Source organism: Schistocerca gregaria, chromosome 8 (assembly GCF_023897955.1).
Source record: "Schistocerca gregaria isolate iqSchGreg1 chromosome 8, iqSchGreg1.2, whole genome shotgun sequence".
NCBI lineage: Eukaryota > Metazoa > Arthropoda > Insecta > Orthoptera > Acrididae > Schistocerca > Schistocerca gregaria.
In genome coordinates, this window is record NC_064927.1 from 362,994,505 (window position 1) to 363,138,683 (window position 144,179).

Below are 144,179 nucleotides of genomic sequence, written 5' to 3' on the forward strand. Positions count from 1 at the left end.
TACGTGTTCTCTTTTAAAAAAATATTTGCTTAAAATGGTCATCCGTAAAAGCTTAAGAAATAAAAAACTGAAGCAAATTTACATCAGGCAAGTAATCGATGCACTTTCACTCTGTGTCATGTAATACAGACCTGCTTAAAAATCAATTAATTCAATAACTAAATAGTAATTACGTCAGTAATTAGTGTAAGAAACTGACAACTATTAGTGTTGCGTCATTTGGTTTCTGACACTCAGTGTCAAAGAATATATCGCAGTTTCCTGATATCTATCGTGCTATAAAGCTTATTGTAGAGCTTTTATCACTTCAGTATCAGTTTGTAGAAAGATGCAACATTTAATGGGGTAGAAAGAGTCTGTTGTCATCAGATCTCAAAACAAGTTCGTCATTCAACTTGAAACTAATATGGCTGCCATCTGATGTAATGATAAACTTAAAAATGCATGAAGCATGTCTTCTTACTTTTGTCAGTCACTCCTCCGAACCTCTTGGTCACTATACCCAGCATTAAGACAATGCAATAAACTTACCTTCAACACTTTTACTAAGATGTTTTGCGTTTGTGTTCTCTGACAGTTCACTACATAAATATTCGTCTGTTCACTCACACCTTCATAATTTCCCCCTTGGCAATCTAATGGACATAATCAAGTGCACAACAGGGCTGAGTATCGTACCATGACCCTTAACCACTATGGGCGAATTAGTTTAGTAGCTACAGAGGTCGGCTTTCAGAGGTTGCGGCTTAATATCCCATCGAAATCGATGTAATCAATATCTACAACGATGAGAAAAAATTACGACTCCAAAACATAATTAATGTAGAGGAATGAATATAATTGTATAGGTAACATAGTTATATGATTAACATTGCAAGATGACAGGTCAATTTAAGCGGTAGATAAGCCTTTGCAAATGTGAAATGCTGGCACATTAATAACGCCAGAATGTCGAATATGCAAGTGCGCAAACGTGCATGCAAAGTGTCGTAAAGGTGCTGGATGTCAGTTTGTGGAACGGAGTTCCACGCCTGTTACCCTTGGTCGGTCACAGGGGTGTCATAGGGATGGTTAAAGCTGGTTGTGGATAACACTGGGATTGTCGTTCGATGATGTCTGTTATGTGCTTCGATTGTTAACAGATCTGGTGATTACTCAGGCCAAGGCAATATGTTGGGTCACAGCAGCTTTATGTGGGCGAGCATTATCCAATTGCTAAACACCTCCTGGACTGCTCTTCATGAACGGCAGCACGACAGGTTTAACCACCAGATTGACGTACAAATTTGTACTCAGGGTGCGTGGGATAACCACGAGTGTGTTCCTGGTGACATACAAAATGGCTCTCCAGACCATAGCTCCAGGTGTAGGTTCAATGTGTCTGTCACGCAGGCAGGTTGGCTGCAGGCCCTCAACTGGCGTCCTAAAAAACAGACGGCCATCAATGGCACCGGGCAGATCCTGCTTTCATCCGAAAACACAACAGATCTCCACCCCTCCTTCCAGTGAGCTCTCGCTTGACACCACTGAAGGCGAAAATAGTGTTGGTTTGGGGTCAGTGGAATGCGCTGTACAGGTTGTCTGGATCGGATCTGTCCTTCAAATAACCGGTTTGTAACAGTTCATTGTGTCACTGTGTTGCCATCCTCTGTACAAATTGCTGCTGCAGATGCAGTACGATGCGCCAGAGCCGTACACAGTACACGATGGTCTTCCGTCACGGTAGTGCCACGTGACCGTCTGGAGTCCGGTCTCCTCGCGACCGTACATTCTGGTGGCCACTGCTGCCAGCTGTCGTGCACAGCAGCTATCTTCCTGCCAAGTACTTCTGCAATATCGCAGAAGTAACATCCAGCTTCTCGTAGCCCCGTTGCAAGACCTCGTTCAAACTCAATGAGGTATTGATAATGGCATCTTTCAAAATTGTTCAAATGTGTGTGAAATTTTATGGGACATAACTGCTAAGGTCATCAGCCCCTAGGCTTACACACTACTTAACCTAAATTATCCTAAGGACAAACACACACACCCATGCCCGAGGGAGGACTCGAACCTCCGGCGGGACCAGCCGCTCAGTCCATGACTGGAGCGCTTCAGACCGCTCGGCTAATCCAGAGAGGCAATGGCATCTTTATCGCCTTAAATGCATTCTTGACTAACACGAACTCACCATGTACAATTTCAAAGGTAAGTAACGCACACAACGGTTTCAGCATGTATTTAAAGCAAACCTGATCTACATCCATGTAGTGGCGCTACTGGCGCTACAGTTATGAGACTGATGCGAAATTTCAATAGACATCATCTTTCACATGTAGAAAGACGCCTACTAACTTCTAACATTTTTTTCCATTTGTTAGATGTCAGCAGAAACACTCTGAGTGCCTTAGCGTCTACAGAATAAATGACGGGAAAGAAGTGGACCCTATTCTATAACAGAGCACAACGGAGTTTAAGCTGTAAACAGACTGGTTTTAATGCTCGTCTTGAGTAATCAAAATAACTCTAAACACAACAATATCAAATATGAACGAGAAGTTACTTTATAAAGTTAATCACACTACTATATCCTGTCAGTCACCTTCAAAAATTTAGGGAGGCAGTGGAAAACCAGAATAATGCTTTTTTAAGTAGGATTTAGATCCCACGGACGTGCATTAAAGACTGTGTCCCACCAGTCAATACTGCTCTAAGGTGGACAGCTGTATTGTAAACATCATTCACTATTGATGACTAACCTGACAACAATGGCCACGCGCAGATATTAGCCATAGTACATCTCACACTCAGGGTAACTGGATACCTTGATTTTGTAAATGTTTTTTTCCCATATCTGTTACCAATTAACCACTAAGTTACCTGTATTTGATATCCTTCCAAATTTTAATTATAAACCGAATCAGGATGTATTTAGTTATGTAATTCTACACAGCTAACTACTGGAAAAATGATTACTGTTTTATAAATGTTAACCACTTTCACATAGTCCAGGATAGTTGAATTAGTCAGGCAAGTACAATGCATTGTTACTTCAGCTATATGAAGCTAGTGTGAAGTACATATGTGCTCTAAGTACACATTAGAATGACTGCTGAAATGTACTCGAAATATGGTCTAGCATTTTATTATACCAAACTAATAATTCTTTATCAACATTCAACTGTCGCTAAACTTATTACCAAAAAAGTTTCTGTGCAATTAATACAGCAGAGCATCTCTGTTATAAGAACTCATCCGAAATGCCACTAGTGACTTTCACAATATAAGAGAAACCAAATATATATATATATATATATATAAACTCCAGTGGAAGACTCTGCAGGAGAGACGCTCAGTAGCTCGGTACGGGTTTTTGTTGAAGTTTCGAGAACATACCTTCACCGAGGAGTCAAGCAGTATATTGCTCCCTCCTACGTATATCTTGCGAAGAGACCATGAGGATAAAATCAGAGAGATTAGAGCCCACACAGAGGCATACCGACAATCTTTCTTTCCACCAACAATACGAGACTGGAATAGAAGGGAGAACCGATAGAGGTACTCAGGGTACCCTCCGCCACTCACCGTCAGGTGGCTTGCTGAATATGGATGTAGATGTTGAGGAACCGTAAAATTATCTGCTTACGGCAGCAGCAACTGAGGTAAAGATTTTCGAAAGCACATACAACTAAATATGAGGTAGTTTAAGTGACTTTCTACAAGTTTGCTATCCTAGCTTTCTCACACAATGGACATCAGCGGTATCTCTGCAACTGAATAACTTGCTACATGTAAAGCGTACGTCGGAAACTACAATGAACGTATCGTATCCTGACACATAAGTAATGAAAAATGAAGCCGATTAGCTGCACGGGTTATAGAGGAATGCACAAGTCGTATTGTTTTTAATGCTGACAGTGATGAGTCACAAAGGTTGTAGCTGCTACTGTGAGACGTCTGCTGTCGCTGTTAACAAATCACAGATACTAGGCCAATGTTGTAAGGCTTGCCTTCCTCCTAATTTCTAAGTGGAATTTTGTCCCCCACGTACCGCAGTAGCTTCGACTTTGTGAGGACGAAAGGTCGCTCTTTGTACGTGTTCTCTTTTAAAAAAATATTTGCTTAAAATGGTCATCCGTAAAAGCTTAAGAAATAAAAAACTGAAGCAAATTTACATCAGGCAAGTAATCGATGCACTTTCACTCTGTGTCATGTAATACAGACCTGCTTAAAAATCAATTAATTCAATAACTAAATAGTAATTACGTCAGTAATTAGTGTAAGAAACTGACAACTATTAGTGTTGCGTCATTTGGTTTCTGACACTCAGTGTCAAAGAATATATCGCAGTTTCCTGATATCTATCGTGCTATAAAGCTTATTGTAGAGCTTTTATCACTTCAGTATCAGTTTGTAGAAAGATGCAACATTTAATGGGGTAGAAAGAGTCTGTTGTCATCAGATCTCAAAACAAGTTCGTCATTCAACTTGAAACTAATATGGCTGCCATCTGATGTAATGATAAACTTAAAAATGCATGAAGCATGTCTTCTTACTTTTGTCAGTCACTCCTCCGAACCTCTTGGTCACTATACCCAGCATTAAGACAATGCAATAAACTTACCTTCAACACTTTTACTAAGATGTTTTGCGTTTGTGTTCTCTGACAGTTCACTACATAAATATTCGTCTGTTCACTCACACCTTCATAATTTCCCCCTTGGCAATCTAATGGACATAATCAAGTGCACAACAGGGCTGAGTATCGTACCATGACCCTTAACCACTATGGGCGAATTAGTTTAGTAGCTACAGAGGTCGGCTTTCAGAGGTTGCGGCTTAATATCCCATCGAAATCGATGTAATCAATATCTACAACGATGAGAAAAAATTACGACTCCAAAACATAATTAATGTAGAGGAATGAATATAATTGTATAGGTAACATAGTTATATGATTAACATTGCAAGATGACAGGTCAATTTAAGCGGTAGATAAGCCTTTGCAAATGTGAAATGCTGGCACATTAATAACGCCAGAATGTCGAATATGCAAGTGCGCAAACGTGCATGCAAAGTGTCGTAAAGGTGCTGGATGTCAGTTTGTGGAACGGAGTTCCACGCCTGTTACCCTTGGTCGGTCACAGGGGTGTCATAGGGATGGTTAAAGCTGGTTGTGGATAACACTGGGATTGTCGTTCGATGATGTCTGTTATGTGCTTCGATTGTTAACAGATCTGGTGATTACTCAGGCCAAGGCAATATGTTGGGTCACAGCAGCTTTATGTGGGCGAGCATTATCCAATTGCTAAACACCTCCTGGACTGCTCTTCATGAACGGCAGCACGACAGGTTTAACCACCAGATTGACGTACAAATTTGTACTCAGGGTGCGTGGGATAACCACGAGTGTGTTCCTGGTGACATACAAAATGGCTCTCCAGACCATAGCTCCAGGTGTAGGTTCAATGTGTCTGTCACGCAGGCAGGTTGGCTGCAGGCCCTCAACTGGCGTCCTAAAAAACAGACGGCCATCAATGGCACCGGGCAGATCCTGCTTTCATCCGAAAACACAACAGATCTCCACCCCTCCTTCCAGTGAGCTCTCGCTTGACACCACTGAAGGCGAAAATAGTGTTGGTTTGGGGTCAGTGGAATGCGCTGTACAGGTTGTCTGGATCGGATCTGTCCTTCAAATAACCGGTTTGTAACAGTTCATTGTGTCACTGTGTTGCCATCCTCTGTACAAATTGCTGCTGCAGATGCAGTACGATGCGCCAGAGCCGTACACAGTACACGATGGTCTTCCGTCACGGTAGTGCCACGTGACCGTCTGGAGTCCGGTCTCCTCGCGACCGTACATTCTGGTGGCCACTGCTGCCAGCTGTCGTGCACAGCAGCTATCTTCCTGCCAAGTACTTCTGCAATATCGCAGAAGTAACATCCAGCTTCTCGTAGCCCCGTTGCAAGACCTCGTTCAAACTCAATGAGGTATTGATAATGGCATCTTTCAAAATTGTTCAAATGTGTGTGAAATTTTATGGGACATAACTGCTAAGGTCATCAGCCCCTAGGCTTACACACTACTTAACCTAAATTATCCTAAGGACAAACACACACACCCATGCCCGAGGGAGGACTCGAACCTCCGGCGGGACCAGCCGCTCAGTCCATGACTGGAGCGCTTCAGACCGCTCGGCTAATCCAGAGAGGCAATGGCATCTTTATCGCCTTAAATGCATTCTTGACTAACACGAACTCACCATGTACAATTTCAAAGGTAAGTAACGCACACAACGGTTTCAGCATGTATTTAAAGCAAACCTGATCTACATCCATGTAGTGGCGCTACTGGCGCTACAGTTATGAGACTGATGCGAAATTTCAATAGACATCATCTTTCACATGTAGAAAGACGCCTACTAACTTCTAACATTTTTTTCCATTTGTTAGATGTCAGCAGAAACACTCTGAGTGCCTTAGCGTCTACAGAATAAATGACGGGAAAGAAGTGGACCCTATTCTATAACAGAGCACAACGGAGTTTAAGCTGTAAACAGACTGGTTTTAATGCTCGTCTTGAGTAATCAAAATAACTCTAAACACAACAATATCAAATATGAACGAGAAGTTACTTTATAAAGTTAATCACACTACTATATCCTGTCAGTCACCTTCAAAAATTTAGGGAGGCAGTGGAAAACCAGAATAATGCTTTTTTAAGTAGGATTTAGATCCCACGGACGTGCATTAAAGACTGTGTCCCACCAGTCAATACTGCTCTAAGGTGGACAGCTGTATTGTAAACATCATTCACTATTGATGACTAACCTGACAACAATGGCCACGCGCAGATATTAGCCATAGTACATCTCACACTCAGGGTAACTGGATACCTTGATTTTGTAAATGTTTTTTTCCCACATCTGTTACCAATTAACCACTAAGTTACCTGTATTTGATATCCTTCCAAATTTTAATTATAAACCGAATCAGGATGTATTTAGTTATGTAATTCTACACAGCTAACTACTGGAAAAATGATTACTGTTTTATAAATGTTAACCACTTTCACATAGTCCAGGATAGTTGAATTAGTCAGGCAAGTACAATGCATTGTTACTTCAGCTATATGAAGCTAGTGTGAAGTACATATGTGCTCTAAGTACACATTAGAATGACTGCTGAAATGTACTCGAAATATGGTCTAGCATTTTATTATACCAAACTAATAATTCTTTATCAACATTCAACTGTCGCTAAACTTATTACCAAAAAAGTTTCTGTGCAATTAATACAGCAGAGCATCTCTGTTATAAGAACTCATCCGAAATGCCACTAGTGACTTTCACAATATAAGAGAAACCAAATATATATATATATATATATATATATATATATATATAAACTCCAGTGGAAGACTCTGCAGGAGAGACGCTCAGTAGCTCGGTACGGGTTTTTGTTGAAGTTTCGAGAACATACCTTCACCGAGGAGTCAAGCAGTATATTGCTCCCTCCTACGTATATCTTGCGAAGAGACCATGAGGATAAAATCAGAGAGATTAGAGCCCACACAGAGGCATACCGACAATCTTTCTTTCCACCAACAATACGAGACTGGAATAGAAGGGAGAACCGATAGAGGTACTCAGGGTACCCTCCGCCACTCACCGTCAGGTGGCTTGCTGAATATGGATGTAGATGTTGAGGAACCGTAAAATTATCTGCTTACGGCAGCAGCAACTGAGGTAAAGATTTTCGAAAGCACATACAACTAAATATGAGGTAGTTTAAGTGACTTTCTACAAGTTTGCTATCCTAGCTTTCTCACACAATGGACATCAGCGGTATCTCTGCAACTGAATAACTTGCTACATGTAAAGCGTACGTCGGAAACTACAATGAACGTATCGTATCCTGACACATAAGTAATGAAAAATGAAGCCGATTAGCTGCACGGGTTATAGAGGAATGCACAAGTCGTATTGTTTTTAATGCTGACAGTGATGAGTCACAAAGGTTGTAGCTGCTACTGTGAGACGTCTGCTGTCGCTGTTAACAAATCACAGATACTAGGCCAATGTTGTAAGGCTTGCCTTCCTCCTAATTTCTAAGTGGAATTTTGTCCCCCACGTACCGCAGTAGCTTCGACTTTGTGAGGACGAAAGGTCGCTCTTTGTACGTGTTCTCTTTTAAAAAAATATTTGCTTAAAATGGTCATCCGTAAAAGCTTAAGAAATAAAAAACTGAAGCAAATTTACATCAGGCAAGTAATCGATGCACTTTCACTCTGTGTCATGTAATACAGACCTGCTTAAAAATCAATTAATTCAATAACTAAATAGTAATTACGTCAGTAATTAGTGTAAGAAACTGACAACTATTAGTGTTGCGTCATTTGGTTTCTGACACTCAGTGTCAAAGAATATATCGCAGTTTCCTGATATCTATCGTGCTATAAAGCTTATTGTAGAGCTTTTATCACTTCAGTATCAGTTTGTAGAAAGATGCAACATTTAATGGGGTAGAAAGAGTCTGTTGTCATCAGATCTCAAAACAAGTTCGTCATTCAACTTGAAACTAATATGGCTGCCATCTGATGTAATGATAAACTTAAAAATGCATGAAGCATGTCTTCTTACTTTTGTCAGTCACTCCTCCGAACCTCTTGGTCACTATACCCAGCATTAAGACAATGCAATAAACTTACCTTCAACACTTTTACTAAGATGTTTTGCGTTTGTGTTCTCTGACAGTTCACTACATAAATATTCGTCTGTTCACTCACACCTTCATAATTTCCCCCTTGGCAATCTAATGGACATAATCAAGTGCACAACAGGGCTGAGTATCGTACCATGACCCTTAACCACTATGGGCGAATTAGTTTAGTAGCTACAGAGGTCGGCTTTCAGAGGTTGCGGCTTAATATCCCATCGAAATCGATGTAATCAATATCTACAACGATGAGAAAAAATTACGACTCCAAAACATAATTAATGTAGAGGAATGAATATAATTGTATAGGTAACATAGTTATATGATTAACATTGCAAGATGACAGGTCAATTTAAGCGGTAGATAAGCCTTTGCAAATGTGAAATGCTGGCACATTAATAACGCCAGAATGTCGAATATGCAAGTGCGCAAACGTGCATGCAAAGTGTCGTAAAGGTGCTGGATGTCAGTTTGTGGAACGGAGTTCCACGCCTGTTACCCTTGGTCGGTCACAGGGGTGTCATAGGGATGGTTAAAGCTGGTTGTGGATAACACTGGGATTGTCGTTCGATGATATCTGTTATGTGCTTCGATTGTTAACAGATCTGGTGATTACTCAGGCCAAGGCAATATGTTGGGTCACAACAGCTTTATGTGGGCGAGCATTATCCAATTGCTAAACACCTCCTGGACTGCTCTTCATGAACGGCAGCACGACAGGTTTAACCACCAGATTGACGTACAAATTTGTACTCAGGGTGCGTGGGATAACCACGAGTGTGTTCCTGGTGACATACAAAATGGCTCTCCAGACCATAGCTCCAGGTGTAGGTTCAATGTGTCTGTCACGCAGGCAGGTTGGCTGCAGGCCCTCAACTGGCGTCCTAAAAAACAGACGGCCATCAATGGCACCGGGCAGATCCTGCTTTCATCCGAAAACACAACAGATCTCCACCCCTCCTTCCAGTGAGCTCTCGCTTGACACCACTGAAGGCGAAAATAGTGTTGGTTTGGGGTCAGTGGAATGCGCTGTACAGGTTGTCTGGATCGGATCTGTCCTTCAAATAACCGGTTTGTAACAGTTCATTGTGTCACTGTGTTGCCATCCTCTGTACAAATTGCTGCTGCAGATGCAGTACGATGCGCCAGAGCCGTACACAGTACACGATGGTCTTCCGTCACGGTAGTGCCACGTGACCGTCTGGAGTCCGGTCTCCTCGCGACCGTACATTCTGGTGGCCACTGCTGCCAGCTGTCGTGCACAGCAGCTATCTTCCTGCCAAGTACTTCTGCAATATCGCAGAAGTAACATCCAGCTTCTCGTAGCCCCGTTGCAAGACCTCGTTCAAACTCAATGAGGTATTGATAATGGCATCTTTCAAAATTGTTCAAATGTGTGTGAAATTTTATGGGACATAACTGCTAAGGTCATCAGCCCCTAGGCTTACACACTACTTAACCTAAATTATCCTAAGGACAAACACACACACCCATGCCCGAGGGAGGACTCGAACCTCCGGCGGGACCAGCCGCTCAGTCCATGACTGGAGCGCTTCAGACCGCTCGGCTAATCCAGAGAGGCAATGGCATCTTTATCGCCTTAAATGCATTCTTGACTAACACGAACTCACCATGTACAATTTCAAAGGTAAGTAACGCACACAACGGTTTCAGCATGTATTTAAAGCAAACCTGATCTACATCCATGTAGTGGCGCTACTGGCGCTACAGTTATGAGACTGATGCGAAATTTCAATAGACATCATCTTTCACATGTAGAAAGACGCCTACTAACTTCTAACATTTTTTTCCATTTGTTAGATGTCAGCAGAAACACTCTGAGTGCCTTAGCGTCTACAGAATAAATGACGGGAAAGAAGTGGACCCTATTCTATAACAGAGCACAACGGAGTTTAAGCTGTAAACAGACTGGTTTTAATGCTCGTCTTGAGTAATCAAAATAACTCTAAACACAACAATATCAAATATGAACGAGAAGTTACTTTATAAAGTTAATCACACTACTATATCCTGTCAGTCACCTTCAAAAATTTAGGGAGGCAGTGGAAAACCAGAATAATGCTTTTTTAAGTAGGATTTAGATCCCACGGACGTGCATTAAAGACTGTGTCGCACCAGTCAATACTGCTCTAAGGTGGACAGCTGTATTGTAAACATCATTCACTATTGATGACTAACCTGACAACAATGGCCACGCGCAGATATTAGCCATAGTACATCTCACACTCAGGGTAACTGGATACCTTGATTTTGTAAATGTTTTTTTCCCACATCTGTTACCAATTAACCACTAAGTTACCTGTATTTGATATCCTTCCAAATTTTAATTATAAACCGAATCAGGATGTATTTAGTTATGTAATTCTACACAGCTAACTACTGGAAAAATGATTACTGTTTTATAAATGTTAACCACTTTCACATAGTCCAGGATAGTTGAATTAGGCAAGTACAATGCATTGTTACTTCAGCTATATGAAGCTAGTGTGAAGTACATATGTGCTCTAAGTACACATTAGAATGACTGCTGAAATGTACTCGAAATATGGTCTAGCATTTTATTATACCAAACTAATAATTCTTTATCAACATTCAACTGTCGCTAAACTTATTACCAAAAAAGTTTCTGTGCAATTAATACAGCAGAGCATCTCTGTTATAAGAACTCATCCGAAATGCCACTAGTGACTTTCACAATATAAGAGAAACCAAATATATATATATATATACGACGTACACATATGCACAATCAGTTTTTGAGTTAGAAAACAGCACTGTAAATAGCTAGTTGTCTTACCTCATTACAAAATTATAATCTAAGAAGCTCTGTAGTTCAGTGCTCAGTATGTCAGGCTGCAATGCGGAGGACCCTGTTTCGATTCTCAACACTTTTAGGGATTTTTCCCTTTTTGAGAGGCCTGGAATGGTGTGTACTTCGCATTATCATGCCAGTAAGGGAATTATTTGAATCTGAAATACCGGTTACAACCTCAAGAAAGCCAACAATGGTCGAGAGAACTGTGTACGTATCTAGCGTCCCACTACAGCACCACATCAATGGTAGAGGTAGACATTGCGATCGGTCAGCCCCATCAGGCTCCAATGGGAGCTTTGCTTAGCTAGTAATACAAAATATGATCAAAAGTGCAACAGCACACCTTTAAATCATAGCTCATATATACGGTATACAGATACATAATTTCACCTCCCCGCTTTTTAACTTTTAACAGATCAACAGCTACAAGGTTGTTGTAGTTAGTATATACAGATCACAATAGGGCAAGCTCTTTATTTTTAGAAAATCAATAAGGGCTGCTAAAACAGACTTAAAAACAATGTAAATATTTCACCAGCATATATAAGACATATCAAATAACTGGAATGGTGCTATAGACGGAAAGTGTGTTATTGAAGATTTTGATTTTACAAATGTTTGATACTTTCTCAGCATGTATTAAGATAATGCACAAATTTATCAACATAGGGTTTCTTAGTCACATGGTGTATTAAGATAATGCACAAATTTATCAACATAGGGTTTCTTAGTCACATGGTTATCAAACATAAATTGCAAGAACGTTTGCCAAGAAATATGAACAAATTGCTTGCATAAAAGTCCTCCACAGACTCATTTAAGCAGTACTTCTTCCTGTACTCCTTTTGTGAATTTAACGGGAAAAAGACATAATAAATTCTACAATGGAAAGTATCAACAGAACGTTCAGTAGTTGCTCGAGTGAGGATATAGAACACAGATTTTAAATACCGTTTTGTGCTGAGTACTCAGCAAAGAATATAAATTTTGAAGCTAACAAATCCATAAATGGCACAAGGATTATGGAATTTAAAAAAAAAATTAGAGATGTTAATGGGATAAATACACATTCATACCTGAACGACCAACTATAGGAATGTATACAAAGAGGTTATAATAGCAGCAAAATGATTAACCAATGATTTTTATTTAACAGATAAATAAAATAAAATGTTGCTGATGGGTAAGCAATAATTCCAAGACAGAATGTAAAATACATAATATGTCTGAGGATTTCATTTAGGCTCCTAATATACTTAATGGACACTATATAACGATGAAAATAAATACATTAAAGATAAATATATACAAAAACTATAACAGACAATAATCTCATCATTATTTATTTCTCAAAAATTAATAGAAACAGTTAAATGTGGTGGCTTTATTCAAATAACAAATAAATTTAAAATATTTATGAGTGTATAAAATAGTGTTTTGAATAACAAATCAAGTGACATATCGTTCTTTGACTGTCTTACATGACTACCTGCTTATGCAGATTGTAATGAATTAACTAACAAAGTGTTCTGATCTGGAGGTATCTGGGCCTTTAGCTGATCAGTCATGATATTTTTATTAGCTTTAATTTGTTTCACGTTCAATGGATCATTTGTATAATTAGTCGCAATGCTGTGGAATGAGTTACGCCCTGCAGCCCTGCCGCCAGGTGAGTAGCACGAGTTTTGGTGTTCTCGTAAAGATAAGTCATTTTAGATTATAAAACGTATAGTTTAGTACTGATTATATGGGAAATAGGTGTATTAGTGTGCCTGTTAAGTGTACCATTAAAGGTTTCATTTTTCTTTACGTAATATAGCAGAAAACGTGAAAAGATCGTACAGTCGTATTTTCTGTTTACGTTTTGCTGCAGCAAATCTATAGAATTTCGTTTAGTTGTTTCTTGCTCTCTCCAGCAATTTAACTTATCGTACATCTTCATTATTTAACTAGCATTTCCGGAAAGTAGCGTACAGTTTAAGTTGTTGTTTCAGAAACTTTGCACTGTTGTTTTTGTTTACAGACAGTTGCGTATAGGCCAAATTTGTGGAACTATAGTTTCGTGTTTATCCGTAATTTAACTGACTTATTCTTAATAAACTATTACGTTTATCATGAGTGAAAATTGCTTGACTTGCCGTAGAATTGTTAAATCGCGGCTTTGGTGTGATGGGTGCTGTAGATTTTTCCATGTGGGTGACTGTAGTGGCGTGGGAATAGGGAAAGTAAATGAGACTCATCAGAGGTTTTGTAGGATTTGTAGTAGAGATCTGAAAATACTAGAACAGGAGGGGAAAATTGCCGCCCTTCAGGCTGAGTTAGACAAGGCCAGGGGAGACCTTGACAGGTTAAGGAGGAAGAAGAGTAAAGAGTGGTGGGAAGTGGCAACAGGCAACTGGAGGAACAGGCCTAGCACTTTGACAGCTTCGTGGTGAGTGTGGAAAATAGATATGGCCTGTTGCTTCAGTTAGAAACAGGTAAGTCTCAAGCAGTTGAAGGTGAAGACAGGGCACAACAAACTTTCAGCAGCAAATTGAAAAGTAAGAATGTAGGGAAATCAATAAAGAGAAAGAAAGGGTTGTTGTTAAGTAGTTCCCATGGGAGAGGTATTGGACAACTTTTGCAGGGTGAACTAAGATCAGAATACTAGGTCACCAATTTTTTTTTATATCTAGTGCTGGCCTGGAGCAGGTGTTGGAGGATTTTGGATCACTTTGAAAAGATTTCACTAAGGAAGACACCGTGGTTATAGTGGGTGGGGCCGGTAACAGTATTGACAGAGATCCTGGGGTACAGTATAGGGTGTGACCTGGCAAAGATTGCATCACCATCGAAGCATACTAGTGTTGAGTTTGTATCTGTTCTTGGGTGCCATGACTGACTTCATTTGAACTCTTCTGTCAAGAGAGTTAATTTGGAGCTGGAACGGCTGCTTATCTTGGGTGCAGGGTCACACGTTTGTGTGGTTCCTGTTGATTCTCTCAGTAGGTGGGATTATACTAGGCATGGCTTTCACCTCAACAGGAAGGGGAAGAGTACATTGGCTGGGGAAATAGCAGGAAAGTTAAAGGAGGAGGCACTGTCATGAGTGGTAAAATACCAGTGGTTATAGGGTTCAGAAAAGACTCTTTTTTAGGGTAGGGAGGACAGAAATAAGCAAATTTTAAGAGAAGTTAGAACTGAGACAAACTGTCAATTTGAGAAATAAATCAAAAAACATAATTCCAACTTATTACATCAGCATAAACAGCTATTGGTTAAGAATTTTCAACAGTCAGCAGATATTTTAACTCTACCCAATTTTAACTCAGTCAATGTGAAATGTCAGCTATCTTTAGTGCATAAAAATATTCGAGGACTGAGAAATAAAATTAATGAATTAACTATCTGCATAGATGAATTAGTGTCTTCAAACCCAGCTGACATAATCTGCCTCTCTGATCATCATGTGACCACTGGTATAGAGCTTTTAAGTATTACAGGGTTTAGGTTAGCATCTCACTTTTGTAGATCAGAAATGGAGAAAGGAGGAGTTGCCACATTCATCAGGAACTGTCATAAATTTAAGAACATAGACATTCATCAATTTTGCCTAGAACAGCATATGGAAGCATGCGAAACAGAAGTAGAATTTCACAAAAAATCCTTCATAATATTAAGTGTATATAGATCACCTGCAGGTAACTTTAATCTGTTTGTAAACCACCTTGAAGCTGTACTGGCCTATTTAACAACCAAAAACAAAGAAATAGTGGTTGCTGGTGATTTCAATGTAGATTTCCTTAAAGGCTCTCCCAATGAGAACTTATTTGAGTTAGTAACACTATCATTCAACTTAATTCCCACTGTAAAGTTCTCCACTTGGGTAGCCAAATGCTCACGAACAGCCATTGATAATATCTTTATAGGAAAGTCCAATGAACAAAATTATATTATAAAACCAATAGTCAATGGCCTCTCAGACCATGACATGCAGTTCCTCCTGTTAAATGTTAATACTGAACAGGATATAAAATCTGTTAAATCTGAGCTCAAGAGGGTAATCAATAAGCTAAAAATTGATTATTTTAGGACACTCCTCAGAGACATTCACTGGACTGATGTTTACAGTGGTCATGGCATGAATGCTAGTAAAGTGCTTACCTTATTCAAACACTGTTTTTCCCCAAAACTTACCAAGGTTATAGCAAAGTCTACAAAGAAGCTGTGGATTACTCAAGGAATAGGGGTATCTTGCAAAACAAAACGAAAACTGTATCTGTCAATCTGAAACATATCCAATGTTGATGCTATAGCACATTACAAGAAATACTGCAAAATATTAAAGACTGTAATATGGATGTCAAAGCAAATATATTACAAGGAAAAGGTAGTCATATCAGATAACAAAATAAAGACAATATGGGATCTAGTGAAGGAGGAGATGGGTAGAACCAGACATGAAGAGGAACAAATAGCATTAAGAGTAAATGATACATTTATGACAGATGTGTATAGTGTTGCAGAACTTTTTAACAAACATTTTATAACTGTTACTGAAAAGATAGGGTTGTCAGGTTCAGTATATGCTGTTATGGAATACCTCAGACCAGACATTTGAAGTAACTTCCATAATATGAATTTGACCCTCACTAACCCAACAGAACTAATTTCCATCACTAAATATTTAAAATCAAAACATTTAGTGGGTATGATGAAATATCAACAAAGTTAATTAAAGAATGTGATTCTGAGCTAAGGAACATATTAAACTATCTTTCGTTTATCAGTAGAATATTTCCTGAATGGTTGAAATATGGTGAACTTAAGCCACTGTTTAAAAAGGTAGATAAAGAAATAGCATCAAAATTCTGGCCAATTTCACTGTTTCCAGCATTCTCAAAAATTTTAGAAAAAGTAATGTACAATCGACTTTATAACCATCTTATGTCAAATAACATAGTGTCAAAGTCACAGTTTGGATTTCTAAATGTTCTGATATTGAGAAGGATATCTACACTTACACTGAAAATGTGCTTAATTTATTAGACAACAATTGCAGGTAAATGGTATATTTTGTGACCTGTCAAAGGCATTTGATTGTGTAAATCACAATATCCTTTTAAGTAAATTAGAATATTATAGTGTAACAGGAACTGCTGCAAAATGGTTCAGATGTTATATCTCTGGCAGGAAACAGGGTGTTATTAGGAAAGAGACATGTATCAAGCTGTCAGGCATCATCCTACTGGGAACTAATTACATGTGGGGTTCCACAAGGTTCCATTTTGGGGCCCTTACTTTTTCTTATGTATATCAATGATCCTTCATCAGTAACATTACCAGATGCGAAGTTCGTTTTGTTTGCAAATGATACAACCATTGCAGTAAATAGCAAATCAAGTGTAGTCTTAGAAAGATCAGCTAATAAAATATTTGTGGATATTAATCAGTGGTTCCTAGCCAATTCTTGGTCACTAAACTTTGAAAAGACACATTACATGCAGTTCAGAACTTGTAAGGGGTGTCCCACGAGTATATGTCTAACATACAATGACAAGAAGATAGAAGAAGTGGACAGTGTTAAATTTTTCAGATTACAGCTTGATAATAAATTCAACTGGGAGGAGCACATCACAGAACTGCTGAAGCATCTTAAAAAATCTCTGTTTGCAATGCGAATTTGGTCAGACATAGGGGATATAAAAATGAAAAACCTGGCATACTATGCTTACTTTCATTTCGTTATGTCCTATGGGATTCTTTTTTGGGGTAATTCATCAAGTGAAGCTAAAGTTTTCTGGGCACAAAAATGTGCAGTAAGAGTTATATGTAGTGTGAACTCAAGAACATCCTGCACAAACCTGTTTAGGGAACTAGGGATACCAACTACTGCTTCACAATATATTTATTCCTTAATGAAATTTGTCATTAAAAATATATCACTTTTTCAAACCAACAGCTTAATTCATGGAGTCAATACTAGTAATAAGAATAATCTTCACAAGAATTTAAAGTCACTTAGTCTTTTACAGAAAGGTGTGTATTATTCAGGAACACATATTTTCAATAACTTGCCAGCAGCCATAAAAAGCTTAACAACCAATGAAATTCACTTTAAGAGAAGCGTAAAGGATTTATTGGTGGCCAACTCCTAACTCCTTCTATTCCATTGATGAATTTCTCAGTAAAACCAGCTGATTTGTTATAACTTCTGCACAATTTCAGTGCAGTAACGTGTTCATTGTAAATATGTGTGTGTGTGTGTGTGTGTGTGTGTGTGTGTGTGTGTGTGTGTGTGTGTGTGTTTGTGTAAGTACAATTTAAGTTCTGCACCATTTCAGTGTAGTATTGTGTTCATTGTTTATAATAGTATTATAGTAGTTTTGTTACATGTTTATTACCTTATAAATAAATAAATAAGCATTTTTATTTTAAATTCAGTGCATTAGTATTTGTAAAATGACTTTTTCATATATTGTTCATTAAAAAATGACGATCATTTCATTGTTTATTATAGTATTATAGTAGTTGTGTTACATGTTTATTACCTTATAAATAAATAAATAAGCATTTTTATTTTAAATTCAGTGCACTAGTATTTGTAAAATGACTTTTTCATATATTGTTCATTAAAAAATGACGATCATTCCACTTGGGACCTGTGGAATGGTGCATTAGCTTATTTGTTTTACTTGTAAATATTTCTCATGTATTGTTGTTTTTCTGACATGTTCCACATCATGGAGGACCTCACTACAGACCAATTGGAATGAAAGTAAATCTAATCTAATCTAATCATGTCAGACGTTCAAACGTAAATATTCTTCCAAGCTGACCACTTAAAAGTGTTTTTTTTTTAATACTGATGCGAATAAATCCCACCTGCCACATTTTACATATTACAAAAATTGAAATTCCCGTGTGGAACAGAAGAGGTTAACAAACGGAAAATTTTTCACTTTATTTCGAAATTTAACTTTGCTGTTTGTCACTTTGGTGGCAGCATTATGAAACTCTTTTTGTCTTAACCCTCGATCGGGCGCCCCGTTCTTCATAACGCGAGCGGGCGCGCGGCGCACTTTGTACACGTGAAAAGATTAGGTTTCCGTATGTTACCAAGGTAAGTCAAGTATGAGCGAAATCACAGTTCAATCTTAGTTTATTTCACCAAGGGGAAAATAAACGCACATAATATGAGCTAAATTAATGTTTTGTTAAACAGTAATGAAATAAATTTTCATTATAACTCTCTTTTGCCAAAGACACGTGTTAAAGAGACAGTAATGATGCATTCGAAGCATTAAGCGGTGCAGTTGCATCAGATCTCGATCAGCTGCTTATTCGATCACTAATTATCTCGTAGACAACTGCCTCACTGTTCGATTATGTTGCTAGTTCGTAACTGAGATAATTTTTTTTTTTTTTTTTTTTTTACTGATCGTAAATTTTTTCTCGCCTAGCTCGCTCTGTATTTTATATTTCTGCCGCTCACTTTGACGAACGACAACAGTTTATCGCTGCTCACTTTGACGAACGACAACACAGTTTATCGCTGAGTTACCTGAAACAATACTGAAGGAATAGGTATAGTTTTTCCGTTGGGAAAAAAAATGGAACGCCACAAAACCAATTTATATTTGGTTGGCGCACTTTATACACAGCCATGCCTGCTCGAGGGTTAAAGACAACAATTAAGTACATCATTATTACTTTTGAATTGCAATGGGTTATTTACAACATTCTGATGTTAACAAATTTGACTACTTCAGAAACGCATTTCTTGCCATGCCCACTCTACGTTCTTTATCCTGTTGACATCGACTATTATAAGATTCTTTTTTTTCTGGCAATATGGCAAAACTCATCTACTTTCCTAATCTAATTCCCTCGGCATCGCTTATTTTAGTTTGAATAAATTCCACTACCTCTGTTTTGCTTTTGTTAATGTTCGTGTTACGTTCTCCTTTTCAAGACAATGTTCGTCCCGTAGAACTGCACTTCAAAGTCGTTTGCTGTCTCTGGCAAACTCACAGTGACATCAGTAAACACCGAAGCTTGTATTTCTTCTCCCTCATCTCCAATTCCTTCTAGGAATTTTTCTTGGGCTTCCTTTACTCCTTATTCATTCTACAGATGGAATAACATTAGGAGTAGGCTAAAGTCCTCTCTCACTCCCTTCTCAACCCCTGCTTCCCTTTCACGCCTTCGACTCTTGAAACTGCTGTTTAGTTTCTTTGAAAATTGCACAGGGAGTGTAGGAAATATTGAAACACCAAAAACGCAACATATTACCATGCCTAATACGGTGTAGGATAACCTCTGGCATTCATAACAGCTTCCGATTGTCTCGGAATGGCAAATATATGTCCCATTAAGTTTTAAAGGAAATCTGATACCACCCTACCTGCAAAATGTCCGCCAGGATACTGAGTGGTCAGCGTGGCGGATTGCCGTCCTACGGGCCCGTGTTCGATTCCCGGCTGGGTCGGGGATTTTCTCCGCTCGGGGACTGCGTGTTGTGCTTGTCTTCATCATCATTTCATCCCCATCCGGCGTGCAGGTCGCCCAATGTAGCGTCGAATGTAATATGACTTCAACAAAGGCGGCCGGACCTGCCCCGCAGGGGGCCCCCCGGCCAACGACGCCAAACGCTCATTTCCATTACCTGCGAAATAGTGGCAAGTTTGGGTAACGATGATGGACACAAGACAGCGATCACGCATGCACTCTTCCGTTGCTCCATAGCGTAGATTTCATGGCGTCGTCACAACGTTTTCCTACCACAAGCATTCGCATCATTGAAGAGTGCTGTTGAAATTCCAGCTCGCCCTGAAATTCCCAGCTTATGGAGCTTCCTTCGTGTTGTTTTGGTGCTGACAGGACTCGAGAGTGCGTCATTTGGTCCTGTAATGACTTTTACAGTTTTCATCCTGTTATTTTCCCTCATAATCTTGAACCATCGTCCGCCACTATCACTCAACACGTGCATTTGTTGATGTGTCTTGGAGGGTGATGTTTATCTGCTTTCCTTGTATGCGGCAATGATCTTGAGTACAGTGCCTGTTTAAACACCAAGCATGGTTCCAGGAGCACCTATCATACGAGCACCAACAATTTCATCACGTTAAAATTCACTTAGTTCTGACATAATGCACTCACAACTACACATAAAACTGTTCTGACCACGGTTGGCACCTGCAACGTATTGATGACATTTCACATATACCATTCGTGGCCAAATTGAATAGTGCATCTATGTTCAAGCATGCACTTCTCGCTGCCTTTCGTGGGTGATGCGGTTAAGCACACAGAAGTCGAAAAGCTAGAAAATTATAGTGGAAGTCAGGAAGACATGTAGAGGATAGACGCTTGATGCAGTGAGTGACACCTGTTCGAAAGTTGGCTCTGAGCACTATGGGACTTAACATCTGTGGTCATCAGTCCCCTAGAACTTAGAACTACTTAAACCTAACTAACCCAATGACATCACACACATCCATGCCCGAGGCAGGGTTCGAACCTGCGTCCGTAGCGGTCACGCGGTTCCAGACTGAAGTGTCTAGAACCACACGGCCACACCGGCCGGCTGACACCTGTTCCACAACATAAACAAATGTCACGTTTTGCGAACAAGTAGAATAAAAGACCCATTATTGTAAGATTACAATAATGCAGAACATTCACTGGCAACAGTTACGTCCATAAATTATCTAGTGGTATGGGTACGGAGTGATATGAGGTGGAACGATAACATGAATAAATCTTGGCTATGGCAGAAGCAGGACAGATTCATTGGAAGACTCCTCAGGAAACGTCGTCCGTGAACAAAGAAAGTAGCTTACAAAACACTCATTCGAGGAATGCCTGCATATTGGTCGTCAGTCTGGGTCCGTACCAGACAGAATTGATAGAGGAAGTGGAGAAGATACAAGGAAGTGCAGCACGTTTCACTACAGATTCATTTAATAAGCGTGGAAGCGTCACGGGGATATCCAGCAAACTCAGTGGCAGACAATGCTAGTGAGGCGTTCTGCATCACGGTATGACCTACTGTTTACGTTCAGAGAGCGTACTTTCCTATAAGAGGCAACCAATATATTGCTTCATCCTAAGTTCATCTCGGGTAAAGATCAGCAGGATAAAATCAGAGAGATTATAGCCCACATGTAGCATTACCAGCAATTGTTCTTGGCATGAATCATTCGTGATTGGAATTGGAAAAGGGGGAAGTGATAATGGTACACACTGTAAGGTGTCTTGCGTAGTATCGATGCATACGTGTGCTCAAGCTTGCATTTCTCTCGGTTTTTCCATAGTTTTGCCATGCCCTCCGCTATCGGGTGGAGAAATGTAGTGTCCCCCTGAATAGGTCAGGCGTGCACTACACGCAGGAAGCGGCTACAAGGGTAGCGGAGAACGTGTGGAGTGCACATGTGGGTTTTTTATGTTAGAGAATTCCCTTCCTAGGCCCGACAGATGCCTCTTGAGACTCGGCAAGGTAGGAGTAGGCAAAATGCAACAGAGAATAACAATATTAATCTGCTAATAGTAAACTGCAGGAGCGTCTATAGAAAGGTCCCAGAACTGTTCTCATTAATAAACGGTCAATGCCCACATAGTGCTAGGGACAGAAAGTTGGCTGAAACCAGATGTAAACAGTAATGAAATTCTAAACCGCAGAGACAGGCTGGACAGTGAATGGGGAGGCGAGTTTATTGCGATAAGAAGTGCAATAGTATCGAAGGAAATTGACGGAGATCCGGAATGTGAAGTAATTTGGGTGAAGGTCACGGTTAAAGCAGGCTCAGACATGGTAATTGGATGTCTCTATAGGCCCCTGGCTCAGCAACTGTTGTGGATGAGCACCTGAAGGATAATTTGGAAAATATTTCGAGTAGATTTCCCCATAATGTTATAGTTCTGGGCGGAGATTTTAATTTGCCGGATATAGACTGGGAGACTCATACGTTATTACGGGTGGCAGGGACAAAGAATCCAGTGAAATTTTTTTAAGTGCTTTATCTGAAAGCTACCTTGAGCAGTTAAACAGAGAACCGACTCGTGGCGATAACATATTAGACCTTCTGGTGACAAACAAACCCGAACTATTTGAAACAGTTAACGCAGAATAGGGAATCAGCAATCATAAAGCGGTTACTGCATTGATGATTTCGCCGTAAATAGAAATATTAAAAAAGGTAGGAAGATTTTTCTCTTTAGCGAAAGTGACAAAAAGCAGATTTCTGAGTATCTGATGGCTCAACACAAAAGTTTTATCTCAAGTACAGATAGTGATGAGGATCAGTGGACAAAGTTCAAAACCATCGTACAACATGTGTTAGATGAGTATGTGCCAAGTAAGATCGTGACAGATGGAAAAGAGCCACCGTGGTACAACAACCGAGTTAGAAAACTGCTGCAGAAGCAAAGGGAACTTCACAGCAAACATAAACATAGTCAAAGCCATGTAGACAAAAATTTCGCGAAGCGAAATGTAGTGTGAGGAGGGCTATGCGAGAGGCTTTCAACGAATTCGAAAGTAAAGTTCTATGTACTGACTTGGCAGAAAATTCTAAGAAATTTTGGCCTTATGTCAAAGCGGTAGGTGGATCAAAACAAAATGTCCAGACACTCTGTGACCAAAATGGTACTGTAACAGAAGATGACAGAATAAGAGCCGAAATACTAAATGTCTTTCTCATAAGCTGTTTCATAGAGGAAGACTGCACTGTAGTTCCTTCTCCAGATTGTCGCACAGCTGACAAAATGGTAGATATAGAAATAGACGACAGAGGGATAGAGAAACAATTAAAATCGCTCAAAAGAGGAAAGGCCGCTGGACCTGATGGGATACCAGTTCGATTTTACACAGAGTAAGCGAAGGAACTTGCCCCCTTCTTGCAGCGGTGTACCGTAGGTCTCTAGAAGAGCGTAGCCTTCCAAAGGATTGGAAAGGGGCACAGGTCATCCCCGTTTTCAAGAAGGGACGTCGAACAGATGTGCAGACCTATAGACCTATATCTCTAACGTCGATCAGTTGTAGAATTTTGGAACACGTATTACGTTCGAGTATATTGTCTTTTCTGGAGACTAGAAATCTACTCTGTAGGAATCAGCATGCGTTTAGAAAGAGACGATCGTGTGAAACCCAGATCGCGCTATTCGTCCACGAGACTCAAGGGATATAGACACTGGTTCCCAGGTTGTTGTTGTTGTTGTTGTTGTTGTTGTTGTTGTGGTGGTGGTTTTCAGTCCTGAGACTGGTTTGATGCAGGTCTCCATGCTACTCTATCCTGTGCAAGCTTCTTCATCTCCCAGTACTTACTGCAACCTACATCGTTCTGAATCTGCTTAGTATATTCATCTCTTGGTCTCCCTCTACGATTTTTACCCTCCACGCTGTCCTCCAATACTAAATTGGTGATCTCTTGATGCCTCAGAACATGTCCTACCAACCGATCCCTTCTTCTAGTCAAGTTGTGCCACAAACTTCTCTTCTCCCCAATCCTATTGAATACTTCCTCATTAGTTATGTGGTTCCCAGGTAGATGCAGTGTTTCTTGACTTCCGCAAGGCGTTCGATACATTTCGCCATAGTCGTTTAATGAACAAAGTAAGAGCATATGGACTATCTGACCAATTGTGTGATTGGATTGAAGAGTTCCTAGATAACAGAACGCAGCATGTCATTCTCAATGGAGAGAAGTCTTCCAAAGTAAGAGTGATTTCAGGTGTGCCGCAGGGGAGTGTCTTAGGACCGTTGCTATTCACAATATACATAAATGACCTTGTGGATGACAGCGGAAGTTCACTGAGGCTTTTTGCGGATGATGCTGTGGTGTATTGAGAAGTTGTGACAATGGAAAACTGCACTGAAATTCAGGAGGATCCGCAGCGAATTGACGCATGGTGCAGGGAATGGCAATTGAATCTCAATGTAGACAAGTGTAATGTGCTGAGAATACAGAGAAAGAAAGATCCCTTATCATTTAGCTACAATATAGCACGTCAGCAACTGGAAGCAGTTAATTCCATAAATTATCTGGGAGTACGCATTAAGAGTGATTTAAAATGGAATGATCATATAAAGTTGATCTTCGGTAAAGCAGATGCCAGACTGAGATTCATTGGAAGAATCCTAAGGAAATGCAATCCGAAAACAAAGGAAGTAGGTTACAGTACGCTTGTCCGCCCACTGCTTGAATACTGCTCAGCAGTGTAGGGATCCATACCAGATAGGGTTGATAGAAGAGATAGAGAAGATCCAATGGAGAGCAGCGTGCTTCGTTACAGGATCATTTAGTAATCGCGAAAGCGTTACGGAAATGATAGATAAACTCCAGTGGAAGTCTCTGCAGGAGAGACGCCTAGAAGGACGGTACAGGCTGTTGTTGAAGTTTCGAGAACATACCTTCACCGAGGAGTCAAGCAGTGTATTGCTCCCTCCTACGTATATTTCGCGAAGAGACCATGAGGATAAAATCAGAGAGATTAGAGCCCACACAGAGGCATATCAACAATCCTCCATTCCACGAACTATACGAGACTGGAATAGAAGGCGGAACCGATAGAGGTACTCGAGGTACCCCCCACCACATACCGTCAGGTGGCTTGCGGAGTATGGATGTAGATGTAGATGACCTTTCACTACCTGTGATATACCCTTGCTTCATTTAGAATTTCGAAGAGTGTATTCCAGTCAACATTTTCAGGAGGTTTCTCTAAACCTGCAAAACCTACATCCCTAGATTTTCCTTTCTTTTAATCAATGTTCTAAAATAAGTCGTTGGCTCAGTGCCACCTCACTTATTCCAACATTTTTTTGGGAAACAAGTGTTTTGTAGGCAAATTCTTTCTTTTCAGATTCTTCTCATCTTGGAATCGTCATTGATCATTTGCTGGGACCTTTGTCCCGCTGCAACGCGGAGTCGGTCTTGTTACTATGGATTTGGCGATGCTAGAGTCGGAGGTTTGCCGGATGCACACCCTGTCGCCACCCCGCACCCCCAGGATGGAATTAGTGTACCCCAACTGTCTGCGTCTAGTATAAGCCATGAAATGGTGCGAATTTTTTTCAAATGTCTGCGAGTCGTGTAACTGAGGAGGGGCATGGGCACCATCCCGGTATTCACCTAGTGGGATGTGAAAAACAGCCTAAAAACAACATCCAGGCTGGCCTGCACACCCGCCCTCGTCGTTAATCCGCTAGGTGGATTCGATCCGGGGCCGGTGCGCCTACCCGAGTACAGTAAGCGGCTCTCGGCTAACCTGGCGGGTTCATCTTGGCATCACCTTCGTTTTTATGAGAACGTTCCTCTTTAGATTGCCTTGAGTGGTTACTTTGATATTTTTTACGTCTGTTACTTTTTCGAGTAATTTACCGCCGTTAGTCAACCAGTACGGGGTCTTTCTCCCTATTTCTGAGCAATACGTTACATATGTTATGTTGATGGTAAACTAACAGTCTCTCCAACAAACTTCGATCTTCTCCTGGTCTTCATGTACTTCGTTACAGCTACTTGGTGTTCCAACTTTCCTATAAACGACAGCATTGCCCTCGAACATCCTCACGGTGTTTCCGACGTCATTCACCAAATGAGTTATACAGGGTGCTCCAAAAGTCGGTTAACATTTGAAAACGTTCACCTGTTCTCGTTATAATGCAGGTACAGAGGTAAAACTTGACACAAATGCCTTAAACAGTATGGGATTTTATTGAAACGAAAAATGAGTCCAAAATCCGACCAACTTCTGGCGTTGGACAGCAACACGCCAGTGAGCTGCGTGAGAATCGTGTATAAAGCGGCCCTGGCGTATGCGAGGTACGCCAACATGTTACAGAATTGCATCATCCATAGCCTGGCTGATCAACACCTGCTGGAATGTTCGACACTCCTGCAGATTGGCTCTCTACCCCATCTGCTATGCTTGTGAAAGATTTCTTGCGCGCGTCGTTTGTTTAGGATAGCTGCTGAGTCGGCACTCCCATCATACGTGACCTCATAGGTCCACACAACTCAATGCGTCTATTCATTAATGGTCCTTTTTTTAATTGGAAGCTTAGTACGCTGCTCTTCAGCCTAAGAATTTTTAAAACATAAGATAAGAAACAATAAAAGCAGGCTATAAAACGGTGACTTAAATTATAAAACGGCGGATAATTGTGGAAAGTTAAAACATAAAACAAAGGGGCGATGCTAAAAGATTACACAGGAAGCAGACAGGTAAAGTACTAGACAGACAAGAAACACGGCGACAGTCTGGTTTCTGGTCGCAAGAGGTATAGAAATCACACCCAGCGACAGTATGATGTCCGTTCGCAACACTTTGGAAAAGATGCACAGCACTTAACAATTACTGGAAACACTGCACTAAGAAGTCGGCACGAAGATGACACACCACAGTCAACGGCAGATGAGGGGGCTGGGGGGGGGGGGGGGGGTGGTTGGGAGACCTGAACATGTGAGGGGGACGAAAATGGGGAGGAGAGGAAAAACGAAAGTGGGGGGGGGGGTGCATTAATTGTCGGGTTACCTGAAGTCTTATGCGTACCGCAGTCATCCGACCTCATTAGGTATGACCTAAGACATCCTACGGGAATTTCTCAACGTACCTATCGATATGCTGTAGAACGTTGTTCACAACTTTGCTCCTTGCATACAGGTGTTGAATGCCGATCGACATGCTGAGTAGTCTTTGCTAAACATCAGCCGGCCGAAGTGGCAGAGCGGTTCTGCGCGCTACAGTCTGGAACCGCGCGACTGCTACGGTCGAAGGTTATAATCCTGCCTCGGGCATGGATGTGTGTGATGGCCTTAGGTTAGTTAGCTTTAAGTAGTTCTAAGTTCTAGGGGACTGATGACCTCAGAAGTTGAGTCGCATAGTGGTCAGAGCCATTTGAACCACTTTTTTTGAACCTTAACATCAATTTTTTGCTAATTATTACTTTTGTATCGTATGAAGCACCATTTATTGGTCATTTTGAGTACTTTGTTTTGGTTTCAGTAACACCCCACGCCATTTCGAGCATGTGTGTCTATTTTTATCTCCCTAAGTACATTATTCCGTGAAGTACATAATATTCAAATATTGACGGAGTTTTTAGTCATTCTGCGCATACCATGAGCGATAATTGCCACACAAACTCTGTCGTGGTGCTTCGGAGTTAAGTCTCGATTCAAAGTGACAGGCTTTCCAGAAACGCACATGACGTTGTTTCTCAGGAAGTTGAGCCGACGAAATTAATAACAAGTTTGTGCGACTCGGCAGTTTCGAAAGAGTGAAAGGTAGCGAGAAAAGGAAAAGGGGTAAAAAGAAGCCGTGAGACGCCCGGTACTGCATGAATAAACTACTGCGCAGTTGCGCCGTGCGTTACGACATCGGGCCGCGCGACGCTAGGGAGGCGCTCGCCACCGCCCCCGCTGCTGCGTGCGGATATTGAGATGAGGACGGGCGGGTGACCGGGCGCCGTATCTCTGCCGGCCATCGGGTGAGGGGCTCTTCAATTATTTATCGGAGCAGAAGCGGCGCAGTAGCCGCCGCCGGGTTTCAGATGAGTCCGGATGGCGGCCGCTGGCGTCCCATCCATCCTCGTGGCGTCGTCGTCAGCGGAAAGTCCCGCCAGGTGCGTGGGGGGCGGCAGTGGCACGCGATCCGAGCGACGACCTGCGACCTCTGCTCCTCGGCACCGCGATTTACAATCTGTTGATCGACCACGGGCACGTTGCCTGCTCCCACGTGGCGTCGGTCACGCAGCCAAGGGAGCGAGTGACCCGGCGCGTCACGTAGGCCTACTGTCCTAATGCTGCAAGTACTAGTCAAGAACAGGGCTTCACCTGAGCCTCAGAGTTTTTCAAGTTAAGGAGATTGAAAAAAAAAGAAAAAAGTTTTCAAACTGACATGGCACATCGGGCATACAGCAAGGATCAGTAATCATAAAGGAACCTGGGGTGACAAACGCCAAGAGTGGGCGCTACTGTACCGACGTCGAAGCTTTACGGCGAGTGGCCTCTTCACCAGTGACGCTGCGTTCTTCCACAAAGTGCATACGTGGGTGGATGTGAACTCACATGCTACAAGTACACATGCCTCACAACGCAAATTTACCCTTAACGTGTGGGCTGGCATCGTCTGAAACTGTTTAGAATCGAGCTTGGTGGTGCAGTAATTAGCACACTGGACTCACATTCAGGACGACGACCCGCGTTCGACCATCCTGATTTGGGCTTTCTGTGATTTCCCTAAATCGCTCGAGGCAAATGCCGGGATGGTTCCTTTCAAAGGGCATGAAGACATCCTTCCCCATATGTCCCCAGTCCGATGAGACTGATGAGATTGCTGTTTGGTCCTCTCCCCCAAATCAACCAACCAACCAAACTGTTTAATTGGGCCATATATTCTTCTGGACCGACTTGATAGTCGCACGTATCTCGTATCGCTGCGGGAGGTTGGGTTGGGTTGTTTTGGGGGAGGAGACCAGACAGCGAGTTCATCGACCTCATCGGACTAGGGAAGGATGTCGGCCGTGCTCTTTCAAAGGAACTATCCCGGCATTTGCCTGGAGCGGTTTAGGGAAATCACGGAAAACCTAAATCAGGATGGCCGGACGCAGGATTGAATCGTCGTCCTCCCGAAAGTGACCTGCAGGAGGTTCTGCTGGATATGGTGAATGGTGTTTCCATGCCTATTCGTCGCCATGTTCGATTTCAGCACGACGGACCGTCCGCGCATTTCAGCAGAAAGGTGAGGGCACATCTACAAGCAACCTTTCCTAGCCGCTGGGTTGGTCACAGTAGGCCAGCCGCATGGCCACCACGATCGCCCAATCTCACCCGAATCGTTCTTTACTGTGGGTTTATCTGAAGAACCTTGTACGAAACACCGCCGGAGGTCTTAGTGGACAAGATTGCTGTGGCAGCAGGACCTCTTCGAGATACACCAGGTATGTTTGAGAAGCTGTGCCGTTCAGTGTAGCGTCAATGTCAGGCGTGTCTCGATGTATCGGGTCAAAACTTTGAACATCTCCTGTCGTGCGCGTCCATTTGTAGCATGTTACTAAATAACTGCAGCGCCTTTGAGTAGTCCCAGATGACCTTTGCGACCCCCGGTTCCTGTTTGAGCACTGATTCTTATTGTCTGCCCGATGTTCCAATGTCAGTTTGTAAACATTTGTTTGAATCATCCTGTACAGGTGCTTATCTACAGTATGGCTCAAAAGTATTTCGAGCTTCAACTAGTAAGATGGTAAGCGTGTTTATTTATATGCGCAATCAAAACAAACTGATTGTTCAGGCAGAAGACTGCTTCACCCCGCCACGGTTTATTGCTGAGTAAGCATGGACTTCAGCTGTGAAGAGTGTTTCCAAGGGGTAGATAAATATTTTGTAAGATGAGGAGGCTGCAAAAAATCTAATTACCGAAAGCAAATCTAGTTTCACTATTTTTATTTACTGACAGTGTTGTCTAAAACTATAAAATATACAGTAGATTGCAGACCAGCTGTCTTGACAGCACTAAATCGAGGCCAAATACAGTCCTTCGTTGCGAAGGTGTCGGCATCTCACAACAGGTTGTGAGTGTTTAGGCCCGACTTCAGAAAGAAAGGGGGACGATAGAGAACAATGCACGAAGTGGTCGGCTTCGAGAAACCACCCAAAAAGAATATAGGATCATACAATGGCAATGAATGGCTGATTCAGCCTTGGCAGTAGGTAGAATACGGGGAGAGTGTCCATGTTTAGAGAGTTAAACATCGCTTATTAGCTATAGGTCTGAATGTCAGGCGACATTCTCGAAACCTAGGATATGCACTAAAAATAGGAAGCCCAGGCAACAGTCTTCAGAAAAGTATGCGACATGAACCACTGAAGACAGGTCAAAAATTCTATGGAGTTATTAAAGCACGTTTAATCTCTTCTCTTAGACGCGATGCAGTACGTTCAACGGTCAGATAACAAGAGGAATGTCAGAAAGTACCAAGTTCTCACCATGAAGCAACGAAGGTGGAAGTAACACGGTTTGGGACTGTTTCTCACGAAGTGTTGTAGGACATCTCGTTGAAATTAATGGGCTAATGGATAGTCTGAAATATGGTGAAATATTAACAGACCGTTTGATACCTGGCGGAAGACGAAATAGCCTCGCAATTGGCTACTCCAGCATGACAATTGCCCGAAGCACACTTGTGGTCATATGAAGACAGTTCTGAAGCAGCAAAAAGTAAAGGTATTCGAGCGTCCAAGACAAAGTCCAGACTTAAACCCCACAGAACCTCTTTGAGACGAGCTGGATAGACATGTTCACCGACGAAACTGCAACAGCAAGGAGGCTTTCAAGAAAGAAATATGTAAGCAACCGAAGAAGATCCCTTGGCGCGATTGGAAAAACTCATGCGTTCTATGCCGTCCAGGGGTCCTGCATTAATATACGCAAAGAACTATGCTACCAAGTGTCAAGCCAAGAACATAATGTGTCAAGACTTCACAATAGTAAGATCAATTTGTTTTCTGTCTAACTGACTGTCCATCTCTTAATACCCCTTTTTCCCAGGAATGGGTGGAGGTATCAAGTTCAAATTTATGTCAAATGTTTACGTCTATGGTCCCTTTACGCGTAAAAAATGTAAGCCATCAAGCCAATGCAATCAAAAGATACTGCCACCTATTTCACATATTGACAAAGCGAAGCTGCTCATCAAAACCTATAGACAAACAGTGTACATGCGACTCAAGTTTGTACGGGGCCCTCGCAGCTCTAGTCCTACTCGCAACTGCCCCTTGTTTTAATATCCCGCCTGTAAGGACAGTTCAAGTCGGCAACACAAATATTACAAGTAATTACTCTAAGTTAGTTTCCAGAGATCTGTTTTGCTGTAATAGTTTCCAGCGTAAAACTGTACAGCCTAGATTCAAGAAATGGGCAACTAGAATTTTCGAAATGCTGCAGGGGCAACCACGTTGTGGCCGAGCCACAGCGTTTGTTCAGGTCCAGATGTCTCTCGTATAAGCAATTCTCACAATGTGTGTAGCTAGGTGTCTCAAACGACTGTCTCAGCATGCCCTGGCTATGTCAATTAGTATGGCGGTCATGTATTTGTTGCTGATGCTATATTTAACTGTCAGTGTTTGGTTGACGGTGTCTTCTACTGATCTAGAATTGATGGGGCGTTAGGTTGAGGAGGCTTCTGTGCGACTGCAAGCGGTCACAAAGGAGCCTTTACTATACCCTGGCGAGAGTGTTTAAGAGGCATATCGGTCGGTACGTTTTTGGGTCTCTTGGCTTGGTAGCGTACATTTTTCCTCATGAGTTGGAACTAGAGAAGGTAGTGATGGACGCTTATTTCGGGAGCGCATTCGACTCATTCCAAGTTCAGGTTGGGACCCTGAGTGGACTAGCAGTCCGTTTCAGGAATGTTATTAACGGTGTGGCAAGGAGAGTTTAATCTCACTGAAGCTCACTGAGGTAGAATATCAAGGTGACCGATAAGCCCTGCCCTATCCTCCACATCTCCCCTGCCCAGGGCATGGGACCAGGTCACCAAATCACTGTGCCATTTCAAAGAGGTCCATTGTTCTAATAGGCTGAGGTCAATTGACCCTCTGCCCTCCTACCGCCATGTGGCGAGGTTATCGAACCACATGGCTGTTTCTGGGATAAAGGGCTACCGTATGCCGATGTCACTGGGCCAATAGCGATCAAGTTTCCATCCCCTCTCCCATATTGATATGAATTCCATTGTGTGAGCATTGTCACACACAGTTTTTCACTGTAGCGAAAGGATTCGTGATTTCCTGTCACGAAGGTCGCAGTTCGTAGTAATAGACGGCAAATCATCGAGTAAAACTGAAGTGATATCAGGTGTTCCCCAGGGAAGCGTCCTGGGACCTCTGCTGTTCCTGATCTATATAAATGACCTGGGTGACAATCTGAGCAGTTCTCTTAGATTGTTCGCAGATGATGCTGTAATTTACCGTCTAGTAAGGTCATCCGAAGACCAGTATAAGTTGCAAAGCGATTTAGAAAAGATTGCTGTATGGTGTGTCAGGTGGCAGTTGACGCTAAATAATGAAAAGTGTGAGATGATCCACATGAGTTCCAAAAGAAATCCGTTGGAATTCGATTACTCGATACATAGTACAATTCTCAAGGCTGTCAATTCAACTAAGTACCTGGGTGTTAAAATTACGAACAACTTCAGTTGGAAGGACCACATAGATAATACTGTCGGGAAGGCGAGCCAAAGGTTGCGTTTCATTGGCAGGACACTTAGAATATGCAACAAGTCCACTAAAGAGACAGCTTACACTACACTCGTTCGTCCTCTGTTAGAATATTGCTGCGCGGTGTGGGATCCTTACCAGGTGGGATTGACGGAGGACATCGAAAGGGTGCAAAAAAGGGCAGCTCGTTTTGTATTATCACGTTATAGGGGAGAGAGTGTGGCAGATATGGTACACGAGTTGGGATGGAAGTCATTACAGCATAGACGTTTTTCGTCGCGACGAAACCTTTTTACGAAATTTCAGTCACCAACTTTCTCTTCCGTATGGGAAAATATTTTGTTGAGCCCAACCTACATAGGTAGGAATGATCATCAAAATAAAATAAGAGAAATCAGAGCTCGAACAGAAAGGTTTAGGTGTTCGTTTTTCCCGCTCGCTGTTCGGGAGTGGAATAGTAGAGAGATAGTATGATTGTGGTTCGATGAACCCTCTGCCAAGCACTTAAATGTGAATTGCAGAGTAGTCATGTAGATGTAGATGTAGATGTAGATGACCACCATGAAATGCCAGCAGACATCTAGTAATAAGAAGAAAAATAAGTAACTGCCCAACCCTTATTAGTATTATGAAAAATTATTATTATTAATTTATTATAAATTTATTATTATCGTTAATTTATTGTTATCATTACTTTATTATTATCATTAATTTATTATTATCATTAATTTTTGCTTCAAGAGTGCAATATGCCCTGATACTTTACTATAGAAATGTAGTACCAGGAGAAACAAGTGTTCGACTTAATACATTCTGCGCCAACACAGTAGCCCAAAGGCGGTCTTCCGGAATTATCGGGCTATCCTGCACAATCACAGCTACGGCGGTAGCAGCAGCTATCAGAACAAGCTCAATCAAGTACTTCCTGAATATTAATATTGGCCAATACCAACAATTTGCTAACGGATCTAAATGCGAGAACATAGACCTGCTGCCTGATAGTGTCTTTGATATGTTAACTGAGATGGGGAATGTCCAATGGCTTGGTACTAGAGTACAGTATATAAGGTATGAGCGAGACTGTCTGTGCAAAATGATGAAATACTCGAGACAAAGGCGATACTCGATCATGATGTGTCACTTACTCCAAGTAACACCCATATTTTTGGAAGGACAGTGTCTGTAGTTAATATGTATGGAGAAGCAATGCTGAGAACAACTTCGAGAGGCATACTTGCTTATATCAAACACATAAATGTTTGCATAAACTACATTCTGTGTGAACAAGCATGACTGCGTCGCTGGTGTCCATATGTCAGAGCTGACTAATATAACTTTGTAGACTATTTACGCAATCATAGTGTAAATATCATGAAATTACAGCAATGTATAAATAAATATTCCTCCAGTTGCAAGATCTACAACAACTGACCCCATAAACAGAAAATCTATATACGTGGAACATGCAAACAGAATGCCTATGTATATGGTCGCTCCTATAGGTTTGAACGCGATTCAGGCCTAATTTAAGGTTTATGAAACCAAATTATTTGCGAGATATTGTAGAACGGAATGAATGGATTGTGTATACAAAGATGCAAGCACCGAGTAGTGGTGTCTATGACTCACCTCGCTAGCACCGTGAACATGTGGGGTAGGCTGGGCTGGCTGGCAGGGAAGCCCCACCCCTCCAGCCTGACAGCCACCAGTCCTACTCCAGTTCCCATCACTTACTGATAGCCGACACTCCACCAACGTGCCACCACCGCTGCTGCCGCCTCCAACAACACACCTGTACCACTTCTTTCATTTCTCCCACAGTATCTGTCAGTATTCAAATGTAAACCAAGAGATAATACCATGCCCATAGACACCACTGCATGACTGAGGACAGAATTCTAAACTGTAGTTATTACACACAAAATATTCTTTATATAAGTACAGTGAGCAATAATTCACTCATCCAGTCATGTGACAGCCCTGAAAGCTAACCAAGATGAAACACATAGCATGACAGTCTTCATGTGAGGTGATGCTGACTGAATTACAGCGTTCACATCAGCAGCAGCAAACACATAATTTTGGGAATGATGTTGGCTCATGAGTTCTACCCAGTGATCGTTTTCGAAAATCCCGAATATAGTGACAGCATAGTTTTATTACCTGCAGGTGAGTGGATGAGTCTACGCAAGACATCACTGCAAATTGCTGCCTTGTTTTACACAAATACCTTCTCTCCATTAGTGATACTACAGGGGAATAATACAGGGGACTTTCCACAAACAACTAAGATGTTTAACGAAAGATAGTGGATCGACCTGCAAGAGAATGGTTTTGAAACTCTAATGTACCCCAGTAACACTATTCAATATGCTCTAGACTGTCGACTAAACTGGCAGCTGTATGTCCTTCGCTTCTATGAGAGAATGTGAAGTAATATGTCGGAGTCAGCATTCAAAACTCCTCATCCACCATGTTGTGTGTCAAAACAGGGTAAAACGTGCAAAGCAACTGTGCCAGATGTAAAAATTCAAATTTAAGTACGTTCAGATCACTGTTATATTGAAGTGTTTATAAACTTAGAAAACTATAAAATCTCATGCTTGCTAATGTAACCACATGGTTGGTGCCATAGTCGAGTGGACAAAACACCTTCACCACAAGAGCATCATAGTAACTGATTGTTCCTGCAGTGATACTGAAAATGACAAGAAGAAGAATGGATCTCTACTTCCTAATAATATACATGGTATTATTATCGGTCATCTGACTATGAGAACACCATTGTCATGCTATTAGTAACGCAATCTACATCTACATGAATACTCTGCAAATCAAATTTAAGTGTCTGGCAGACGGTTCACCGAACCACCTTCACAATTCTCTATTATTCCAGTCTCGTATGGCGCGCGGAAAGAACGAACACCTATATCTTTCCATATGAGCTCTGATTTTCCTTATTTTATCGTGGCGATCGTTTCTCCCTATGTACGTCGGTGTCAAGAAAATATTTGCGCATTCGGAGAAGAAAGTTGGCGGTTGGAAATTCGTGAGAAGATTCCGTCACAACGAAAAACGCCTTTCTTTCAATGATGTCCAGCCCAATTCCTGTATCATTTCTGTGACACTCACTCCCATATTTCGCGACAATACAAAACGTGTTGCCTTTCTTTGAACTTTTCGATGTACTCCGTCAGTCCTATCTGGTAAGGATCCCACACCGCGCAGCAGTATTCTAAAAGAGGACGGGTGTACGTATCGTAGGCAGTCTTCTTAATAGATTTGTTACATTTTCTGTGTCCTGCCAATAAAACGCAGTCTTTGGTTAGCCTTCCCCACAACACTTTCTGTGTGTTCCTTCCAATTTAAGTTGTTCGTAATTGTAATGCCTAGATATTTAGTTGAATTTACGACTTTTAGATTAGACTGATTTATCGTGTAACCGAAGTTTAACGAATTCCCTTTAGCACTCATTTGAATAACGTCACACTTTTCGTTATTTAGGGTCAACTGCCAATTTTCGAACCAGTGAGAGATCTTTTCTAAATCGTTTTGCAATTTGTTTTGATCTTCTGATGACTTTATTAGTCGATAAACGACTGCGTCATCTGCAGACAACCTAAGACGGCTGCTCAGATTGTCTCCCAAAACAGTTTATATAAATAAGGAACAGCAAAGGGCATATTATACTACCTTGGGGAACGCCAGAAATCGCTTCTGTTTCACTCGATGACTTTCCGTCAATTATTACGAATTGTGACCTCTCTGACAGGAAATCACAAATCCAGTCACACAACTGAGACGATATTCCACAAGCAAGCAGTATCACTACAAGCCGCTTGTGTGGTACAGTGTCAAAACCCTTCTGGAAAAACAGAAATTCGGACTCGATCTGAAATCCCTTGTCAATAGGGGGGTCCACTTGGAGTATGTTCATACATTCTCAGAAACGTTATTTCAGCCCAAATACCAGCTATTACATAGATTTTACACAACATCAAAAGAGTAACCTAGCAGATCTTCAAAGAGAGCAGTGGTACTCCATCTCCTGAGAAAGTAAAGCCCACAGTGTTTTCATATTTGGCGATACTACTATGAAAAACCAGGATCAGATACAGAATTATTTTTGGTTCTGCTGTCATATGCAAGTCAGTGTTTTCTACTTGAGCCACATATATTGCATTCGAAAGCAGTTGGTAAGGGTTAAGGTGAACTTTATTATCACCTTCAGAGAGGTGAATCTAAATTTAAACCATTTTACCAAGAATATTTAGGAAACTACATGCCAATGAATTTATTGCTGTATACATGGACTGCTGGAGTCACATATAATATGGCTTTCCAGCCGTTGATACAATGAGAAAATTGAATAACGACCTATATAGACGAAACTTCAAGGATATTCTACTTAAAAGATAGTGTATTAACACATACCTCTGTCAGTACGACTAACAAATGCATTAAACAACTCTATAATGACAGAAGTAGAAGAAGAAAAGCGAAGAAAAGAAAGAAGAAGGATATACGGTACTGTAATTGATTATATTAACTACCAAAATGCTCGCGAAATAGATGTGGAACATGGGGTGAGCTGAGCTCGGAAAGCATCCTACACTCTTAACCACGCACGTAATACATTTTGGTGATAAGGAATTTAAGCGAACACCTAGTTTAGTGGAATTAACGTTCTTAAAAACATCAAACACCATTATTTCCCAAAAGAGATACGGGCATATGCTAAAATACTACACATGGCTAATGCACACAGGTGAAACAGCATTGCAAATGGACGAATAAAACGCTGAAACAGTAGGAAATAATATAATTAGATTTTCATTAACTGATGCACATAGCGAAGGCCAAGGCACTGACATTAAGCATAAAAGACTGAGTAATCTACTTTTGGAGTACTATGACGACCGCATCAAAATCATTGACTATGACAAATGCAGGGAATACATCTCACAAGAACAAAATAATATCAGTGATTTTGGAGCTTCCAAAAAGATGCATCATCGAATAATAATTATGAAGACACTAGTCTGGAAACTCCACAGGCCAGCGCAAAGGGCATATCCTCAAAGTCGTGTCATAATACATGGTTTGGATAATTTATGACAGACTGCCTATTTTGGAGTGTCTGAACCCATATGTGGATGCAATTTAATCTTTGTGGTTCATACACATGGCTAGACATTCTCCGACAAATTGTTGGGGAGTATAATGCAGCTGAACATCAGATGATTAAGATGTGACCTACTGATGTACATGACAAAGCACTTCTAAACAAAGCATACACTTGGCTTAAAATTGTGGATTCATGCAGGCAGATGTTCAGTGTAGTTGATGCAGTGCATATTTTAAAAAACAAAGCTATTTGAGAAGTCCAATCTTCCTAACTTGTCAACAGAGAAATACCGTGTCCGAAGTATACAGGACAAACTCAAGAACTTACATCTTAAAGGACAGCGATTGTGAAGAAATTTCACGTAGTATTTACAAGGAGAAATTATAGAACGAGTCTGAACTTGATGTATTTCTTGTAGAACACGACACAAGACATCGAAGGAATAAGACTTTAGTGAAATGGTTTTGTTTTCCATTATCGCAAAACAGTTTGGTAAACACTCGTGATTTGGTTCATAACAGAGTGCGCAAACATCGGAAAGTGTACTGGCAGTATTCTCGATAAGCTGCAGCTGATCTTCATATTCCTGAACACAATTTTTGTAGTTTGAAACGATGTTAAAGAAGTGTCTGGCCCATGGTGAGGAGGGGACTAATCTGCTTGAGGATGTCTACAAGAAGCATGATTTAGCATCTGATGCAAATCAAGGTATCACAGATCTTCACGCCACTATCTAATTTTAGTAAAGAAGGTGAAGCAAATGTGTCAGAGGAGTGACATAGACATAGGGCAATGTATTGCGACATTTTCAGTTGATACAGTGATCTGTGCCAAACGTAAATTGGATGTTGTTCTTGTTGTCTTCTGTCCTGAGACTGGTTTGATGCAGCTCTTCATGCTACTCTATCCTGTGAAAGCTTCTTCATCTCCCATTACTTACTGCAACCTACATCCTTCTGAATCTGCATAGTGTATTCATCTCTTGGTCTCCCTCTAGGATTATTACCATCGACGCTGCCCTCCAACGCTAAATTTGTGATCCCTTGATGCCTCAGAACATGTCCTACCAACAGATACCTTCTTCTTGTCAAGTTGTGCCACAAACCCCTCTTCTCCCCAATTCTATTCAATACCTCCTCATTAGTTATGTGATCTACCCATCTAATCTTCAGCATTCTTCTGTAGCACCACATTTCGAATGCTTCTATTCTCTTCTTGTCCAAACTATTTATCGTCCATGTTTCACTTCCATACATGGGTACATTCCATACAAATACTTTCAGAAACGGCTTCCTGACACTTAAATCGATATTCGATGTTAACAAATTTCACTTCTTCAGAAACGCTTTCCTTGCCATTGCCAGCCTACATTTTATATCCTCTCTACTTCGACTATCATCAGATATTTTGCTCTCCAAATAGCAAAACTCGTTTACTACTTTAAATGTCTCATTTCCTAATCTAATTCCCTCAGAATCACCCGACTTAATTCGACTACATTCCATTATCTTCGTTTTGCTTTTGTTGATGTTCATCTTATATTCTCCTTTCAAGACACTGTCCTTTCCGTTCAACTGCTCTTCCAAGTCCTTTGTTGTCTCTGACAGAATTACAATGTCATCGGAGAACCTCAAAGTTTTTATTTCTTCTCCATGCATTTTAATACCTACTCCGAATTTTTCTTTTGTTTCCTTTACTGCTTTCTCAATATACAGATTGAATAACAACGAGCAGAGGCTACAACCCTGTCTCACTCCCTTCCCAACCGCTGCTTCCCTTTCATGCCCCTCAACTCTTATAACTGCCATCTGGTTTCGGTACAAATTTTAAATAGCCTTTCGCTCCCTGTGTTTTACCCCTGCTACCTTTAGAATTTGAAAGAGAGTATTCCAGTCAACATTGTCAAAAGCTTTCTCAAAGTCTACAAATGCTAGAAATGTAGGTTTGCCTTTCCTTAATCTATTTTCTAAGATAAGTCGTAGGGTTTGCAGCTGTGACTTATTAAACTGACAGTTCGGTAATTTTCACATCTGTCAACACCTGCTTGGATTGGAATTATTATATTCTTTATATTATTATCTATATTATTATTATTATTATATTTATATTATTATTTGTATTATATTCTTTATATTATTATATTCTTCTTGAAGTCTGAGGGTATTTCGCCTGTCTCATACATCTTGCTCACCAGATGGTAGAGTTTTGTCAGGACTGGCTCTCCCAAGGCTGTCAGTAGTTCCAATGGAATGTTGTCTACTCCCGGGCCGTGTTTCGACTCAGGTCTTTCAATGCTCTGTCAAACTCTACACGCAGTATCATATCTCCCATTTCATCTTCATCTACATCCTCTTCCATTTCCATAATATTGTCCTCAAGTACATCGCCCTTGTATAGACCCTCTATATACTCCTTCCACCTTTCTGCTTTTCATTCTTTGCTTAGAACTGGGTTTCCATCTGAGCTCTTGATATTCATACAAGTGGCTTTCTTTTTTCCAAAGGTCTCTTTAATTTTCCTGTAGGCAGTATCTATCTTTGTCAAATTGGATGTCGTGTCAAATTTCCGACATCTCATGAACGCAAATTATGTCTCCAAACTGGTCAATGTAATACTCCACTCCTCCTTCCTTACATCTATTGACAGAAAGTAAGTAGTACTTAATACTGATGATCTCTCTTTTAACTTTAGCATATAGAACACTATACCTAAACCTCAATTGGCACAGTGTTGTGCATGGTGATCGTTTTTATGGAATTGTCAGATTGAACATTATGCAGAAGTGTCCACAGAGGTATCAATCGAAGTCTTGGTAGCGTCGATAATTGTAGAGCATGCGGTTGTTGGCAAAGTAATGGAGCAGTTTTTCTGGTGGCTGTAAATCCTCGTACGAGTGACAGTAGTACACATTATTCCAAAGTTTCTTACGAAACCCAGTTCATTCCAGATCATCCTACATCTAAATTTTTAAATTCGTTAATTGCCAGTTTCTCTCTGAAATGTATTCCACATAAAAACACAGTGACATCTTGGGGTTTTGAGTTTATGACGACTTTAAGCAAATCTGTTTTTGTAGTTGTTCATTCCAGTAGTACAGCTAGGAAATCTTTTTTTTTTTTTTTTTTATAAACAAGCCAAGTTCTTTTATGTATGGTTTGAAACAGAGTCCCTTCTCCATGGTGATAGCCTGCAACATCGTATTATGCCTTTTAGATTCCGGTTGTTGCTCATCTGTTTTTTGTGCATTCTTTACTTTTGAGGCTACGGCAGACACTCCTTCCACCAACGAACCACGTGCTGATAACCCTGCAAGTGCTGGAATTAGAAACGGGATATTTCCACCAGGTATCTTGGGCTGGGTGTTTTAATGTGTTTTCTCTTCTTACTCTTTTCTGTTTCAAGGCACTTTTCGCTGCTACCACCACTGATAGGCCGTAATTTTTTTTTAACATCTTGCAAGTTTTTTCTTCTGTTTCTTTAGCGTAAGGTACTCAGTCATGCACCCTACCTTCAATTTACCGACATGCCTATGATCCCGTACTTACAGGGTCCAGTTTTCTTCTGTTCCCAAAAGATGTTGCCACTAAACACAAATGTGTTTATGCCCAAAATACTACTAAGGCAGGTTAGTTCTGTTCTGCTTGGTCGTTTCGGGCTTGCGAAATATTAAACTCTATGACCTGACGAAATTTGAGAAGCTGAATCTGGACTGTTCATTTATGTCTACGGCTTGCAGGTAGATAAAAAAAGCAATTTGGAAGTAGACGATGGTGATTACGATGAACATACGGTGCAGAACACACAAGATATCAAGCATGAAGTTGGCCTGCACTGTTTTTCAGAAGTTAACTGTTTCCACCCCAGACATAGATTTTTGCTCCAAGGGTGAAATGCAGCACTACATCTCGCTGTAGAGCATGTCCCACATACTTTCCACCCAAATGAGTAAACAAGAAAGGGGCAATACATTTTTGCTGTAGGAGTGACTGTTTAGAACAACCGCATCTAACAGACTGAATTAGCCAGGAGCCGGTGCATGTGGATACACCTACTGAGACAAACAAGTTCTTGAAGTTGAAGAATCCTCGGCACTAGGCGTACTGCCTCTTTGACGTTTACGTAGATTTTGGGTGCCTACCAGCTCATGTAGCGCATTATGAAGGTAATCTCTCTGCCTCTCATACTACCTTCACAGAGCAACGTGTACCTTAAGCAGCGGCATATCAAAATTTATGCTCATACGATTCCAGTCTTAAACAATTTCAATAATATGTTGGGGTAATCTAGCCAGATGGCTGCTCAGTGAGCCTGAAGGACTCGCAGAGAATGATGTACAGATTTGTAGCAGCTACATTCGCATGTCCATCTCACAAGGGCATTATGCCTTATACAAGCAGGCAGTTGATTGTCAAATTTGTGGGTGATGTTGAATAGAAAAGTGGAAACACTAAAAAGAGACCAATGTCATCTGAAGAAAATGTTGCCTGATGCTGCACATAATACATGCAACTTCAAATACCAACTACCGTGACGGATGGTCATTCTCTTGTTGTGTGCTCGGGTGATTTCGGTTTGGGTGGAGATAAGGTTTGTGTCCTGCCTTACAACGTTGAAAAATATATCTATTTCTCCAATCAAAGAATCATGACAAAACTGTAGCTCTGGTTTCTGGATTCTCTGCGTTTCATGCACGCACCTCCTCAGAAACTTGCTGACACAATGTGTTAAGGAAATATGCTCAACTATACATGGACACAGATGTGCAACTCCTGACAGATATTTCCATAAAATCCAGCGTGTGTGCATGGACACATACAGTCTGGATTCTGCCTGATGTTATACCATGTCAAGATTTTTGGGGACACTATATTAAAGAAGACACCTGTCGACAGAAATCTGTTGACTGATGTCGATATGCTTCTTTTTTTTAAGTGTAGGATTTACAGGGGGCTTAACCAGTGTGTAGATACACACACCAAAGAGTTAACCCAAGAATGAGCCTGGAGGTATACAAACCTGCAGTAATTTGAGCAACATCCTATACTTGGATGTAAGTAACGTATACAGGCATTCTATGCAATAATCCAGTGGACTGGAGGGTTCCAACGGCTGTCCAAAAAGGAAGTCGGAAGTCTGGGCAAATTCAAATATGTGGCTGCGGAAGCTGGTAAGGGACCCGTCGTGTATGCAGAACTGGCATATCTGCCTATTTTCATGACGAGAACAATGACTTTCCACCATGTCAGGAGCGCCTCGTCCCACGCAGTGGTTCCATCCCAGAACTGATGATGCTGGGTAAGAAGCAGAGATACATCATGGGCCACGGGATCGTCCGGTTTGAGAATGGAACTTATTAAAGTCACCCATGCCATATTTTTCGGCAAGAACCTTTGGTTGAAGGGGTACATGGACGTAATACCGAAAGAGGGCTCTCGTTACATGTGATTTCGAAAAGGATTTCTTAAATTAATGAACAACTCAGTTTCCATGTAAACTGTGGAAAATAAAGGAAGGAGCTGCAAAATACACTTAGTTTACCATTGTAATGAGCGTTATGGTGCTAGGCATTACATCATCATGCCAAATTTTAATGGTTAATTACTCTGGAGATGACCAAAGTTGTGTTGGATTTCACAAACTCTGTGTATGTCAGTATGTGTGCACTAGACCTTTCCAGAATACAATGTAGCACTTCCGTTATAGGTTCACTACACTAACATTGCCGATCTAAAGTTCTTTAGATGGATACAGAAAGTTCCACTGTTGGCTGAAAGGCTGTGATCCACAGCATCTAATAATATACTATCTTGAAACGTTTGACACATCTCAATATGTGGCTGATAATCCTTATGGCATTATACATCAAAACAAGAAGGTTGTCCATCTGACGAAGAATGAGGCGAATGGGTCTCAGATTGTGGAGTTTTTGGGGCAAGAATGATTGTGCAAGCATACCGTGCAGATAGAGGCGCCACCCAAAGACGGGCTATGGGTGTGCGTTGTGCAGTTTCAAAGGTTCTCTCGGTAGCAGGTTACAAAAGGTGCCACTCAATGGTGTTGGCACGAGTGAGTCTTCAGATTGCGAGGTCATGAGCTCCTTAATGCACTGGAAGTAAAAGTTGTACTGACACATATTAATGACAAACAGTTCAAATGTGGGGACCGGACTACCACTCTCCTGTACTGAAACTATTCTTGAGTGTGTGGCTGTGTATTTATTGATTTGTAGATGGTGGACATATGTGTGGACTAGCTGTATGAAATACGAGTGTGTGTGTGTGTGTGTGTGTGTGTGTGTGTGTGTGTGTGTGTGTGTGTGTGTGTGCACCCGTGTGTCCGTGTTTTGTCTTCACGTGCTGCTAGTCGTACCAGAGTTCATCTCGCTTTTTCTCATACATTGTATAGAAGTACATAAACAACCAATGCGAAGTATAGTAATATATCTCTGATGTACGTCTGCTTCCGATTTTTTTGGTAATTAACTACTCACTCGAAATCGATGAAACTGGCGTTACTTCTCGACGTAATCACCCTGCAGATGTACACATTTTTCACAACGCTGACGCCGTGATTCGATGGCAGCGGCGAAGGCTTCTTTAGGAGTCTGTTTTGACCCCTGGAACATCGCTGAGGCAATAGCAGCACGGCTGGTGAGTGTGCGGCCACGGAGAGTGTCTTTCATTGTTGGAAAAAGCCAAAAGTCACTAGGAGCCAGGTCAGGTGAGTAGGGAGCATGAGGAATCACTTCAAAGTTGTTATCACGAAGAAACTGTTGCGTAACGTTAGCTCGATGTGCGGGTGCGTTGTCTTGGTGAAACAGCACACACGCAGCCCTTCCCGGACGTTTTTGTTGCAGTGCAGGAAGGAATTTGTTCTTCAAAACATTTTTGTAGGATGCACCTGTTACCGTAGTGCCCTTTGGAACGCAATGGGTAAGGATTACGCCCTCGCTGTCCCAGAACATGGACACCATCAGTTTTCCAGTACTGGCGGTTACCCGAAATTGTTTTGGTGGCGGTGAATCTGTGTGCTTCCATTGAACTGACTGGCGCTTTGTTTCTGGATTGAAAAATGACATCCACGTCTCATCCATTGTCACAACCGACGAAAAGAAAGTCCCATTCATGCTGTCGTTGCGCGTCAACATTGCTTGGCAACACGCCACATGGGCAGCTGTGTGGTTGTCTGTCAGCATTCGTGGCACCCACCTGGATGACACTTTTCGTATTTTCAGGTCGTCATGCAGGATTGTGTGCACAGAACCCACAGAAATGCCAACTCTGGAGGCGATCTGTTCAACAGTCATTCGGCGATCCCCCAAAACGATTCTCTCCACTTTCTCGATCATGTCGTCAGACCGGCTTGTGCGAGCCCGAGGTTGTTTCGGTTTGTTGTCACACGATGTTCTGCCTTCATTAAACTGTCGCACCCACGAACGCACTTTCGACACATCCATAACTCCATCACCACATGTCTCCTTCAACTGTCGATGAATTTCAATTGGTTTCACACCACGCAAATTCAGAAAACGAATGATTGCACGCTGTTCCAGTAAGGTAAACGTCGCCATATTAAGTATTTAAAACAGTTCTCATTCTCGCCGCTGGCGGTAAAATTCCATCTGCCGTATGGTGCTGCCATCTCTGGGACGTATTGCAAACGAACGCGGCCTCATTTTAAAACAATGCGCATGTTTCTATCTCTTTCCAGTCCGGAGAAAAAAAATCGGAGGCCTTAGAACTCTTACATATAATTTTCTTTTAAAATAAAAATAACAGGTATCTTCTAATGTAACCTTGCTATAATTTGTTTTTTGCCTCCAAACACGACTCCGATTATTGTCTGCTTGAAGGCATATGCGACAATCATTGGTGAAGAGAACGTAATGACAATCCTGAGCGGTCCATTCGGCATGTTGTTCGGCTCATCTGTACCGCGCTGTATGGTGTCGTCGTTACAGAGATGGACCTTGCCATGGACGTCGGGAGTGAAGTTGGGCATCATGAAGCCTACTGCGCACAGTTTGAGTCGTAACACTACGTCCTGTGGCTGCACGAAAAGCATTATTCAACATGGTCGCGTTGCTGTCAGGTTTCCTTCGAGCCATAATCCGTAGGTAGCCGTCATCCACTGCAGTAGTAGCCGTTGGGCGGCCTGAGCGAGGCATGTCATCGACAGCTCCTGTCTCTCTGTATCCTCCCTGTCCGAATTCGTATTAAAATTATTTTTTGCTTGCTACAGGAAATAAAATTTTTTAAAAGGTATGTTGATTATTGTTATGTTATTTCTGTACACATTTATCAGTAACGGACACTCAACTTCAAAATCAATCGTTGTTCACTGAAATCCAATACAAGGATTTTGAGTTACACAGCAGACAATTTGTATCGCTCGGAAAATCACGTGGAGTTTACCGATTTTAAACCTGAAAGCTAGTAAACATTTAAGAGATTGCCCAAAGGCACAGGGTGTCCCTAAAGTATTAAGCTTTTGTACACAACACAATGAAAATAATCAAATTAAATAAATATAAATGTAAGCTTCCGAAGCACATAGCACTGTCAATAAGATTCTTCAGGATATGTGAGCGCACTGTCAATATTCTCCGATGTTTCTGCCAGCACTGCAACTGTTCTTCCTATAAGAGAAACACTGTGATGTAGGCCATTTGCAGCAGTGGCCGAAATGATAGACATTTTTACATATTGACAATACAGTTACTTAACCTGAAGAATTTTATTGACAAATAAAAAAAACTTTCCCGCTTGAGGGTCACTGACGTTAGGGACTTTTTTAATAGTGAAATTGGCATTTCTTGACTCTTACAAGAAAGCTTTTTATCGATCGTAGGTCTCACGAAATTAAGTTGCTCAAGTGCGCTGGTTATTTGACCATGCTGCGGTATATAATTTCACTTTTGCGGTAGTATTGTACCACCATACCCTATTTCTGGTTAATAAGATGCCGTTTCACAATCGATGCAGTTACATGGCACCGGGACCGCAGCAGCGATAAACCGATCCGGATAGAGCCAGATATACGGCCTTAGACCTGTAACAGGGTCACTTTAATCTGTTAGTCAAACACCCTTGAGGGCAGTGACCTTCACTACCCGAGGTTTGCTACGTACATTGCGTAGCAGCTGAGGTAAGCGTCCTCATTTGTTAACTCAAGGGCCACGATTTGTCAGCGGTTTCCTTCGGCAGATCTTGGACATAAAAGGAAAGCGACCCTCTGAATGTGTACATTGTGTATAAATTGCTTACGACTCCCTGACATGCTTAATAACTAATTTTTCGAATATATGCTTATAGTTTTTACTATTCTTTTGTATTTAGAGGAATGTTCCTAATACTCCCTTATATTACTGTATCGTCCTGCTTTGACTATGGTTTTTAAGAGTATTTTGGATTTCTTCATTGGTACTGATTCGATCAAGTTGTTTGCGCACATAAACGGTTTTCAGCCACCGCATTTGCTTCCATTTTTATTTACATGCACTACCAGGTTCACAGCAGTAACCTACCTTGTATCAATTTATTGTAAGGAACACTGACCCCGAAACAAATGAGTCGGAAGGCCAACAAAAGAAAATAATCTATAGATCGTCGTTTTAACGATGTAAATAACTGGCTTTTTTTTAGGTAGAAGCTAAAAACATTGGGGAGGCAAAACCGAACAGTAAGTAGGTGTAAAGCGTGACGGGTGGGAACAACAAACTCCAATAATGCAATGCACTATTTCACTTCAGTTCAGTTAAATTTATTGCTATGGACTTTAGACCCTTTCATCTGTAACCTCTAAACAAGTCATACATATTCGTTAATCATCATGCAATGTCTTTTTACTACGTATGTAGTAGTAAATCATGTTAACAGGATCCATTGGTAATATCGATGTAGAAATAAAACAGAACATTTGAAAAATAAGAATCAGTTAAAAATAACATAAATAAAAATAAACGTAACATAAAAATAACAAAATAAAGGAAAAATACTGAAGGGAATTAACTCAAGTTCCAAGAGAATAACTTCCAATTTACATTACTATATATGCTACTGCCAACTTCGGAAGAACTCGAGGTTTGGTGACTAACTAAAACTACATCTACTTGTAAACCTATCGTTGCTACATTATTCTACATCACCTACGTTGGTGTGAACATTGCTCAGCACGTGCCGGGTGTGGGTGGACATACCATACGTTCTTTCCTTTTTATTTTCTTTCGATATATATATTAAATGTACATTTCCCTGTTAGTATCTATAAGAGAAGTAACGCATCTAGAGACCAGCTGACATTTGTATATTCAGATCGTCCACTTGATATTACAAGCTGAATGTTAAACAGTTACCTTTTAGATATCCACTGTGCTACAATATAGACTTTATTTCCCAAGTTTTGGTCACTTGGAATTGTTTGCAGATCGCACTCTAATTGTCTGCAGTCTCTCTATGTCTGAGAAAGGGGGCATCTGAGAACGAAATGATCACCGTAACTTTGCTCTGCACATTCACAGACAGGTGTGACACAACATCCCACTCGACGCAGATGTTTGCGACACGGGCTGTGAGCTGTTAATAGGTGCACCATACCTCGAGTAGGGGCAATGTCGCGCAGTTTGAGCCTGTTCCTGATGCTTGGGAGTATGCTGTAAACACGTCTTGCAGTGCTCCTAGTTTCCCAGCCAGAATACCATTTATCTAACTTCCATTGGCGTAAATGTCTTATCAGTAACATGCGTTCCTGGGATCTCGTACGCAGGGTCTTTTGTGAGCACTGACATGGTCAATTCTGATGTAATGGTCTGTAAGACAAAGGTTCATGCTTTCACATTTAAGTGTACAACCGATCAGCCTTGTCGAAACGGTACAACGTTCGGTTATGGAATTTCTGGGATGAGTTTCGTCCCCAAACATCACAGGCAGGCTCACAAGTTATATGGCGCCAAATACCATAGCGGAGACATCGATGCACGCAAGTCTCCAAAACAGTTTCAGTAGTTAGGAGAAAAAGGGTGGATAAAGTAAAACTAACCCAAAAAGTATTTACAAAAATACATCGCAGATGATGCTGAAAATGGACACAGTTGACACACTACTGTCCTCGTTTTATCAAACTGTGATGCACATGTAGCAGCTGTGCCTGATGGATATCAGCAACCGTGCTTTCAATGTTCTGTTGTAGCTCTTCCAGTGTATGAGGTCTATCTGAGTACAAATGACACTTCAATTTGCCCCACACATAAAAATCATAGGGAGAGACATTATGCGATCAAGATGACCAGGAGGCAGCAATGCCTTTGCTGCTTGTCCTCTCCTCGCCAGACAACTCGTGCACTCGTGACAAGGTTGTCAAGGTGGGTCCATCTTTTTGACAATATCCATACAGGGGAACACTAGACATTGAGCACTAAACATTAGTCCTGAGATTATGCAACGGTTCTTCGAGGTACCGTTGTGGATTTTCTGATGCACAGTGGCGCAACATGTGTGATTTCACATACTCACACACCTTAAACAGACTTCCTCCAAAGAAATGAAGAATTGAGGATCCAAAAGTCCTAACACTGCTTTACTCAAAAGCCACCGGCAGAATCAACACGAGGAGGTTGGTCTGTAGGCTTTAACTAATGCATGACAGTAACTTGTGAGAACACAAATGTAGGCGATTTTTGATGATCTTACAACACGACGAGCTATTGATCCACATCGGCACAGATGAAGTGGGTAAAGATTTCGTTGTACTTTGTCCCAAGCAATGTTTCCTGGTGTTTAAACTTTTTTCCGATAGTTACAGGTTTTTATTTGCTACGCGGCCCGTTTCTCGCCATTTTACCACTAAGTTCTGCAGTGCAGTCTTTGCTGGAGGTTATGCACGAACACTTACAGTATTAAATTCTTCTGCATACGTTCTGCACATGTTTTCCACGAATTGCGCTTCGGATAACATTCGACAATGAATACTGTTTTATCGTTAGTACCATTTTGTGTTACATTCAGCTGGTCACTAAACACGTCTGCTCCCCTCATTCACTCAAACGTGATGACAGCGAAGTACTCGGAACACAGCGTGCGGGAGATGCGTATTTTCAGACTTGTGACTGGTGCACCCAAATTACGGGTTCCAGCATTTTCTGTGTTGGGCAGTTCTCCTGCTCACTAACAAAGCCTGTGTAAGGAATTCGAACATGGAGGAAACAAATTCCCCGCGACGATGAAGGACCTTCAATCAGCACTCGAGTCGGTACACGGAAAAAGGCTGACACTTAGAGTACTTTGTGAAAAGCAAGACAGGAACGGAAGTTACATCATTAGTAACGACAGAAAGTACAGACATGGATTCCTGCTAACTTCGAGTTTCGCTTCGAGGAGGAGGAGGAGGAGATTGGTGTTCAAAGTCCAGTCGACAGCGAGGTCATTAGAGACGGAGGGATGGGGAAGGTAATCGGGCCGTACCCCTTCAAAGGAACCATCCTGGCATTTGCCTGGAGCGATTTAGAGAAATCACGAAAAACCTAAATCTGGATGCTCGGACGCATGTTTGAACCGTCGTCCTCCCGAATGAGAGTCCAGTGTGCCAACTACTGCTCCACGTTGCTCAGCTTTCGCTACGAGTTAGTCAGTAAGTATTACAGCGCTGTATGATCGGCTGTCACTTTCCTGTGACGGATTTTCTCTGATGAGGCCTTTTATAGAAGAAATGTAATGATAAATAGTTGCATTAGTCGCGTATGGACGTCAGTCTTACTGTGAAAGACAGATGGGGAGAGGTGCTCCTGTTTCGTCTCGAGCTTGATGCAGCCCTACATGACTTCTGATCACGTTGTCAGGAGAAAGTTTGGTATACGGAGCACTTGTCGAGACTGAAGAGCATCCAGTGGAAAGAATTCTCGCTGTCTGTGATATTTTTCCATTTACCCATTAAGTGACAAAAAGTAGTTTTCCAACAAAAGACATTTCAGTATCCACTCTTTCGGAATAGCAATGAATAAACTTGCTAAATTTAATATGTGCGTTCAAATCTGCCATAGGGTATGGAGTGGTACAAAGTCATACCAGTGGATCAGGAGAAAATTTCAAAAATAAATCATTTAAAAAATTAAATAGTAAACTTAGAAGGCTATCAAAATTGAAGAAATAAGAGATCGGGAACATCGTGGACAGAAGAAGGAGAAAAACATAACTTGTGGAGAAGACGAATGAGTACTGGAAAATAGGAAACCAAGAAATATCAGGAACTGAAGTTGTTATTTAATCCTAGACGGTCAGTGTGAAGGGGAAAACAACCTCACAGCTGAAATGTAGTATCCCACACTTTTCATTGTTGAGTGACTGCGTGTATCCCGTCCTAACGTCGTAACATTCTGATGTAAAGCCTCTATTATGCTATTATGCATCTTATCCAATCTCAATGTTTTCCAGCGAGCTTTGTATCACAGTGGTAAGACATTCGACTTATACCCGGGACGACAGCTGTTAAAATCGTCGTCCGGATATCCAAATGTAGGTTTAAAAAAGTGTGTGAAATCTTATGGTACTTAACTGCTAAGGTTATCAGTCCCTAAGCTTACACACTACTTAACCTAAATTATCCTCAGGACAAACACACACACCTATGCCCCAGGGAGAATTCGAACCACCGCTGGAACCAGCCGCACAGTAAATGACTGCAGCGCTTTAGACCGTACGGCTAATCCCGCGCGGCAAATGTAGGTTTTCTGAGATTTCCCTAAATTGCGTAAATGCCTCTGTTCGCGGTCAAACAGTTTGTCAAAATCTACTACGTTTTCCTACATTTGACAGTATATGTTGCTGTTTGACGTGTTTTTCAAACATAGATTGTGTTGGACGTGTTTGCGAGAAATTTTGAATAATGGAAAGTTTGATAAGATGGTGGACGTCGTTCGTGTCGATGTTTCACAGCATATGTTTAGTGAAAAATAGTTTTATTAGAATTTATCTCGCTGTATCGTGAATTTCTATAACTATGGAAACTACGTCCAGGGATAAAAGCGAACTAGCACTGGTAGTTACCAAAACTGTAGACGTGTGACATCTTTCCCAGATATGTTTTACGGAGGGAGAGATTATGAACAAAACAAATTTTACGCGTAACAAACAAGAAAACTTGACATTCTCTCGTCCTTCACGTACGATGTGAGCTATATGTTTCCACCTTGGGATATTTTAATGAACTGTCACTACACACGAAATGGAAGAGAGTAAACTTTCGCATACTTGCGATCTTTTTTTTTTTTCAATGTGAGGGTAAAGTGACTTTAAACAAGTTATTAAAAGTTTCACTGTCCACCCGCAGAAAGCTGATGTCACCATAAGATTCTGAGCGTAACATTTCCAGTACCGTAACAGGTTTTCGTGTATATATTTCTCTCATTTTAAACCACTCCCTTGACCAACGTCTTGTCTTCTTCTTCTTTAAACATAGTGCCAAAGTCAATGCCAAAACTGCTTTGTCTGTTTTTGTGGACATTCTCAGTTTTCAGAATGACATTTTCACTCTGCAGCGGAGTATGCACTGATATGAAACTTCTTGGCAGATTAAAACTGTGTGCCGGATCGAGATTCGAACTCGGGACCTTGGCCTTTCGCAGGCAAGTGCTCTACCAGGTTGTGGCTTAACCATGTCTTCGTAATATCTTTTCTTCCAGGAGTGCTAGTTCTGCAATGTATGCAAGAGAGCTTCTGCAAAGTTTGGAAGGTAGGAGACGAGGTACTGGCGGAAGTGAGGATGGGTTCTACATCTACATCTACATTTATACTCCGCAAGCCACCCAACGGTGTGTGGCGCAGGGCACTTTACGTGCCACTGTCATTACCTCCCTTTTCTGTCCCAGTCGCGTTTGGTTAGCGGGAAGAACGACTGTCTGAAAGTCTCCGTGCGCGCTCTAATCTCTCTAATTTTACATTCGTGATCTCCTCGTGAGGTATAAGTAGGGGGAAGCAATATATTTGATACCTCACCCAGAAACAGACCCTCTCGAAACCTTGCGAGCACGCTACACCGCGATGCAGAGCGCCTCTCTTGCAGAGTCTGCCACTTGAGTTTGCTAAACATCTCCGTAACGCTATCACGGTTACCAAATGCCCCGTGACGAAACGCGCCGCTCTTCTTTGGATCTTCTGTATCTCCACCGTCAACCCGATCTGGTACGGATCCCACACTGATGAGCGATACTCAAGTATAGGCCGAACGAGTGTTTTGTAAGACACCTCCTTTGTTGATGGACTACATTTTCTCAATCTGGTACCCGTCTTACGAACAATTAATTTTATATGATCATTCCACTTCAAATAGTTCCGCACGCATACTCCCAGATATTTTACAGAAGTAACTGCTAACAGTGTTTGTTCCGCTATCATGTAATCATACAATAAAGGATCCTTCTTTTCATGTATTGGCAATACGTTACATTTGTCTATGTTAAGGGTCAGTTGCCACTCCCTGCACCAAGCGCCTATCCACTGCAAATCTTCCTGCATTTCGCTACAATTTTCTATTGCTGCAACTTCTCTGTATACTACAGCATCATCCGCGAAAAGCCGCATGGAACTTCCGACACTATCTACTAGGTCATTTATATATATTGTGAAAAACAATGGTCCCACAACACTCCCCTGTGGCACGCCAGAGGTTACTTTAACGTTTGTAGACGTCTCTCCATTGATAACAACATGCTGTGTTCTGTTTGCTAAAAACTCTTCAATCCAGCCACACAGCTGGTCTGATATTCCGTAGGCTCTTACTTTGTTTATCAGGCGACAGTGCGGAACTGTATCGAACGCCTTCCGGAAGTCAAGGAAAATAGCATCTACCTGGGAGCCAGTATCTAATATTTTCTCGGTCTCATGAACAAATAAAGCGAGTTGGGTCTCACACGATCGCTGTTTCCGGAATCCATGTTGATTTGTACAGAGTAAATTCTGGGTTTCCAAAAACGACATGATACTCGAGCAAAAAACATGTTCTACAATTCTACAACAGATCGACGTCAGAAATATAGGTTTACAGTTTTGCGCATCTGCTCGACGACCCTTCTTGAAGACTGGGACTACCTGCGCTCTTTTCCAATCATTTGGAACCTTCCTCTAGAGACTTGCGGTACACGGCTGTTAGAAGGGGGGCAAGTTCTTTCGCGTACTTTGCGTAGAATCGAATTGGTATCCCGTCAGGTCCAGTGGACTTTCCTCTGTTGAGTAATTCCAGTTGCTTATCTATTCCTTAGACACTTATTTCGATGTCAGCCATTTTTTCGTTTATGCGAGGATTTAGAGAAGTAACTGCAGTGCGGTCTTACTCTGTGAAACAGTTTTGGAAAAAGGTGTTTAGTATTTCAGCTTTACACGTGTCATCCTCTGTTTCAATGCCATCATCATCCCGGAGTGTCTGGATATGCTGTTTCGAGCCACTTACAGATTTAACGTAAGACCAGAACTTCCTAGGATTTTCTGTCAAGTCGGCACATAGAATTTTACTTTCGAATTAACTGAACGCTTCACACATAGCCCTCTTGACGCTAACTTAGGCATCGTTTTGCTTCTGTTTGTCTGAGACGTTTTGGCTGCGTTTAAATTTGCAGTGAAGCTCTCTTTGCTTTCGCAGTAGTTTCCTAACTTTGTTGTTGAACCACGGTGGGTTTTTCCCGTCCCTCACAATTTTACTCGGCACTTACCTGTCTAAAACGCATTTTACGATTGCCTTGAACTTTTTCCATGAACACTCAACATTGTCAGTGTCGGAACAGAAATTTTCGTTTTGATCTGTTAGGTAGTTTGAAATCTGCCTTCTATTACTCTTGCTAAACAGATAAACCTTCCTCCCTTTTTTTATATTCCTATTAACTTCCATATTCAGGGATGCTGCAACGGCCTTATGATCACTGATTCCCTGTTCTGCACTTACAGAGTTGAAAAGTTCGGGTTTGTTTGTTATCAGTAACTCCAAGATGTTATCTCCACGAGTTGGTTCTCTGTTTAATCGCTCGAGGTAATTTTCGGATAGTGCTTGGGTAGCTCAGTTACAGTGTCAGCCTTCGGCGGCGCAGCGGTTCGGACGGTGTTTACGTCCCTGCCGCACGTCTGCGCGAGAGGTGTTTACGTTAAGTGTGTAGCGGTGTGTCGCGGTATACATAGAACGAATCATGGCCTTGTCATTCCGCAAATCGACACTGAAATTAAGTTTTGATAACGAATGTGCTCGACCGAAGGCTTACGAAATCGAACGTTATTTGCGGGACGAGGTGAAAATCGAACCTGACGTTCTAATTAGAATACACCTATCTATAGTCAGCAGCGTGGTCTATGTCAAGGAGCTTAATGAAACGGCATGTGACGAACTACTACTCCGACACCGACAAGGACTTCGTTTCTGTCATCCGGATGGGAATGTTGGAGCGGTAACAGCTGAACACGCCGGCATGGGCCTCCGAACGATCCGCGTCTTTGAGCTTCCATTCGAAGTGCCAGAAGAATTGGTGACAGACGCCCTGCGTCCATACTGAACGGTCCTATTCCACGTGGCTGAAAAATGGGCGAGTTTCAAGACGTATCCTGTCCTCAATGGCGTCAGACAAATACGGATCGAACTCCGAAAACACGTCCCGTCATACTTGTACATCGCCGGTTGTAGGGCGATTGTCATTTACGACGGACAACCAAGGACGTGCTCTGGATGTGGGAAAGAGGGACACATACGTTCTGAGTGTGCTCAACGAAGGTTATTACAGCTGCCACGGGATGATCCACCCCTCACGCCGCATCCGACTGTGCTCCCCATGACTGACGTCGCCACGTTACGTGATGACGTGGGCCGCGAGACAGACGCGTACCAGAACACACAGCGGCGGATCATGGCGAGCCACAGAAAGACGACGTTGCGCTGGACCGCCTGCAGCAGTCACGCCCTCTCTTCGGTTCCGCTTGCGGCCCCTTCAGATAAGGCACTTGGAGACGTCGATAATACGGCGGCGCACGATTCTGACGCCCCCCACGAACAACTGGAGACCATGCTGACCTCTGATTCCGAGGCCCGGCAACGTAAACAGCCATCACCAAAACGCCGGAAGAAGCGCCGCCTCACGGTGGAGAACGACCACTCTGATCTAGCAGACCATTCTGAGCAGTTTACCGGTACAGAACAGACGACCATGGATACAGAAGAACTGCCTAGCGTGGGTGCAACTGTGGCCAGCGGGACAGCGGTACGACCTACCGCTGACGATGCTCCAGACACAGCGAAGGAGCTCGATAGACGGCAACAGGCTACTGCGGAGGCTACGGCGCTGCACCGCACGACAACGACGGGACACCAGGGGACTGGTCAGAGGAGCCACCCCCGTGGGGAACAGATGATGCCGGAGGAACTGCTCCTACGCACTCTCCCGGTGTAAGACCGGCAGGGTGCACGGAATAATGACCATATGAGGGGACGGCGGGAGGCGTTAGACCGACAGCAGCGACCGTACGCTACCCTATCTACGTTGACCACCATGCAACAAGCTTATCGGATAGCGTCTGTTAGCATCAGTAGCATTGGGACCCCGGTAAAAATCAAGATGATCAGTGACATGATAAAGGCTGCGGATTTAGACATAGCACTATTACAAGAAGTTCGGGTACTTCCCCCCTCGGACTTTTACGGTTACGACATTTACTGTTCTCCGTGTGACGAGAGAGGCGTTGGCACAGCTATACTATTAAAGGAAGGGATACGTGCAGACGACGTAGAGTATTTGCCTTCTGCCCGTGGTACGGCCGTGACCATAGGCGGAATACGTTTGATCAACATATACGCACCGTCAGGCTCGGATAAGAGAAGGGACAGAGCAGATTTTTACGCCCATGAGGTTACACCGTTGTTCCAGGGACGATACGATGGTTGCATACTCGGCGGAGATTTTAATTGTGTGCTCGACAGAAAGGACCAATAACCTAACTATACTACTAGCCAAGAACTTAGGGAGCTGGTCAACGGGACGGAATTAGTCGATACATGGGACCTGAAGTGTCGCAACCAACCAGGATATACATTTTTTACTAGCCACTCCGCGGGCCGTTTGGACCGGATCTACGTTTCAAGGCCGTTAGCAATGTCGACGGTGGACGCAGAAATATGCCCCACAGCGTTTACAGACCACGAGGCATATATTTGTACCGTTAACCTTGATAGCAGCAGGTATGGAGACGGAGGGGTAATTGGAAGATGAACGTCTCCCACCTGCGAGATACAGAATGCCGACGCATGGATCGAGTGCGCGAAACCAGCTTTAAGGAGGACGTTAATAGGTTACGGGAAGAAGGTTTCTCCTTGGCAGCGCACGACCACTGAGTTTTACTTTACGGCTCTCCGGGAACTGTTAGCTCAACCACCTACACCAGAACGCCAGACTGCCGTCCACTGAGTTAAGGCGAAGCTGGTACAACTTGCGGCGCAGAGGATGGCAGGTACGATGATACGCGCGAGGTCGCAGGATTTCCTGCCCAACGAGGTTCCCTCGATGCATTATGTGATACAGGAAAGACGAAGAAGACGCAGGAATGTAATACATGAGATCGATCTCGGCGATGGCCGTCGTTTTACAACACAAAGGGGCATAGCACAGGCGTTCACGGATCATTTTAGCAGATTCTCGGCGAGCAACGGGGAGGGTCAGAGGGAGCTGGGGAACGTCCTGGAAGAGATCCCAGACGCGACGAGTGTGAACGGGGAAGCGGACGCGTTATCTGAAATTACGTGTGAAGAGCTGGAGGAAGCGTTTACACGAGGTGCTTGTAACAAGTCCCCAGGTCCAGACGGATTCTCGTTGGAATTTTATCGTGCCTTTGTGACCATTATGACACCGATGTGGCTATGTATGTTTAATGAGCTTCTGCGGCAAGAAGTACCGGTTCACATTCAATTCACGGAAGGGCTCATGATACCGATACCGAAGCCCCGTGGTGGCAAACGGCCTTGTGATTATCGCCCCTTGACCCTCCTTAATAGTGACTACAAGATCTTCATGCGCATCCTGGGAAGTCGTATCAAAAAGTCGCTGGAGAATCGAATACATGCCGATCAGACTTGTCTTGGCGGCATCAGTAATATCCACACAGCCTTGGGAGACCATCGCTTATCCTCCCAGCGCGAGAGGGGGACGTTGGTTTAGTGAACGTGCACGAGAAGGCGCGTGCCATGTATATTAATACTATACTCAAACGGTGGCGCAACAGGAATCACTCGCTTACGGGGACGATCATCGAAGAACTCTTACCAACATCGCATCTTCCTCCAGTCAGTGTCGGCCATATTTCGCCCCCTTTAACGTATGTGCGCACGTTCATCGTGGAACACAGTTACGTTCGAGAGCGTCTACCGACGACCCGACTGTCGACATCGAAGGACGTGTACCAACTGCTTCTTCGACAGATCGTCCGGAATAGGGTGGAACGCAAACATCCAGCTGTTAATTGGCACGTGGTGTGGCGCACGGTCCACCACCCACACCTACCTACATCAGTCAGATCAACATGGTACATTGTCGTGAACCGAAGATACCCTACAAATGATAGAAAGTACGCAATACATTTGGCGGATTCGCCCTTGTGTCAGCAATGCGACGTGCTGGATACGGACGACCATCGGCTGGTCTGCGGCGAGGCATTGGCTGTCTGGACTCTCGCAAGGAAGATAATAACGTTCATGCGGCGCATTATCTATACAGCGGTCTGTTCTGACATAGTATTTTTCCTAGAGTAAACGTATTTTTCGCGTCATAAGACGAACGCCGTGGCGTGGATCACAGGTATGACGGCCCATTACATCCATAGAGACACACCTACGAACTTACTGAACGTCCTGGATTACTGGCAATACTTGCAAGATGGACACACAAAACTATTACGGCTACAAAAGCACAAGGATTGGTATGCCAATTTCCTCATAACGGTTTTTGCGGACCCGCCATATACTTGGGGTGTGGCGGGTGCGCAAAGATGAGCGGCGGTGCTTTCGTTGTGAAACAGACCAAGTAATGTGATCGAACAAGAACACTAGGCGAGTATGCTACCTACGAAAAACTCACGCTTGAACAGTTAGCAAATTGATGTACTTCGAATTTTGTTTTCATATTCATAAATACTTTTCTTTAGGGTGCCGGAGGTGGCCCCACTCTGATTTTGTTGTTACTTCATGCTGCATGGTAGGACGGCAGCGAGGTTCCTTCTAGGACAGTTATCATGTGTCAGGACGTACTATGTTTATTTTGTGAATAATAAAGGTTTCTGTTTCTCCAACCTTCCTTATCTACATTAATTTATAAGGAAAAAAAAAGTTAGTAGAGCACTTGCTCGCGAAAGGCAAAGGTCCCGAGTTGTGGTCTCGATCCGGCACAGTTTTAATTTGCCAGGCAGTTTCATTTTCAATTTTGTCAAAATACTCACGAATAAAAACAGCGTTTGCTTCAAAGTGAGGTTAAATTGAAAAATTTTGTTTTTTCAGGTACGGGCTTGTTTTACAAAACTGCGGCTAGACAAGGGCGAATTTGACAATTAAGTTTGCTAATTCACGTGGGCCTTAGGGCAAATGCCAGAACGGTCCATTTGAAAGGGACACGAGTCACACGAGTGATATACTCGAACGCTCTTGACCATTACGAACTAGTGCGAAGGACTTTGTTCTCAATGGTATTTTTAACCCTATTTTAACCCTATGTTCTTTTTCCCTTCCTTAATGTATTCCGTCGTTGAAATGGTTTTCGCCGTCATAATATCTGCACATTCTGCAGGCGCAATACACTTCACCTTGTTGCTGACGCTGTTGTTCTTTTAACAGATACATGCACGACTCTCGCAATGAAATTCGAGAACAAAAGCCATAGCTGCCATCTACCGAGATGGTTTCGAAAATATGGATCGACGACATGTGACACGTCATTGATATGACAGGTTAAGTGGTAAACGTATTTTTGAAACGGATTGTTTTCAATCTACTAACCAAACAATAGATTACAGCAATGAGAGCACCATTTAACATGCAATGGCGTTTATCAAACTCTCGTCAATCAAGTGACACCGTGGAGTAAATGGCACCTATCTCATAATAAATGATAGTAACGCTCTGGAATGACAATACAAGTCTTATTTGTGATGTTCTCGTTTGTCGGCAGATATTGTCTGAGTGATGCTCGAATAACGACAATTAAATGTTAGTCGAGTTTATGACATCGGTAATTATGACCGTCCCTTTGTAAAATGCCACCTGTGCGTAACACTAGTAAGCCTTACGAACACAAGTCTTATGTGTAAATGTACCTAACTTAAGTATTATTAATCATTATTAGCAACTCTAAGACTTGATATGAAACTGCTGTTCAGAAAATAGACCTCGAGAAATTTTTAACTAGAGTAGCAAGTGGTAGGTTTGTTGTGGTTTGGAGACTCACAACACTTCCTGCGTATCGACAACTTACGCGCTAGTACATACTTAAGAAATGTACCACCGAGAAACAAGCTAACAATTATAGACGGACAAGCATTAAATATTAAATAAAAGTATGCAGTAACAGGAACACTCAAGGTAGAATTACATGTAGTACACGAGAGCGAGAGCTGGTAATGAAACCAAAACAAGTGATTCCACTTTCAGTCGCTGACAGCTTTCCAATATAGCCAAGAATGAATCTATACATCTATGGCTCTCAAATTCTTATGACTTCAGAAACTCAAATCTGTAGAATGACCCCTCAAACTCTTCAAAATTCGTGATTCTAAGATACTTACTACACACACACACACACACACACACACACACACACACACACACACACACACACACCGGAGAACGTAGGAATTGTAACCAAAAAAAAAAAAGAAAAAATGTTCAAATATGTGTGAAATCTTATGGGACTTACCTGCTAAGGTCATCAGTCCCTACGCTTACGCACTACTTAACCTAAATTATCCTAAGGACAAACGCACACACCAACGCCCGAGGGAGGACTCGAACCTCCGCCGGGACCAGCCGCACAGTCCATGACTGCAGCGCTTCAGACCGTTTGGCTAATCCCGCGCGGCAATTGTAACCACAAGAAGGATATTTGTTACTAAAAATCGCTTCGCCTAACGGATTAGGTAAAAGATAATACACAAGAGACTAATTTATGACAGTTTATAATGTTGTGAAACTCCTAGGTATTGCATTCATAAATTTCGAAAGTAGTGGCGTTGAAATAGAGTCGTCCTAGATGGCCAATGTTCCTGTGGAGTCTCAGGCCATGCACTTTTCAGTCATGTCCGCAATGTATCAACATATTATTTCGCGGATATAACTTGCATGTTGTCTTTCTCCTTATGATATGGTAACCTAGAGGGCTGGGACGACCAATACTGGCTGCCTACGTAATTTTTTCACCCCCTTAAAAATAGGTTAAGCAGTGAAACCATCGACAGACGAATGAAATATGCTGCTGGTATTTTGTTTCTTCACTGACTGATTAAGGCTCCAGTACTCAACATGGTACATGTCCCAAAGCTAGGTTTTAAAATGATACTTGAAAAGTACGTTATGAAATTGAAGAGAAGACATCTTCTTAATCAAATCTGCTAATAACGAACGCAAAATAATCTATCAGACGTTCTTTAGCGCCTTTTCCTAGCCATATGCTTCAGGAGTCGTCTCTCTGCCCAATAATTCTGAAATGTGTAATAGAGTAGTAGTGTGATTTTCATTTTTTGACTCCAGGAGAGGCTCCTTAAGTAAGCCACAATGCAACTGATTTACGGAAGATTTGAGCATCTGCGTTCAGCCTCGCTGAGTGTGAAGATATAATTTCGTTATGATACTAAGTACTGACATAAAGTGTAATAGATTTACAGGACTAAGCTGACGGGAGAAACGTGCTTTGTATTCATGATTTGAATTCACTAAACAGACGTATCAGTTTAAATGTTGTTGTCTTCTACTGGAACCCTCATTTTCATAAATTATTTCCAGCCTGTGGTACACGTTAAGCATCCAGACACCAATGTTCAGACACACATAAATATGTGCAAGGGACTGTAAGGAAGTCACACAAATCTGCTAGCACACTTTTCCATTGATGTCTCTTTGACGCGCCTCTTGCTGTACCCGTGCTTGTTTATATAAAATATCTTAATTTAATCACTGTCACTACATAGACATTAAACTACTACTCACGTACAAGATATCTCTATGTATCTGTTTCGTGCACTCTCCATCACACATGTGGGAAACAGAGTCAAAGAAATTTCAGCATCACTTTTTTGTGAATTTATATGTGTACAAAACTTTCGCCTAGTTCCGTTGCTCTGTTTCAAGCCATAGATTCACAGCAGGCACGATGAAATATTCGTGTCTATTATTATGGAAAATATAATGTCAACTGTTGATCATCAAAAATTACAATACAAAACTATCTTACACGAACAAACAAGTCAAATCATTAAAGAAATGATAAATATGCAGAAAAGATCTTGTCGATAATGTGTAATTTAGGACAACAGAGGAAAAATTTGTCTTCACAAAAATTTGGTAACTACACGGAATTTTTGGAACTGTAAGAGTCCATTATTGCACTTCAGTCTTAGTTACGAAGTTGTTGGAAGAACGAACATATAAAAAAACTCTGCAACACGATACAGTTCTAACTGAGCAGTTCGCCTTCTTATTATGATACATCAAGATCTTGAATGGTAGGAAATGCTACCATGACATCAGATACGAATAGCCTCCATTTGTTCAAAATTCTCCTCTTCGAAATGTACACATATAAATTAAAATAAAGAGGACAGTGAGTCTAATAACGCGCTAGCATATGCAAGGCCAGTTCGAGAACATTTTTTCACAAAAACGACTTCATTTGGCGCCCGCTCCTCTCTTTTTCCCACGTGCACTTTCAGCCACGTCAGTTTTCGCTTCTAATTGTGATAGACAGTGTAGAGGCCACGCTGAATATCGTGGCCGGTATATGCGCAGGCAGCAGGACACGCGTGTGGAGAGCGGTAGTGGTGGGGGTTACGGGCAGGCTCTGTAGGGGAAACACAGAGCACTGGAGCTTACATACACTCCTGGAAATGGAAAAAAAGAACACATTGACACCGGTGTGTCAAACCCACCATGCTTGCTCCGGACACTGCGAGAGGGCTGTACAAGCAATGATCACACGCACGGCGCAGCGGACACACCAGGAACCGCGGTGTTGGCCGTCAAATGGCGCTATCTGCGCAGCATTTGTGCACCGCCGCCGTCAGTGTCAGCCAGTTTGCCGTGGCATACGAAGCTCCATCGCAGTCTTTAACACTGGTAGCATGCCGCGACATCGTGGACGTGAACCGTATGTGCAGTTGACGGACTTTCAGCGAGGGCGTATAGTGGGCATGCGGGAGGCCAGGTGGACGTACCACCGAATTGCTCAACATGTGGGGCGTGAGGTCTCCACAGTACATCGATGTTGTCGCCAGTGGTCGGCGGAAGGTGCACGTGCCCGTCGACCTGGGACCGGACCGCAGCGACGCACGGATGCACGCCAAGACCGTAGGATCCTACACAGTGGTGTAGGGAACCGCACCGCCACTTCCCAGCAAATTAGGGACACTGTTGCTCCTGGGGTATCGGCGAGGACCATTTGCAACCGTCTCCGTGAAGCTGGGCTACGGTCCCGCAAACCGTTAGGCCGTCTTCCGCTCACGCCCCAACATCGTGCAGCCCGCCTCCACTAGTGTCGCGACAGGCGTGAATGGAGGGACGAATGGAGACGTGTCGTCTTCAGCGATGAGAGTCGCTTCTGCCTTGGTGCCAATGATGGTCGTATGCGTGTTTGGCGCCGTGCAGGTGAGCGCCACAATCAGGACTGCATACGACCGAGGCACACAGGGCCAACACCCGGCATCATGGTGTGGGGAGCGATCTCCTACACTGGCCGTACACCTCTGGTGATCGTCGAGGGGACACTGAATAGTGCATGGTACATCCAAACCGTCATCGAACCCATCGTTCTACCATTCCTAGACCGGCAAGGGAACTTGCTGTTCCAACAGGACAATGCACGTCCGCATGTATCCCGTGCCACCCAACGTGCTCTAGAAGGTGTAAGTCAACTACCCTGGCCAGCAAGATCTCCGGATCTGTCCCCCATTGAGCATGTTTGTAACTGGATGAAGCGTCGTCTCAAGCGGTCTGCACGTCCAGCACGAACGCTGGTCCAACTGAGGCGCCAGGTGGAAATGGCATGGCAAGCCGTTCCACAGGACTACATCCAGCGTCTCTACGATCGTCTCCATGGGAGAATAGCAGCCTGCATTGCTGCGAAAGGTGGATATACAGTGTCCTAGTGCCGACATTGTGCATGCTCTGTTGCCTGTGTCTATGTTCCTGTGGTTCTGTCAGTGTGATCATGTGATGTATCTGACCCCAGGAATCTGTCAATAAAGTTACCCTTCCTGGGACAATGAATTCACGGTGTTCTTATTTCAATTTCCAGGAGTGTATTAAGTGGAGAGCCCCTGCACGCTCACACTTGCGTGGTGATCATTCAAACAGATTTGTCGTCTCTGCTTTGGTTAGTATTTAAAAATAAATCCGCTTAAAATGTAGTGATTTATTTTCGCTTGGCTTATTAACCATTTGGAACCTTCAGAGGGGCGATATTAGTAGCGAATTTTGAGTAAATCCTACTCATTTCTCTTTTTGCCATGTTAAAATTTGCTTCTTTTGTCAAAACATATCGGAATTTAGAAAATATCGGCTCTTTAACATGGTATGCAGATACAATTGCGAGAGAATTCCGAAACAGTAGTTTATTAAGTGAGGAACCGAGGAAAAGTAAGGTCAGTTGCTTATGAAAAGCACATTCTCAGTACAAAACAAACATGTAATGACTTCAGTTATGTTTTTCCCAACCCATAACATTTCTCGTTTCACCAGCTGTTGATGGAACTTAAAAATTAATTTCTTTCCTTAAAAAGGTCTATGGTTCATGGAATAAGGCGGTAGATAATGAAATTTTGCATAATAAACATTGGTAAAATATTCTCCTTTTTGCATGCCAAAATCTCTTTCCGATATTTGAAATCCTGTATGAAATATGACGAATGTTGTGGATATTTCACTTTGGTTTTATCGCTGGCGTGGTGCAATCACAAACGAGTGTGCTACATCAGTTCAATTTTCTAGAGATTGGTGACAAATTGCACCGTGCACGCCACGATTCTGTCGTCACCGACCGGCAGGGAGGTGACAAACAGTGTCTGCCTCCCTTTTTGAACAAACAAATGAGCTCGCCCGGAGCTTTGGACGAAAACTGGTCACTGCGCATCGACGCCCATACACTGCACGACCTTTTTTCTATCTCGCTCTTGTGTGCCCCTGGCGTCTTTCTCCGCTCGGCGTCCAAAGCAGGTGCTACGAACCGTGATATGTCCTGTACTGTACAGGAATCTTAACGGCTGTCTTGCCTCTGGTGCCCCTCTCAGCTTGGCGTCTCAAGCGGGAGCTCTTGTTGCTTGAGACACAGATTGGCCCTGAGCATAAGAGATAACAAATTCTGTGGTTGCTGCTGTTACCCTCTTGTCCTTGTCCCAATGTTTCTGGACATGCTCGAAGTTAAATGATTTTGAGGTACAGCGAACTTAACTACAGAATTCTCAATCCTCCCTATCGACGCAATGAACAGAGAAGACAGTGGTATCACAATATCTCTCGAAGTTATAAAAAAACTTCTTGCACTTATCACTGCCCCCGCCCCCCCACACCCACACACAGCCGGCCGTAGTGGCCGTGCGGTTCTAGGCGCTACAGTCTAGAGCCGCGTGACCGCTACGGTCGCACGTTCGAATCCTGCCTCGGGCATGGATGTGTGTGATGTCCTTAGGTTAGTTAGGTTTAAGTAGTTCTAAGTTCTACGGGACTGATGACTGCAGCAGTTACGTCCCATAATGCTCAGAGCCATTTGAACCACATACACACACATGGGAAGCTTATGCCGAGAACAATAAAGTGCCTGGCAGAGGGTTCAGTGAACCACCTTCAAGCTGCCTCTCTACGTCATTTCTTCCTGTGTAGGTGGGCGCCAACAGAATGTTTACACAATTGGAGGAGAAAATTGGTGACTTAAATTCCGTGAGAAGATCCTGTCGCAACGATAAGCGCCTTCGTTTTAATGATTGCCACTCCAATTCATGTATCATGTGTATGGCACTATCTCACCTATATCGCGACAATACAAAACGAGCAGCCCTTCTTTGAACTTTTTCGATGTCATCCTCCAGTACCACCTGATGCGGAACCCACACATTACAGCAATACTCCAGAATAAGCGTGACGTAAGCAGTCTCTTTAGTAGACCTGTTGCATGTTCTAAGTGTTCTGTCAATGAATTGCAGTCTTTGGTCTGCTTTACCCATATCAGTTGAAACTTCATAATTTATTTACTTAAACCGCTGAGTGAAACCGAACCTGTTTAAACTGCTGGATGATTTACTTGTTTTTATAATTTCAACACTGACCTCCAGAACATTCCCTCACAAATACAACTCAGACTTATCCTATTCATATGTGACACACAATATACTAACTCAACGCAATCTGACTGCAAATAATTAACACAAAAGAATGACCCTGATTAGAAGAAATCTTAACAATAACCTACACTTTTTCATGAGTCACTTACCTCACAGAAAATCCTAATTGCACGAACTATAGCAAATACAGTCAGCTAAATAAAAAGATTCTAATTACTATAGGCTCTAACTACTAATAGGCATGTGGTTAGCAAAAGAAAGATTTTGTTGAAGAGCAAGCAATGTATGTGGGTTAGAACATAAATAGCGGTAACTATTTATTTACAGTTCGTACAAAACGGATACGTGTTTCAAAGTTTTACTGACCTTCAAAGTAGTCCGCAGGATTGTGTACAACCCGTTGCCAGCGATGTGGAAGTCGTAGGATACTCTTAGCAGTGCCAGTTGTGCTGACAGTTTGAGTGGTGCTGTCTATTGCCCAACGAATTTGTATCAGTTCTGAGGCGACTGCTGTGAAGTGTTTCCTTCAGTTTAGAAATCGCGTTGAACTCATGAGGGCTTAAGTCAGGGGAGTGCAGTAGGCGGTATAGCACTTAGCAGCCCCATCATCAAACAAATGAGCTTGCACTGTATGTGTTTGAGCATTGTCCTGCAAAATGATGGTCAGGTCCTGCAGAAAGTGTCATCACTTCTTTTTCTATGCTGTTCATTTTTGGAACACAACGAAAGACCAGCTTAGAAGTGATGATAATTCCTGTTACTACTCCCTTCTCCTTTTTATTGTCCTTTCCTTTCCAAGTGCTCCTTTTTTAAGAGTGTGGATCATAAAATTATTATTTAATAGATCTGTTGACAGAAAGTGTTCACATTAGCATACATAATAAATTTTATTCCATAAAACCAATGCCGCAGCATAGCTAGAAACCGGACATGAAATAAAATAGGCAAATATGTACAAAGTACAGCATAGAAACATCATTCAGTAGCCATGTGTCATTTTGTACCAGTAAGTCAGTAGAAATTCTAGCAACTCTTGTAGGAGACACTTTTCATAGTCAGGTGTGTAGATGTCAGAATATTTAATACCAATTCATAAGCATTTCAGTAAGTAGCACAAAGTATCAACTCCAAAGTGTAATCACCATGTTTCCAAGCAGTAGTGTTTCGTGTTAGTGGTGTGTTCTGTGAAGAAATGTCAATAGCGAGGTCAATGGCCTCTCTTTCTAAAGGTATGCACGCGCTTGTGGGAGTGCAGACTGCTTAAAAGCGGCTAAAGCGACACCATTCAAGCTGACATGCAACAGAACAATGGGTTTTTACATGCGGCTAGCACGAAGCCAGGCGCAGCAGAGCATTATGTCAAGGTCACATATACACTTTACCGAATTTTATGACAACAGTTTCAGCTACAATGTCAATTCGATACCAATAAAAAATTTCGTAGGTTGAAAATTTGTAGTGGAAGTGTATAGAAACGAAATCTCACCAACAGTGTCCAAAAATTTCTGTCGGCATTGTGGTACTCACACTCACATATATACTCACATTTCATAACCCTTAAAGCGTGATTTTGGTTTCCAACATGCTTGTTCACAAACCAGAGTCCCTTACCCGTACACATTATTCATTACCTCATTACACATTCGTCGTTACTTCTTTAATACTTCATTATAATAGACACATAGCATAATTATATTCCTCATACAGCATCGCCTTATTGATCATAAACATATCTCAACATCATAATACACATAGTGGCCGAAAAATATCGTCATAACACATCAATCAAATCTTAAAATCGTTCCAGCTTCCTCCAATTATCTTAAAAAGCTCTCTGCTCGTTTCAATAGTGTCATCTGCCTCAAATGTATTTCAAAAATCGCGATCCCATACAAAATACATCACTCGAAGCTCTCACAGTATCACAATGGTTCCGAAAATATATGTGAACAGTTCACAAAATGCAGACAAAGTACAATTTCCTAAGTGCAAAGTAATCCAACGATGCCATTATGTAATGTGTTAGTGTTGCGGTAAAAAAAAAAAAAATGTTTATTTCTCTCTATTAAATGATCAGATAGCTGTGTAATTCTTTGTCAGAGAAATATGGTACTGATGTATAAAACTATATAAGCAAATACCGGATTAGCTAGGGCTCCTTGCACTTGCCACACGTATAGTACACAAAGTAGGCCTACCCCTATGAGGTATAATGTAATTATACCTCAGATATTACAGATTAAAACTGCGGAATGAAATGTATCACCGAAAACCTTCTCTGCTTCATTTTAATTGAAAAATATTTCTAAAACTGTTCCAAGTACAAAAAAATCACTCAAATGTGTATCATGTAGCGCTATGCTGTACTTCTTGCTATAAGAAAATTTCTGTCATTGCTTAACGGTAAAAAATGTGCCAAGTGTCGTGGTTATCGTCGACAATGAGCAAAGTTCTCCAAAAATCAATGAACTTATCTTGTCATATACAAAAGTAAAGTGCTATGCGTGTGAATATCTTAGTTATTACGTTCACTGTAGTCACCCTCCACTGTAATGTGTTACAGTGTTACAAAAAATAACAGTCTCATTATAGCCATGCCACAAAACCAATACCAAACATGTTTTGCTTCCAGAAGAAAGTAGAAAAACTATGCACACATAAAACAGATGCAGCATGAAAGCAATAATGAAAATTGTGTCACTCATAAGTAGTGTCGTAATATAATCGTGTAGTTGTCAAACAAACCATCTACAATCTCTCAGAAATTGCTTTAAATAAAAATGTCTTTTCAAGCAAACCACAATGCTGCAGTAAAACCTCATTATCAATGTATGAGTGAAACTGAACCAGTTTAAACTGCTGAATGCTTTACATGTTTTTACCATTTCAACCCTGACGTACAGAATTTTCCTCAGAAATACATCTCAAACTTATATTAATTTATGATCCACAATATAAAAACGCAACGCAATCTGACTGCACATAATCAACACAAAGGAATGGCCCTGAATTAGAAGAAATCCTAACAATAACCTACACTTTTTCATGACTCACTTACCTCACAGAAAATCGTTACTACACGAACTACACCAATAACAGCAAGCAGCAACTACAGTCATCTAAATAAAAAGATTCTAACTGCTATAGGCCCTAACTACTAATACGATTGTGGTTAGCAAAAGAAATATTTTGTTGAAGAGCAAGCAATGTGTTAGCCGAGTTTACCTTATTCATGTGACATCCAGTTCCAAAAATTATATAATCATCAATAATTCCATTGTCCAAACATTACCAGATACATCAATCATCATTTTACAATCCATGTCCAACCAAGACTAAATCTCCATGAAGGACACACGTCCAAACCGTCCGCTCACGCTAACACTGCTAACCTCCAATACTGCTAACTATTAACTTCAAACGACGAGCCCGACCAGCCACAGAGTCTCTTATAGAGGGCGCACAGCGCTGTCAGTGATATTATTTCGGTCTATAGCGCTGCCAACAAACAAACAGATATACAAGCTACTTACACATTATCTATGTGAACGTTCCAATTTAGATTATTTATAGTTGTAATCCTTAAGTATTTAGTTGAATTTACAGCTTTCAGATTTGTGTGACTTATCGCGTAATCGAAATTCAGAGGATTTTTTTTTTAGTACTCATGTGAATAACTTCATACATTTTTTTTAAATTAGGGTCAATTGCCAATTTTCACAACTTATAGATATCTTATCTAAATCATTTTGTTGTTCGTTTTGGTGATCTGATGACTTTACAATACGGTAAATAATACCATCACCTGCAACAATCTAAGACGGCTACTCAGATTGTCTTCTTTGTCGTTAATACCCATCAGCAACAATAGAGAACCTATAACACTTCCTTGGGGAATGCCGGATATTACTTCTGTTTTGCTCGATGACTTTCCGTCTATTGCTATGAACTGTGACCTTTCTGATAGGAAATCACGAACCTAGTCGCACAACTGAGGCGATATTCCATGGGCACACAGGTTGGTTAGAAGACGCTTTTGAGGAACGGTGTCGGAAGCCTTCCGAAAATCTAAAAATCTGGAATCAATTTGACATCCCCTGTCGATAGCACTCATTACTTCATGAGTATAAAGAGCTAGTTGTGTTTCACATGAGCGATATTTTCTGAATCTGTGCTGATTATGTGTCAATATATCTTCTTTTTTTTTCGCTTTAGTGGCAGTCTCATCAGTGACTTCACCGTTGTTATCGTACAGTGAACGTATTGATTGCGTCATGCCACTGGTGTGCTTTATGTATGAGCAGAATCTGTTTGGTTTTTCTCCCAGATTCCCAGACAGAGTTTGGTTGTGGAAATTATTAAAAGCATCTCGCATTGAAAAACGCGCTATTATAGCTATGGTTAGCCTCAAGAATGCACAATTTATTATTCGAATTGTTCCCCGTTTAAAGCTCTTAAGACCAGAATGGCTTAAACTGCGTTTATTAGATGAGATGTTTCGTCTACGATGTCAACTCTCGAACTAAATTTAAGTTATTCATCTGCTGATTGCTTTCTTAATAATGGACTCATATTCGAGAAGCAATTATTTGACCGTACTGTTAAGTAATGCGAGTTTGATAATCTGAGTTAACTGTATGCTTTTAATTGGAATTTATGATATAAATCATTTAATTATGAAACGCTAAGTAACTGTATCCCTGCGACATGTTTCGATGTTATCGTCAATTTCGTATTAAGTTCATTAGTTGTGGCTATTCTCTTGCCCTATAGTGTTGCCGCAACAATAGTGTAGAATGGGGTACAAAGCTATCTTCTGGGCTTCACATTCCTTACTTGTACAATTATCATAACAAATTTTTTAGGCTTTGAGTGCGTGATCTTATACTCCATTGACCTTTTTTTGTGATAGGCTTTGTGTCTCACAGTTGTCGACCCTAGCTCAGAATTCAAGTAATGGCTCCTGTTTGTTTTTCACATCTTTTACTGTTTTCTTCATGATGCTACGCACCTGTACCATTTGTTGTAAATCTGAGCACCCTATTGCTTCGAAATGCTTCCAACAACACAGAAAAGTATATGACAAGAATACAAACAATAATTGTGCCAAGAGCAGCTTCCAATGGACTGCACAGTAATATTGGTTTTACCCGATTTTAGTCAACATAAAGCAGTCTTAAGTATGGCAAGACAGAGTGTATACAAACACCACTCGACTTTGACATAACTGCAAATGCGGCGTGCATGATAGCTGCACCGCTAAAACAGAGCAAAACGTCAGATATTGCGAATAAAATAAAACTATCTGAGTAAACGCAACATCATAAACTTTCAAGGTATCTGCATGCTTATAACATCGGTGTACACACAGTTGTGAAGAGCCACTCGTATCTAGAACGTAACGAGCTCTGATACAGTAAAATTTCTTCGTACCGTGACCACACTGAAGTTTCCATTCAGTTATGCGTAGCACAGACACCACTTTTACATAAAGCATAATATCGGTGACGGTGAATACTGACACTGTGTTTATGATAGTTGTTACCATATGACAATAGCTACGACATTAGCTCCCCAAGCGACGACAAAGCAGCGGTAAAATTAAAGTTTGTTTTTACTTATTTTTCTAGTCAATTACCGAAACAGTCCTCCCCCCATGAACCATGGACCTTGCCGTTGGTGGGGAGGCTTGCGTGCCTCAGTGATACAGATGGCCGTACCGTAGGTGCAACCACAACGGAGGGGTATCTGTTGAGAGGCCAGACAAACGTGTGGTTCCTGAAGAGGGGCAGCAGCCTTTTCAGTAGTTGCAGGGGCAACAGTCTGGATGATTGACTGATCTGGCCTTGCAAACATTAACCAAAATGGCCTTGCTGTGCTGGTACTGCGAACGGCTGAAAGCAAGGGGAAACTACAGCCGTAATTTTTCCCGAGGACATGCAGCTTTACTGTATGATTAAATGATGATGGCATCCTCTTGGGTAAAATATTCCGGAGGTAAAATAGTCCCCCATTCGGATCTCCGGGCGGGGACTACTCAGGAGGATGTCGTTATCAGGAGAAAGAAAACTGGCGTTCTACGGATCGGAGCGTGGAATGTCAGATCCCTTAATCGGGCAGGTAGGTTAGAAAATTTAAAAAGGGAAATGGATAGGTTAAAGTTAGATATAGTGGGAATTAGTGAAGTTCGGTGGCAGGAGGAACAAGACTTCTGGTCAGGTGACTACAGGGTTATAAACACAAAATCAAATAGGGGTAATGCAGGAGTAGGTTTAATAATGAATAGGAAAATAGGAATGCGGGTAAGCTACTACAAACAGCATAGTGAACGCATTATTGTGGCCAAGATATATACGAAGCCCACACCTACTACAGTAGTACAAGTTTATATGCCAACTAGCTCTGCAGATGATGAAGAAATTGAAGAAATGTACGATGAAATAAAAGAAATTATTCAGATAGTGAAGGGAGACGAAAATTTAATAGTAATGGGTGACTGGAATTCGAGTGTAGGAAAAGGGAGAGAAGGAAACATAGTAGGTGAATATGGATTGGGGCTAAGAAATGAAAGAGGAAGCCGCCTAGTAGAATTTTGCACAGAGCACAACTTAATCATAGCTAACACTTGGTTTAAGAATCATGAAAGAAGGTTGTATACGTGGAAGAACCCTGGAGATACTAAAAGGTATCAGATAGATTATATAATGGTAAGACAGAGATTTAGGAACCATGTTTTAAGTTGTAAGACATTTCCAGGGGCAGATGTGGACTCTGACCACAATCTATTGGTTATGACCTGTAGATTAAAACTGAAGAAACTGCAAAAATGTGGGAAATTAAGGAGATGGGATCTGGATAAACTGAAAGAACCAGAGGTTGTACAGAGTTTCAGAGAGAGCATAAGGGAACAATTGACAGGAATAGGGGAAAGAAATACAGTAGAAGAAGAATGGGTAGCTCTGAGGGATGTAGTAGTGAAGTCAGCAGAGGATAAAGTAGGTAAAAAGACGAGGGCTGCTAGAAATCCTTGGGTAACAGAAGAAATATTGAATTTAATTGATGAAAGGAGAAAATATAAAAATGCAGTAAATGAAGCAGGCAAAAAGGAATACAAACGTCTCAAAAATGAGATCGACAGGAAGTGCAAAATGGCTAAACAGGGATGGCTAGAGGACAAATGTAAGGATGTAGAAGCTTATCTCACTAGGGGTAAGATAGATACTGCCTACAGGAAAATTAAAGAGACCTTTGGAGAGAAGAGAACCACGTGTATGAATATCAAGAGCTCAGATGGCAGCCCAGTACTAAGCAAAGAAGGGAAGGCAGAAAGGTGGAAGGAGTATATAGAAGGTTTATACAAGGGCGATGTACTTGAGGACAATATTATGGAAATAGAAGAGGATGTAGATGAAGACGAAATGGGAGATACGATAGTGCGTGAAGAGTTTGACAGAGCACTGAAAGACCTGAGGCGAAACAAGGCCCCCGGAGTAGACATCATTCCATTAGAACTACTGACGGCCTTGGGAGAGCCAGTCATGACAAAACTCTACCAGCTGGTGAGCAAGATGTATGAGACAGGCCAAATACCCTCAGACTTCAAGAAGAATATAATAATTCCAATCCCAAAGAAAGCAGGTGCTGACAGATGTGAAAATTACCGAACTATCAGTTTAATAAGCCACGGCTGCAAAATACTAACGCGAATTCTTTACAGACGAATGGAAAAACTGGTAGATGCAGACCTCGGGGAGGATCAGTTTGGATTCCGTCGAAATGTTGGAACACGTGAGGCAATACTGACATTACGACTTACCTTAGAAGAAAGATTAAGAAAAGGCAAACCTACGTTTCTAGCATTTGTAGACTTAGAGAAAGCTTTTGACAATGTTGACTGGAATACTCTTTTTCAAATTCTAAAGGTGGCAGGGGTAAAATACAGGGAGCGAAAGGCTATTTATAATTTGTACAGAAACCAGATGGCAGTAATAAGAGTCGAGGGGCATGAAAGGGAAGCAGTGGTTGGGAAAGGAGTGAGACAGGGTTGTAGCCTCTCCCCGATGTTATTCAATCTGTATATTGAGCAAGCAGTAAAGGAAACAAAACAAAAATTTGGAGTAGGTATTAAAATTCATGGAGACGAAGTAAAAACTTTGAGGTTCGCCGATGACATTGTAATTCTGTCAGAGACGGCAAAGGACTTGGAAGAGCAGTTGAACGGAATGGACAGTGTCTTGAAAGGAGGATATAAGATGAATATTAACAAAAGCAAAACGAGGATAATGGAATGTAGTCAAATTAAATCGGGTGATGCTGAGGGAATTAGATTAGGAAATGAGACACTTCAAGTAGTAAAGGAGTTTTGCCATTTAGGAAGTAAAATAACTGATGATGGTCGAAGTAGAGAGGATATAAAATGTAGACTGGCAATGGCAAGGAAAGCGTTTCTGAAGAAGAGAAATTTGTTAACATCGAATATAGATTTATGTATCAAGAAGTCGTTTCTGAAAGTATTTGTTTGGAGTGTAGCCATGTATGGAAGTGAAACATGGACGATAACTAGTTTGGACAAGAAGAGAATAGAAGCTTTCGAAATGTGGTGCTACAGAAGAATACTGAAGATAAGGTGGATAGATCACGTAACTAATGAGGAGGTATTGAATAGGATTGGGGAGAAGAGAAGTTTGTGGCACAACTTGACTAGAAGAAGGGATCGGTTGGTAGGACATGTTTTGAGGCATCAAGGGATCACAAATTTAGCATTGGAGGGCAGCGTGGAGGGTAAAAATCGTAGAGGGAGACCGAGAGATGAGTACACTAAGCAGATTCAGAAGGATGTAGGTTGCAGTAGGTACTGGGAGATGAAGCAGCTTGCACGGGATAGAGTAGCATGGAGAGCTGCATCAAACCAGTCTCAGGACTGAAGACAACAACAACAACAACACCGAAACAGTTATTACATTTTTGTGTTCCAACAGTTAGTAAATTATCAAGAGACATGAATGATCATGAAATACGTGTAAAAACAGCCGAATCTCCCCGATTAAGCAATGTAAGCTATAACTTACTGATGAAGAAATACTTTCGAATATGTGCATAGCCGCCGCTTACTCCGCTGAAAACGAGAGAATATAAACACGTATTTCATGCAAGAGAAGACGATATTTCGGTCGTTGTGTGTTCTTATTACGAAAGGCACTTTCCTTGGCACGTAACAACTTTGTATAAAGCCTAATGTTTCGCACAGCCTTACACTTCACTCAACTTTCTAATGCATAAATGTTTTTGTAAACGTAATTCCTTTTGCTTCAAAAACAAATGTGGTGAAGGTTCTCGTCATTTGTGGCTCAGATGTGGCAATGCGGCAACAATTGTGGAACTGGTCTCTTCTGTGTTGTGAACCATTTTATTGCAATTGTTCTTTTATTATCACGTCTGTGCTGTTTTTTCTTCAGCTACAGTGGTAGCAACTTATTTGCTACGATAAATAATGTATGTATTGCATTCCAACACGTTTCCAATGATGCACATTCACTGATTCGACTGGAAGTGCAGTGAAGAAAACTTCACGTTTGTTAATACGTTTTCGACGCCTTTCTAGAAGAGACCAGGTCTTCTGGTGTTTACTGGCATTTTTTGTTCTTAACGAACACGACATTCTCCTTTAAATATCTGTAGGTTACAAGAGAATTGGGAATAAACTGCTCTGTAATGTAACGGTTCACACCGCCTAGATAATTAGAAAACCTAAAAAATGACCAATGTGGTGTCTTCTTCTTGTCGTTGCTGCAATTTATTGCGCTAGAGACGTTTCTAAAACCCTTTCTACACAGTAGTATAAACAACTATGATGCGCTTTTGCTTTCAAAAGATCTCGGGGAAATCAGTAGTATATTTTCTTGACCACTTGACGAGCTGCAGTCCCATTGTGTAAAAAAAAAAAAAAAAAAAAAAAAAAAAAAACCACTAACATCGCGAATGTTAGTGATTCATACAATCCAAGTTCTGTGAAATAATTGGTAATATAAAGGGACATCTAAAACTGGTCTTATACATTCAGTCTTCTGGCTCTAGTGTAATATTTAGCCACATATTTTCTTATACTTTATTTTGTTTAAATTATTTATACTTTTCTTTAAACTGAAAAAATACCATCTAGAATTAACTTTATTTCGTATCTTTTTCTGTATGTAATCAGAGATGTGATGAAAGCCTGTTACGAAAGCCACACTTAAATTAGTTTTCCTGGTTTCTAACTTTAACTCTTTCCCCCACCTTTCAAATAATTTTACGTCCTTCATTCGTTTCTATTGCATGAGTGCCTCTTCACATGAAAATAATTTTGCAACTAACGTCTTCATCGGTCTACGTTGCACATTCCAATCTTCACCCTCCATACTTTCTTAACCAATGAATTCCATTGCGAGAATAGCTAATCGTAGCATATCAGTATTCCACTCTTACTTTCCTGCCTGACTTTCTTCCTCTAACAAGCAGCTTTTCGTTTTATGGAGAGTAGGATTGCTCACAGATGGATTTTAGGGTTCATGACCAATTTTTACAAACTCAAAGAAGGTCTACAGAATCTGTTTATGCTGCTACGAACCTGGCACTCTCTAGTGGAGCGCTCACTATTGTGAAACTCCCGTCAGGTTAAAACTGTAAGCCAACCCAGGACTCGAACTCATTTCCTTACCTTTCGTAGGCACTGCTCTCACTGCCCGAGCTGTCAGGCTTATACGTAATAATAGTGTACAGGGACCATTGAAAGGCTTTGGGTTTGTTGCGCCTTCAGCGACTGGCCATGATTGTTTATGAACACAACATCCCGATTGGTCATAAAAAGCGGAGTGGTCCCGTTTCCAGGTATATACATTACCTGACGAAAATAGTTCAGCACCTACAAGGCGAGGAGGTAATGTTATGATACACTGCAGGTTAAGAGGGTATGTTATGTTATTCCAGTGATTTCAAAATTGAGTAGAATTGTCGAAGAACTTGGCAGCATGAACCGTTTTATCAGTATCACGTTACACCCACTCTGGCCTTGGTGCATGTACTGATTCGGTTGGGAGTGTTGTTATAGAGTAGTTGTCTAAGGTAAGTTAGTTCATAACTGTCGTAACTGGTCCTTGATATGTTGGATTTTGGCACTGGGAGAGGGTTGAACTGGTTCCACAAGTGTTCTGTTATGGACAGGTTTGAGGACCTTACCGGTCACAGGAGTTCCTCAGGATCACGCGGGCAGTTCATATCAAAACGTGCCATGTGTGGCGAGTGTTGAAAAACGACACCACCGTACTTTGGCATGAAAGGTAACATAAGAGAATGTTGGATATTCGGGGCACACCGTTGTGCCATCAGAGTTCCCCCAGTAAATATCAGCCTCGATGTGGAGTCATACCCGTTGTTCCCTCATATTATAACACTAGGGACACTCACCTGCGCCTCGCCAAAACATTGGCAGAATGGGACGTCTCCACAAGTCTCCACCATCCTCAACGAAGACGGTCATCCGAGGTAGTGCATAACTGGAGCTCATTCCTGAACACAATACTACGCCAATCGGCAGCCGATGACTTCAGTCACGTCACCACTCCAAACGTAGCAGTTTGTTATGTTATATTAACGACAGCCTACACATGGGACAGCAGTTTCCTAGTCTGGTTGGTTCTAATCTCCAACCATTGCTGCAAGATGATATAGAGTGTTGCAGGATGTACACTACTTGTAATTGGATTTCATGTGCATATACGAAGGGTTACAGTGTGTTCAGTGCTCAATGCTGCGATCCTCCATTGTTGCGGTCGAATGTGGGCGACCGGAACCTTCATCACGAGTATGTTTGCCCTCCTGTTCCCATGCAGTGCAGCATCGGAACACTGTTACATACAAACAATCCAAAAATATGGATAATGCACGACTCGACCAGCCGGTCAAATAGAGATCTACAGTGAGGCCCCTTTCAAACGCTGTTGCGTAGTGATAACGCTATCTGATGGGTAGTGATAACGCTATTTCACATGAGTGTGTAGCAGCCTCAAATCCTTCACTCGAGTGAAACTTCGGTATCTCGCGTTGTTCATCTCGTTTCCTATGTACCCATGAAAGTCTGGTAACAATGCTAAACACGAACAACAGCAAAGCATTCTGGGGACTTTCTACCTGTCAAATACCCGCCGATGGTGTTGTTGCACCAACAATCTGCCTCTACCTTTAGAAAAATCCGATGACCGACTTTACATGGAACGTCACAGCAAGGCGGCGTAAGAAGCCACTATACAGTTTCCGACCACTGTGCAGATCACCAACGCCATATTAAAAACAGAGAACTGGATAAATCGGCAATTGCGGAGCACAGCCTTACCAACACACATAAAATATTGTTCAATGAAACAAAACTTCTGTCCCATGCCTCCACATACTGAGATTCTGTTATTAAGGAGGCTGTTGAAAGAAGAATGAACGTGAACTTTAACCGTGATAGCAGATACTATCTGAGCGATGCATGGAAATGAACTCTCAATGCAGGGAAGCAGCAGAGACATTCCTTCCAATTTTTACGTTCCAACGGAAGCGATGGTGCCACCAGCACACACATTGACGCCGTCTGTGACAGCAGTAAGTAATCGCCGACCAATCACAAGCCGACCAATCAGAAGCGATCTACGGTCTATGAAAGGCCACCACAGCAACAGTGAGGACAGCCAGCTGCTCCTGACGATGACGATGGAGGCTACCGTCGAAAGCTTGAGATTTTATCCCGAATTGACGCGCCAAGAAAACAGAGAATGTTTTACATATAACATTGTGCCTCCTGTACGTTATTTATCGCCCGCTAATTTAAAGCCGTGATTATGATTTTTTTAAATTAATATTTGACGCCCTAATTTATTAGAAAGTTAATTGGATCTGCGATTTTCTTTAAGGGCAGTGAAGTGGCTAATTTATGCATTCGTAAATAATTATCGTTGCTAAATTACGTATCTTTTTTATTCTTTTAAAAAATTTAATATTCAAAATTTTCCAGTTCAGTTCTCTTAGACTTTAGGAAGGACTTCAACTAGTGGAAACCATGAAATTAGTAGTAATAGTAGGTCAAGATGCTTTCCAGCACACACTTAAGATATCTTCTAAAATAAGAAACAATACATGTCTTGTGGACTCAAATAATTTTGAAATAAATGGACTTAAATTGGGAAACTTCTGCCTGTTTCTGCCCAAAGTGGATAAAGAGATTCAGCAACACCAAACGATACGATTGAATTCGTATGTCGTACCAAAAGCTAGAAGAAGCTACTGGAATCGATTGATTCGCTTGTAACCACATTGGAGTAACCTTTATACACAATCCCAACAATTTAATCTCTATCTGCCCCAAGAAGCTGGTGTCGCTGGCTCTATCAGCGTAGCAAAGCGTGCTGGTTGCATGGAATGATGATACTTGATGTAACTGCTGGCGACAAAGCTGCAGACCCGCAAATGTGGTGAGAGCTGAAACCTGAGAACTCAGACAGCATACTGCAATGTATAACTGTTAAAGAAGAGCTAAATCGTGTCACTTTACTGTCAGCAACAAACGCAAGACATGAAGTTCCAGCACAAGGCGGGATTCACCGTCTTAAGAGTAAGTGAAAACAATAAAGCATTCCCAAGAACTGTACGCCAGAGGTAATAAGAGGACTCCCAACACAAGGAGGTGTACAGTATCGTCTTTAAACGTATAGCAAAACACAGTGCTGTAACTAACCTCTAAGACAGAAGTCCTGCGTCGCACTGACCCTAAAACAAAATTCTTCTGCGCGCTTGGGAGCAAAGACAAGAAAATGTTCCTGCTCTTTCGAGAACTGAGACAGGGTCTCCTGCTCCTTCCAGAGTTCAAACAGGAATGCCGTAGCTAAAAACTACCAGTTCATCATGTAACCTCTCTTTGCCTCCCCATTAGATACGGGCGAGCGCGTCGTAGCTTAGAAACCACAGAGCATAATCCCTCTCTGCTGATGCTAAATGGCACCGGCCAATCACACTCACCTTTTCCTCGAATTTTTCAGAAGGGACCCCTCCCATCGACACTGAGCAAATGTGCCAATTGGGAACATCAAAACAGTTAACGTCTCAAGGTGCCAGCCTGTCGGTAGGCCGCTTCCATTTCGCCACAGTACTGTTTGAAAGCCGAGCGAGGTGGCGCAGTGGTTAGACACTGTACACTGTACTCGACGGTTCAATCCCGCGTCCGGCCATCCTGATTTAGGTTTTCCGTGATTTCCCTAAATCGCTCCAGCCAAATGCCGGGATGGTTCCTTTCAAAGGGCACGGCCGAGTTCCTTCCCCATCCTTGCCTAATCCGATGAGACCGATGACCTCGCTGTCTGGTCTCCTCCCCCAAACAACTCCAACCCAACTGTTTGAAAGAATTCGCGTCCGCAACTCCACGGCGCCGGTAGCCTGCACCGGTCATTGTGGAACAGCCCTCGCCGTTCATACAGCGCCTGCGTCCCTCGCACAACTCGGCGCCTCGGCTCTCAGCCGGATTGGTGACCGCATTCATGCACTGCTCTGGGTTTGGGCGACCGCCCGAGGTGAGCGTGCCCCAAGAACGAACTACTGGCGCCCTGAGGCACCCTGCTGGACCCCTTGTCTGCATCTAGCCGCGGCTTGGGCCTCGAGTCCACGAAGCTTACGCAGCCATTCTATATAGAAGCGCATCATGCAACAAATAAGTGAACTGCAGGTATTAGAATATGTGTACTTGACGACGTTAGTCATATTCTTCATCTTTAATAAATGGTTCCAGGCCTATCAACAGATGTCTAATCACTATACAGTGTGTTTCAGAAGTGATGGGCACTGTTCAAGGAGATGATAGGAATGATCATTAGAAACAAAAAAGTCACGTAAACAAGGGGCCTAAAACGCATACCTTAAGAGCTTTGAGCAATTCTTGATCTTCGATACAGTGAAACAAATCTCTTCTACTGCAAGCTCCTTGCTTTCCATATTTTGTGCAGTGGTAGTACGGACCAAAACAAGAAAAAAAGTCTGGCAATGTGTTTTATATGCGTGCCTTAAGAGCTATGAGAACTTGTTCATCTTCGCTACTTTGAAAGACAACTCTTCCAATGAAAGTGCTCGTAACTTTTAAGGTATGCATTTTAGAGCACATGTTTACCGCACTTTTTTCTTTTTTTGGCCCAAACTACCACTTAAGGTGAGCTGGAGGTGCCTATGCTGCCCATATTAAAATCACTAAGTTTGAGGAACATTCATGAATAAACTACCAAATGTAAAAAATTTGAATTTTTTTACATATAGAGTGGTTTAGTATTGCAGTTATGACAGAGGGATTTTGGAGTATCTTTTCTAGTTTCCTTCCAATTATTTTTTATTAATGACCCAAATTGTTTTACAAATAATTGCTTTATAATTAAACTGAAATGAAACTAATGAACATATTGCCAAATGGCTGTGTTACAATATAAGTTTCACCACTAGGAGTGCTCTATAAAAATTTCATCTCTCTAGCTTGAGTGGATTTTGAGAAAATGTTCCTTATATTCGAAAAATTCTAATTCACGGGAAATGGCTATCAAAGTTTCTCAATACATTCCTGCATTATAGGATGGATTATCAGGGTCTTCTTCTTCATCCTCCAAAAGCTTCCTCTTCTGTCTTCTTTTCTGGCCTGTTGTTACATCATACTTCATATGCCTTTCTTTTCTTTCTGCTCCTCTTATCCTTTCTCTGTCAATATTTCTTAGTGTTTGTTCAGTGTTCACCACAGCTGTAAATCTTAATGCCTTCAGAATTTCACACTGTTCCCTTGGTTGTAGGATGCTATTGCATCATAAATGCCAAAGTGCAGTGTTTTTATGCTTACAAACACCCTTTTAGGAATCACTTTCCAAATTAAATTGTTTACGCTCTCATTAGAATTGTGTGTCTTTCCGTGTAGACATTTGTGTAACTATTCTGGCTGTGCTAAGTCATGAAAAATTGGTTTTATTGCATTTATCACAGCTGCTGGCAAACCATGTTTGTGGTCATAGTCCTTTTTTGCATTATATTTGCATCAGGAATCTTTTGGGCACAGGCTGTGTTGAGGGTATTCATTGGAAGAGGCAGTATGAAGGAACAATGCCCACACTGCTTTTCGCATGTCACTAACATAACTAGTATTTTGGGGGGAGGCGTGTTTATACCGATAAGAAGTACAACAGTATCGAAGGAAATTGACGGAGATCCGGAATGTGAAGTAATTTGGGTGAAGGTCACGCTTAAAGCAGGCTAAGACATGGTAATTGGATGTCTCTATAGGCCCCCTGGCTCAGCAGCTGTTATGGCTGAGCACAGGAAGCATAATTTGGACAATAATTCGAGTAGATTTCCCCACCGTGTTATAGTGCTGGGTGGACATTTCAATTTGTCGGATATAGACTGGGAGACTCAAACGTTCGTAACGGGTGGCAGAGACAAAGAATCCAGTGACATTTTTTTAAGTGCTTTATCTGAAAACTACCTTGAGCAGTTAAACAGAGAAGTGACTCGTGGCGATAACATATTATACCTACTGGTGACAAACAGACCCCAACTATTTGAAACAGTTAACGCAGAACAGGAAATCAGCGATCATAAAGCGGTTATGGTATCGATGATTTCAGCCGTAAATAGAAATATTAAAAGAGGTAGGAGGATTTTTCTGTTTAGCAAAAGTCACAAAAAGCAGATTACAGAGTACCTGACGGCTCAACACGAAAGTTTTCTCTCAAGTACAGATAGTGTTGAGGATCAGTGGACAAAGTTCAAAACCATCGTAAAATATGCGTTAGATGAGTATGTGCCAAGCAAGATCGTAAGAGATGGAAAAGAGCCACCGTGGTACAACAACCGAGTTAGAAAACTGCTGCGGAAGCAAAGGGAACTTCACAGCAAACATAAACATAGCCAAAGCCTTGCAGACAAACAAAAATTACGCGAATCGAAATGTAGTGTGAGGAGGGCTATGCTAGAGGCGTTCAATGAATTCGAAAGTAAAGTTCTAAGTACTGACTTGGAAGAAAATCCTAAGAAATTTTGGTCTTATGTCAAAGCTGTAGGTGGATCAAAACAAAATGTCCAGACACTCTGTGACCAAAATGGTACTGAAACAGAGGATGACAGACTAAAGGCCGAAATACTAAATGTCTTTTTCCAAAGCTGTTTCACAGAGGAACTCTGCACTGTAGTTCCTTCTCTAGATTGTCGCACAGATGACAAAATGGTAGGTATCGAAATAGACGACAGAGGGATAGAGAAACAATTAAAATCGCTCAAAAGAGGAAATGCCGCTGGACCTGATGGGATACCAGTTCGATTTTACACAGAGTACGCGAAGGAACTTGCCCACCTTCTTGCAGCGGTGTACCGTACATCTCTAGAATAGCGTAGCTTTCCAAAGGATTGGAAAAGGGCACAGATCATCCCCGTTTTCAAGAAGGGACGTCGAACAGATGTGCAATACTATAGACCTATATCTCTAACGTCGATCAGTTGTAGAATTTTGGAACACGTACTATGTTCAAGCGTCATGACTTTTCTGGAGACTAGAAATCTACTCCTTAGGAATCAGCATGGGTTTCGAAAAAGACGGTCGTGTGAAACCCAGCTCGCGCTATTCGTCCACGAGACTCAGAGGGCCATTGATATGGATTCACAGGTAGATGCCGTGTTTCTTGACTTCCGCAAGGCGTTCGATACAGTTCCCCACAGTCGTTTAATGAACAAAGTAAGGGCATATGGACTATCAGACCAATTGTGTGATTGGACTGAGGAGTTCCTAGATAACAGAACAAAGCATGTCATTCTCAATGGAGAGAGGTCTTCCGAAGTAAGAGTGATTTCAGGTGTGCCGCAGGGGAGTGTCATAGGACCGTTGCTATTTACAATATACATAAACGACCTGGTGGATGACATCGGAAGTTCACTGAGGCTTTTTGCAGATGATGCTGTGGTGTATCGAGACGTTGTAACAATGGAAAATTGTACTGAAATGCAGGAGGATCTGCAGCGTGTTGACGCATGGTGCAGGGACTGGCAATTGAATCTCAATGTAGACAAGTGTAATGTGTTGCGAATACATAGAAAGATAGATCCCTTATCATTTAGCTACAAAATAGCAGGTCAGCAACTGGAAGCAGTTAATTCCATAAATTATCTTGGAGTACGCATTAGGAGTGATTTAAAATGGAACGATCATATAAAGATGATCATCGGTAAAGCAGATACCAGACTGAGATTCATTGGAAGAATCCTAAGGAAATGCAATCCGAAAACAAAGGAAGTAGATTACAGTACACTTGTTCGCCCACTGCTTGAATACTGCTCAGCAGTGTGGGATCCGTACCAGATAGGGTTGATAGAAGAGATAGAGAAGATCCATCAGAGAGCAGCGCGCTTCGTTACCGGACCATTTAGTAATCGCGAAAGCATTATGGAGATGATAGATAAACTCCAGTGGAAGACTCTGCAGGAGACACGCTCATAGGTTGGTAAGGGCTTTTGTTGAAGTTTCGAGAACATACCTTCACTGAAGAGTCGAGCAGTATATTGCTCCCTCCTACTTATATCTCGCAAAGAGACCATCAGGATAAAATCAGAGAGATTAGAGTCCACACAGAAGCATACCGACAATCCTTCTTTCCACGAACAATACGAGAGTGGAATAGAAGGGAGAACCGATAGAGGTACTCATGGTACCCTCCGCCTCACACTGTCAGGTGGCTTGCGGAGTATGGATGTAGATGTACATATGGCATACCCATAGTATCTCTGTAGATGTTCAAGCACCTCATCAGTAAGCCTGCCTCCCCCTCCTATTGTCTTTCCATCACTGAGCTTACTTGAACCCAGAGTTTGTTTGAGCCTTCGAAGCCATGCACCCATACGCTTTTGCACATGCCCAATGCATTCCAACTTTTCAACTACAAATTAATTTCCATATGGTTTCAGTTCCTCTATAGTCTTGAAACCATTGGAGTCACCATCCCCAAGGTAGTATTTGTACCTAACGTTGTATCTGGGAACTGAACGTTCAAAAATTTGTTTCACTCCATCCACTTCCATTGCTCCACTTGATCCACTAAAATTTGCCTCACAGGTTCCACTGTGCTCTCCTTTGATTTTATTTTTGCACCTACAATGTTTTGATAATATTGTAACATCTATCACTTTTGCACTATCACCACAAGTAGCAGTTACAACCCCATTCAGGGATTTATGACCCCTCTTTTGCCAGGAACCATCTAATGTCATAACCAAATCCCTAGAACCACCGTTCATTTCTACAGATTCCTCCACTGCTTCCTTCGTGGTTTTCAAAGCAACATCTTCAACAGAGGATCCTACCAGTTCACAGTAGTACCCAAATTTGCTTGGAGGCGGTGGCAAGTTCATTAATACCACAAAACAGTTTACCAGCAGCAGACCCTTTTGCAATGGATCGAAGACCATACACAAGTCGAACATTCACATCAAACACTCTAGATCGTCCATTTTCACCAAAGAGACTGGCATGTGAATTGTAGAAGGTCACTTGATACTTGCAACATGCACAGATTATCTTCATCTCACAAGCTAAACCAAAATGCTTTGTTATCTCTAGTTCCATTCCTACACTTTTACACATTTTGCACAGGACACTTTCTTTCAGCACAGAAGATAATAATTCAATATTCAGTACTTCGTTAATATCATCACTGTCACTAACATATTCATGAAATCTGTCACTTCCACCAGTCAGCTTCTTGCTAGAAGATGTCACAGGGCTATGGCCGGCCATGTGTTGCTTAGCAGACGAACGCCCTGTTCAGTAATTGTAGTATCACAGCTTGGTATTAGTGTTAATTTTCTTTTTCGTAAGTTCTTCCTCTTCTTATATACACGGTTACTAAAACGTAGCATCGTAACCACAACAACGCTTTACACAAGAAGTATGACACTACCAACAACAGGCGCAACATTGAACTAATTCGAAACGGTAAACAGCAAAGAGACGATGTTCCGCGCTCTTAGCGCTTCATTTGTCACAGAAAGCAATGTAGCCAACCCTTGCACACTCGCTGCATGCGTAACAAAAGGCGCTGTATGCGTAACAGGCCGAGAAAATCCCAAGCAGTTCGCCAGGAAGTCACGAGAGGGTGTTAGATGCATTCAGCGGCCGCCCATTTCCTCTTCAGGCGTGGGGGAAAACGGTAATAACTCCACTTCTAGGGCGAGTAGAACAATAATTCAAAGTTTACATTAAGGAGGAATGTTCCAATTAATTTCCGGTAGCAAAAAAAAAATCGTAATTTTTTGGATTTGACCTCCTCTGGCTCCCCTTAACAAAATATGGGAACCAAAGAGTTTGCAGTAGAAGAGATTTGTTTCACAATATCGAAGATCACAATTTGCACTGTTGAAAACTCCACCAGAGAAAACTGAAGGACCATGCAACACGACTTGTGTGCCTACATAGTTCTCGGTCTGCATAGCAATATTGTTTATTGCCTTATACACCGGAGAGCGGGTACGCCTTCCTCTCCTATAATAGCGTGGCATCTTCTGTTTGAGCGGTCGGTGCTACTGCACGTGCAGTTGCACCAAGACTGGCGACTTCTTAACAAAATCATTACTTATATAGACAAAACTATTGCATCCTTGAGCTCGCGGTTCGCGTTGTACGACTAGCGGTTTTCGGCTGATGCCATCGGTCAGAAAATTCTAAGTGTTATCTCGTACGCGTGCTGTAGTCACTTTAGCAGCACGCGTACCCGCTTGCTTGTTTGCAAACACAGAGCGATAAGCGGTTGCGTAATAACTGAGGTCAACGCTCACACAGAGCAACAATGACGCCATTCAGCAAGGTAATGGCTGGGTAACCGTAGCCCTCGTTCGTGGTCCTAAAGTCAATAAAGTGGCAGGACTGGTATCGTTTAACAGCCGTGACGTCGTAGCTTATCGGACATTTAAGATCGCAGAGGTCTATAAAAGAGATATGGCTAAATCATATCACAAAATGGTTCAAATGGCTCTGAGCACTATGTGAGTTAACTTCTGAGGTCATCAGTCCCCTAGAACTTAGAACTGCTTAAACCTAACTAACCTAAGGACATCACGCACATCCATGCCGGAGGCAGGATTCGAACCTGCGACCGTAGCGGTCGCGCGGTTCCAGACTGTTGCGCCTAGAGCCGGTCGGCAACTCCGGCCGCTAAATCATATTACCTTTGGTTCTTAGGACCGGAAGTCATTGTAAACAGTGACTACTGTTCAAGCACTGCACGATACAGAATCTTAAGGTAGACGTTTTAGAACCCATATTTACTTGAATTTTTGGTTTCGGATGATCATACCTGTCATATACCTGAATATTGACCATCACTTCTGAATCATCCTTTATAATCTCATGTGTAGGAGGTGGACGGAATCTTTGTAAGGTGCCAAAATACGGCCACATTACAAGTTTGATTGCCCAGACGTGGCTTGCATTCTGAGTTGGAGACCCACCCTTTATTTACCATTCCATTAACTAATTTTGTTGCAGAATTATATTTTTTTATACGTAGTGATTCTTTCAAAGACAGTTCCTGCTTTGAAGGACTCAGTGTTTTACAATACAGTTTTGGAATGCTAGTCTCTTCTACGTCTTTCGAGAAGTTCAACTACTCCCATCGTCTCCGCAAGGAAATTTGTGTATTAACCGTGTGTCGCCGCAATGCACTTTATGAAACATAATCATTCAAAGTAAAACATGCTGCGATTAGTATATTTGCATTTCCTTGCATTGCACTTAGGCAAGATTTATTTTTCTTTTGCTGATTTGCTGCTGCGCTGTATTTTAATATTCACCCCTTTCGAGCATTCCTGTGTCATGAAAATTTGTTAGGGCTAGTTTAAAGCCAGAGTCAGGACGCAGTAATATCATTCACAGTTAAGCTTTGCATTTCAAATTTATTGTCAGATTCAGTTCAGTAAAGTCTAGTTCAGATCTCATTTACTTTGACAGACAACCTTATTCTTAAGGTGCGTTTACAATTGTGCGACATACGCGTAGTTGCCATGCGACTGTACTTGCCCCACACGCAAGCAGAGGCACGTATATAGGCGCGTGCATGTCCATGCCTGTTCCTCAACATGAGCGGGTGTAAATGATTACCTTCACACACGTGTTCACATTTGGATCTACTGCGTCCGTGCCGTATGGAGCAAGCTACAGCCTAACGGAACCGACCGGCCGCCGTGTCATCCTCAGCCCACAGGCTTCACTGGATGCGGATACGAAGGGATATGAGGTCAGCACACCGCTCTCCCGGCCGTTTGTCAGTTTACTAGACTGGAGCCGCTACTTCTCAACCAAGTAGCTCCTAAGTTTGCCTCACAACGGCTCAGTGCACCCCGCTTGCCAACAGCGCTCGGAAGACCGGATGGTCACCCATCCAAGTGCTAGCCCTGCCCGCTAGCGCTTAACTTCGGTGATCTGACGGGAACCAATGCGCAATGACATTACCATGTGTATCATATAATGTTTGGAATTTTATTTAGTCAGTTTGAATACGTAAAACTGCGGAACCTTTCAATGCAAGCAGTTCGTATATTTTTGCTTTCAAAATTCGATTTGTAATGTAGAATTTTTATTGGAAGTGAAAGTCATATATTATGACGTCACAAACTGTAGCACTCTTCAAGCACTGCACGATACAGAATTTCACAGGATAATTACTTAATACAGAGTTTTATGTTTTTTTAATTACTTTTGGTAAAAGTTAATTGCAGTGCAGTTATCCAGTTTCAGAAGGGTTTGGCTGCGCTTTTTATCAGATAGCGTTTACATAAACATTCCACTCGCATTATTCAGGTTCGCATTACAACACAGATGCGCACACGAAAGTTAAAGAATAAAAACAAGTTCTCAAACAGAAGTAAACAAACACAGTTTGAGTATACCGATTTGTAGGGGGTCGGCGAGCAGCAGGAGATGTTTCGGGAGCCCCGCCTGTTTCCACGTGTCTTCCGCACACGTGTGTGGCTGAGCGTAGAGGCAGAGCGGGGCGGCTGATCGCTTCGCGCGGACAGCTGCCGTTATGAAACTCGCGCCCATGCGACCCACTTCTTGCGCCCTGGTCGACGTCCTTTGTCTCGCTCGGACGCCAGATAACATCGACTTGCCAGGCTATTGGGTTTTCTCTCATCCTGTGTCCCCGCTAGTGAGCCCAAATAAATAATTAATGGGAGAACCGCCAGTCTGGACAGCGAAACTAGCGGACACGTTAAGAGTAGCGACGATCTTTCTAGATCACAGCAGAGCATTCAGGCTTCGTCTGCAGGTAGCGATGTATTTTTAACACCAAGAAACGTTTTGAAACAGCTCACATAACCAGCATAGTTGGCATTCCTTTTACATATGGAAACGCAAGAAGAGCTGAAGAGGATCGATGTTGATACAGGCAGTTGGTTCTGAACGTAAATAAATGCCACCTATTGCGTGTAAATTGGCGGAGATATCCTGTCAATGCTGTTCATTTTTGGAACACAACTTACGACCAGCTTAGATACAGAAGTGATGACACTTTCTGCAGGACCTGACCATAATTTTGTAGGACAATGCTCAAGCACGTACAGTGCAAGCTGTTACTGATTTGTTTAACTGATGGGGCAGCTAACTGCTATACCACCTACTGCACTCCCCTGACTTCCGCCCTCGTAAGTTCAACTCGATTTCTAAACTAAAGAAAACACTTCACGATATTCGCTCCAGAACTGATACAAATTCGTCGGGAAATAGACCACGCCGCTCGAACTGTCAACACAACTTGCACTGCTAAGAGTATCCTGCGACTTCCACATCGCTGGCAACGGGTTACACACAATGCTGGTGACTACTTTGAAGGTCAGTAAGACTTTGAAACACGTATCTATTTTGTACGATCTGTAAATAAATAGTTGCCACTATTAAAGTTCCAGCCCACGTATTTAAATTTTGACTAAAATTTAAAGGGTCGTTGATCGTAATTACATGACTTCAACTTAAGAAGTAGTAATGAATATTAATTCGGACTTCGTAAGAATAAATCTGCAGGTTCAACTTACGAAGAGTAGAAAACCTAAACGACGCGACGCGATAGGCAATCGGTCGTTTTGCCTTCAACCAATCTGAGCAGAAATTCCTGATGCACCTACCTGACAAGTATAAATTTGTCAAATAAAATCAGTTCTGGTTGTAGCAAAAGGTTTCTACGAGAACTGCAGACACCACTCTTAATGAGTAGTCCGCAGCTCGTGGTCGTGCGGTAGCGTTCTCGCTTCCCGCGCCCGGGTTCGATTCTCGGGGGGGGGGGGGGGGGGGGGTCAGGGATTTTCTCTACCTCGTGATGACTGGGAGTTGTGTGCTGTCCTTAGGTTAGTTACGTTTAAGTAGTTCTAAGTTCTAGGGGACTGATGACCATAGAAGTTAAGTCCCATAGTGCTCGGAGCCATTTGATCCATTTTTTGTTAATGAGTAAAATTGTTAATATTTGATAAATCAGATATTATATAGGAATGACAACACATACCTCCTAATCCGTCTAGTGAAAGAAAAAAAGCGAGTAGCCAGGAGAGGAAGGCTCAGCTTCCTAATACATCGTTTGGATAAAAAAAGAAGCCCCCTTATGCATATTATCTGTGAGATACAGTATTAAACATCTGTTCTTCGATCACTGATTTTACACATACATTTTGTGATACAAGAGTTTCTTACAGAGTGATGATTTCTTCGTAAAAGTAATAAAAAAAATAAAACATCTTTTTATATTGTACGCTTCAATGACCAAAAGCACCAACTGATCAAAGGTATCCGAACACGTAGTAGTAGACATTAATATGAGGTGAGTCTACCATTCACCTTTAGGATGGCTTGAACTCTGCTGGAGACGCTTTCAGTGACGTGTCTCAATGTCTGTGGAGGAATGGCAGTTCTTTTTGCTCGAGGCTCAAAACCAGAGAATAGTGATGTTGCGTTCTGGGACATGGGGGTGAAGTATATGTCCTAACTCATCTGGAAGGTGTTCCATTGGTTTCAGCACGCAGCCACCGTCACGACTGATCTTGCTCTCCACAGTGAGCGTGATAACTGTGGGTGGTTCGGTTCCTGAAGGTATTTGTGTCTTGCTGCTTCTATTTTGGACTCAGTTCAGCCTCCTATTCTTGTTGTTCCTTGTTCCTGTGTCCTACCAGGCGACTTGAGGAGTGTGTCTCTCGTATGAAAGCATAATACCTTCAGTTTCGTAATCGTCGTAAAGTTGAGATTTGGTTGCGTGTTTTAAATTATTGGGGTTTTGTACTGCTTGTGGTTTACTGTTAGCTTAGCATAACAGGTTAACGTTTTGAAAATATCATGGGGAAACCGTTTTTCAGTTGATGTTTCCTTTGTATCAAGGGTCATTGGTTGAAATGGTCGGTAGAGCTGTTTGAGGGAATTGCAACCCACGCCCAAAGAGAATGCGTGTCAGCCACGGTTAAGACCGACGTCGTTAATCAGTATCTTTCTTCATGTCTCACATGATTATGAGAACCTAGTTGAATGTATTGTGAAGTATGCATGACAACCGTGGCCTCTTATCTAGAGTTGGCTCAGTCGAGATTGGGGTCACCATTTTGCAAGGGATTAAACTCGCACATCGTTCCAGAGTCTTGATTGTTGATAGGCCAACTAGCTATTGTGACTTGGTTATCTTAGCCACTCTTGTGGAGGGGGTTAAATAATTTGATCAAAGGAGGGGCTCTGAGAAGGCCTCATCTCAGCAACCATCTTCTAACATTCTCTGGATTTACAGAAAATCTGTAGACAGTTGGATGATGGTCGAGCAGTCTAGGCGCTTCAGGGGGATGGCGGAGGTATGAAAAATGCTCATTGAAAATGTTCGATTGTTCCTGCTTTTGGAGAGAACACTTCTCCGTTAGTAATTAGTATTGGCAGTATTTGCTGTATTTCTTCCTTTTCTCTCAATCTAACATTTTGAAGTTTTTCCACAAGTTCATTAACTTTCTGCTCGAATTCACTTCTAATCACCTCCTCCTCTTCCTGGCTTTGTTTTCCGTGATAATGGTTCCTGCTTACTTTTACTTCTGCGCACTCCATGTTCGAAGTATAGCTTCAAGCAGCTCGCTAGAATTCGTGCTCAAATAGCCTACTCCTCAAAACTGATAAGTATTTACTTCCGTTTCTGCAAAATGACCTCTCCTTGGCAATGATCTAATATTGCTTGATTATCAGTCAGAAAATACTTATCACTTAATAAGTCGATGGCCAAATTAGTTACCACCAAGAAATTTTCTGTTTTTTTAAATACAAATTCTACTCTAGTCTGTCAATTTACTTCTGCCAATTTAACTACTAGGGCTCCCTTGATTCCCGTTTTCTTCAATGACAGCACAAGCTGCCAAAAATTCTTGGCACATTTTTGAAATACTGTATCAGCTATCACAGCAATTTGACTCCATCTGTCGAGTATCACTTTCTAGTTTTCTTGTCCTATCGTGACTTTAATCACTGGATGTAGTTCCACAATCGTGATTACTTCCTTTTCCGTTAATATCATATCTGATACATTATCATTCTTAAGCAAACTTATTTGCCTGATTCCAAATTCCTTCGAGAATGGTATGGAAGCCTCTCCCACAGTTAAACTTAATCACTGTTGTGCTGAGCTACCACCACACTCATCATTCCTTGAATTACCCAGGCTGGTTTCAATTATTTCTGTTCTTTACCGTGTCTGGTGTGGGCCCATTCTGCATTAATTGCTCTTCATTCTAATGTGTCAGATAGCTGTTCCATCCTCCTGTCTGTGGGGGTGATTATGGAAATTATAACCTCCTCCTGACAGTCTGAAAAAATGACTCCAATTATGATTCCTGTTATTGTTATTGGAACATGATGCTCCACTCAAATTCTTCTTTGATCTCCTTTTCTGTACCTTGCATTATGCTTGTCGAATGAAAATTCTGATGCATGGAGAACGTTTTTAAATTCTTTAATATCTTTGTTGAAGCATCTTGCTAGTACTTGCTGATAATTAGTCAGCCGTTTCAAGTAACAGTATCGAATGACCTTAACTGCCTGGGCTACGAGGAATATCTAAGAACGGAGCCTTCCTGACCGTTACTTCACTGCGCTCTTCAATCCAGATGCTACTAAATTATTCGACATTAGCATTTCTTGTTTTATTTGTTTCTGCATCTTTCACAACCAATATTATATACGAAAACCCTCTCTGAATTCACCATATGAGGTGTAAGTGGCAGCTATCCCCCTCATCTACTCCGTCGCTGCCCCGTCAAAGTGTGCAGAAGTGAATTCTAGATAACATTTCAAAGGCCGTCGTGGTAAAATGGACCGAGCTGAGGAACCCATGATTTGCGGTGAAGTGTGTTCCATTATAACTATAATTTTGAAACTTTCATTCAGAGGTGAAATGTTTAATGCGTAACGGGTCGACTTCTCAAACATGCGACGCAGCTGCCATTTGCGATGTTGTTATTATTTCTTCATGCCGGGACTCACTGTCAAAGTCATCACTGTCGCTGTATCCAGAACTATATTCACTTCCATCACTACCATGAATCCTGCTCAGTGGTACACAGTAGTTTCAAGTTATTCTGTTTCCCAGCCTAATGATAGCGATGCTTCCTTTTCCAGTCTACTGCAGTTTTTATCTAAATGATCGTTGTCATTCATTGATCCTTTCTTGTTTGTTCTGAAATGTAAAAAGCGACTGTGCCTACTTAGTTTGTCAATGATACTGATTTAGTAATATCTGAACCTAAATCAGCTTTATATATTTCTTCTATTCGCTCACAGTTTTGGATTTATAATTGATGTGTGGCATTTCTAACTTCTCATCGATCAGTTCTTCAATCTTTCAAACTTACTCCTCTGTCTATTAACATGTTTCTCGACTCTTCCCTGATGCTAATGCAATTTCGTTTGGTCCAGTTGAAAATTCATAACTTGATTAGGTACCTGTTAAACGTTTTATACTCTATGGTTCAATTTCTTTCTTTCATTTCGAGACCCCTTCATTATTTTTCTTGTTTCGGTAATTAACTCTTTTGCAGTTTTCCTGGCTTCTTGTGCTTCTTTCAGAGCTTGCCCTGCTACTCTCCCAGTGTTTTTCGCTTCATTTTTTACTTCCTGTCTTATTTCATCTGTCACATTTTCCTGTTTCTTTTGCGTCGTTTTCATTTCATTCAGTGCTTCCTGTGTTTCTTTTGCTACAGCATCCATTTGCTTTAAAATTCTAATATTTCAAAATTTTTGACTCAAGTTACTGTCTGTCTATTTGGCAAAGAAGTGTGTAGACTCATTTCAGTATCTCTTCTCATTGGTGTGTCTGGTGTATCAGTATAACTTACTTCATAATTTCAAAGAGTTACTATGGCTTCGACATGTCATGAAATGACCTTATCCTCCATCTTGCTATTACTACCACTCAAATATTTAATTCATCGTTTACTTGTATGTTGTTTAACCCTGATACTTCATTATCGCTAATGATCGGACTTTACTGTTCCACGTGAAAATGAAACTGTTCCTCTTCTGAATCACCATCAAGCTTATCTTCACTCTGTTACATAAGACTTATTGTTTCATTCTTAGCCTGTTCTTGCTCTACTCACGTCCTGCTCCCCATCCTCATTCAAATTAAGTACTGAATACTATGGTTGACATATAAAAAGGAACCTCATTCTAGCTAATATCTAAATCATATCACATCATACGACAAGTCCCATCTATATATGGTATAATCTTTCAAAAAATTTTATCGTTGATATCATTATGTAGATAACCCATCAGACATGGAACAGAACCCTCGAAAACATGAAAAGAAGGCTGGAAAAAAAGTACATGTGTTTGTTACTTGTGCCAAAAATTGTTCCAGAAATTACCACGGTTCTAGATGCTCACAGTTACTGAATCATTACAAACCAAAAAGATAAAATTTTTGACTGCATCCTAGAATGTCCTGTTTTAATTCGATCCTTGCAGGGTCAACCAATTTTTGTAAAACCTAATAAGTGTGTAAGTGAATTTAACTGAATTGTAATTAATCGTGAGACAGGAAAACCCTTGAAACCCATAGCTGGAATTAATATATTCATCCGATTGATTAATACCATGAAACAGTGTAGCCATGGCTATGAACCTTAAGGTGAGGAATTTGCATTTTATCATTGAAAAATATCAAAAGTGATCATAAGTACAAATTTAGATAAACTCTAAAGTTTCTTAAAAATGCGTTGGAATCGTTAAGTAACCAAAAATAGTCATGAAATCACTAAAGTTACACAGAACAAACTTGAGAATTACAAAACTTGAACTATCAGTTGTCAAAGCTATGCAATTGGGCTGGATTTGCTTATTAATGACGCAATTGATTTTGTGAAGTTTATCTGAACCTGCGTATACGTGACAACTACAGTGACAGTTCCTCTGAATAGAGAAACAAATAATACCGTAGATCCAAGGCTGCACTGATGAACGTGAGACAGTGAAATCTGTCATCGATCAGAACTTTTATGTCCAAGGATAATATCTACGGTGGAGACTAAAAATTCATCCACGTTCTACCTTGGCAACCCCCAGATTCCGAACCATCTGTGTTACTGACCAGCTGACTGGTAGCCAAGGAAGAATGCTGAGTTAGATTCGGCAAACAAAGAAGGTATTGCAAACATCAGGGAACGACCAAGTGCCGTACTCTGCAAACGAAACATAAAATGTATGGTGGTAGCCGAGAGACACCCTCATACTAGTGGCAAAGCACAGTGTTGCAAGGAAGCCTAGGCACAACGCAACAGTAAGTATGCTGAAGCTGTATCAGCAGAAAAGAGCCTATGAAAGCTGAAGTAACGAAAATCTGAAGCCACTAGGAGAGCTGACAATAAGAGAAAATCAGGACACGTGATGTCATTGCCATCCCAATTGCTGCAGAGTGCACAGAAAGCGCCAACGTGAACACCCCACCCGTCTTAACAAATGTCTCATATGTTGGGTGCTGACTGCTGACTGCTGACTGTTATTCTCCATAACGTTTTCTTGGCACTCTCGAGTCTAGCAAGGTCCTCGCCACCACATGCTGCACTCCTCTCTCCTGGCGAATCCACTGACAAGGGAGGCTATGGGGGTCGACACTCGGTTGCCTTGCCATTTTCCATCCTCTATGGAGCCACCACTATTGTGGCAGGATACTGCTGCTTGGCATGAGTAACCAGGATGTTGTTCATCCTCTGCCTTCTAAAGGGTGGGCCACTGCTCCCGCTCGTCCCATTCCTGTTGCAGATATCGATGCTGCCAGTTCCTGTGCCCTAAACGAGGGATGAGCACTGACCCTTGTGCGTGAGCGTCTCGTGAGTCAAAATCTTCGCTGTCAGTGAGAGTTCTTTGTACATCGTATACACAGCAGACGTCCACCGACGACAACAGGTCGAAGCCGCCCAGCGGCATAACTACTGCCACACGATACCTCATTGTGCTGGCGGAACTGCAAGTTGAGCACATGTTGGCCTCCCCCTGCTGACAAGGCCGCCAGTCCAGCGGCCCAACTGTGGTGCGGCACCTTGGGTGAGAATCCTGTTTTACTACTTATTAAACGTGTTATTCTCCATAACGTTTTCTTGGCACTCTCGAGTCTAGCAAGGTCCTCGCCACCACATGCTGCACTCCTCTCTCCTGGCGAATCTAGAGTTCTAGGAACAGACCCGTACAGGCCTTTTAACTTTCATTGTCGTAACACGACGGAGCTGGTAGTTATGACCATCATAATCTTCAATGTGATACGAACAGAATGCTGACACCGTATCTCAGTGCCATGAAGTTAGATTCTAGGATCACTCCGCAGAGGATTCGAACATTGCACCCAAGTTGGCTCTTCCAGTTGAGCCAGCAACTTGCAGAGTACCAATGTGTTTAGCACCAAGCCCAGAGACGAATTCCTTCCTTCCAAGCCAGTAAAGTACTGATTGCTCCCTTCTTCCCACTAAGAAAAAACTCAACCACCAATCCTCTGTAAAGCTGGACTGGTCCACCAATGATGTAACTGTATCATTAACAAAATATCCTGCCAGACAAGAAACTAATGATCCAATTTTCTCCCCTCATTTCTAAAAATAACTGCTCACTACATGTTACGTTATATCTAATCCACAGATCGGTGCTCTCTCAACCAGCAGCTAGCCTTACATTACAGGTCCTGATAAAACCTAAAAATCTGTGCTCGAGGCAAGCCACCAATTCTGCAGCATCTTCTGAACCTGCAATATGTCGGAGCTGTTTCTCCACGTTTTTCGGAAGGCTGGAAGATGTTTATCTGCTGCAAGTATTTTTCTTAATATGGTCCAAGCACCTCCATCCTGTTGTCAGAGTTTCTTCATATGGTCCACTAGGTCAAAGTTGGCACGACTCTAGCCAAAGCACCTTCCCCCAGGACAACTTTAAAGCAGCTGTCCCTACCGGCCACCTGCCCACAGTTCTGCGAAGGCCACATTCCCTCGGCTCACCAGGGATCGTTTCTCCAAGCCTCTCTATGTGTCCCCTACTTCATATCTGCAGCGCTCCTCACTTCCAGACCTCATCCAGAAACGTAATTTATGTAACGAAACCACATTAGATTAAATAATGTTAAAACAGGAGAGGGAGCAGCGCGTACAATCACTGCAATCTCATTAATCCACCAAAACTAACTAAAATCCCCTCCATTTGCAATATTATTCAAGAATAAATGAAATGAGACGAACCGATCGGCTTGCCACTTTTCGACTTTATGCCACGAGCTCTACTCCTCTTTGTTTCAGACGAAATGTTCCACCACCAGGGTTTGAACGGGCTTATTTCGAGGTGCCACTACATAGGCGCGCATTAGCAGTTCTGCTACAGAGGCAAGTTCGACTAGAGTAACTAGCCCTGGAAGCTGATCGAGTAGTCTTGTTTGGAGATTTAAATAATATCGTGAGACACGAAACATTGATGATCTGTCTCAGTTGTCATCCACAGCCGACAATTCCAGCTAACGGCCACAGTCTACATTTTGTGGCTGTAGGTGCTCCGGGGAGCACGTAACGCAAATTTTGGAGGCTACTGGAACGACTGTATTGGTCCAGAGAGTAAGCAACCACCACCACACTGTCTATTTGGTATATGGGCGTCAATCTACGAGCGCTATGGTGCACAGAGAAGAAGGGCAACCGAACGTCTGGATCAATGGCGTCAAGCTCTTTTGCACAATGAGTGCAGTGTGTGTTCCTGACAGCTGATGAACGTCGTAGAACACTGCAGAAGCGACCACCTTCCAACCCACGGATCAAACAGGTATTCCCACAGATTCAACTTGGAAGTGGGTCGATCATCGTTTTGGGGTGGTATCATTGTTTCGTGTTAGACGTTGTCATGGCTATGTAGGGTAATGTGAGGTGCTATGCAGAACAGTGCAAGCAAATGTATTGTCCAGCCCAAAAGTCAATATTTTGAAAACGCGTTTGTGTTTCAAGATGATGATTACGTACGACCAAGGCCCAATGACCCCATGGGGACCTTCATCCAGGAGCTAGGACTGGAATGGCCTTGTGTATCTGCTCGCATTATCCCGCTGACCATTCCTGAGGCCATTTGAAACTTTCACACCTACTCCATTACCCACCATGGCAACTAGTATGCCTCATCATTCGGCTGTATACACCTAACCTTCGCTGTGCGATACTTACTTTTTTTAACTGTGTATCATATCTCCCTGATACCTCCTGCTGAAAAGGAACCTAAATTGCAGATAGTGAAGCCAGCGTCATTGATGAGAATAATTCAATAGGAAGTACTATTAAGATTAATGGGTGTCTGCTGCACTACCCCGAATTACGCTTTGTTAGTAAATCTAGAACTTGAAAACGAGGAAAAGGGTAGCCATTTACGGGTTAAATGGTTAAAGAAAGACAGTCAGATGGAAGTAAGAACGAGACTTCGAACTGAGGTCAAAACGAAAAAGTTAATAAAGATCGCATATTATAACTGTGGCAAAGAACGGAACACTTCAACTATAGCCAAGAGAACATAGGAATTTTTCCCAAACATCAAGGAGAGACTAAAAATGAGGTTTCTTAACTTGTCGAGGGCACTAGTACATTACCTGACTGGCCATGGACCGTATCTAACATATCTCCACAAAATCAATAGACAGATTAATGCTGCCCGTCCCTGCGGCTTCGTGGACACACATTCTGGGACTGTGCACTCTACGAAGACGCGGAAGGTTATGGCCATAGGCATTAAGGATGTTGGATCCAAAAGCACGAGGGTCGTTCAATAAGTATTGCCACACATTGTTTTTAAAAAAGTCATTAATATTCATAGACAAATGTCCTTGTTTGTGCTTCACATTTCATGTTTGTTCTGTGTGCTGGTGAAATTTCGAACAGTTTTGGAAGAAGGCAGAGCTGCAGTACAGCCTCAAAATGGCATCTGCATACGACTCACGTTACAAGCAGCGTGCTTTTATTGAATTCTTGTGTGCGGAAAAAGAAACCTTGGTGAACATCCATAAACGTTTATGTGCAGTGTATGGCGATGCTGCACTTCATAGGAGTACAGTTGGACTATGGGTAAAGAAAGTTACATCCTCAAGTTCAAGAGGTTCAAATGGCTCTGAACACTATGGGACTTAACTTCTGAGGTCATCAGTCCCCTATATCTTAGAACTACTTAAAACTAACTAACCAAATGACATAAGACACATCCATGCCCGAGGCAGGGTTCGAACCTGCGATCTTAGCGGTCGCGCGGTTCCAAACTGTAGCGCCTAGAACCGCTCGGACACTCCGGCTGGCACAGCCTCAGGAAATGCAGAAACAGAGCTCCATGATCAGCCACGCTCGGAACGTACTGTCACTGCCACTGCTCCAGACATGCGGAATCGTGCGAATGCAATTATTCGTGGCGGACCGCCGCATCACAACTCGACAATTGGCTCTACAGTTGTCGGTCAGCATCGGAAGTGCGTCTGCAGTGATCGAGACTCCGGGATATTGAAAGAGGTGCTCACGATGCGTTCCACAAATGCTTTCAGCGTACCACAAGATTCAAAGAAAGACCATTTCATCTGAATTGTTGGAGCGTTTTGAGGCGTTTCTGTCATGGCCCGTTACGGAGGACGAGAGCTGGGTGCACCACTTTGCGCCGGAAACAAAAAGTCAGTCCGTGGAGTGGCATCATCCTCATTCACAACAAAAGAAGAAATTCAAGACAACCACCTCTGACAATCTTCTGGAACTGTGATGGCGTCATTCTCGTGGATGTGATGCCAAGAGGATCAAACGTCAATTCAGAGGCATACGTGAAATTCTGAATAAACTCAAGAAGCGTTTCCGATGTGTTCGATCGGACAAGAATCCAGCAGTAATTTTGCTCCTACACGATAACGCACTCCCACACACAAGCCTGAGAATCCGGGAACACATCGCCAAATTGGGTTGGACATCATTGCGTCATCCACTCTACAGTCCAGAGCTTGCACCCTCGGACTTCCACCTCTGTGGGCCGCTTAGAGATTCTTAAACTTTGAAGATGACGAGAGTGTCAGTCATGCAGTGAAAACATGGCTACGCCTACTGGACAAGAGCTTTTACCAGCAGGGAATACATGCTCTTCCACAAAGTTGGCGTACGGCCATAGAACGTGGTGGAGACTACCGTAGCAAAATAGGACATGTGCAACGCATGTTGATGTATATTGTCACCAAATTCTGGCTCTTAACATTAAATATGCTCTGAGAAAAGAAATGTGGGGCATTACTTATTTAACGACCCTCGTAGTACTAAGGAGCGAGTCTACCGGACGCATCTTAGGCGATACTGCAGCCGCAATATCCAGGAAGACTTCACGAGGGATTCAACAATACATCAGCTTCGTGCCACCTCTGCTAGACGACATGCTCTGCACACGGAGAGACGACAAATGAGATCGTCGAGCACCGATTGAAAGAGTTTCTCAAGAATTTACATTGCGTTAGTGAAATTGATCGTGGAATTGTGAACTTTAACACCTAACAGTGACTGGAGGAATTAATTGTCATAGTGGAAACGTTGCTCCCACGCTGCCCGACGTCCAAAGAATCCAGCAAACACTAACTGCTGACCGGGGTAGTATAATGAGGCCAGATCCTGTAGCGGATCTACCGATTAAATGCACCAAAATAAATGAAAGAGCACAAAAGAGATTCTGTGATGTTTATTTTAATATTAGTAGTAGGGTAACTGGTTAAGGCTTTTGTTGTAGTTTTATGGTAGAAGAAATTGAAGTATTAAGAAAGTTAATTACCAAAAATTATTAGTTAATATATACATTTATTTATTTTTTCAAGATAATGTGACTTATTGACCTGTTTTAGCTTTCAGGATAAGGGGCTATAACTATGAAGAATAAATAAAAAGGCATAAATTAATAAATCTCCGTGGGTATGCTAAGATAGGTGGGCATTGATAGGCGAACCTCTCTTCCAAAGAACATTGAATTAGGGTTAAGTCTTGAAAATTGTACCAGCTTTTAAACTGTACCACTAACTTATCTAGTGAACTATCTGCATTTGTTGAACAGAATGTGCATCAGGCTGTATCTAGCTGTTGTATGTGTCCAGTTCGACAGACCACTGAGAATTCAGGCGTAATGTGATTTAAGTTTATTTTATGCTCGCGGAAAGAAATTATTTGTTTGTGAAGCTAACTGCCTGTACCCAAACAGGTATGTAAAGTCTTTATATGGCATATAAGAATACTTATTCAGCGATAATACAGCGTAGGAACATTTACAATGGCCCTAGCTTCTGTGGACTAAAAAGTAAGTTTAAAATGCATGGTATCGTCTTACAAATCGTAGCACCACTTTTCTTATACAATATACTGACGGCTACATTTTATAATAATGTGCCTTAGGTAAGTTTTAACAGTTCATTTGATCTCATAACTGTACTGCTATGTGTGTTGATCAAATTTGGACTTTTGCGGTTGATATGATAGGTCATGTACGTAGTGCTACTTGTAATCCACAAGTTTGAATAATCTCTAGCTGACTGGCGACAAATAGCCTTTGATTTAGCAGAAGCCAATGGGAGGATGCGTATATTTAAAAACTTCAAGGTAGACAAACTATGGTATTATAATTTCACGTCTGACATCCTGACTTATCTCTGCGCCAACTAAAAGCTACTGCGGCAGCTAGAGCATTTAGCTTCAATAAAGAAACAGTCATCTTCCGATTTAGTGGATAAACATGGTTTTTAGACTATGCAGGTATTGAACATGTAAAAGACTATCCTATCCGCAGTACAGAAACCTCAAAAGATCATTGCACGAAGAGCAAATCACAAATTTGAGAGGGAGTCTCTAACTAGTGTAGAAATGGGGGCAAATAGCACACATGTTTGTTGTTTCAGTGTTTCTGGTATGTATGTGTTTCCTGTGCCAGTACTTAAAAGAGAACGATTTCCTGATGATTTAGGACTAGGAGCTCCACCGGCATCAAACTTTCAGACTGTGGTTAGATGACTAGTGAACTATTTGTTCAGTGGATGTAGCACTTCATCGAAACTGTACGAGCTGATTTTAACAGAAAGTCGGACATGCAATAAATTTAAATGGAGATGATGGTGTATCATGAGTTGTTTGACGTTGCATCTTTTTTAAGCCACTTGTAGCTTATCACAGTCAAGCAGCGGACGAACGGCTTCACACAAACACTGACAACAATATTAGTCAGACAAGGGTTTTTCAGATGTTATGAGAGCTGTACAGCAGGGGTGCAACAGCAAAACGTTGTGCCAGTGGGTCCTCCAAAACTGGCATCTAGCCATTGGATCACGACTTTATCAGAATTAGGACTTCGTGGCGACTAAATTCAGTCTAGAATCACGAAATCGATATGAGAAAGTAGAAACAGACAAGTCAAGAACTGACACGAAATTAAAGACAGACTAATGAAAATCATACACTGCTGAATACTTCAACCCCCACAAAAAAAATCTGTAGTAGGATAGTGTCAGTAGGACGATAAGACATCTCCCCTGTCCCAGCACTACGGAAAAGTGAAAGAAGCGGAGCGACGTCGATTTCTGTCGAGATCACAGGTAGTCCTTACAGGAGGCCCCTCTCTGACCAAGAAAACGGAAGTAACTGAAACAGAATAAAACTTGCAACAATAAACAGAGCAGTACGTCTTCATGAGATTCTGTGAAGTTGACCAGTATGAATCAATAGTTACGTTCATCAAATGTTGTGTATTTTACAGAGATAGCTGAAAACATGAATGAGTACCTAACGTCGAAGCTGTTCAGTTTAAATCCAAAAATAGCCTAATATTTTAGATAATGCATAGGTATTTGGGGGCTCAGATTTGTTTGCTAATGTCCTAAAAATGAAAGTAAATGTTGGTCATTAAATTTCTGTATTTCTTGTTATAACTGAGAAAGTCTTTGGTGGTAGCACGATTTAAAAGACCTGTTTGTAAATTGTATCACTTTACACCTCTACGTCTGTGGTGTTACACCTTTTAAATAGCAAAAAATATTTTTGAAGGCTTTTGAGGTTTATGTCTGAGATAATGGGCCACACATTATTGGCATTACCGTGAGATAATGTCGGGTAGATTTCACTAAAATCAGAAAAACGCTGCAGGTGGTACAATTTGAGGCTTTACCCTGTCGAGGTTCTTCAGACTCAGACTTCAGGGTCTGGGTACAGCATCAATTCTGTCCATATGATTGTAGTTATGACTCATTCTGTCATTTAACGTAGTACAATTTGTTTTTTTTTCAGTAATGATACGAGCTTTCAGGAATGATGGAGATGGACGGATACATAAATTTTCATAATCGAAAAATCTCTTTCGGAAACGAATGAGTCGAAAGTTATCAGCGCAAATAGATGACATCAGATTTATCTTTCGTCATCTGACAGTGAGAAAAATGCTAATAGATGCGTTTACATACAATTTTATTTACCTGAATGATTTACATGGTTACTATTACAACGGTTGTCCATAGTAGCAACCCTCAGATTCTATGCAGGCATGAAATCGTCCAAAAAAGTCCCTTCGCACCCAGTCGAAAAACGCTGTTGTCCACATAATTTACGAGAATCAAGCTGGGTGACGACCTCGACAACCATCGCTATTTCTCGTTAGTTTCCAGAAGCAGCAGCTTAAATTCTCGATTGGAGGGGCTGTGCCAGTTGCCAAATAGGGACCGAAAACCAGCTTAAGCAGACAGAAAAGCAAAATCAAAGCTTAATTTGAACATATGGGTCAATATCAATATCCCTGCGGCTGGAAGTGCAGACTAGAATATCTGTGTTGTCACATACATGGCTACTACCAAGGCAATGTCCTGGAGTCACAGATTTGCTTGGCTGTTGGAAACATGTGTAAAGTTTACGCTTTATACATCGGTACTGATGGCTGATCCATATGTCACGGCTACGAAATACACTCCTGGAAACTGAAATAAGAACACCGTGAATTCATTGTCCCAGGAAGGGGAAACTTTATTGACACATTCCTGGGGTCAGATACATCACATGATCACACTGACAGAACCACAGGCACATAGACACAGGCAACAGAGCATGCACAATGTCGGCACTACTACAGTGTATATCCACCTTTCGCAGCAATGCAGGCTGCTATTCTCCCATGGAGACGATCGTAGAGATGCTGGATGTAGTCCTGTGGAACGGCTTGCCATGCCATTTCCACCTGGCGCCTCAGTTGGACCAGCGTTCGTGCTGGACGTGCAGACCGCTGTGAGACGACGCTTCATCCAGTCCCAAACATGCTCAACGGGGGACAGATCCGGAGATCTTGCTGGCCAGGGTAGTTGACTTACACCTTCTAGAGCACGTTGGGTGGCACGGGATACTTGCGGACGTGCATTGTCTTGTTGGGAAAGCAAGTTCCCTTGCCGGTCTAGGAATGGTAGAACGATGGGTTCGATGACGGTTTGGATGTACCGTGCACTATTCAGTGTCCCCTCGACGATCACCAGAGGTGTACGGCCAGTGAAGGAGATCGCTCCCCCACACCATGATGCCGGGTGTTGGCCCTGTGTGCCTCGGTCGTATGCAGTCCTGATTGTGGCGCTCACCTGCACGGCCCCAAACACGCATACGACCATCATTGGCACCAAGGCAGAAGCGACCCTCATCGCTGAAGACGACACGTCTCCATTCGTCCCTCCATTCACGCCTGTCGCGACACCACTGGAGGCGGGCTGCACGATGTTGGGGTGTGAACGGAAGACGGCCTAACGGTGTGCGGGACCGTAGCCCAGCTTCATGGAGACGGTTGCAAATGGTCCTCGACGATACCCCAGGAGCAACAGTGTCCCTAATTTGCTGGGAAGTGGCGGTGCGGTCCCCTACGGCACTGGGTAGGATCCTACGGTCTTGGCGTGTATCCGTGCGTCGCTGCGGTCCGGTCCCAGGTCGACGGGCACGTGCACCTTCCGCCGACCACTGGCGACAACATCGATGTACTGTGGAGACCTCACGCCCCACGTGTTGAGCAATTCGGCGGTACGTCCACCCGGCCTCCCGCATGTCCACTATACACCCTCGCTCAAAGTCCGTCAACTGCACATACGGTTCACGTCCACGCTGTCGCGGCATGCTACCAGTGTTAAAGACTGCGATGGAGCTCCGTATGCCACGGCAAACTGGCTGACACTGACGGCGGCGGTGCACAAATGCTGCGCAGCTAGCGCCATTTGACGGCCAACACCGTGGTTCCTGGTGTGTCCGCTGTGCCGTGCGTGTGATCATTGCTTGTACAGTCCTCTCGCAGTGTCCGGAGCAAGTATGGTGGGTCTGACACACCGGTGTCAATGTGTTCTTTTTTCCATTTCCAGGAGTGTATATGGCGTACTTCCATCTCTTACAGCCCCTAACAGAGCGCTAATCTTAAATAGTGCTTGAAAAACACCCTTCTTCACGCCGTTTTCTCGGAATGCGACCCATCCTGATGGGAATACTACTTCCGCAAGGCAAAAAAGCTGTAAACCCAGGGCCACCTATTTATTGTCACATTTACCTTCCGCAAACGCCCGCCTCCGTAGCAGAGTGGTCTGTGCTGCTGTTATATGGAAGACAAGAGTTTGATTCCCGGTCTGCCGGGAATTTTTCCTTGGTAGGGGGAGGAGCACGGCATGCACTCAGCTTCATGAAGGCCAACTGAGGGGCTACACGAGTGATCAATAGCGGTTCCAAGGTAAAGAAACTCAACAACGACCGGAAAAGTGGCGTGCAGAACACATACGTCTCCATAACGCATCCAATTACGCCGCTGTTTTCGGACGACATTGTGGTCGGTCAGGCCCGACTCGGCTATCTATGACCAGAACGCAGAAGTACACTGACTTTACATACTGCAAAGTCAGGATGTAGGTGTAGTGGGGGTAAGTGGAGTAAAATAGAAACAGGATTAGGTTTTGGAATCAGAATTATATCAACAGCAGCAGAAAATGCTGTAATGGAAGTGAGATTCATCATGAATAGGAACACAGGGTAGAGATTAAGTTACTCTGAACATTTCAGTGATAGAACTGCTCTCAGCAAAGCAAAGACTTCAGTATACATGCTGAACTAACAGGCAGAATGTGAGATAGAGAAAGTTTAAGAGGACAATGAATGTGTAGTTATGAATGGAAAGGGAGACCAATAATGACGGTGGTCGGAAAGCTGTATTAAGGAAAAAAAAAAAAAAAAAAAAAAAAAACATGAGACGCAGTTGCGGGATAATATGCGCGGGCAGTAGGTATGAGAGAGGAGAACGACTAAGTGAGTTCTGAAATAAATTTCAAGTTGCTGAAAGTAATAGAAAAGCAAATATTAATCTCCTTTGGACACTACTATCGAATGAAAGCGAACAGCAGTTCTTGTTTTCTTCAGTCAGAAGACTAGTTTGTGCTGCTCGCCGTGCAAATCTATCCTGTGTAGGCCTCTTCATTTCTGCATAACTACTGCATAACTCCTGCAACCATTCCAGCCTTCATTGTAGAGTCAAACGGTGTCTCCCACGACAATTGTCCCCAACACTTCTTTTCATTACCGAATTGGGTATTCCTCGCTGCCTCAAGATATGTCACATTAACGAATCTCCTCTTCTAGTCAAGTTGTCCTATAAATTTTTTCCCCCCGGTTCGATTCAGTATCCCACATCCACCTATTTACTTCTGTGGCAAGAAAATCAAATGGTCCTGGGCACTATGGGACTTAACTGCTGAGGTCATCAGTCCCCTAGAACTTAGAACTACTTATACCTAACTAACCTAAGGACATCGCACACATCCATGCCCGAGGTAGGATTCGAACCTGCGACCGTAGCGGTCGCGAGGTTCCAGACTGAAGCGCCTATAACCGCTCGGACAATCCGGACGGCACTTCTGTAGCACCACATGTCAAGAAACTCTATTCACTTCTTGTCTGAAATGTTTATCGTTCCCGTTTCCCTTCCGTACAAGGCTACACTCCACACGAATACTTCCAGAAAATACTTCCTAACACTTAAATACAAGTATATAAACTGATCAGCCAGAACGTTATGGCCACCTATCTAATAGCTGGAAAGTCCAGTATGAATTAGTTACCTTTGAGATTGGACGTGGTGAGTTGACGTCAGTGAAGAATAGTCCTAAAGCAACAAAGGTGCCATTATCAGCAACTCACTAAGTTTGAACGAGATGGTGTAATAGGGCTGCGAGAATTTGGATGTTTCTTGTGCGATATTGGAAAAAGACATGGCAGGAATGTAGCCAGAGTGCATGATTTCTGGCACCGGTGGCACCAGAATGTATGGTGGCAGTAAGATCGGGCTCCAGGTGGCTACGTGGCACTACCGAGTGGGAAGACCATCTTGTTCGGCATATAGCTCTGGCGTATCGTACCGATCTGCAGCAGCAACTTGAGCAGCAGTTGACATGACTGTGAGATAAAGAACTGTTTCAAATCAGTAACGAAGGACAGCTCCGAGCCAGACGTTCTGTAAGGTGCATTCTACTGACCCAAAACCACCTTCGTTTGCGACTTCAGTGGCGTCAAGCGAGAGCGCACTAGAGGGCAAGGCAGAGGCCTATTGTGTATGAAAGCCTCTGTGCGAGTGATGACTGTGTGTTGATTAGGAGGAGGTCAATTGAAGGCCTGTTGAGAGCTCCCTGCTTGGACCCTCTCATAGAAATAAACTCAGTTTGAGTAGAAAATGTAATAACAATCATAAAAGTAAACTCAGTTAGAACAGAAATGTAATAGCAAACTCAAGGAAGGCAAAACCAATGGTCTTTTATTAATGTTACACCATGTAAAGCCCTTAATCAATATCCCATGTTGTGTGTGAAAGAGAGATTGAAAGATATTTGCACAATTTCAGTATTGCGGCACTCGACAGCATCTGCTGGACAGAGATGTAAAGGTTCCCCAAAGAGAGCAACAGGTAGTCGAAACTTCAGGTCTTGGTCAAGCAGAGATGAGTAAGGTTGCAGTAAGAGAGGAGCTTCTTTTAAGACACTTTGGAGGGCTTCCGGGGGGAACAAAGAATGCCGGGTGATGTGCTGTTTTAAAGCACTCTGGCAGCGGAGTTCATGTTGAGTCGACGTGTTGGGTAGGTCCACTAATAGTCCGGGAAATGTCACGTTCCTTATGTGAATTAGCCTGTCTTATTAGCGTTGTGAGTAGCGAGAGGAATATTCTATTCTTGGACAGTTTCTCTTAGTTAAGCTACACGTGCCGCTTCACCGCAGGAACAGACCATAGTCGGCAGTCTGACTAAGGAACCCTCTTAGCGTTCGAGTCTGCGATGTAAGGTACCGAATTGTGCAGAAGAGACAGAGGCTGCGCTGGCCCTAATTCTGGTCGCTCTGGGGAAATCCGCCGTCTTGGAGGCGAGCATAAAAGCGGCCCTCTAGGCAATGTGTAGCGGCTCCTTAGTGTGGGGAGCTTACGGCCAGACCTCTGCTAATTTAGAATCGCGAAATGCACCTTAGCTCGGAATTTCGTTACCAAGTCTAGGTAGCATTCGACTCTGCTGCATTACTTGTAACTTGTATCACCATACTAATCGCGATGCATGAAATAAAATCCGGTGTGCAGTAAATGTATGACTCCAGCACACAAGTACTAGCATGAATGTGAATACATCCAGTCCTCATCCATTACCTAAGTAAATTATGTGTTGGCTTACAATTGCAAAGGCACCCACGAGATTGACATTACTATAGCATGTTAAATGTTGCAATCTGTAAAATAAATTAATGTATAACTCATTGGTTTGCTATTATTCCAAACAATTAAAATAGACTCCCGTATTTATAATGAGAATGAAAATCAGAGAAGTAATTATCAGAGAAACAGAGAATGATAAATAAGCTAGAAGTGTTAGGAGGAGAACCCTTTATTAACCCTGCACATGACCAGGAATCTTTCTACTTGTTCCATTAGCAAAGATATTTCCATGAAACGAACCTTCCCAATAACAGGAGCCTTTCAAATATGTACAGGAATCTTTCACTGTAACCAACCTGCCTGGGTGCCAGACTCATTGGGCCTACACCTGGAGTTATGGTCTGGGGTGCGATTGCATGTGGCAGCAAGTGCACTCTCGTTGTTATCGCACACACCGCGACATGCCAGTCTCAGGATTTGACCTGTTGTGCCGCCATTACTGAATTCCAGGGTGTGCCTTCAAGCAGGATAACGCTCGCCCATATAGCGCTGTTGTAACCAAATATGGTTTACAGGGTGTCGACATGTTTCCTTTGCCTTCTCGATCAGCGGATCTGTCTCCAGTCGAGCACATATGGGTCACCATCGGACGACACGTGCAGCATTTACCCCGTCCTTGTGTTGACCGACAAAGCGCTACAAGCACTTAACTCCATCTTATAAACTGTAGAACACAATGCATGCTCGTTTGCATGCTTGCAATCTACATTCTGGCGGTTACACCGGTTACTAATGTACCAGCATTTGCAATGGCTTATCTCGTGCTTGTGTTAACCTGTCATCTTCCAGTGGTAAATGCTTAAATATGTTACCTGGACAAACGTATTCTCGAAATTTCACAATTCTATATTAATTATGTTTTCGTGCTGTGAATATTTTCTGTCAGTGTATTTAACAAATGCCTCTTCTTCAGAACCACTCTTCTAGCTGTTGCCACCCTGGATTTTATATCATATCTAATTTGATCATAATCAGTTATTTTGCTGCCCCAACAGAAAAACTCATCGACTGTTTTTAGTATGTCATTTACACTACTAATAAATCTGTAAAACATTTGCGTCTATCTGTTCAGGAAGGCTTCTCAAAAAATACTAGACCAATTTTCATGGGGTCTTCACAGTTAACTTGAATAAATTTGGGGCGCCGTAGAGACTTTATTTCATCCAAAACAGACCAGAGAAAAAAAGGTAGCGTAGTTGAAAGTTTTATCCATCTGTCTGTTACCTTCTCAGAATGAACCTGCTCAACCGATTTCGGTGAAATTTGGTATGAAGATAGCTGGAACGCTGAGGAAGAACATAGGCTACTTTAGAAATAGTGTTGCATAAGATACTTATTGATTTGTAAAATATTACGCGAATTAGAGAAAAATTATTACTCTTTGAAAAAACTATTTACTGCTCGACTTTTGATCTTGATCACATTTGTCAAAATGCTTTTATTGGTTGATACGTGCTTTGTGATACAATTCAAAGTAATGAATATAATGCTTATACAATTTTCACTGTGTTTAATCCATACTTCCACACTATCTGTTACATAATGGAGAGGTTTTATAATGTATAGCTATTTCAGCAGTGCGCTGCGTAGATGGGCGTTGCTGTCCACGCCCCTCAGTACGCAGTAGTCGCCAGCGACGCTGCGCTGGTCAGGGGAGACAGTGGGCCACACATCACGAGGTGTGCTTACCCTAACAGGTAGACACGTGAGGGCAGCTGATGTTATTACACAAACAGTAGCTTACTTACGCACCATCACTCATCATAACAAAGCTACTGTTATGTGAGTGCAGCCATCGGTAACAGGCTAGTTTCCTCATATAATTCTCTCAGAACTGCCTGATTTAATTCGGCTACATTTCATTAACCTTGTTTTATTTTTGTTGATGTAACTCCTTTTCACACGATCCGTCTCAAAGCTCTTCCAATTCAGCTGTTATCTTTCACAGAATTAACAATGTCGTCGCCAAACATTGAAGTTTCCATTTCTTCTCCCTGAACATATATTCTCGTCCCAAATTTCTGCCTGGTTTTCTTTATTGTTTGCTCAATGTCCAGCTTGAATAACAACAGGGAGAAGCTTCAACCCCGTATCACTCGCTTCTGGACCACCGCCTCCGTTTCTTGTCCCTCGACACGCTAAAGAAACAAATACTCCTGTACTTCAAGAGAAAAAGTCACCGATAGCATGAAATATAGGAATAAGAAAAGTATGAAAAGGAAATGACATTCCACTAAGAAGTAACCACCACACGCATTAGCGCAGTGGTTAGCACACTGGACTCGCATTCGGGAGGTCGACGGTTCAATCCCACGTCCGGCCATTCTGCTTTAGGTTCTCCGTGATTTCCCAAAATCGCTTCAGGCAAATTCCGGGATGGTTCCTTTGACAGGGCACGGCCAACTTCCTTCCCCAGCCTCCCCTAATCCAATGAGACCGATGACCTCGCTGTTTGTTCACTTCCCGCAAATCAATCCAATCCACATGCGTTAAGACATGAATCCCACTGGGAGACTTGCACTTCCTCGTCGGACTGAAACCGAAATCCCCGCATGTCTTTCTTCATGTCACCATGGATGTGAAAATCACACGGGAGCATAACCTTAGTCTATTTGGCGGTGTGGGGGCGGGCTATCGTGCAAAAGCATGATTCCGTCATACGGCATTCCGACAGGCCGAGGGCAAACGGCAAAGGCAACAATGGAAACATACCACACCACCCCAGCCACAGAAATCCAAAGCTGTTCACACAAGATCCGGTAAGGTCATAATGACCTTCTTCTTCGACAGCAGGGGTCCTCTGTTCGTTGAGTTCCTCGACCGTGGAACCACAGTCAATGCGCAACCCTACAAATACACTCTGCAGAAACTGAGAAGCGCCACAAAGTCAAAACATATAGAAATGCAGTCGGATGAAATCTTCCTCTTGTTCGATAACGTCCGACCCCACACTACCAATCGGACGAGGGCTACCCTTCAGCGATTTGATTGGGAAACATTGTGACATCCTCTATACAGCCCAGGTCTTTCACCGTGTGATTTTCACGTCTTTGGTGACCTGAAGAAGAACTCGCTTGGACGTCGGTTTCAGTCAGACGAGGAAGCGCAAGGATGGGTGCTGTTGTGACTCCGTCAGCGCCCGACCGCGTTCTACGAAACAGGAATTGCTCGTCTCGTCTCCCAGTGGGATAAATATCGTCAGGAATGTTGTGGTGATTACTTTTGAACGGAAGCATTCTCTAATCCCGTTGTGAGGTGTGTGTTTCTCATTCTCCTGTCTTGTGTAGAACGAAACTTTTGAAGCATAATGTACTAAATCTAAATAGCGACCACTAGTTTCCTTGTTGCTTGCGTGTGGCCCTTATTCCTGGCCCGGCGTAACTCCGTCTACATTTTCTTATTGTTTTTAGTACTGACAGACATAGTCCTATGATTATGCATCTTTATTCTTTATTAGGTTTATTCTGTGACATGGCCAACGTTTGGCCCTCAAAATAATTTAATTTTTGTAAGTATCACCTTTTTTCTTATTATGAAATCATTAGATTTATGATGTACCGGGTGATCAAAAAGTCAGTATAAATTTGAAAACTTAATAAACCACGGAATAATATAGATAGAGAGGTAAAAATTGACACACGTGCTTGGAATGACATGAGGTCTTATTAGAACCAAAAATAAAACAAACTATTGCTGGACGCGTGAAAGATCTCTTGCGCGCGTCGTTTGGTGATGATCGTATGCTCAACCGCCACTTTCATCATGCTTGGCCTCCCAGATCCTCAGACCTCAGTCCGTGCTATTATTGGCTTTGGGCTTATCTGAAGTCGCAAGTGTATCGTGATCGACCGACATCTCTTGGGATGCTGAAAGACAACATCCGACGCCAATGCCTCACCATAACTCCGGACATGCTTTACAGCGCTGTTCACAACATTATTCCTCGACTACAGCTATTCTTGAGGAATGATGGCGGACATATTGAGCATTTCCTGTAAAGAACATCATCTCTGCTTTGTCTTACTTTGTAATGCTAATTATTGCTATTCTGATCAGACGAAGCGGCATCTGTCGGACTTTTCTTTTGGTTCTAATAAAACCCCATGTCATTCCAACATGTGTGTCAATTTGTACCTCTCTATCTACATTATTCCGTGATTTATTCAGTTTTCAAATTTATTATGACTTTTTGATCACCCAGTATTTCAATGTTTAATACATGTTCGCATGAGTTAGTTTATAGGTTCAAAATGGTTCGAATGGCTCTGAGCACTATGGGACTTAACATCTATGGTCATCAGTCCTCTAGAACTTAGAACTACTTAAACCTAACTAATCTAAGGACATCACAAAACACCTAGTCATCACGAGGCAGAGAAAATCCCTGACCCCCCTGGGAATCGAACCCGGGAACCCGGGCGCGGGAAGCGAGAACGCTACCGCACGACCACGAGCTGCGGACAGTTAATATATAGATTCTGAAGAAGATACCATTGTTGGCACCGTAATCTAGGTCAACTAAAAAAAAAAAAAAATTACCGTGCAACTGAAGGCTGAATTTCTTATTGTTTGAACAATTCACTGTTGCTGAAGCGCTGCATTATGTTAAAGATTTGTAAATTTCAAAGGAGAAAAAATTAAAAATTAAACAACATGGACAAAAGAAAAGACAATGTGGGGATAAGATGGATTACCAGAGAAATAGAAAACGATGAAGAAAGAAGAGATTCGGCAGTCATCAGGTGAACCATGGTGAACAATACGCAAATAAATAAGTCGGTTATATAACAACAGCCGGAAAACTCTTTATTTAAAAGTAGCCTTTAGCTGACCCCTTAATTCTGCAACTGGTAAGCTGTTACGAACAAATCACAGAATGAAAAATTACCTAGTTACACCTGTAATACACGACAGCAACTCAGATTCGCCGCCCAGCCCGAGTATCGGTATGGAGGAAAGGACTGAGATACAGGTGGTGGACAAAACTACGGGAAAACCAAAACACAACACATCACCAAAGCGAATAGGGTGCAGGAAAACTGTTGGCATTCAAAACACTTCCCAGTCACCTAAGAATATGCTACCAAGCATCCTATATGGTTTTCTAGGGGATCTTACACTATTCTTCCTGCAAAATAATGGCATGTTTAGGTAACGTCAATGGGGGTGAACGGCGATAAAACACTTCTGCGAAGTAGACCACAAAGGCTCAATAATACTGAGATCTGGTGACAGGTGACCAGGGGGAGATGCGACAGTTTATTTTCGTGTTCACAAAGCCAGTGCTGGAAGATGCGAACTGCGTGAACATGGGCCCTGTTATCTTGGGATGCATCGTAACTGTTGTGGAACAAACGTCGTACAATGGTACGGACCTCAGCAGCCAAAATGGTCACATAATCCTTGAATGTAATGCGATCTTGGAGAGTATCCTTGGGGTCCATGCAATACTATGATATGGCTGCCGAAATCGTCAGCGAAACGGCTGCCATGTTCCTTTCTGGGGATGTCAGCCTAGACAGAAGTTGAAAGCGTGAAACATCAGTCATCACACGAAATGACATTTTTTCATTGAACCAGGTTTCACAGTTTCTGCACCGTGATTTTCTCTTACGGATATTTACATCACTGATGACTGGCTTTGGTATTCCAGGATGCCCATCAGTTCCAAGATTATGAAGCTCCCTTCCTGTTATTTTGGTGCTGACAGACTCCGTGAGTGCGACATTCTCTTCTGCAGTCACTTTCGTAGCTGTCGCCCTCTTATTTAGCGTCGCAATCCTCTTCAGTGGCCGTCGGTCACGATTACTCATCACACACGTTCAACCGCGTTGTCACTTGGCACATGTTGTTTTCCCGCTGTCACTGTATGTGGTATATATGTTCGATACGGTGCCTCTTGAAACACTAAACACTTCAGCTACCTTGGTTACGCAAGAACCCACCATGTGAGCAGCAACAATTTTCCCACGTTCGAAGTCACGTACTCCGACATAACGCACCCACGACTACACAGACTCTGTTCTGACCACTACTGATAGTTGCAACGTAATTAGCGTGTTGCACAAGTGGCGTTCGTGGTCAAATACAACAGCACAGCCTGCAGACTTGTGTAGAATCTGCATTTCAAGCGTGCATTTGTCACGGCGTTTTCACATATTTGTCCATTCCTTTTTTTCTTGGGCTTCGTACCACTGCCGCAGGTCACTTCCTCGAAGGCTGTTGCCGTAACCTCGAGCATGTCATATTTGCCGGTCTTCACGTGAGACTGATAGGACGCCGATGTGACCAAAGTCATGGAACAGCGAAATGCCCTTATACAGATGGCTATAGTATGGGGTATACAAGTTATAAAAGGGTTTGCATAGGTGGAACTGTCATTTGTACTCAGGTGAAAAGGTGTCCTACGTGATTATAGCTTCACGACGGGAATTAACAGACTCTGAACGTGGAATCACCTAATGGTAGTTGGACACGTGGGACATTCAATTTTGGAACAGTTTGGGAATTCAATATTCTGTGTCCTGAGATCCACAGTGTCAAGAGCGTTCCAAGAAAAACAAATTTCTGGTGTTACTCTCACAATGAACAAAGCAGCGGCCGAAGGCCTTCACCTAACGCCAGAGAGCAGCGGCGTTTCTGTACAGTTGTCAGTGCTAGCAGACAAGAAACACTGCGTGAAATAACAGCAGGAATCTTTGCGGCACGTACGACTATCTAGTACTGACTACTAGTGTTAGACACATACCGTTGCTGTTAGCCAGTATGGGCCTGAAGATGATGTTGTACCAACATCGAAACTAGTTGCCAATAAAATCAACACCTTAATACAGCTGGAGGAATTTCGTAATTTTTTAACATATATTATACTGAAACTTCCTGGCAGATTAAAACTGTGTGCCCGACTGAGACTCGAACTCGGGACCTTGGCCTTTCGCGGGCAAGTGTTCTACCAACTTTTTTTTTATTTTTATTTTTATTTTTTTTTCGCGGGCAAGTGCTCTACCAACTTTTTTTTTTTAATAAGACGCTACCCCTTTTTTTTCTGGACAGGAAGGGAAAACTACAAAAAAATGTCTATTTGCCACCGCCACTTGTATTCTAACAAAAAAATAAAATTAAATGCACCTCTTCAGGCGTTGGCACCTATCTACACCTATTCCAAAACAACTAACCTATTACTGCAAAGGTGTAGGAAAGGAAGAAAGTAGGGGGGAAGAAACATAGAGAGTAGCGATAAAAAAAATGAAATTTGTTGTGAACAGGAACTTTTTTTTTGTTTTAGTTTATTGTATTGCATTTTTGTTTTCTTTATTTTTCTTTGTTTTTTTTTTATTTATTCATTTTTTTGTATTATGGCAGTCGTTGCACCAGAATTCTAGGAGTCGCTTGCGCCGTCTGATTGGCGGAACATCCAAACGTGTCTTCTCGAAATTTTAGTGGGGATTCCGTGTGTAGTACGTTCAGAACATCATATCGGCAAAAAAAGCATCAGCATCTCATGGCTTGGACGTTCCAGCTGGAAGGCGGGTCATGAAAGGCGCTCCGTAGAAAATTGGAAAAGAACTGCTTGTATCTGGGGTTGCGAACAAGTGCACAATGTCGATCGTTAAGGTACGTCCAATAACCTAGTTCTGATTTCTCATCGGGCCCAAAAAGGTAGCGGACTGTATGACCGCGTATCCAATTCACGGCATTAGTTTTTGTTGTGGGGTAATGAATCATATCCGGGAATAGAAGCGTCAGGAAAATAATCTGAGCAGGCGGCTGTCGGGTGAGGAAAGCCAGGATACGCTGCACGAGCCTCCAGACGTCAGCAGACGGACCACATGAGAACCGATGAGCGTCCGTGTCCTCTACACCACAGTGAACACAGAGTGGTGTGTCAGCAAGGCGGATGCGGTGCAATCGAGACTGGTTGACTTGTTTGCCATTGACGGTGATATACCAGGTGGACTGAACGCTGGTGTCGAGGTAACCAGCATGCACTGCTTTCCACACACGGCGTCATATGATCTGGGGAAACTTGTGTTCAATGGGGTTGGGGGTTTGACACATTTGTAAGGTGTCGTATACAGTCTTTGTCTGGAGTATACGGAGAAGGGGTAAGGAGTGCAGAATGTAACTGATTTCAAAGAAGAAGTACCGAAAGTGATAAAAGGGGGGTGGAATGTCGGATAACATGACCGGGGCTGACATGGAGACTGGTGCGTATTCACGCAAAAGCAGTCCGGTCAGGCTCGTCGGGCAGCGACGCCAGACTTTCAGTTGGGAGCTAACAAAAAGTGCGGTAACTCTGTCTGGCACATGGAATAAGCCCACTCCACCACGCTCCCGCGGGAGGGCAAGGGAGGAATATTGAACTTTAAATAACATCCCGGCACAGACAAAGGATCCCATCGCCATCAACATACGACGTGCGAGGGTAATCGGAACCGGGAACACTTGTGCCACATGGGGGATGCGTGAGGCGTGATAAACATTCACGTATTGCGCGCGCTGTATAATGTCGAGGGATCGAAGCCGGTGGTCCACAAGGCCAGCCCTGATCGTTTGTAGGAGACGTCGACCGTTGGTCGTTCATAAAATCAATGCCCAAACAGCGGACGCTGGTGGCCACACTTAGAGGAGCGACAGATCTTTCTGGTAGACCCTCACCAATGAGCAGAACCTTCGATTTGGAAATGTTAAGAGAACTGCCCGATGCCTCCCCATAAGTCGTCACCCAAGTCAGAGCAGCGCGAACATCGTCTTCATTGCGGAGGTAGAGGACTAGATCGTCAGCATAGGCTGTACAACAGAAGCGGTGCCCATGCAATGTCAGGCCCACCAGGCGTTGGCGAAGCCCCTGTAGGAGGGGCTCTAATGCCAAAGCATACAGTATCGTGGAAAGTGGGCATCCCTGTCGGACAGAGCGCTCGATCGCTAGAGGCGCGGTGAGGCGACCATTACAGAGTATTCTTGAAGTTGCGCCGCTCAAGAGCCGCATTACCACGGTGATTGTACGAATCGGAAAACCCATGTGTTGGAGGACCGATTTCAGAAAAGTATGGTCGACACGGTCGAAAGCTTGACGGAAGTCAAGCGATGCCAATGCGCCAGGTAAATGTCGCGAGCGCGCGAGCGCAATCATGTCCCTATAACGGCAAAGGGCCGTATGGATGTTGTTGTCACCGCCCAACGAAGTCTGATCAAGGGAGGTGACGGATCTTGCTGCCTTCTTGAGGCGTGAGGCCAACAAACGGGTGAAAATTTTCATGTCACTGTTGAGTAGAGTGATGGGCCGGTAATCACAGATCCGTGATCGCCCATGTGGCTTAGGGACCAGGATGATGACCCCATCAAGGAAGGTGGCTGGGATCATCGTTGTGAGTGACATCAATTCACGACAGATGGACGTCCAAGCAGGTAACAAAAGGTAGCTAAAATACTTGTAAAAGTCGAGGGGGAGGCCGTCAGGTCCAGGGGACTTGTTGGCAGCCCCCACCTTGATAGCATCTAGGACTTCATCAGAGGTCACTTGTTCCTGAAGTTCTTGAGCCACATCCTCTGGCATGGTGTTGACAGTCATTGCTGCCACCTCCTCAATTAAGGTCGGGGGATGAGGGACGGCAGCGAACAGTTGACGGAAATGAGAATAGAAAGCGTGACCAATGTCGCATTGCGTAGTGTGTCGTCGTCCTTCCGCATCTGTGAGATCGTGGATGAGGGTTCGACGACGACGTCGGCGTTCCCTGAGAAGGTGGTACATCGATGGCGTTTCATGAGGCATATGGTCACGGGTGCAGGATCTGACAAGAGTCCCTTCTAAGCGCCGTCGCGTGAGGGAAGTGGTCTGCGCTTTAGCACGATGCACCATCATCTGACGATCAGGAGAGAAGGCCATCGAAGTGCAGTCACGAAGGACTGCATAATAAAAGTCCATGGTGCTCGCTTGCCAGGCTTTGAAGTCTTTGCCATATCCCATCAGCGCCCTGCGCAGAGCTGGTTTCGCGCATGATACCCACCACGATAAGGTGGATGCGTAGGCGGGGCGACGACGATGACAGAGGGCCCACGCATCCTCAACGATTCGTCGGCAGTCAGGGACAGTCAGGTGGGAAACGTTGAATTTCCACAAGCCGCGGCTGTGCCACACTTGTTGGCGGGCGAGGACGACATCGCAGATGTAGGCGTCATGGTCAGAGAAAGCCAGAGGCCATACTTCGGCATGTCGAGTGTCGGCAGCAAGGGAACGTGTGAGGTATATACGATCGAGACGACTAGATGAATGCGCCGTATAATATGTGAAACCTGCACGGGTGCCATGCACCTTTGTCCATGTGTCAACAAGCTGGAGTCTGTCGATGATGACGGAGAGGGCCGCACAAGGGGAATGATGCGGTAATTGATCTTCAGGCCTTTGCGTGGAGTTGAAATCGCCACCGAGGACCATATCATCTAGGGGACCCTCAAACAGCGGCGTTACCTCGTCAGCAAAGAAAGTGTGTCGATCACGACGTCGACTGGAGCCGGACGGCGCATATACATTGAGGATACGGACGCCGAACAGCGTGAGAGCCATACCCCTAGCATTAGCAAGGTACACTACATCTTCAGCAGGGAGTCCAGAACGGAGGAGGATGGCAACTCCACTACCGTTGTCAGAAGCATGGGAGATGTGTGCCACGTAGCCAGTGGGGGCATGGAAATCGGCGACAAACACTTCTTGGAGGAGGGCAATGTCGACATCAGCAGCATAAATGGTCTCACGGAACATTGCCAGTTTATGGGGGGCCCGAATGGTGGCCAGATTCATCGTCGCTATGCGGTAATGTTGGGGCCGTGCTCCCACCATTGGCACAGATGTTCCGGCAGAGATGTCTGGCTGGCGTGTAACATCTGACGTAGTCACCGTTGTCGTAATCACTGGCTGGAAGGTGGGTCAGGCACCTCCATGGGGCACTGCCTGATGGGAGGACCACCATCTCGAACTGCTCCTTCGTCGATATCATCAGCCCAGGAGACTGGAACAGACGGTGAGCGACTGTCACACTCCTCGAGGGCGAGTTGTAGCGACGCTGCTGTAGTGGGGTCCAGGGAGGCACCCTCCTTGGAATCCGTCATATTCGTGTGAGATCGTTCTTCAGATGGGACATCAGGAGCAGCCTCTCCTGTCGTCAGAACGCTCGAAGGGAGATCACTGTCGTGTATCAGCTCCACTGCCTGTGATGCCACATGAAGAAATGTGTCGTCAGATGGCGTTTGACTCCTCTTCTTCCGTTTTCTGGGCGACCGTTGCTTTCGGAGGTGCTGTTCTGAATCAGAATGTGGATGTTCGATGTCCGAGGTCGCGCCAGTCTGAAGAAAGGCAGAGGTAGGCACCGCATTCGCGTCGATGTCCATCGAGCTCTGGAGAGTTGGTGGTGTCGTAGCCGTCAGAGGAGATGGTGCCGGTGAGGCCATGGCAGCACCGTCATTTCCAGTGGGGAGTGCCGGGTGGAGAAGAGGTGCTTCCTGAAGTGACGCATCGGGGCTGCGTACGGCTGTGGCGTAGCTATCTGGTAAAGAAGCGGCCGTCACTTTGGGAGCTGAGTCACTGGTCGGGACCTGGAGCAAACGTCGGCGGAGACATTCTGACCGAACATGGCCCTCCTGTCCGCAACCGGCACACGTCCGCGGCTGGCCATCATACATAACGATGGCTCGCACGCCACCTATCAGCAGATAGGATGGTACATGTTTGGAGAGTTCGATTTTGATTTGGCGGACACCATTCAACACGTTGTATGTCGTGAATGTCTGCCATTTCTCCGCGATGTGCCCCACAACATTGCCATAGGGTCGGAAAGCTTCGACGACCACATCTTGCGGCACTTCGAAAGGGAGCTCAAAAACCCGGATTGTTCGAAGTCCGAAACCAGCGTGATCGACCGTCACCTCTCCAATATGCCCGTCAGAATGTTTGAACTTGAGGCCGCGTGCGTGTTGTGGAACTACGTTAGCACACGCTTCCTCCGTCGTCATCTTAATATAGACGATGCTGCTAGTGATAGAGAAATGAATACCTATCACTTCCTGAGGGTCCAGACGTAGCTCTTCGCGAATGAATTGCTCAATTTCAAAAGCGCGTGGTCTAGCATGTTCGGCTTGGAATGTTACTTTAACTGTCGCTCGGCGGTAACAGTGCGCCATGAGGTGCAATAGAAATGGACGCTACACAACACGAAATACCGCGACGCGGAAGTAAACAAACTACGGTGCGCTGTCCGGCGCGCGGAGCCGGTCCGCACGCGACCACGGCCGAAAGGCGACTGTCCAACTGAGCTACCGAGCCACGACTCACGTCCGGTACTCACAGCTTTACTTCTGCCAGTATCCGTCTCCTACCTTCCAAACTTTACAGAAGCTATTCTGCGAACCTTGCAGAACTAGCACTCCTGAAAGAAAGGATATTGCGGAGACATGGCTTAGCCACAGCCTGGGGGATGTTTCCAGAATGAGATTTTCACTCTGCAGCGGAGTGTGCGCTGATATGAAACTTCCTGGCAGATTAAAACTGTGTGCCCGACCGAGACTTCAACTCGGGACCTTTGCCTTTCGCGGGCAAGTGCTCTACCAACTGAGCTACCGAAGCACGACTCACGTCCGGTACTCACTGCTTTACTTCTGCCAGTATCCGTCTCCTACCTTCCAAACTTTACAGAAGCTCTTCTGTGAACCTTGCAGAACTAGCACTCCTGAAAGAAAGGATATTGCGGAGACATGGCTTAGCCACAGCCTGGGGGATGTTTCCAGAATGAGATTTTCACTCTGCAGCGGAGTGTGCGCTGACATGAAACTTCCTGGCAGATTAAAACTGTGTGCCCGACCGAGACTCGAACTCGGGACCTTTGCCTTTCGCGGGCAAGTGCTCTACCAACTGAGCTACCGAAGCACGACTCACGTCCGGTACTCACAGCTTTACTTCTGCCAGTATCCGTCTCCTACCTTCCAAACTTTACAGAAGCTCTTCTGTGAACCTTGCAGAACTAGCACTCCTGAAAGAAAGGATATTGCGGAGACATGGCTTAGCCACAGCCTGGGGGATGTTTCCAGAATGAGATTTTCACTCTGCAGCGGAGTGTGCGCTGATATGAAACTTCCTGGCAGAGCACTTGCCCGCGAAAGGCAAAGGTCCCGAGTTCGAGTCTCGGTCGGGCACACAGTTTTAATCTGCCAGGAAGTTTCATATCGGCGCACACTCCGCTGCAGAGTGAAAATCTCATTCTGGAAACATCCCCCAGGCTGTGGCTAAGCCATGTCTCCGCAATATCCTTTCTTTCAGGAGTGCTAGTTCTGCAAGGTCCGCAGAAGAGCTTCTGTAAAGTTTGGAAGGTAGGAGACGGATACTGGCAGAAGTAAAGCTGTGAGTACCGGACGTGAGTCGTGCTTCGGTAGCTCAGTTGGTAGAGCACTTGCCCGCAAAAGGCAAAGGTCCCGAGTCCGAGTCTCGGTCGGGCACACAGTTTTAATCTGCCAGGAAGTTTCATATCAGCGCACACTCCGCTGCAGAGTGAAAATCTCATTCTGGATATATTATACTAGCTGACGTCCCAAGTCGTCCGTTTCAGTAATGGATACACGAAAATACGACTATCTTATCCGTTAGTACAATGTGGCCAAATTTGGTGTTAATGGGCTATTGTAGCAGACGACCGACGCGTGTGCCTTTGTCAACAATACGACATCGCCTGCAGGGTCTCTCCTGGGCTTGTAACCAAATCACTTGAACCCTAGACGGCTCGAAAACCGTAGCCTGTCAGCTGAGTCCCGATTTCAGTTGGTAAGAGGTGATTGGAGGGTTCCAGTGTGGCACAGACTCCACGAAGTCATGAAGCCGAGTTGCCAACAAGGCACTGTGCAACCTGGCGGTGACTCCATAATGGTGCAGTGAATCTTTACATGGAATCGACTGGGTCCTCTGGTCCAATTTAACCGATCGGTGTATGGAAGTGGTAATGTTAGGCAACTTGGAGACCATTTGCAGCCATCCGTAGATTTCAGTTTCCAAATAACGATGCAATTTTTGTGAATGACAATGTGGCATGTGACTGCTTCATTGTTCTTCGCCACTGGCTTGAAGAACATTCTGGATAATTCGAGAAAATTATTTTTCCAACGCCGGCCGATGCGACCAAGCGGTTCTAGGCGCCTCAGACCGGAACTGCGCTGCTGCTACTGTCGCAGGTTCGAATCCTGCCTCGGGCATGAATGTGTGTGATGTCCTTAAGTTAGTTCTAAGTCTAGGGGATTGATGACCTCAGATCTTATGTCCCATAGTGTTTAGAGCCATTTGAACCATTTTTCCACTCAAATCACCCGACTTAATCCTGTCGAACATTTAGGAGATATAATCGAGATGCCGTTTAGTGCACAAAATCGTGCATCGAAAACACTTCTGCAGTTATGGGCGGCTATAGAGGCAGCATGGCTCCATGTTTCTGCAGGGGACTTCCAGCGACTCGTTGAGTCCATACTACATCGAGTTGCTGCACTACGCTAAGTTAAAAGAGGTCGTACACGTCATTAGGAGGTATCCCATGACTTTTGTCACCTCAGTGTGTATACCGCGAACTTGCACTTGTCCATCAGCCTCGCTGTTTCACTGAAGCCTTCTATACGCGCCATTTACGGAGATCTCTTTCGAACGTTGCCATGGTGTCATCTGTGTCTATCTCACACTACATGCTCCAGCCATTGCCTAGCCTGGAAATCGGCAACGTTGGTGTTTACACAACACTGGGACCCAGGTTCTTATTCTGATTATCCCTAGAATGTTCCAAAACATCTCGCATAAAATAGGATTTTTCGGGGGCTCATACTTCTGTTGCTGATAAAAATGTAGGGTCAAGAGTTCTGGATAGCCGTTGGTCAAGGGACCATTTGTATACCCAACGGAAGCCTCGGTGAACCTTCTGTAAGGACTGTCCTACAGTACAGGATCAACATTTGGGTATTACACATGTCCTCCAGTTTAGGCAAATGGAGCAAATCTGTTGATTCTTTGTGCATTAAATGTGGTCTCCGGTGCACCTTATGGCGTTTACGGAGGCACCATTTATTTCATTAGCGGTTCCTGAGAAAACACTGAAAACTTAGTTTTTGGGTCCTAAAACCGAGCCTCGGATTCCAGCACTGCTGTACACAGCACATGGATCAAATTCTTACGAATAGTCGTAAGATTTAGAATCGAACAAAATTCAAAATTTTCTTGATATGTTTATCAGTTTCCGAGAAACAGAGGTTTAAAGTACAAGTAAAAATTACACTTAAAATCCGACGTGAGGCGAAAACGTAGTTTATGAAGAAACGCAGCACGGAAAAATATGCTGTAAAGTATTTCCGCTATCATCAGAGGGGTTACAGGGTCCCCAAGTCGTTGTGGCAAGGAAGCACATGCAAAGTTTTTGTGCATATAAAATCTGGTCTGAGGTGTAAACTTGCATAGTTCTGCGTTTTTTTTATATTTGACATAAGTAAACTAACAAAATTTTACTAGCCTGTAAAGTTCTTTTCATATGATTTACATGCCCTACTGTAGCAGGGAAAAGAAGGGAATCAGCGGGAAAATGTTTCTATCGAAGCACAAAAACTGCGACTGTATTCTTGTTTATTAATGGATTCTAATTGAGAAGTGCTTTATTAGCTGCCTCATTTACCTTTCTAAGCACATATAAAAATTTTCCCAAAAATTTTCTTATGCGAACATATCAGCTCTGTAATGAGAGAGAAGGAGATAGAGGCAGTGGAAAGGAGAAACAAAATAAATAAATACTGGAAGATGGTACACATTGGATGTGGTATAGAAAGAGCGAAGGAGATACTGGCATTGTGAAAGAACGACAGGGACACAGTGGCAATGGAACACAGTAGATAGTGACGGAACAGTGCTAGGAAAAGAGTGAAGGAGACAGTGCTAGTGGGAGGAGGAATAAAGAGACGGAGAAAGTGGAAGTGGTTGAGAGCCAGTGATAATGAGAGACAGAGTCTGTGACAATGACAACATGTACGAGAAAGATAGTTACTGTGAGAAGAGACAGCAGCAGTGAGAAAGAATGAATGAAATAGCAGCAGTAAGAGAACAAGAGGGAGACAGTGACAGCAAGAGGATACACTATTAGCAGGACAGAGTGAAAGAGACTGTGGCTGTAAGAAAGGAGACAGCGAGAGAGAAACACAAATAGAGGCGGTCTAAGGCGCTGCAGTCATGGACTGTGCGGCTGGTCCTGGCGGAGGTTCGAGTCCTCCCTCGGGCATGGGTGTGTGTGTTTGTCCGTAGGAGAATTTAGGTTAAGTAGTGTGTAAGCTTAGGGACTGATGACCTTAGCAGTTAAGTCCTATAAGATTTCACACAAAAAAAGAAACTAGGGATGGTATAAGGACGGAGCCGGTATCCCACTTTTTTAGTGAGAGTCTTTTAAAAACACGAGCATATTCGCCTTTTTATCCTTATATCCTCAAAAATGTTCAAATTTTCAAATGTCTGCAGCGCCCGAGACCGTTTGGCTAATCCCGCGCGGCTTTTATCCTCGGACAGCAGCATATTTCTACTGATTAGTGGAATGACCGACGTTGCTTGTGTTTAAGTTCTCGATTCGTTTTGCTGCTTGGACTGTTTGCGATACGTTTACAATGACTTTCGCCGCTCTCTGGATTTCGCTTCTGGCTAAACCTTACTTCGTGAGTTTTGTTGTGTTCAGTGACACCGATTGCTAGTTTGTTCCAACCGTCTCTGGTTCACGCAGAGGACGACAGAAAAAATCGTTCTGACCATGTGTTTATACAGGCACTCCGTTGTTGGATTTCGAAACTCGTCAAGCCACGCGCGAGGGTTGTCGAACGTCACCGCCGTCGTCTCGCGGCGGAGAGAACTTTTCCGTGAGGGCTGTGTCTTCTGCGCTCATCGCCGCATTACCGGCAGCCGCAATCAGCGTCGCTTGCCGCCGCGGGCCGTGCCGCCGCGTCTGGCTCGCCTAGAGCGGCTGCGGGGGCGGATCCGCCGGGAAGCCAGCCAATGGGAGTCGAGCGCCCGCCCACCCGTCGCAGCCCCGTCCCCCGCCCCTCCCCCTTGCCTCCTGGAGACGGTCCGGACTGACCACCGGTCCAGTGTCCTCGACCGCCTCCCAGCAAAGTCGCGCGCCGCGGAGACAAAGGAACGACGCCAGCCGCTATGCAGCCATTACTTCACTGCCACCACGCAACGCCACCCTCATCACTCCCATATCAAGTAAACGACCGACATGGGAACAGTATGAATTTCCAGCTGAAGACGTTCACCATTATGAAACTACGTGGGATCCTTTTTCTTAGTTTACAAGCGAATTAACACTAACATTTATCGAAGGTCCTCCAGAAAAACACTCTCAGAGCCTCGACTTCAGAAATGCGCTGACTACATCAATCTATAAGAAGGTAAAATCGCTGTTCCACTGAACTGACGCACCATACATCTCAGCTCTATTCGTATCACAGCGAACTGTGAGGGACGGGAAAAACCCACCGTGGTTCAACAACAAAGTTAGGAAACTACTGCGAAAGCAAAGAGAGCATTGCAAATTTAAACGCAGCCACAACCACTCGCACAAACAGAAGCTAAACGATGTCCCGCACTGCAGTTCCTTCTCTACATCCTCGCACAAACGGAAAAATGGCTGACATCGGATTAAGTGTCCAAGGAATAGAAAAACAACTGAAATCACTCAACAGTGAAAAGTCCACTGGACCTGACGGGATACCAATTCGACTCTACACAGAGTACGCGAAAGAACTTGCCCCCCTTCTAACAGCAGTGTACCGCAAGTCTCCAGAGGAACGGAAGGTTCCAAATGATTGGAAAAGAGCACAGGTAGTCCCAGTCTTCAAGAAGGGTCGTCGAGCAGATGCGCAAAGCTATAGACCTACATCTCTGACATCGATCTGTTGTAGAATTTTAGAACATCTTTCTTGCTCGCTTATCGTGTCATTTCTGGAAACCCAGAATCTACTCTGTAGGAATCAACATGTATTCTGGAAACAGCGATCGGGTGAGTCCCAACTCGCTTTATTTCTTCATGAGACCGAGAAAATATTAGATACAGGCTCCCAGGTAAATGCCATTTCCCTTGACTTCCGGAAGGCGTTCGATACAGTTCCGCACTGTCGCCTGATAAACAGAGTAAGAGCCCACGGAATATCAGACAAGCTGTGTCTGGATCGAAGAGTTTTTAGCAAACAGAACACAGAATGTTGTTCTCAAGGGAGGCGTTAGAGTAACCTCTGGCGTGCCACAGCGGTGTGTCATGGGACCATTGCTTTTCACAATATATATAAATGACCCAGTAGATAGTGGCGGAAGTTCCATGCGGCTTTTCGCGGATGATGCTGTAGTATACAGAGAAGTTGCAGCAATAGAAAATTGTAGCGAAATGCAGGAAGATCTGCAGCGGATAGGCACTTGGTGCAGGGAGTGACAACTGATCCTTAACATAGACAAATGTAATGTATTGCGAATACATAGAAAGAAGGATCCTTTATTGTATAATTATATGATAGCGGAATAAACACTGGTAGCAGTCACTTCTGTAAAATATCTGGGAGTATGCGTGCGGAACGATTTGATGTGGAATGATCATATAAAATTAATTGTTGGTAAGGCGGGTGCCAGGTTGAGAGTCATTAGAAAATGTAGTCCATCAACAAAGGAGGCGCCTTACGAAACACTCGTTCGACCTATACTCCAGTATTGTTCATCAGTGTGGGATCCCTACCAGGTCGGGTTGACAGAGCAGATTGAGAAGATCCAAAGAAGAGCGGCGGGTTTCGTCACAGGGTTATTTGGTAAGCGTGATAGCGTTACGGAGATGTTAGGCAAACTCAAGTGGCAGACTCTGCAAGAGAGGCGCTCTGCATCGAGGAGTAGCTTGCTGTCCAGGTTTCGAAAGGGAGCGTTTCTGGATGAGGTATCTAATATATTGCTTCCCTCTACTTATATCTCCCAAGGAGATAACGAATGTAAAATTAGAGAGATTCGAGGGCGCACGGAGGCTTTCAGACAGTCGTTCTTCCCGCGATCCATACGCGACTGGAACAGGAAATTGAGGTAATGACAGTGGCACGTCAAGTGCCCTCCGCCACACACCGTTGGGTAGCTTGCGGAGTATAAATGTAGATGTAGATGTAGATCCACAAAGAACGAAATGAGCTGTTCTGTATAACTATCACTCTAAACCCAGATCACATTTTTCACACAGTATATCTACCTGAGGAAGAATTAAAGGACCTAAGGAAGGGAATAAAGTGCGCTGAACACAGAATGTGGAAGGAGATGAAACCAAAGGAAGAAGGAAGTTCATGGTGGTGTATTAAGTCTTCACAACTAAATGAAAGTTTGTTTCTTGCCCTACTCTGTTTTGCTTCTTTTATTTGTGAAGCACTTTCAGTGGCCTGTAGTCATGTTTGTTTTACGTAAAACTTTCCTACTTGCATCTACATGCATTGTGGTTTGGTGTATTTATGGCATCGTGGATGGATTGCGTCCCTGTATCTAACGGTTAACAGGTTACGTTCGGCCTACTGTCGTTTGTTCTGGATTCGTTCGCTTGCCTGACAATCCGCTAACAGCGTCATTTATCTATAAAACTAAACTCCCCCGAACAGGCCATGAAGGGCTAAAGATACCGACCGGCCGCCGTGTCATCCTCAAGCATAATGGTTACTGGATGCGGATACGGAGGGGCATGTGGTCAGCACACCTCTCTCCTTGCCGTTGTCAGCTTTCGTGACCGGAGCCACTACTTCTCAATCAAGCAGCTCCTCAGTTTGCCTTACAAGCGCTGAGTGCACCCCGCTTACCAACAGCGCTAACTTTAATGTCAATATCCACCATATTTAACATGATGATGTGGTTTCTAGGCTACGAAACTGGTTGTTAAATAAATTATTTGCAAGAGTAACCAAGCGGTTATTATACAAGATGTATATAAAAGCATTATACGGAGTGGACAGAAACAGTTTGAAAAGCTTGAAAGGGGGTTGGAGGGTAGCTCCTGCTCAGAAATAATAGTTAAGAAAAAATTAAGTGTTTTGAGTCTTTTCTGTCTTAATTAGCGTTATAGTTAGCCAACCAGGTCGTTCCGAATGCAAATTCAAGCGGACTACCGGATACAATTAGTGGCAGTTGTTCTCATAAAGTAGATGACAGCCCACCAGACTGCTCAGCTGTTGGCTTAGGCTCGATCCTTACTATTAATTTATCGTATGGCAATACAGACACATAAGAAAGAAACAGACAAATCACTAATATAACAAACGTTAATAATGGCAAACAAACATCACTAATATAACAAACTTTAAGGATTACAAACAAACATGAAGTATATTAATATAATCTATCGACTCTGGAGTTGCGAACAGGGAGTCGTTGGAGCTCCAATTATAGGCTCTTCTGGAACACTCTTCAACAATGTGGCTGATGGTCTGATTTTCTCCGCAGTCATACTGAGGGGATGGTATTTTACCCCATTTATACAGAGAGTAATCACATCTGACATGACGAGTTCGATCCTTACTACCGTCCCCTGTACAGTTTTTGTGTTGTTTGTCAGCACCATGTCTGGAATGCCCACCGGAATTTACGATCCATTCTCAGATGACGGCGTATAACTGTTTGTTTGAATTCTTAGTAACTTATTTGTGCTTTATTGTACAGAAAAATTCAGTTTATTGATAAGAAACGTTTTTAGACGCCCTTGGCATGTTTCGGAATACTTTCTCTCCATTAGAAATCCAAATAGGAACGATGCGGAAGTCAAAATAATAATTGTACGACTTGCATTGCCTGAGAAGGGCAGTAAGCTCCGAGGCTTATTTGCTATTAATTAATGAAACCAACAACCAGTGACTGGCTACAATTCCCTTTCCTACTTCAGTACCAACTTTCAAATAGCCTTTCGCAATATCATCATCACTCATATTAACACTCCTGTATAATAAAAAAATGAACGTTTCTGTTAACGCTAACCGGTACTGACTGAACGAAATGTATCCGAATGCCTACGAAAACCTTATACCTCCGCTTCCAATCCGATCCTTCAGTCTCCTGTAATCTAACCTGTACAGGGTCCTAAACATTCGAGTCGTATTTATTCGTATTATGTTAACTTAGCAATCATCATCGTCATAATAGTAATCAGCCAACTGTCATCCCCTGCTCTATGTAGTTACCTTCGACATTTTTATATACAGGTACATTACGAACTTCAGAAATCGCATTCAAGTTTTTGTAGCTGGTTCCTGTCATTGCAGTCGACTTATATGAGTAATAAGAAGTCAGCCAGTAAAATAATCTAGTACCAGTAATTAGAGTACACATTTAGTACGTTAATCAGACAATAGGACACTTTTCATTTTTTCATTCATAGAGAAGTCAAGTTTTACGATCGGCAGTGTTAACTCCTTAAACATAGCTGACTCCAGTAGGAGTTTCCGATTACACACGAAAACTGTAAGTGTATTCTCCGGTGTGAACAAACACATGAGCCGACCATATGGCGAAGACTGTACTTAATTAGTATACAGTATTGTGTATATAAATGAGAAATATGGAATTACAAGACACATAACAAAAGTAAGTAATGCTACCTGTAAATTAGACGAAAACAGACGACTTAATAATGACGAAATGTAGGAGTATTACGTCACTTAGGGATTGGGGAAGGGGGGGGGGGGGTGGATGTCTGAAACGCTTCTTGGCTTAGTAAAGTAATATAATAATTGTCCGATTGTTCTCTCTCTTTAATCTACAGCCACGTTCGTCAGCCTCTAGCTTCATGGATAATTTGGTGTCAACTTAAAAGACAAGGCTTATCGTTAATAGCAGAATGAAGATGAAACGATCTGTTCTAAACCAGTTTCTTGTCTCTTTTGGATAAATCGAATTTTAATGAAGGGCAGGTCGCACAAGATTCGTGTAAGTAGTTTCCTTTGGAACTTTATATCTGCGCTACATATTCCCATTCTCCTCTCAACGAATTTAAGTCATCCATTTACCCTCCTTATAATATGTCTCTTTTTCTTTTTTTAAGGACGCCCCACTCCACATCTCTTCATAACGCTGGGCCTAAATACGTAATGGGTTACTATAATATTAATGGCGTACTCAACCGCTAACTCCGGGCGTTGAGGCCCAATTTCCCTTCCTTGGTGAGATGCCGACGTTCGACCCGCGTCTCAAAAACTCGCTGTAAAAAAATTGGGAAAAGTCTGTAATAGACTAAGTAGTGCACGACAGTAAATAGTATCAATGCTAATATTTAGACATAATGTTTATTCTGTGGGTGAATATGTAGACGTAGAAACTTTAAATAGAATGAGTAGATTACTAAAGCATTCTTCAGATTAAGTCTGAAGATAACAGCAAAATCGAGTAGCGTAATTACGAATACCAACTAGCCGTACATGAAAACTAAGGAAACTGCGTAGGAGTTGAAGGATGCCTACCGAAGAAAGAGTAACATTATACAGCAAAGCACCTCTCTGCCGACGGTATTCCGAGTTCTAAGCTTTTAATTTGTTTTTGTTGTCGTTACTACTCATTACATATGTCGTGTTGAGTAAACGAGGCATCAGACCTAGATAACCCTACTTGGGAGAAATTACTTCAGTAAAAGAGTGGAAGTGAGAAAGGAGGATCTGATAGTCTACATTTGCAGCATAGTTTTATATGAAAGTGAAAAACGCATCGTGGGAAATCAGAAAACAGGTATTTTCTGTTTGTTGGTATATAATAGCGTCACAGCAGCTAGTGTACGAAACTGAGAGGTGTTGAAGGTAACAAAGTGTGCGAAACTAAAGACGTAAAAGGCAGTGCCCAATTAGCTGCATGACTTCTGATCACAAAAAAGTCGCTGTTATTAAAATTACTTTTAATACCGTACTTTGTATTTAAACTCTAAACTGTCAGCTCACTTGCTGAAGGAAAACGAGGCTGATCCACCTCCAGTAACAACGTGTATACTAAAGCTCTGCGTAGTTCGAACCAACCTGTCAGTTGACACTCACTTTACTACTTTTAAGTAATGAAAAGAGCAATGATAAAGTACTCACACTATAGCTGAAGCACTGAATGGACGATGGCCATATGAACTAGACTGAAAACTAGTGAACTTTTCTCCGGAATTCAGCCGAGTAATGTGTTCGTTTCGGAGCCACGTTTTCTGCTTATAACGTTCTGACTTCGCCAGAACATAAGTAAGAAAACAGTCGAAACCTCACTGCAAAACAAAACTAACTGCCTGATAAAAAAGGTGAAACGTCCAGAAGACATGATTGGATTTCACTGTGACTTCGTAAAAGCACACACAATCTGCGGGCATGCAAATGATTTGGGTTGTGGTTCTCTGTGACAGGTAGAACGGCCACAATTGTGATTATTGTGGAGGACACGGAGATGCCGCATACTTTTGCAAGATAGCCTTATCAGCACCTTCTTGCAGCGGTGTACCGTAGGTCTCTAGAAGAGCGTAGCGTTCCAAAGGATTGGAACAGGGCTCAGGTCATCGCCGTTTTCAAGAAGGGACGTCGAACAGATGTGCAGAACTATAGACCTATATCTCTAACGTCGATCAGTTGTAGAATTTTGGAACACGTATTATGTTCGAGCATCATGACTTTTCTGGAGACTAGAAATCTACTCTGCAGGAATCAGCATGGGTTTCGAAAAAGACGGTCGTGTGAAACCCAGGTCGCGCTATTCGTCCACGAGACTCAGAGGGCCATAGACACGGGTTTACAGGTAGATGCCGTGTTTCTTGACTTCCGCAAGGCGTTCGATACAGTTCCCCACAGTCGTTTAATGAACAGAGTAAGAGCATATGGACTATCAGACCAATTGTGTGATTGGATTGAGGAGTTCCTAGATAATAGAACGCAGCATGTCATTCTCAATGAAGAGAAGTCTTCCGAAGTAAGAGTGATTTCAGGTGTGCCGCAGGGGAGTGTCATAGGACCGTTGCTATTTACAACAAATATAAATGACCTGATGGATGACATCGGAAGTTCACTGAGGCTTTTTGCAGATGATGCTGTGGTGTATCGAGAGGTTGTAACAATGGAAAATTGTACTGAAATGCAGGAGGATCTGCAGCGAATTGACGCATGGTGCAGGTAATGGCAATTGAATCTCAATGTAGACAAGTGTAATGTGTTGCGAATACATAGAAAGATAGATCCCTTATCATTTAGCTACAAAATAGCACTTCAGCAACTGGAAGCAGTTAATTCCATAAATTATCTGAGAGTACACATTAGGAGTGATTTAAAATGGAATGATCATATAATGTTGATCGTCGGTAAAGAAGATACCAGACGATTCATTGGAAGAATCATAAGGAAATGCAATCCGAAAACAAAGGAAGTAGATTACAGTACGCTTGTTCGCCCACTGCTTCAATACTGCTCAGCAGTGTGGGATCCGTACCAGGTAGGGTTGATAGAAGAGATAGAGAAGATCCAACGGAGAGCATCGCGCTTCGTTACAGGATCATTTAGTAATCGCAAAAGCGTTACGGAGATGATAGATAAACTCCAGTGGAAGACTCTGCAGGAGAGACGGTCAGTAGCTCGGTACGGGATTTTGTTAAAGTTTCGAGAACGTACCTTCACCGAAGAGTCAAGCAGTATATTGCTCCCTCCTACGTATATCTCGCGAAGAGACCATGAGGATAAAATCAGAGAGATTAGAGTCCACACAGAAGCATACCGACAATCCTTCTTTCCACGTACAATACGAGACTGGAATAGAAGGGAGAACCGATAGAGGTACACACCGTCAGGTGGCTTGCGGAGTATGGATGTAGATGTAGATGTAGATGACAGAATTTGAAAGAGATTGGTCTCCATTTGGTCAGCAGGTCGAATCGCGCAGTATCCTGATTTATGGGGCATTCGGATGTGACAATGATCCGAGTTTGGACCGCATGGCAACTTCAGGGCAGGCATACTCATCGTCAAGGTTCCGGTTGACCATGTCTCACCACCACATGCGAGGATCGTGGCCGGCTGAGCTGGCCGAGCGGTTCTAGGCGCTACAGTCTGGAGCCGCGCGACCGCTACGGTCGCAGGTTCGAATCCTGCCTCTGGCATGGATGTGTGTGATGTCATTAGGTTAGTTAGGTTTAAGTAGTTCTAAGTTCTAGGGGACTTATGACCACAGATGTTGAGTCCCATAGTGCTCAGAGCCATTTTTTTTGAACTGTGCGGGAAGTTATCAGGTATCACCGTTAGTGACTGAGAGAACTATGAGAGCACGACGGTTTATGCTTGTCCACACACATGAAATGTTTGCGCTATGTTGAGGTACTTGCATGACCAGCAATATCTCAATATCTGTCCGTGAAAGAACATGTGTTGGATCGTCTCGGAGGTGATCCCTGTCCCCGTTCCAGTAGCGAGTAAATCAAAAGCCAGGTACAAGTAGTTGTGCTCCAGCGTGCCTCAGGAAAGAATACAACGGCTTTATGACAACCTTCCCAATCGAATCAATGCACGCATCCAGGCCATATGGGGTGCAACGTAAAAATGACAAATCGGATCCTGCTGCCAAGTTGTTTGTAAATTTGACTCGATTTTGTTATTACTCAAATAATATCACATACCCTCTCAACATACTAATTTTCCTGTCGTTTCCTGCTCCCCTTCAGAGTACTTCATTTTGTCAGGCTGGGTGTTACTCGGCTTATTTCCCGAGAAAAATTCACCAGTGCAGTTCGACGGGGATGCCTGGATCCAAATTTAAGACTTAAAGCGTAGCTACACTACGCTAAGGTGACTAGCAAAGAATACACACATGCACACGCTTATAAATACGTGTACACCTGCACGACTACATTCCGGAACAATGTGACCGTTCAGTTGTGTGTGTATTCTATAGTGATCACCTCTGAAGAAGGACATCGTCCGAGAGCTTTGTAATGTTTTCCGTCTCATTTATGTGCCTACCGATCACGCAACGCCTCAACTACTCGGTGAGCTGTCACCTTTGCTCCTCCCATCAATGCTACTAAATGCCTAAAACGAGCCTTCTAGAGAAAACAAAAATTTGATTTTCAATATTTCGTATAATTAACGAGAGAATTTAAAAATTTTAAATCTTAACACAATCTACTGTTCAATATTATATGAAAGGTTTAAAAAAGTAAGACACATACTAAATTTAGAAACTGTGTATGTCTTCAGGAAATGAAACTCACTGCGCACAGATTGCTCAGACAGTGGGAGCATCTAGAGACTTCAACAAATTTAACATACCCTTGTGAAGCATTTTTACGCTGACACCCCCCATAGAACGATGAAAGGAAAAAGTTATCGCTTACTACATTTTCATTGTCTCTGCAGTAAAACTTCAGCATTGCACTACGTTCCAACTTATTACTCCTTTACTACCAACTCTATTCGCAACACATTTTACAGATAGTATACACATACAAAGCACTGTATACACTTGCGACTCACTTTTCAGGAGATATGATGTCTAAAATATCGAGACGTGTGAAAACTCTATTTTCTGCAAATTACCCAGACTATTTCCATCTACTGTCTCCTAATGAGGGGACTTAGCAACTTCCATCCAGCTCGAAACTTAATTTCAGACCTTTCCTAAACGTTTTCATTAGTCCTGAGCGAATAATCCGAAGCTAATAAAGCCAACATATTAAGGGTTTTCCGTCTTCCACCATGAGGGTTTTACACGTTTAATGTTAAGTATTTAACACGATAGCTCATTTGCAAAGTAATCAGCGGCTGGAAGCTGTTTTATAAATGGCAGTTCGACTCTTTGCAGAATAGGCGGTGGGTGTTTCTCATGAAAATATTTTCTTTCATTTTCTATGAACTTGAAAAATGCCAATAAAATCTTTTCACTTAAGTGAGAGAAGTAGATCAGGTTACGTGCTAATGCTACGCCCATAGTCGGTTCATCGAATTTTACATTTTAACGTTCCTCCTAGTAAGTCAAGGCCGAAAAACAGTCTATCTTGTACTGTGTCGTAGTGACATTTGTAACGCATTGGAGAATGAGCACACTGTCCACTGAAGCGGACACGTAGCGACTTCATTAGTCGTCAACATTAGAGGACTTAGTTAGCATTAATATCGTTCACTCTCTTCCTTGTTTCACTACGAAGCAGAACAGAAACGGCTGCCAAACAGGTTCTCGTACGTTCCTGGTTGTTTTTTTTTTTTTTTTGTGTCCGCGAGACGCTTCTTAACCGTGGACAGTTCCAATGGGGTCTATATCACGCATATTCAGATTATGGAAATACTGTAGACAAAATTTCGTGCGGCGAACGTTTCATTTCAACTGCCGTCTCTGACACAATTACAATGTCTTCGGTAAACCTCAAAGTTCTTGTTTCTTCTCTCTGAACTTTAATTCCTTTTCGTAATTTCTCCTTGGTTTCCTTTACTGCTTGTTCAACGTTCGGATTGAATAACATCGGTGACAGTCTACAATCCTCTCTCATTCCCATTTCAACCTCTGCTTCCCTTTGCCGTCCTTTAACATTTATACCTGTACTCCGGTATCTGTAGAAGTTGTAAATTACCCTTCATTCCTAGTATTTTTTTCCTAATATCTACAAAATGTGATAGAGTGTATTCCAGTCAACATTGTAGAAAGCATTCGCTAAACTTAGAAGTCCTAAAAATTCGTTTTATTTTCTTTATTCCCTCTTCTAAGATTTGTCGTAGGCTCAGTATTGCCCCGTTTCCTCTTACATTTCTGAAGAATTTTTGGATTTAAGGTCCGCCAGTTACTCAAAACACCGTTTTTCTCAGTACTCCAACATATTTCGGCATCATTGTGCCATCATCAGTGGATTTTCGTTTTTATTTATTCTTTACATTTGGTGAGCATGAATTTTCTGGACCACTCTTGTTTTAATTATTACAGGCAGCTTGTCATGCTTTCGTGTGGCAACGCTGTGTGTTCTGTTGTAGTGAAAAGCATTTTACTACGTTATTTGTGGAAAATACTTGTTATAGCTTCGTATGCATCACAACATCTCAGCATGATGCGGAGAATGGAAGTGCTTGCCACACAAAAACATGACAAGCTACCTGTAGTAATTAACACAAAAGTGGTCCTGAAAATTCCTGTTCACCAAATGTAAAGAATAAATAAAAACGAAAACCCACTGATGATGGCACATTGGTGTCAAAACATGTTTTGGTACTGAGAAAAACAGTGATTTGCATAACTGGCGGACCTCAAAATCAGAAAATTTTAACTGCAAAAACGGCCAATACAAGGAGCTGTAAATAAAAAAGATGGATATTTCTTAAAAACCCGAATGATCCTCCTATAGGTTGACTTCTACCAGTGTTTCCATTTTTCTGTAAGTAATTCGTGTCAGTATTTTGTAACCATGACACATTAAACTGATGTTGTTGTTGTTGTCTTCAGTCCTGAGACTGGTTTGATGCAGCTCTCCATGCTACTCTATCCTGTGCAACCTTCTTCATCTCCCAGTACCTACTGCAACCTACATCCTTTTGAATCTGCTTAGTGTATCCATCTCTTGGTCCCCCTCTACGATTTTTACCCTCCACGCTGCCCTCCAATACTAAATTGGTGATTCCTTGATGCCTCAGAACATGTCCTACCAACCGATCCCTTCTTCTGGTCAAGTTGTGCCACAAACTTCTCTTCTCCCCAATCAGAAAATTTTAACTGCAAAAACGGCCAATACAAGGAGCTGTAAATAAAAAAGATGGATATTTCTTAAAAACCCGAATGATCCTCCTATAGGTTGACTTCTACCAGTGTTTCCATTTTTCTGTAAGTAATTCGTGTCAGTATTTTGTAACCATGACACATTAAACTGATGTTGTTGTTGTTGTCTTCAGTCCTGAGACTGGTTTGATGCAGCTCTCCATGCTACTCTATCCTGTGCAACCTTCTTCATCTCCCAGTACCTACTGCAACCTACATCCTTTTGAATCTGCTTAGTGTATCCATCTCTTGGTCCCCCTCTACGATTTTTACCCTCCACGCTGCCCTCCAATACTAAATTGGTGATTCCTTGATGCCTCAGAACATGTCCTACCAACCGACCCCTTCTTCTGGTCAAGTTGTGCCACAAACTTCTCTTCTCCCCAATCCTATTCAATACTTCCTCATTAGTTATGTGATCTACCCATCTAATTTTCAGATTTCTTCTGTAGCACCACATTTCGAAAGCTTCTATTCTCTTCTTGTCCAAACTATTTATCGTCCATGTTTCACTTCCATACATGGCTACACTCCATACAAATACTTTCAGAAATGACTTCCTGACACTTAAATCTATACTCGATGTTAACAAATTTCTCTTCTTCAGAAACGCTTTCCTTGCCATTGCCAGTCTCCATTTTATATCCTCTCTACTTCGAGCATCATCAGTTATTTTGCTCCCCAAATAGCAAAACTCCTTTACTACTTTAAGAGTCTCATTTCCTAATCTAATTCCCTCAGCATCAGCCGACTTAATACAACTACATTCCATTATTCTCGTTTTGCTTTTGTTGATGTTCATCTTATATCCTCCTTTCAAGACACTGTCCATTCCGTTCAACTGCTCTTCCAAGTCCTTTGTTGTCTCTGACAGAATTACAATGTCATCGGCGAACCTCAAAGTTTTTATTTCTTCTCCATGGATTTTAATACCTATTCCGAATTTTTCTTTTGTTTCCTTTACTGCTTGCTCAATATACAGATTGAATAACACCGGGGAGAGGCTGCAACCCTGTCTTACTCCCTTCCCAACCACTGCTTCCCTTTCATGTCCCTCGACTCTTGTAACTGCCATCTGGTTTCTGTACAAATTGTAAATAGCCTTTCGCTCCCTGTATTTTACCCCTGCCACCTTTAGAATTTGAAAGAGAGTATTCCAGTCAACATTGTCAAAAGCTTTCTCTAAGTCTACAAATGCTAGAAACGTAGGTTTGCCTTCCCTTAATCTTTCTTCTAAGATAAGTCGTAAGGTCAGTATTGCCTCACGTGTTCCAGTATTTCTATGGAATCCAAACTGATCTTCCCCGAGGTCGGCTTCCACCAGTTTTTCCATTCGTCTATAAGGAATTCGAGTTAGTATTTTGCAGCTGTGGCTTATTGAACTGCTTGTTCGGTAATTTTCACATCTGTCAACACCTGCTTTCTTTGGGATTGCAATTATTATATTCTTTTTGAAGTCTGAGGGTATTTTGCCTATTTCATACATCTTGCTCACCAGATGGTACAGTTTTGTCAGGACTGGCTCTCCCAAGGCAGTCAGTAGTTCCAATGGAATGTTGTCTACTCCGGGGGCCATGTTTCGACTCAGGTCTTTCAGTGCTCTGTCAAACTCTTCACGCAGTATCGTATCTCCCATTTAATCTTAATCTACATCCTCTTCCGTTTCCATTATATTGTCCTCAAGTACATCGCCCTTGTACAGACCCTCTATATACTCCTTCCACCTTTCTGCTTTCCCTTCTTTGCTTAGAACTGGGTTTCCATCTGAACTCTTGATATTCATACAGGTGGTTCTCTTTTCTCCAAAGGTCTCTCTAATTTTCCTGTAGGCTGTATCTATCTTACCCCTAGTGAGATAAGCCTCTACATCCTTACATTTGTCCTCTAGCCATCCCTGCTTAGCCATTTTGCACTTCCTGTTGATCTCATTTTTGAGACGTTTGTATTGCTTTTTGCCTGCTTCATTTACTGCATTTTTATATTTTCTCCTTTCATCAATTAAATTCAATATTTCTTCTGTTATCCAAGGATTTCTAGCAGCCCTCGTCTTTTTGCCTACTTGATCCTCTGCTGCCTTCACTACTTCATCCCTCAAAGCTACCCATTCTTCTTCTACTGTATCTCTTTCCCCTGTTTCTGTCAATTGTTCCCTTATGCTCTCCCTGAAACTCTGTACAACTTCTGGTTCTTTCAGTTTATCCAGGTCCCATCTCCTTAAATTCCCACCTTTTTGCAGTTTCTTCAGTTTTAATCTACAGTTCATAACCAATAGATTGTGTTCAGAGTCCACATCTGCCCCTGGAAATGTCTTACAATTTAAAACCTGGTTCCTAAATCTCTGTCTTACTATTATATAATCTATATTATACCTTTTAGTATCTCCAGGGTTCTTCCACGTATACAACCTCCTTTCATGATTCTGAAACCAAGTGTTAGCTATGATTAAGTTGTGCTCTGTGCAAAATTCTACCAGGCGGCTTCCTCTTTCATTTCTTAGCCCCAATCCATATTCACCTACTACGTTTCCTCCTCTCCCTTTTCCTACACTTGAATTCCAATCACCCATGACTATTAAATTTTCGTCTCCCTTCACTATCTGAATAATTTCTTTTATTTCATCATACATTTCTTCAATTTCTTCGTCTTCTGCAGAGCTAGTTGGCATATAAACTAGTACTACTGTAGTAGGTGTGGGCTTCGTATCTATCTTGGCCACAATAATGCGTTCACTATGCTGTTTGTAGTATCTTACCCGCATTCCTATTTTCCTATTCATTATTAAACCTACTCCTGCATTACCACTATTGGATTTTGTATTTATAACCCTGTAGTCACCTGACCAGAAGTCTTGTTCCTCCTGCCACCGAACTTCACTAATTCCCACTATATCTAACTTAAAGTTAGCCATTTCCCTTTTTAAATTTTCTAACCTACCTGCCCGATTAAGGGATCTGACATTCCACACTCCGATCCGTAGAATGCCAGCTTTCTTTTTCCTGATAACGGCATCCTCTTGAGTAGTCCCCGCCCGGAGATCTGAATGGGGGACTATTTTACCCAAGAGGACGCCATCATCATTTAACCATACAGTAAAGCTGCATGCCCTCGGGAAAAATTACAGCCGTAGTTTCCCCTTGCTTTCAGCCGTTCGCAGTACCAGCACAGCAAGGCCGTTTTGGTTATTGTTACAAGGCCAGATCAGTCAATCATCCAGACTGTTGCCCTTGCAACTACTGGAAAGGCTGCTGCCCCTCTTCAGGAACCACATGTTTGTCTGGCCTCTCAACAGATACCCCTCCGTTGTGGTTGTACCTACGGTACGGCTATCTGTATCGCTGAGGCACGCAAACCTCCCCACCAACAACAAGGTCCATGGTTCATGAGGGGGGATTAAACTGATAGTACGTTAATATTCACACCTGTCACTACCTGAATTCTTTGCAGTTGGGGTTATTACACTCTTTCTGAAGTTTGAGGGTACTTCACCTATTTCAAATTACTTGCACTCCAGATGGACCAGATGGAATAGTTTTATCACGGTCGGCTCCCTCAAAGATCTTAATAATCACTGAGGGAATGTTGCCGTCTAGAGATGTACCAATATGCCTTGTTTCACTTTTTTTTTGTCATCAGTCTACTGGCTGGTTTATGCCGCCCGCTTCATCTCAGAGTAGCACTTGCAACCTAATTCTTATTTGCTGGATACATTCCAGTCCCTGTCTTCCTCTACAGTTTTTGCCCTCTACAGCTCCCTCTAGTACCATGGAAGCCAATCCCTCATGTCTTAGCAGATGTCCTATCATCCTGTCCCTTCTTCTTGTCAGTGTTTTCCAGGTATTCCTTTCCTCTCAGATTCACAGAGCAAAACCTCCTCATTCTTTACCTTTTCAGTCCACCCAATTTTCAATATTTGTCTGTAGCACCACATGTTAAATGATTCGATTCTCTTCTGTTCCCGTTTTCCCACAGTCCATGTTTCACTGACATAAAATACTGCGCTCAAAATGTACATTCTCCGAAATTTCTTCCTCACTTAAGCTCTATGTTTGATACTAGTAGATTTCTCTGGACCAGAAATGCCCTTTTTGCCAGTGCTGGTCTGCTTTTGATGCTTTTTCGCTGCCTAGGTAGCAGAATTCATTAACCTCATCTACTTAGTGACCTTCAGTCCCTATTCTAACTTTCTCGATGTTCTCATTTCCGCTTCTTCCCATTACTTTCGTCTTTCTTTGATTTACTCTCAATCCATATGCTGTACTCTTTAGACTGTTCATTCTATTCAGCAGAACGTGTAACTCTTCTTCACTTTCACTCAGGACAGCAACGTCATAAGCGAACCGCATCACTGATGTCTTTTCACTTTGAATTTTAATTCCACTCCTCAATCTTTCTTTCACATCTATTATTGCTTCTTCTTAAGTATGGACTGAACAGTAAGGGCGAAAGATTAAATCCCTTTCCTACACCTTTTTTTCGTCCGAGCACTTCGTTCTTGCGCTGTCACTCTCATTATTCCTCTTGGCTATTGTACATATTTTACATTACTCGTCTCTGCCTATGGCTTACCCATAATTTTCTCAGAGTTTCGACCATCTTGCACCATTTGACATTGTCGAACTCTTATTCCACGTCTACAAATCCTATGTACTTGTCTCAATTTTTCTTTAGCCTTGCTTCCAATATCAACGGCAATGTCAGAATCGCCTCTCTGGTGCCTTTACTTTTCCTAAACCCAAACTGATCTTCATATAACATATCGACCGTTTTCTTTCCCATGCTTCTGTATATTATTCTTGTCAGCAACTTGGATGCATGAGCGTTAAGTTGTCGTTCTGATAATTCTGGCGCCTGTCAACTGTTTCAGTCTTTAGCATTGCATGGATGATGTGGTATGTCACCAGACTCACATTTTCTACGCACCAACGTGAATAGTCGAGTTGTTGCCACTTCCTCAAATGATTTTCGAAATTCTGATGGAATGTTATCTGTCTCTCCTGCCGTTTTATCTCAAGTCTGCCAAAGCTCTTTTAATTTCTGATTCTAATACTGTATTCCCCATTTCTTCCACGTCTACTCTTGCTTCTATCATCAGACGAATCTCCGCCTCACACAGGCCTTCAGTGTACTGTTTACACCTATCTGCTATGTCGTCTGCATTTAACAGTGGAATTCCCGTTGCAAGCTTAATGTTACGGCCCTTGCTTCTAATTTCACCGAAGGTTGTTTTGACTTTTGTATATGTTGAGTTAGTCCTTCCGACAAACATTTCTTTTACGATTTTTTCACATTTTTCATGCAGGCATTTCGTCTTAACTTTCGTGCACTTAATATTTATTTCAGTCCTCAGCGACTTCCCTGGACTTCCTGTTTATTTCATTCCTCAGCGACTTGTGTTTCTGTACTCCTGAATTTTCGTTAACATTTTTGTACTTCCTTCTTTCTTCGATCAACTGAAATATTTCTTCTGTTACCAATGGTTTCTTCGCAGTTACCTTCTTTGTACCTATGTTTTTCTTTCCAGCTTTTGAGATTGCCCTTTCCTCTTCATCTGTACTGTTTCACCTTAGGTGCTTTAAATTCTTCTCGCAGTATCATATCTCCCATCTCGTCTTCATCTACTTCCACTTCCCTTTATATAACATTACTGTGAAGTTAAGAAGCATGATGATGAAGACTTGTCATAATACTGGTATATGTTTGCATCGGGATAGGCATCCGTATG